The sequence below is a fragment of the Myotis nattereri genome (genome assembly GCF_964212035.1).
Source record: "Myotis nattereri genome assembly, chromosome: 1".
Taxonomy (NCBI): domain Eukaryota; kingdom Metazoa; phylum Chordata; class Mammalia; order Chiroptera; family Vespertilionidae; genus Myotis; species Myotis nattereri.
Window position 1 is genome coordinate 88,953,773 of NC_138075.1, and position 144,179 is coordinate 89,097,951.

The 144,179-nt window shown below is 39.1% G+C and overlaps 1 protein-coding gene across 2 annotated transcripts; it reads right to left on the bottom strand.

The window, feature by feature from the left end:
* Positions 1-18,820: 18,820 nt before the first annotated feature.
* Positions 18,821-120,119, bottom strand: BAZ1A (bromodomain adjacent to zinc finger domain 1A). Of its 2 annotated transcripts, XM_081090046.1 has the most exons (27): positions 119,906-120,119; positions 119,276-119,454; positions 102,776-103,054; positions 85,271-85,414; positions 80,906-81,007; positions 79,397-79,484; positions 73,233-73,367; positions 71,470-71,569; positions 70,604-70,770; positions 68,491-68,586; positions 67,131-67,269; positions 65,720-65,866; positions 60,768-60,863; positions 60,427-60,651; positions 58,826-58,991; positions 58,459-58,572; positions 49,242-49,366; positions 45,919-46,512; positions 43,847-44,010; positions 42,981-43,135; positions 38,383-38,531; positions 29,532-29,779; positions 29,214-29,440; positions 26,745-27,211; positions 25,223-25,365; positions 20,228-20,315; positions 18,821-19,800 (listed from the first exon to the last, which is right to left on the bottom strand). In XM_081090046.1, exons 2-27 carry the CDS (start codon positions 119,386-119,388, stop codon positions 19,604-19,606), a joined length of 4,668 nt encoding a protein of 1,555 aa, XP_080946172.1. In that variant the 5' UTR covers positions 119,389-119,454; positions 119,906-120,119; the 3' UTR covers positions 18,821-19,603. The 2 variants fall into 2 exon arrangements, with proteins under 2 accessions (XP_080946172.1, XP_080946171.1); XM_081090045.1 differs by lacking the exon at positions 119,906-120,119 and having other exon boundaries at positions 119,276-119,731.
* Positions 120,120-144,179: the final 24,060 nt, after the last annotated feature.

The following is a 144,179-nucleotide window of genomic DNA, read 5'->3' on the forward strand; positions in this document are numbered from 1 at the left end:
CTAAAGATTCTCTCTTTTTAACTATTGGCATTTTAAATAGGATGTGTCTTGGTTTGGCCTCTTTGGATTAATCTTTTTAAAAATGTTATTTTATTGATTTCACAGAGAGGAAGGAAGAGGGAGAGAGATGTAGAAACATCAATGATGAGAGAGAATCATCCGACTGCCTTCTGCAGGCCCCCTCTTGAGGATTGAGCCCACAAACTGGGCATGTGCCCTGACTGGGAATTAAAACATGACCTCCTGGTTTATAGGTCAACATTCAACCACTGAGCCATACCAGTTGGGCTGGGCTCCTCTTGTTTGGGACTCTCTGCACTTCCTGGACTTATATGTCTACTTCCTTCACTGGATTTGAGAAGTTTTTTGTCATTATTTTTTAAAATAGGTTTTCTATTTTTTCCTCTCTCTCTTCTCCTTCTGGCACCATGATGTGAATATTTGTAATGCTGAAGTGTTCACTGAGGCTCCTTACACTATCCTCATTGTTTTGGATTCTTTATTTTTTTTTTTGCTATTCTGAGTGGATGTGTTTTGTCTTCTTATTTTCCAAATCGCTGAATTGATTTTCAGCTTCATTTCTTCTACTGTTGATTCCCTATCAACTATTCTTCATTTCAGTTATTGTATTCTTCATTTCTGACTGGTTCTTTTTTTAAAATCCTCGCCTGAGGATGTTTTTATTGATTTTTAGAAAAAAGAGGGAGAGAGAGAGAGGGGAAGGGAGAGAGAGAGAGAGATGAGAGAGAAACATTGACAGGTGCCTCTTGTATATGCCCTGACTGGGAATCAACCTGCAACCTATTGGTGTATGGATGACACTCCAACCAACTGAATCACTGGCCAGGGCTGACAGGTCCTTTTTTAATGCTGTTGAAGTTCTCACTAAGGTCATTGAGCATCCTTATAACCACTGTTTTGAACTCTGTATCTAGTACATTGCTTATCTCCATTTAGTTTAGTTCTTTTTCTGGAGTTTTGTTCTGTCCTTTCATTTGGGACATGTTTCTTTGTCTCCTCATTTTGTCAGCCTCACTGTGCTTGTTTCTATGTATTAGGTAGAGCTGCTACATCTCCTAGGTTTGGTAGAGTGGCCTGATGTACTAGGTGTTCTGTAAAGTCCAGTGTCACAGCCTCCCTGATCACTCAAGCTGGGCACTCAAGGTGTGCCCCATACCCTATGTGGGCTGTGTACACCCTCTTTTTAAAAACATTTTTATTGATCTAAGAGAGTAAGGGAGAGGGAGAGAGAGATTGAAACATCAGTGATGAGAGAGAATCATTGATTGGCTGCCTTCTACTTGCCCCCTCCTAGGGAATGAGCCCACAATCCAGTCATGTGCCCTGAGTAGAAATCAAACCATGACCTCCTGGTTGTTCAGTCACTGAACAACAATGGCCGGGCTAGACACTCTTCTTGCAGTTGAGCCTTGATTGCTGTTGGCACGTCAATAGGAGAGATTTACTCCTAAGCCAATCAGCTGCAAGGACTGGCTGCAACTATTGACCACTGACCTCTGACCACCACGGGGGATCAGCTGTGCAGAAGCCCACCCCACAGAGCAGGACTTACTTCAGCAGGGCTCTGGTGACCACTGAGTCCATCCCTTGAGTGTGTCACTTGTGGAGGAGGTTGGGTGTTGATGCTTCAATGTGGTCTGAAACTGTCTACTGGGTGCATTGGCTCTGAGGCCTCCTGGGGGTGCAGGCCAAGGTCAAGCTGCCCCCTGTGTTCTGCTTGGGGCCACCCAGCAGGGAGCTACAAAGCCATCAATAGATGGCTGCTACTTCTGCTGGGTTTGGCAGGTCCCAGGTAAGGCCAAGCTGTGAACCAAGGCTGGCTGCTGCGAGTGCTAGGCCTGAGGCACAGGGCATGCTGAGGCCAGATGCTGCTTGAGAGATTTTAGGAAACTCTGAAACATGAACCAAGACAGGACATTTGTATGGAAAAGCCACTGGAAACAGCTTGGGTGGGCCTGAAATTTGGGTGGGATGTGGCCTCAGGGAATCACCAGGGCTGGACAAACAGTGTGAGCCAGGCTGTGCTAGGTTGTGGAGTCTCAGATATGGCCTCCGGCCTGCCTGCTCAGTGTGGGGAGGGCTCAACAAAGGAACAATGGCCTCTGCCAGCACTTCTGTCTGGGAGAAAGCATCCCCCCGCCCGCCCCGCCCCTCCCCTCCCAGCTCTCACTCTGATGCCAGACGATTCAGTTCCTCACCATGTGTCTCTGGTGCCTTTCAAGCGGCTGCCTCAGTGCTGGAGCTCAGAGGGAGTGAGTCTGAGTAAGTCTGTGCTTGCGCCTTTTAAGAACTGCCTGGGACTCAAAGAGCCCTGCTCTGTCTCTTTCAGCCTCAGTCCCCCCTGGCTTTACAGCCAGAAGTTATGGAGACTTCTCTTCCTGTCACTTGAACCCTGGCCTGGAAGGTCTGGTGTGGAGCTGGAACTCCTCGCTCCTGGGGGGACCTCTGCAGCTGAGATATCACTCCCAATATTTTTATCCATCACACTTGGGTGTGGGACCAGCCTGTTCAGTGCTCTGCCCCTCCTACCAGCCTCGATGTGGCTTCTTCTTCAATTCCCTCGTTGTAGGACTTCCATTCAGCTACATTTCAGGCCGTTCTGAATGATGGTTGTTCTGTAGTTTAGATGTAATTCTGATGTTGTCACTGAAGCATTTATATCATGGCTGCTTCAAAATCTTTATCAAATGATTCTAGCATGCCATCTCGGTGTTGGCATCCTTTTTGTTTTGTTTTTTTTCATTTAGTTTGCAAACTTCCTGGTTCTTGGTATGAGTAATTTTCAACTGAAACATGGATGTTTTTGTATGATATTATGAGATTCTGTATCTTATTTAAACTTGCTGTCTTAGCTGGCTTTCTCTAACCCATTGACCTGGGAAGTAGGGGCACTACCTTGTAATTGCCAGGTGCAGGTAGAAGTGCAAATTCCCCACTCAGCGTCTGTTGACATCAGAAGGGATGCTCCATATAATTGCTGGTCAATATTGAATCCTGGCCCCTCACATGGTCTCCACTGACACTGTGGAGAAAGCGGGGGGGGTGTGCGGGGTGCGGGCAGGCCTCATTCCCGGCCTGTGGGGATGAGAGTCCAGCCTTCCTACTTGGTCTTCTCTGACACCACACCCGTGGGGATGTTGGAGCACCTCGTTTTATCTTTATGAGGGTAGAAGTCTAAGCTTCCCATTTAGTTTTTGCTGGTGTGAGTGTCGGTGAGGCCAGTTTTTTTTTCCTGTGGTGTTTGGCTGGAATGGAGTGGTTACGTCTAAATTTTTTTTTTTTTTTGCTAGGCAGCTCGGTTTCTGGTCCTTTGGCTAGAGAAAGCTTTTGTTGTAGCTTTCTTGTTTTACTTGTGCCATTTGGTATTTCTGATTGCCAGCTTTGTCAGCATTGTTTGGATATATGAGTCAGAGAGAAAACCTAGGAATTCAACACTGTCTTTCCTTGGATCCCAAGATTCTTGCTCAGTCTGCTTCTCTCCACCTTTCAGTCTTTATTTTGTCCTTTCTAAATTTCTTTCTTTTTTTTTTTTTTTGGTTTTCTATATCTTTCAGTTTTAAATTTGCTTTATATACACAATGTCCAGGGTTTTAGTTATAGTGAGGGGGAAGATTTGGGAAAAGGATCACATCATCCAGAAGTGGAAGTGTGCCTAAGGATCACTTTTTAAACTTGGTTTTTCTTCTGGTATGTTTTGGAGCACATATTGCCAGATGTTTTTCCCCATCTACATTTTTAATAAAGGAATAGTCCTATGTGGGTTTTGGCTTTATATGGGTTTTCAATTCAACTCTGATTTGAATGACCCCCCAGGACTTATCTCCAGGTAGGTTTTATAACCAAGCCCCTGTAGAATGAAGACCATCAACTCTGCTTCACCTGCTGCCCACCCTCACCAGGATAGCTACGGCTTCAGCTCATGTCACCGCCAGAATAGTTTTTCAACCACTTTCTGTGGACTCAGCTATGAATTTAAACAGATGCTCATTGTATTTTAGTTAGCATTTCTGGGTGTTTTAATTTATTTATATATTTCATAGTGGTAAAATATACATAACATAAAGTTTACCTTTTAAAATCCATTGTGGTAAAATATACACAACACAAAACTACTTTTAAGTGTATGTTCACTGGCATTAAATACATTCATACTGTCATGCAAGCATCACAACTCTCCATTTCCAGAACTTTTATTATCGTCCCAGATGGAAACTCTTTTTGAATGTTTTTAAACAAGTATTTAGTTATCTGCTTCCTGCTGGTGAAGTGGTGGTAGAAAGACATTTCAGGTGGAAGGCACAGCAAGTGAAAGGCATGGAATCTTAGAAGAGTCATAATATTTGAGAAACAATGAAGTCCAGTGTGATAGGAACCAGTACAAAGATGGTGTGGTGGGAAGTGACAGATGAGGCTGACAGAATGGTATCAGACCGTGCAGGCCAAGCTAATCTGATTGTGGGTAACGAGGAAAGGAAATTTATAAATAAGAAATCGAATTGATTATTTTTGTTATTTGGGAAGATAACTCTAATAATAGGTAGATCTTGCAGAGATCTACAATGCCTATTGTGTAATGTATGAAAAGTTTGTTCATAGAGTTTGTCCAGTTTTCTAGTTGTTTATAGTAGGATGTAAATTCCTATACCAATTCTTCCTCCATGGGTAGAAGTAGAGGTCCAACATAGTTTCAGAGGTCCAGCTAAGTTTCACCATGGGAATATGTGATTTTGTTCAGGAACTATGTACAGACCTAAAATAAAAGAGAACCAAAGATGAGAGCAAACATGAATCTTGACTTTAAAAAAAAATATATATCTTATTGATTTTTTACAGAGAGGAAGGGAGAGGGATAGAGAGTTAGAAACATTGATCAGCTGCCTCCTGCACTCCCCCTGAGGGCTATGCCCACAACCAAGGTACATGCCCTTAACCAGAATCGAACCTGGGACCCTTGAGTCCGCAGGCCGACGCTCTATCCACTGAGCCAAACCGGTTAGGGCATGAATCTTGACTTTTAAGGAGTAGCCTGAGCAAGGACTAATGAAAGAATGAAGAGTTCTTCCTGCTTATCCAATACCTTTGTTTAAATGATTTTTATATTATGTATCCCAGATCAGGGATCAGCAAACTACAGCCTGCAGGCCAAATCTGGCCCACCACTTGTTTTGGAAAATAAAGTTTTATTGTGACACAGCCACACATTTGTTTCTATATTGCCTTTGGCTGCTTTTGTGCTACAATGGCAGAAATAGTTACAGCACAGATAGATGGCTGGCAAAGCCTTAAACATTTCCTATCTGGACCTTTACAGAAAGTTTGCTAAGCCCTGTCCTAGAGGATTGCATGGACTGAATAGTAAAAAGTGCATGGGATCAGGCAAAAGAAAAAAAAAATCATAAGAATCCAAAGCAGGAAAATATTTAAAATTAAATCTCTATTTGCTGTAAAATAATACATTGCCCATTATCCATTTTTTAGTTTGTCACTCTTCTGATCAGTAGATCATTATCTAATAACAAAAACAGCTGTTATAAACATAAAAATGGGATTACTAATAGGAGCTAATTGTAGGTAGCCAAAATATCCTAAGGAAATTATAACTTTTTATAATCTGTCATCAGATAACCAGTTAAATAAATGAATGTCTAGGATACCTGGAGAAGGGTTACAAATTGAGGTGAGTCCCAGATACAATGGAATATTGGACGGCACATAGTATCCACAATGTATTTTGCTAAGTGAAAAAGCTGCTTAAAATATGATTTGTATGACATGGTCCCATTTTTGCTGAAGAAAATAATCTAAAAAATTATATACCAAATTTACTTTTGATTATATATATATATATATATATACATATATATATATATATATTGTTTTCTCTTTTTTGGACAATGGCCCTTCACTAATTTTATGACTAGAAGTAGTAAACATTTCATTTTAATGGGGAAAAAAGTATTAAATATACCTCTAATACTGACTAGATCAAAGGCTTAGATCACAATCTTAAATTTTATAGATTTGTTCAATGATCTGAATATATGTTTTCAAATTTCCTTGATAGAAAGGGTTGCTGGCTCCAAAGACAAAACTTTCACTGAGAAAAGAATGAATAGAAAGATCGAAGGGTTGCTTGGTCATTTGCATACCATTACATTACTTACACACTGCTTGTTCCTGCGTATCTATTCTAATCTAGAGGTTTGCTTTGATATCTTTTTTTGTTGTTGTTAATCCTCATCCAAGGATATTTTTTCATTGAATTTTAGGGAGTGTGGAAGAGAGAGGGAAAGACAGAGAGAAACACTGATGTGAGAGAAACACACATTGATGTTAGAGAAACCAGGGCCTGGGTCAGGGAGGAGCCTGCAACCAAGGTATGTACCCTCGACCGACAGGACCCTTTCTTTGGTCTGCAGGCCCATGCTCTATCCACTGAGCCAAACCGGCTAGGGCTGCTTTGATATCTTAGCACTGCAAGCTCTTGAACAGTACATGTAAAGGCTAATGTGGAATATAGAAAGCACAGTCTTCCTGATGTTGTCAGTGAAATCAACCTAAGCACTCGGCTCATTTGTTTGGATTTCAAAGAATGTACCCACGTGTGTGAAACTCACTAAACCTTCTGTTCTCTCAAGAAAAAGCCTAACAATTTTAATACAGTGGAGAAAAGCAACAAATGAGACAATGTTCTACTTGGAGGAAAGCTACCATCAAAGTGTGGCATAGGTATTTCATTTCTGCTTCTAACATGCTTCTGGGATTTCTGATCAAGATGGTGAAGTTGGGCCCTGGCCAGTGTGTCTAAGTGGTTAGAGCATTGGCCCCTGCACAGAAGTGTCGCAGGTTCAATCCCCGACCCCAGTTAGGGGTGCATGTAGGAGGCAACCAATCAATATGGCTCTCTTACATTAATGTATCTCTGTCTCTCCCCCTCCCTCCCTCCTTTCCACTATTTGAAAAGCAATGGAAAAAACATTCTCGGGTGAGGATTAACAACAACAACAAAATGGTGAAGTTGGTAAATGTAAATGTAGTACTCGCATTCTCCCACAACCACATCAAAATTACAACGACACTATAGAACCATCATTGATAACCACCTGACATATAGCTGAATGGATGTCCTAGAACTAAGGATATAAAGAAAAGCCATGTCGAGACTGGTAGGAGGGGTGGAGATGTGGAATGGTCTGGTCTCAGGTCCCCCTGAGGAGTGAGGCGGTCCCATGTCCCCCAGCCAAAAGTTCCAATGCCAGGAAGAGAAGTCCCTATAACCTTTGGCTGTAAAAATCAGCGGGGATTGTGGCTGAGACAGAGCTGCTGGAGTTCCAGGCATCCCTCTTAAAGGGTCTATACATAGACTTTCTCACTGACTGACTCACTCTGAGCTGCAGCAATGGGCAGCTGTTAGAAAGGCACCAGGTACACACAGGGAGGAACTGAAGTGTCCAGTGTGAGCTGGAGGGACAGCTTTCTCCCACACAGAAGTGCTGGGAGAGGCACTGTTACTTTGCTGATCCCTTCCTCACAGAGCTGGCAGGCAGGTGCCATATCTGAATCTCAATCATCCCGGCTAACACTGTTTACTTCACCCTGGTGATTCCCTGAGACCCTGCCCCATCCGACCTGTGGGCCTACCCAAGCCATTTCCAGTGGCTTTTCCATATAAATGACCATGCTGAGGACTTTCCTAAAATCTTTCAAAGGATCACCAACCCCAAACAAATAGCACCTGGCCTCAGAGTGCCCCATATCTCTTGCTAAGTAGCTCCAGTCAGCAGCAGTACTAGCCGCAGCCTGCCTTGGTTTACAGCGCGACCTTTTCCAGGCACCTCCAAGCCCAGCACAAGTAGCAGCTATTTGCAGACTGTTCTGTAGCTCACGCAGGGCACAAGCGGCAGGTAACCTTGGGCTGCGCAAGGTCCTAGAGCTAGAATGCCAGGTAGAGAGCTTCAGACCATCCCAGAACACAATCCAACCACCTCCACAAGCAACACACTCAAGGGACGGACTCATTGGGCACCAGATGAGTGCTGCTTAGTGGGGTTGGCCCCTGCACAGCAGATCCTCCACTGAGTGAATCCCTCCCACTGATGTGCCAACAGCAATCAAGGCTCAACTGCAACAGGCTGTACACACAGCCCCCGGAGCATCTGGAGCACCTAACTCAGGAGAATGGGGTGGCTGCACCACTGGGCCCTACAGGACACAAACTACATAAGGCCACTCTACCAGGAGTAGGAGATGTAGCAGCTCTATCTAATACATAAAAACAAACATAGGGAGGCTGCCAAAATGAGGAAACAAATAAACATGACCCAAATGAAAGAAGAGAATAAAACTCCAGCCTGGCCAGTGTGGCTCAGTGGTTGACCATGGACCTCTGAACCAGAAGGTCACCATTCGATTCCTGGTCAGGGCACATTCCCAGCTTGTGGGCTCAGTCCCTGATGAGGGGTGTGTAGGAGGCAGCCGATCAATGATTCTCTCTTATCATTGATGTTTTTATTTCTCTCTCCCTCTCCCTTCCTCTCTGAAATAAATTTTAAAAACTCCAGAAAAAGCACTAAACAAACTGGAGACAAACAATCTACTAGATGCAGAGTTCAAAACATTGGCTATGCCCTGGCCAGTGTGGCTAAGTGGTTATGCTCTGACCTGTGCACCAAAGTATCACAGATTCAATTCTCAATCAAGGGTACATACCTGGGTTGCAGGTTCCATCCCCAACCTTGGTTGGGGTGTGTGGGAGGCAACTAAGAGATATGTCTCTCTCACATCAATGTTTCTCTCCCTCTCCCTTCCAATCTCTCTGAAAATCAATGGAGAAAAATATCCTTGGGTGAAGGTTAATAAAAACAAACAAAAAGACAAAACAAAAAAAATGGTTATAAGGATGTTTAACAAACTTAGAAGAAGAGTAGATAAACTTAGTGAGAACTTCATTAAAGAGATAGAACACATAAAAATAGAGATAGAAAATACAATAATGAATCAGTCAGAAATGAAGAATACAATAACTGAAATGAAGGATACATTAGTAAAAATCACCAATACATTAGATGAAGCAGAGGCTCAAATCAGTGTTTTGGAAGATAGGAAGCAGAAAACAATCAGAATAGCAAAAAGAAAAAAATGAGGATAGTTTAAGGAGACTCTGGGACAACTTCAAGCGTACAAACATTCATATCATGGGGATGCCAGAAGAAGAACAGAGCAAGGCATTGAAAATCTATTTGATGGAGAAACTAAGATGGCGGCATAGATAAACACCGGGAAATAGTCGCCCCACACAACAATTGAAAATTAGCCCAAAGGACGGAGCAAACATCGTCCAAAACAACAGGAAGGCTGGCTGAGTGTAATTTCTACAACTAGAAGAAAAGAAAAGCACGCTGAGAGCCAGAGGAACTTCGGAGGCTGAGTGCAGAGGTACGGCGGTGGCTCACGCGCGCGGGAAGGGGGTGGCACCTGAGGACACGGCTGTCTTTTTGAATCACAAGCTCCCGACTGCTCTGAACTCCGGTTCTGGGAAGTCTCTGGGGACCCAGGTCTCATATGGGGAGAAGCTGCTCTGTCAGGCGGCAGCGGGCGAACTTGAGGGCGGATTTCCCTCAGAGGTGCTTGCAGCCGTTACCGGGACACTGAGACGCGCGACTCCGGGCGCGGAGAATCAGCCATTGCTTCTTTCTACGCCCTTTGACTCCCTGAGACCCCGCCCCACCCGGGCTGCGGCAGAGGCTTTTGCATGTGAATGCCCTGGCCCTTTGCAACCTGATAATTACCTAACTGCAGCCGGGCCAGCCAGACCTGGAACTTCCAAGAGAAGGCCCAAGGCCCCGCAGCGGCTTGCATTGCTTCACAGCTGAGCCTCTTCGTGGCCCGGCTGTGAGGCCTCAGGCAGGGGCTGAATTAGCACCTCCTTAGATCCAGGAGCCACTGTACCCAGTGGTCAGAGGGGGTCCATTCTCCCACTTCAGACACAGCTGCTTCCCACAGCCAATTGGCCTGGAGGTCAATTCCTCCCAGTGATCCTACAACAACCGAGGCACCAAGAGTGCACCAAGAGTGTCCACCCCAGGTAACTGGGGAGGCTGAACCACTGGGCCCTACAGGACACCTGGCGCGCAGGGCCACTCTATCAACACAGGGAAGCAGCCAAAATGCGGAGACAGAGAAACAGGTCACAATTGGCAGAAACGGAGGAGGCCAGACGACTGGATATAGAGTTCAAGGCCACGTTTATAAGGTTTGTCAAGAATTTTATGGAAACCGCCGATAAATTTAATGAATCCCTCAAGGAGTATGGTGAGACCATGGAGGTCATGAAAAAGGACCAATTAGAAATTATGCATACACTGACTGAAATAAAGAATACTTTACAGAGATCCAACAGCAGACAAGAGGATCCCAAGAATCAAGTCAAAGATTTGAAATGCAAAGAAACAAAAAATACCCAACCGAAAAAGAATAAAGAAAAGAGATTCAAAAAATATGAAGATAGTGTAAGGAACCTCTGGGACAACTTCAAGCGTACCAACATCAGAATTATAGGGGTACCAGAAGGAGAGAGAGGGCAAGATATTGAAAACCTTTTTGAAGAAATAATGACAGAAAACTTCCCCCACCTGGTGAAAGAAATGGGCTTACAAGTCCAGGAAGCGCAGAGAACCCCAAACAAAAGGAATCCAAAGAGGACCACACCAAGACACATCATAATTAAAATGCCAAGAGCAAAAGATAAAGAGAGAATCTTAAAAGCAGCAAGAGAAAGACAGTCAGTTACCTACAAGGGAGTACCCATCCGACTGTCAGCTGATTTCTCAACAGAAACTTTGCAGGCCAGAAGGGAGTGGCAAGAAATATTCAAAGAGATGAATAGCAAGAACCTGCAACCAAGATTACTTTATCCAGCAAAGCTATCATTCAGAATGGAAGGTCAGATAAAGAGCTTCACGGATAAGAAAAAGCTAAAGGAGTTCATCACCACCAAACCAGCATTATATGAAATGCTGAAAGGTATTCTTTAAGAAGAGGAAGAAGAAAAAGGAACTCTTACCATTTGCCACAGCATGGATGGAACTGGAGAGCGGATAAATACCACAAGATCTCACTTATTTGTGGAATATAATGAACAACATAAACTGATGAACAAGGACTGATCCAGAGACGGAGAGGCATTGATTGGACTGTCGGGCCTTGGAGGGAAGGTAGGGGAGGGTGGGGGCAAGGGGGAAAGATCAACCAAAGGACTTATATGCAAGCATATAGGCCTAACCAATGGACACGGACAAAGGGGGGGTGAGGGGGTGAGCGGGGAGAGGGGGGGTAGAGGGTACACATATGTAATATCTTAATCAATAAAAAATATTAAAAAAAAAAAAAGAAAATCTATTTGAAAAAATGACAGAAAACTTCCATAACCTGGTGAAGGAAGTAGACATCCAGTTCTAGGAAGTGTAGGGTCCTCAACAAGATGAACCTAGGGGCCCACATCATAAGACACCAAGACACATCATAAATAAAATGCCAAAGGTTAAAGCAAAGAGAGGATCTTGAAAGTAGCAAGAGAAAAGCAGTTACTTATAAGGGAATGCCCATATGACTGTCAGCTGATTTTTCAACAGAAAATTTGCAGGACAAAAAAAAAAAGAAAGAAAGGAAGAAAATTTGCAGGACAGAAGGGAGTGGCAAGAAATATTCAAAGTGATGAATAGCAAGGACATATAACCAAGATTACTGTACCAAGCAAAGATATAATATAATTTAGAACAGGGGTTGGCCCTCAAAATCATTCGGCCTGGCCCTGTCAAGGTATTAGGGGTGAATTAATTAAATATTTGACCAAATAAAGCAGGCTAATTAAAAAATATTTTTATTGATTTCAGAGACGGAGAGATAGAAACATCAGTGATGAGAGAAAATCATTGATCAGCTGCCTCCTGAATGTCTCCCACTGGGAATTGAGCTCACAACCTGGGCATGTGCCCTGACTGGGAATCGAACCATGACCGCCTGGTTCATAGGTAGACACTCAATCACTGAGCCATGCCGATCGGGGCTAGCAGACTAATTTTTAAGTTGATAATTTTTTATGGCCCATGAATGATGTTGTAAATATCCACATGGCCCTTCGCAGAAAAAAAAGTTCTCTACCCCTGATTTACAAGAATAGATAAAGTGCTTCCCAGGCAAGAAAAAGCTAAAGGAGTTCATCACCACCAAACCAAGAAATGTTCAATGGTCATCTTTAAGAAGAATAAAATAAAAGATAAAAAAATGAGTAATAAAATGTCAACATCACTTTAAATTTAAATGGCTTAAATGCTCCAATAAAAAGACATAGTGTGGCTGAATGGATCACAAAAAAACAAGACCCTTACATATGCTGTCTACAAGAGACTCAGTTCAGATAGAAAGACACACATACTGAAAGTAAAGGGATGGAAATAGATATTTCATGAAAATGGAAACAAACAAGCAAAAAGCTGGGGTAGCAATACTTGTTCCTGACAAAAAGACTTTAAAACAAAGGCTATAACAAGAGACAAAGAAGGACCCAGCAATTCCACTCCTGAGTATTTATCCAAAGAAACCCAAACCACTACATTGAAAATACATATGCATCCATATGTTAATTGCAGTATTATTTACAATAGCCAAGATATGGAAGCAACCTAAGTGTCCATCAATAGATGAATGGATAAAGAAGCAGTGGTGTACACAGCATGGGAGAAAGTAGGTTTACAGCTGTAAAACAAGTAATACAATAATTAATAAATAAGAATACAAAATTAAACTGTTTTATGTACTCACCACTATAAACCTACTGTTGCCCACCTTTGTATATACAATGGGATTTAACTCAGCCATAAAACGATGAGATCTCCCCATCTGCAATAACATGGATGGACCTCGATAGAGAGCATTGTGCTGAGTGAAATAAGTCAGACAGAGGAAGACAAATGTCATATGATTTCACTTACATGTGGAATCTAAAAACCAAAATAAATGAACAAGCAAGACAGAAACAGACTCATAGATGCAGAGAACATTTTTATGGTTTCCAGATGGAAGCGGACCTGGGTGCAAATTGGTAATTATAGATAGTCATGGGGATGTTAACTATAGTATAGGCAATAGATTCAATAATATGGTAATAACTACATATGGTGTCAAATGGGTACTAGGTTTATTGAGGTGATCACTTTGTGAGTTATAAAAATGTCTAATCACTCGGTTGTACACCTGAAACTAATATGATATTGTATGTCAACTGTAATTAAAAAATAATTACAAAAACATGTTTCTGCATATGCTTAGATAATAAGGACCTTATAGCCAATATTAATTGGACTTATAGTCATATATACATATGACTAAATTCAAAGTTTGGAAGACAGCAGCTTTTCCAGTGCTCATGCAGCCTTCAGTACATATCCTGAGCACATGGCTAAAAGGTATAGAGATCTTCAGAAACTACAAATAAAAAAGGAAAAGAATCATGTGCTTACAATGAATATCACTGCAAAATGTGACATAAATTTGTTCCATATACTTTCTCCCATATAGTTTCCTTTTGTCCATCCTTTTACATTGTGCACAAAGATAAATCTGTGGATTTCTCATCCATCTGGAGGTATCTTAGTGTGATGAAAGACGAAACTTTGACAACCTCATGTCATTTACTCTGATATTGAACAAGTACTTAAAAAAAAGAAGTCTGAGTCTAAACCTCATTTGAGAGAGAATAACAACAAAAAACCCTTACAGAGTTGCCTTAACACACAAAGCATTCACCATAGTTATTAAGTACAAGAGATATTAACTTTTCTATTAATGGGCTATCATAGTTATGAGGTACAAACGATATAAACTTCTCTATTAATGGGTTTGGCATGTAATAGGGTGTGTTCATTTCTTTCCCTCTGGCACTCTCTTACAATTACAAATCAAGTGCTTTTATAAATATAATTTATCTGAGCTTAGAGACTGATCTCAGTAAGAAGTACCCAGCTGACTGATATGTCTCCTTCACTATCTTGGACTTTAGCTTTTTCAGTTATGTTTTTGTTCTACATATTCCATTATGTTGCACTTTCTCCTTGAAGAAAAACATAAAAGCAAAATAGAAGTTGAATAATGCTGACTGCTTTCTTGGTCATGTCAACATTACATTCTCAGCCTCTATCATATATTCTTGTGTGTTTACCTTGTTGCTGTATTAAATTACAATTACTGCAGACATGTGTGGGAATAAGTGATTATTGTGTATGAGGCCAGATTAAAAAGCAATGTCTTATTTTAATGGATCTAAGAAAGACATGTAAGATAAATTTCAAATTTTAAGACAGACTTTCAGACTAAATAACTTAGTAAGTAGTTGGCCAGAAATGGTTCCTTCTTAGTGTTTATTGTCTGGAAGAAAAACAAATATAAACGTTACTTGTTATTAACATCAACAAATAAAGCATATTAAGCAATCAAGTAATTTACTTTAAAATGTAATTATACAGTGGGGCCTTGACTTACGAGTTTAATTCATTCCGAGACCGAGCTTGTTAAGGAGCTTGTTAAGGAGCTCATTAACTCAAATTACTCTGTCAACTCAATGCAAAAAATTGGCCGAGAGACAGCTGGTATCTCAAAAAACTCGTTAATCGGGACACTCGTAAGTCAAGGCCCCACTGTATTTTAGAATTCCCTCCTGAATATTTAAACACTAAGTAAACCTTTCTAAGAAATTTGGTTATTGGCATATGAAGTGATTACAAATTTACCAAAATTTATAGATATGAGCAAGCAAATAATCCAGAGAATTTGATAATCTCCAAGTATCTGAGAAAGTAATGAAAATAAAGAGGGTAACTTCTCAAATAAACAAGCCTACTTAAAAAAGAATACAGCATGCTCAGGATTTTAGATGAGAAAATAGAGGGCCAGTTCTCGCTCCTCTTCCCAAAAAGCCCTAAAGAATGCACCTGTTTTTGCATCCTAAAAAGGAACAGCTACTCCTCCAAACTGAGGCCCCTGTATGTTTCCTACACTTAAGAAATAACACTTTGGCCCTAACTGGTTTGGCTAAGTGGACAGAGTGTTGGCCTGCAGACTGAATGGTCCCCGGTTCAATGCCAGTCAAGGGCATGTACTGGTTGCAGGCACATCCCAATGGGGGGTTTGCAGGAGGCAGCTGATCATTGTTTCTCTCTCTATATCCCGCTCCCTTCCTCTCTGTAAAAAATCAATAAAATATATTAAAATAAAAGAAATAAAACGTTGTTTCATTTTTTTTTATTGATTCATTTTTTTAGGGGAGAGATATGTTGATTTGTGGTTCTTAGTTGTGCATTGATTGGTTGATCTTGTATGTGCCCTGACCGGGGATTGAACCTGCAACCTTGGTACATTGGCACAGCGCTCTAACCAACTGAGCTTGTTTCATTTTTAAAATTTAAATTAATCATCTTTATTGTTGAGATTATTACAGATGTACCTCGTTCCCCCACCCCCCCTTGCTCCCTTCCATCCAGTTTCCACCCCAACCTTGGCTCTCACCACTCTATTGTCTGTGTCCATAGGTAATGCATACATGCATATAAGATCTTTGTCTAATCTCTTCCCACGCCCCCCCACACCTCCTTCTGAGAATCACCAGTGTGTTCCATTTCCATGCCCCTAATTCTATTCCATTCACCAGTTTATTCTGTATATCAGATTTTATTCATTTGATTTTTAGATTCAATTGTTGATAGATATATGTATTTGTTGCCACTTCGTTGTTCATTTTTTTAAAATTAAATTTTTATTGTTCAGATTATTACAGTTGTCCTGCTTTCCCCCCCCCCCCCCATAGCTCCCCTCCACTTGGTTCCCACCGCACCCTCTACCCTAACCCCCTCCCACCGTCCTCATCCATAGGTGTACGATTTTTGTCCAGTCTCTTCCTCCACCCCCCACACCCCTTTCCCCCTGAGAATAGTCAGTCCACTCCCTTTCTATGCCCCTGATTCTCTTATATTCCCCAGTTTATTCTGTTCATCAGATTATTTATTCACTTGATTTTTAGATTCACTTGTTGATAGATATGTATTTGTTGTTCATATTTTTATCTTTAACTTTTTCTTCTTCCTCTTCTTAAAGGATACCTTTCAGCATTTTATATAATACTGGTTTAGTGGTGATGAACTCCTTTAGCTTTTTCTTGTCTGTGAAGCTCTTTATCTGACCTTCAATTCTGAATGATAGCTTTGCTGGATAAAGTAATCTTGGTTGTAGGTTCTTGGCATTCATCACTTTGAATATTTCTTGTCACTCCCTTCTAGCCTGCATAGTTTCTGTTGAGAAATCAGCTGACAGTTGTATGGGCATTCCCTTGTAGGCAACTAACTGTTTTTCTCTTGCTGCTTTTAAGATTCTCTCTTTGTCTTTTGCCCTTGGCATTTTAATTATGATGTGTCTTGGTGTGGTCCTCTTTGGATTCCTCTTGTTTTGGGTTCTCTGTGCTTCCTAGACTTGTAAGTCTATTTCTTTTACCAGGAGGGGAAGTTTTCTGTCATTATTTCTTCAAATAGGTTTTCAATATCTTGCTCTCTCTCTTCTTCTGGTATCCCCATAATGCGGACGTTGGTATGCTTGAAGTTATCCCAGAGGCTCCTTACACTATCTTCATATTTTTGGAACCTTTTTTCTTTTTGCTCTTCTGGTTGCTTTTTGCTTCCTCATATTTCAAATCATTGATTTGATTCTCGGGATCTAGTCTACTGAATTCTAGTCTATTGAATCCCTGTATATTATTCTTTATTTCAGTCAATGTATGCTTAATTTCTGACTGGTTCTTTTCCATTTTTTTTGGCATTCTCGCTAAGATCCTTGAAAGTCTCACTAAGTCCCTTGGAGGTTTCTAGAAGATTCTTGAGTAACCTTATACCCGTGGATTTGAACTCTATATCCAGTAGTTTGCTTTCTTCCATTTCTTTCATTTGTGACATGCTTGTCTCTGCATTTTGGCTGCTTCCCTGTGTTTGTTTCAATGTATTGGGTAGCTGCTTAAGTCTCCTTGAGTTGACAGAGTGGCCTTGTGTCGTAGGTGTCCTATAGGGCCCAGTGGCTCAGCTTCCCCAATCACCTGAGGTGGTAGACACTCTTGGTGCACCCCTTTGTGGGCTGTGTGCACAGTCTTGTTGTAGTTGAGCCTTGATTGCTATTGGTATCACTGGGAGGAATTGACCTCCAGGCCAATTGGCCATGAGGACCAGCCGTGCCTACAATGGAAGATCTGCTGTGCAGGCCACACCCTTATGGGGCAGGACTTGCTTCAGTGGGGCTTTGGTGCTCACTGAGTCTGCCCCTGGAGTGTGCCACTTATGGATGTGAAGAGTTGTAGCCCGGAATGGTCTCACTCTGACCACTGGGTACACTGGCTCTTGGTCTCCAGGGAGGTGCAAAGTCAGCTACTGCCTGGGGCCACCCAGCAGGAGCTACAGAGGGAACTGCAGATTTCTCCTCTTTGTATTAGGTTTCAAAGTGCCCAGAAGAGGCCCAGCTCTGAAGCAAGGCAGGCTGGTTCTGGTGCTGGCTCTTGGGCCTTTTATTGATAGGTTTGGGGCTTCCTGACCCAGCTGCAGCTTGTTTGATAGATTTTAGCCTGAGTAAGGACAGACCATTCATATGCAAAAGCTGCTGCACACAGCTTTGGTGGGGTTGTAAATTAGTTGGGGTGGGGTCTCAGGGAATCACCAGAAATCAGAATGCAATCAGAAATGGCTGCCAGTCAGCCTTGCACCAGGGAGGTCTCAGCACAGGAACAATGCTAGCACCTCCATCTGGAAGAAAGCCACCCCGGAGTTCCTGCCCCAATGCCAGACAGTTCAGTTTCTGCCCTTATGTGTCTGTGTCCCCGAGCCTTGCCCGGCACTGGAACTCAGAGGGAGCAGGAGCTTGTAAATTCAGTTCATGGTGCCGGTCTTTTAAGAGGAGCAGCTAGGTCTCCAGCAGCCTCTCCAATCTGCAATGGTTTTTATAGTCTGTAGTTCTTACTGCCTGTAGGGACTTCTTTTCCCAGCTTTGGGACCCTGGGCTGGGCGTCTGATGTGGGGCTGGGACCCCTTGCTCCTCCAGGCAGCCTCCGCAGAGGTGATGTCCCTCCCGGTTAAAAAAGTGGCACACTTGGGTGCCGGACCAGCCTGTTCCGCGTCTCCGCACCTCCTACCAGTCTCAGTGTGCTTTTTTCTTTACCTCCCTAGTTGTAGGACTTCCATTCAGCCAGCTTTCCGGCGGTTCTGGGTGATGGTTGTTCTATATTTTACTTGTAATTCTGATGTGGTTGTGGGAGGCAGTGAGTACAGGTGTTTACCTATGCTGCCATCTTGGTTCTCTCACTTTCATTTTAAAAAAATTTCCACAGTGGTGTTTCTTTTCCTTAAAAAATATATATTTTTATTGATTTCAGAGAGAAGAGATAGAAACATCAACCGGGGCATGTACCCTGAACAAGAATTGAACCATGACCTTTTGGTTCATAGGACAATGCTCAACCACTGAGCCACACCAGCCCAGCCAGAGTGGTATTTTTTAACGAAGTGGGCACATTCCAAACTTACTTTCCTCCTTTTAATGACAACCCCTGCCATAGAATGTTCACTGTTACATACTGGAGGTATCTTACTCCTAAAGGGCTTGGGTAGAAAACCACTGTTCTAAGATTCAGGTACAATAAAACATTGGCTCCTATGGTCTGTATGTATCATGTATAGAAGTCCAACTCTGATTTTTAAAAATTCCAGAAATTCAGAATATTTGAAAAAATGTATCACTTTATTTGTACACTTAAAAAGTTGTACACAGAAACTTATTCTGTAAAACTGGAAGAACTGTCAGGGAAAAGGAAGGGTGTTACCTTTTATTGAATTCTCATTAATGAAGTTAAGAGAAAAAACAAAAACAATAAAACGTTTAAAAAATTAAAGAACATTTTCCAGGTACAAATTTTATAAATACAAAACAAATTCACAAATTAACTCTGAATGCTAAATAAATATCTAGTTAATAAACTCAGACTTAATACCTCTAGCCAGCACTGGTCCAGCACTTCAAGGATATAAAATTAGATTCATTCATGTGTAGTGTTGAAAGAATGTGCTCATTAAAGATTTTTAGACATATACACTTTTTTTTTCTGTGCTATAAGCAGAAGATTTATCTGTGTAGATAAATCTCTCTTAATACCACATGTCTAAGAAAAGTCATCAATGACAAAATAAATCACAGGTGAAAAAATATTTTCCAAGATATTGGGACACATGAATGATCTCAAAATGTACAAAAACCTCTGTAAACCAGTACTGTATCCAATACATCTGTCAAAGTTATCAGGTACTGAACAAAACTGTAGCAAAGGAAATCTTTCCTACATTCTCCTGAGTGCTTAATATTAAAATTGAGAATATAGTGCAGGCCACACATCAAAGTGGTCAATCAGTTGTTATTGCTATATATATATATGTCTGCTTTGTAGCATGATTTAATGTTCCATTTCACGAATAATTTGTTTTCTTCAAATATATCCTTTAGAAGGACAAAATTAGATTCGTGACTTTTTTGTAGCTGGTGGAGTGCTAACTTGATCCACATTCCCAGGTGTGACGTGAAGTCCAAGTTTTTGAGCCTGAATATGGAAAAATGCTTGAAGCCTTGTTCCAGCTTTTGCTTCACTTGTGTTACGAGGGTTGTACTCAAAGCAGTTCGAAAACATTAATTCAATATCATCAATAAACTCAGCTGGAAAGAAAAACACAAATGAAATTAGAATGAAAGTTTATAACTTCTAACTAAACGTTTTATTTGTATCATACCTAGAAATGTCATTAAGGAACAGAAGCCCACCTTTTTCTTTAGAAATTGGAAACAAGGTAGTAGAACTGAAGCTTAAAACTCTAACTACAAATACTTTAAAACTGTTTTATTGAAACTATGCAATTAGGCATAACTGCATAGTTTCAGTAAGTAACTTCTGTTAAGATCAGAGTCTTTAAAATATCTTTAACTCACTTAATCCTCATCCGTCTTTCATTTCCACATACATGGACAAGCATTTGAGAGACCTCTTGGGATGTCATCTACACAATTCCATTAATTTATCATAAAGGTAAAAAGAAAAATAGCCTCTACCTCTTTCAACAAAAAGATATACATATAAATTACTTACATGCTAATTTATATTCACATTTGTTCACCTTTTCACGAATTATATTTAAGGCAATGGGTTTTTTGATGATGTCATAATAGTCTGGAACCTGTAAGATAATTCAAATATTATCTCTCCTAAAAAGTTTATCAGAGATAAGTGGTCAAATAAATGAAGGTTTTGCACTGAAAAGCAACTGTGTTAACCACTGAATTCTATTATTTCATTAAAACCATATAATACATTTTAGTCATTTAATGCTGTAGAAGCCTATTTGATACTATAAAAAGTTTTTTGTGAGAAAATTATGGTTTTGTGTGCTTTCTCTGTCTCTCTTTATATATACTTACATATATGTATCTAAAAAATTTCTTTAGCCTGGCCAGTGTTGCTCAGTGGTTGAGCACTGACCCATGAACCAGGAGGTCCCCCGTTCCATTTCCAGTCAGAACACATGCCCAAGTTTGGGCTTTATTCCCAGTGAGGGGGGATGCAGGAGGCAGGTGATAAATGTTTCTCTCTCAATGATGTTTCTATCTCTCTATCCTTCTCTATTTCTCTCTAAACTATCAATAAAACCATATTAAAATATTTCTTTAATTATATTACTGCATTTGTAATAAAGAAAAACATGTATGCAACAAAACTTAAGTCAGCACAAGAACTACTCAGGAAAAATGAGTTAAGAGTCAAAATGAGCGCTGGTTGATATGGCCAGTTGGTTGGGTGTTGTCCCATGTGCCAAAAGGTTGCCAGTTGAATTCCCAGTCAGGGCACATGCCTGAGTTGCAGGCTTGATCACCAGCAGGGGGCATGCAGGAGGCAGCCAATCGATGTTTCCCTCTCAAATCGACGTTTCTCTCTCCCTTCTTCTCTCTCTAAAAATCAATTTAAAAAAATCTTAAAAAATAGTCAAACTGAGATTAAATTTTATAAGATGCTATTCATTGTTAATGAATACTTTATATTCTTTTTAAAAAATCTATGTAAATATTGTTTATTACTGAGCCAAGTGGTGTTCTTGATGTCAGATATGTTATTGTTCACTTCTGTCTGGTTCTGGTTAATGGTTTCCATTTCCTTTTATACACTGCTATAATTCTCACTGAGTTCCTTGTAATTCGCATTAAGCTCCTTAAGCACCTTTATAACTATTACTTTGAACTCTGTCTGATAGGTTGCTTTTGCGTCACTTGTGTTACGAGGGTTGTACTTAAAGCAGTTCTTTAGAAAAAAATTCCTTCTTTTCTTTCATTTGGGGGTTGTTTCTTTGTCTCCCCATTTTAGCTGTCTCTGTGTATTTGCTTCTATGTATTAGATAGAACTGTTATGCCTCCCAGTCTTTGTGGGATGGCCTTATGTATAAAGTGTCGAGGGGCCCAGCGGTGCAGTCTCTTTGTACACCTGAACTGGATACTCTAGGAATGCCCCTTGTGTACGATATTTGGGCTCTCCTGTTATAACTGGGACTTGATGGTTGATGTCCCATTTGTGGGAGGGATCCCCTCTAACTTGCTGCCAGTGAAGTTCAACCCCTACACTGTTGTGCCAGCTATTACATAGGTGCTGACAGAACAGAATAAGACACAACAGGACCAAACCAAAAACACCACAAAAATTAAGCTACTCAATGCAATAACAGAAAAGACTAAGAAGAAAAAAGAAGAGGAAGCAAAGCAAAGCAAAAATAAAAAGAATGCTAAAAGACAGGTGACCAAAGACTTAGAGGGGATATTTAAAAAAAGGGAGAAAGAAGACGATGAAAAATGGCTATATGGAAGCAAGAAGGAAGCTAAAAGAACTAGTATAGGAGGAAAAAAGGAAACGGAAAATAAATGAAATGATAATGGTGATTTTAAAACCAAGTAATAATGGGTATGTTAAGATATAGATAAGTAAAAGTAAAATGGGAAAAAAAATGAGAAAAAATAAAAACAAAATAAGAAAAATTAATAATAACAGTAAAAATAGACTGAAGTAGAATAGAATCAAAGGAAAGAGAGAAATTAGAGATATGCAAGAAAAATGAGAAGAAAATAAAAGCGGAAAAAACAAACAAAAAAATCCACTCACCATAAAACAAAACCACACACACTCACACACTCAAAAACCTTTGGGTCCGCTATTTGTGGGTTTTCCTCTGATGTTGAATCTGGTCCCTTGCTGTGTCTATCCTGGACTGTCTGGAAGCTGCTCTGGTGCAGGTCTATGAGTCACTGTCTCTTTCTGGCCCTGGGCAACCTGATTGAGGTCTAAGAGGTTGAGGCTCCTAATAGTCCAGCGGGCGTGGACTCCTTAGCCCAGAGGCTGGGTCTGCCTTGAGTCTCATACCTGGATTGTACCTGTTCTGAGCTGTACTCCCTTCCCCCACAGAGCTGGTCCCGCAGGTATCAACTGCAGGCCTGCGAGGTCCCACTGGCTTCCCCTTAGCTGAGCAGTCTGGGTGGTATCTGTGGCAGGTGCACGGGGTCTGGGATGTGTCCTTGGCGGTGCCCGTGGGTTCAGGCATGGGGCATGGCTGCTCTGGGTGGAGGCAAGGCTAGGGGCCTAGCTGCTGCTGCTCCCTGCAGCCTCCTCCCAAGAAGGACCTTGCAAACCTTTAAGATGTGTGGTTTCCAAGCACGAGCCCTGCCTGGGGAGTATCTGTGTCAGTAGCAGGGGCTCTTTGGCCAGGAAAACCTGAACCACTGCCACTAAGACTCCTGTGCGATCGGTCTCTCTCTCCCCAATTCAGTCCTGCCGTCCACCATGTTGGAATCAATCCTTTACATTCTTGCTCTAGAAATCTCAAAGTAGAATTCTGATGATGTCACTTTTTCATTCAGAAACCATCACCTAACACTGACAAATGAGACGCTTTATACTCTAATTGTGTCTAGCTAATCTGCTCCATTCAAACTACCCATCATCCCCCATATTCTCATTTCTGGGTCTTTAACTTATCATCCCTCTTCCTTTCTGAAATTCCCTTATTCCAGTTCTCACTGTTGAAATTCCATCTTAGTTCAATGACCAGACTAAATATTTCTTCAAGTAGTTCTGCCATTCCCTCCCTCTGAAGTGCTCAAATCAATCTCCTTTTCTTCTGTATTTCTGAAAGACCATTATATAACTTTTATTATCCTATATAAAAGCCTAATATGCAAATCGGCCAAACGGCAGAACGACTGGTGGAATGACAGGTTGCTATGCTGTGCACTGACCACCAGGGGGCAGACGCTCAACGCAGGAGCTGCCCCCAGCCCGCAGGTCCCAGGCCAGCCAAGTCGGGTGCAAGCAGGCCCCCCACCCCCAATCGCCCTGCTGGTCGCCACACAGAGGGAGGTGACCGGTGGCAGTGGGGCGTGGGGCTGGAGCACGGGTGGTGCCAGGCTGGCCAAGGCAGGTGCCGGTGGGGGCCCCCCCGATTGCCCTGCCAGTTGCCCCACAGATCAGTCCTGATCGCTGGCCAGGCCTAGGGACCCTACCCATGCACAAATTTCGTGCATCAGGCCTCTGGTAATACTATAACACTGTCCTATCTCTACTACAGCATATCACATCACTAGCATATCACATCGCACGCGTGCGCGCGCACACACACACATACACAGTTGACCCTTGAACAATGTGAGGGTTAGGGGTGTTGAGCCACCACACAGTCAAAAATCTGTATAACTTTTGACTTCCCCAAAACATAACAACTAATGACCTACTGCTGATCAGAAACCTTAACAATAACATAAACAGTCAATTAACACATATTTTACATGTTATATGTATTATATATTGTATTTTTACAGTAAAGTAAGCTAGAGAAAAGAAAATGTTATAAAAAATCATAAGGCTAATACATTTAGAGTACCATATATATTTATCAATACCATAATTTTACATCATCTATTTATGAAATGAGTCACCTGTCAGTATCTACATCAATATTGTTTTATATGATACAAAACACTGTAGATGTTACACATACTACTAACACTAGACATCAAATATGAAAAAAATATGAACAAGAAATTCATCTGTTTACAAATATAATGATCATTTACTGATAATGAAGAAGCAGCAATATGATTGCTTTATGATAGCCTAGTGCTGCGGTCGGCAAACTGAGGCTCATGAGCCACATGCGGCTCTTTGGCCCCTTGAGTGTGGCTCTTCCACAAAATACCACGTGCGGGCGCACACGTGCAGTGCGACTGAAACTTCGTGGCCCATGCGCAGAAGTCGGTTTTCGGCCTGGGCGAGTCTATTTTGAAGAAGTACTGTTGATATTTGGTTCTGCTGACTAATGAGTTTGCCGACCACTGGCCTAGTACTCTTATTTAAGAGTACTTATTTTTAAAATCAATGTTTCTCAAACTGTGGTCTCTGGACCAGCACGATCAGCATCATCTGGGGATTTGTCAGTAATGCAAACGGTTCGGCATCAACCCAGACCTAGTGAATCAAGAACTTTGGGTAGGGCCCAGTAATCTGTGTTTTAACAAGTCCTCCAGGTGATTCTGGTGTGTGTTGAATTTTGAGAACCACAGTTTTACATAATAGAAATACCAACAATGGTACTCAGTTGAATTAACTCTATTCATATTCATTCATATTCATTATCTTGAATAAAAAACATTGAGGTTATTTCAACACAGTCATCATTTATTAGCATCAGTCACAGGGCCCTGGCCGAGTTGCTCAGTTGGTTAGAGCATTGTTCCGATACACCAAGGTTGTGGGTTTGATCCTGGTAAGGGCATATACAAGAATCAACCAACGAATACATAAATATATGGAACAAAAAAATGATGTTTCTCTCTCTCTCTAAAAATCAATAAATAAAAATAAGGAAAAAATCAGTCACAGAGTTAGAAAGGACTGAGGAGACTATGCTAATTCCTTTTTTTTTAAAATATAGAGACCAACTTTTCAAGTGTTTAAAAAAAATGCAGTGATTAAAAGGTGTTTGGACTATTTCAAAACTGTCATGCAGACTAAATAATGTACAGGAATACATTTTATAAAGTCTAAAAATACTACCTGGATTTTAGAAACGAGTTTCAAAAAAGGCCAGCTGTCATCATGCCGTACCAATTCTACAACAAGTTGTTCAAAAGCAGACAATTCATGAACTCCTCCCTGTCGGCCTGAACTTCTTCGATTCAGTGTCACAGGAGATGATTCTAAATAAATAATTAAATTAACTTTAGGTGATGACAAAGCAAAATATTTGATCACTACAAGCTAAACAGGGACTATAAACACAAACTAAATTCAAACAAAATTGACATTATATACTGAGATGTTAAACTAACTTACATTTGGGATAAATTTCCAATTGCATTGAAAATTCATTGGGAACAGATTGAAAAATGAGTGTAATACAAAAGAAAATTCTAGAACACAAAGTTTGTGGATTTTTTACCATTTTATTAAAAATATGTTTTCAACTACAGTAAAATAGCAGTAAGCAATTCTACAGTATTTCCTAAAACATATCAATTGGAAAGTTACCTCTTCAGATCTAGAAACTAGACCTCTTTAAATCTTAATTTTATATGGAGAATCTTCTTAAAGCAAGATGCTTTCTCATAAAATCTAAGTATATACCTAAATTGAAATCTAAAGTATATGAATTAGTAGAAAAGGGTAGTAGTATAGTCCACATATGAATTCAGGTGTTTAAATTCTCTACTTAAATGTAAATCCACATATTCCCCCTTCATTTGTCCTTAGAAACAGGATAGTGATTTCACAAATCAATAACAACACAAATTTTTTCAGCGGTGTTTTTGAATAAAAACAGTTCAGGTTTACTAGTTTGAAGTTCAGATTTAGGGAAAGGCAAAACAGATAAAGGGATAAGAAAAGCTAAATTATCTGATACTTCCTCCCTCCCCCCAAAGCCTGACAACATGTAGACTAATTATAACCCATTTTTCACCAATAAATTCTTTACTCCTGTCATTGTTCAAATAATGCAATACAACCTATCTACATAATTCTTCAAAGGATAATAGCATTTTTTGTTTCAATTCATTTTTTGGAAATAAAGTTTTATTACCACTGACATTAAAGAAAAAAGATAAGATTAAATAGATAAATGGATAAAGAGATTATATGGATAAAGATTACTATAAACAATTATTAGAATTAAATAGATTGTGATCACTTTAACAATAGTACTGCCCCCAATTCTCTACTGCCCCAAATAGATGATAATGAGTATGAGTGTTTTAAGGAGAAAAAGGTGTAAGAGAATGAAATGTGTCATAATGTGGTATACTGAGACTGTTCAAGTATTGGCCAAGTCTCTCCATTAGCAAATTTCTCACAACTACCCTGCTATACTAGTAGAAATACTAGTGATATAGTTTACCTTTTTTTCTCCAAATAGCTGCCCCTTCAATGAATATTATGCATCAGGGAAGGTTGCTCCCTAAAAACTTTGTATATCTTAGTGACAGCCTTTAAAAAATGACCCAAAATATCCCAACATTTAATCTTTCCAAATTATTCAATTTTCTTAGGTAAGAATAGTTTAAATCAGACTTCTTCATACCTGCAGATTGTCTTTTCCTGCCTCTTCTCTTGGATTCACTATCTTGGAGAGAAAGTTTTGAAGCAACATTTAGAGATCTTGACTGTCCACTTGACTTTGTGGCAATGACTCTGAAGTTAGGCAAGTTGGGACTATTTTCTGGTGTACTATTAGCACTTGTCCTGCCTCTGCGTTTTCTACGAGGACTAAGTAGTTCCACAAATACATCTGCTTGCAATGGACCATGACTCTGGCGAGTAGAACGACTGGCAATTCTTAAAGATTTAGTTTCTGTAGGAGGAGCAGACTTTATCTTCCTTAGGCTTCTACTAGTAGTTTTAGAAGAAACAGATGTTTTGGGTGTACTCTGCTGACTTCTTGAAGTATACCTTCTAGGATCTTGTTGGCCACGACTTGTAAAAGAAGAGTTAAGTCTCCCTCTTGTTTTAATTGGCAATCTAACTTGTGGTCTTCCTCGTTTTGGTGGGCTATAAATATGGTTAGAAAATACAATTATTATATAGAGCAATGATGAATGTACAATTACTTCTATTCCCCTGGTTCTAGTATTCAGCCAATAAGTTCTACATATTACTTTTCTATATTAATGAGACTTATCCTATGCTCAATTCTTTAAACTTGGAGTTAACAAATTTTTATGGAAATCTAAAATGTGCTTTCATATATTTCTTTGTAATGCAAAGAATATTTATTATTTTCTTAGTGATTTCAGGATATCATCATGAAAATCAAATTCTAAATTGTGATAAACTATGATAAAATCTACAGGAGGACCAATAAGCAGACTTAATCATGTTGATTATAGAGTGATAAACTAATCTTAAAATGCAAATCTTTTGTCTCTGTATTATCACTTTTCATTACCACAGTTTCGGCCAATAGCTGCCATTAAAGTAAGCCTTAAATCTGTTGTTCCTGAATACCAATCAAGAATTTCTTTGCCATCCTGATTCTACTGGAAAATACAAAACTAGATTCAATCTTTTAATTGCCTTTAAGTTGTAGAAAAGGATGAAATAACTCCATTAAGCCTCCATTTATCCATCTTTCCATATACCCAGACTTCCAGTTTACCTAAAATATTTCCACGAAGTTTCCAAATTCTTTATCATCTTTATGCTTAACACAATACTACCCTTGTAAGCTACAGGGAATATGGCTCCTGCTAGTTGGAGCTATTTAAAAAACAATTTGTGCCTGGCTGGTGTGGCTTAGTTGAGCATCGACCTATGAATCAGGAGGTCACAGTTCAATTCTTGGTCAGGGCACATGCCTGGGTTGCCAGCTTGAGCCTCAGTGGGGGGCAGGCAGGAGGATTGATGATTGTCTCTCATCATTGATGTTTCTGTCTCTCTCTCCCTCTCCCTTCCTCTCTGAAATCAATAAAAATATATTAAAAAACAACAACAATCCCGCCCCTCCCCCAACAAAACAAAACAAAACAACTTGTTCCCTGGCTGGTGTGGCTCCCTTGGTTGGAGCATCATCCTGTACACCAATAAGCGGCGGATTCGATTCCCGGTCAGGGCATATACCCAGGTTGCAGATTTGATCCCCTGTGGGAGGGCATGCAGGAAGCAACCGATCAATGTGTTTCTCTCACATGGATGTTTCTCTTTCTCTCTCTCTCTCTCTCTCTCTCTCTCTCTCTCTCTCTCTCTCTCTTTCCCTTTTGCTCTAAAAAAATCAATAAAATCTTAAACAACAACTTGTCTGAAACTGATAGGGTAGTTCTCTCAACTTAATCTCCTTGGATGGTGGCCTTTTTGTACTTTGTTACTTCCAGGTTGCCCTTGTTTCACATTCACTTTCCTGATTCCACATGAATGGGATTCAAATATTAAAAAGGGGGCAAGGTTTTAGGGACAAATAAGGAGAGACTGCCCCATAGCTGGCATAGTAGGAATAACCCGGCCCTAAACCCACTGATTAGGTGTGGGTGGCATAATTTGCAAGTTGCAGAACACTTGGTTATGTGGTAGTATAGACTGTTTCTGTGTGCTGATGTGGTAGGAGTATAAACAAATACAATGTGCTTCTGGCATCTCTCTCTCTCAGTCTCACTCTCTCTGTAGACTGCCAAGATCAACCAAAATTTGTATATAGAGGCATTGGGAAGCTGCATCTATCTTCATCTTACGAATATCCTCTGGATTGTTTGTTTGCTACTTTAAACATAAAATTAAGTAAAATCACCCTTGAGGTGGGTCTGATTGAAATCCTGTCCAACCTTGAACTCATACTTGATTTTATGATCTGGCAAAGTTCACAAAGCTACTATACTTCCTTGGAAAAAATTTGAATGTTTATAATACATAAAGCAAGGGTAACTTCATGCTACTATATTACTTTACATACTAGTTTTTTAAAAAATTGAACCCCAACCACTCCATTTATACTTGATTCAGTAAAGAGAATGTCTAGTTAAGACTCATGAATCCTCCATTTTTATTGCATGTTAGGACTTACCTGATTTCTTCCTCTCCTTGGGAGTCATCTTCATCTTGTTCTATCTCATACTCTTCCTCCTCACTTTGACCTTCTTCATAGTCACCATCAACTTCATCATCTTCACCTTCCATACTGTCTTCCACCTCTTCATCACTTTCCAAGGATGGTCTCTGTCTAGAGGAAAGTCTTCTAGAACGTTGCTTTGGCCGACACTCTGGACAAAACCAATCTCCTTCAGGCACAGTCTGAAAAGTCACATAATGTTCATTAATCATTGGTCATTCAAAATCTCAATGTTTCAATTACAATCTGAGAATGAGAAAAAGAAAAAAATACCTTGAGCTTTGGTCGAACACAGTAAGTATGATGACCCCGATCACAGCCATCACAAAGTACCATGTTTTCAGCATCACCTTTCTTTCGGCAGATCTTACAACGAGCATTCAGTATAGACTTAGACCATATCACACTTCGATCCAAGGTGGAGAGGTGAAGAAAGACTTGGGATAGACTAGCAGAAGAAAGAAGGGACTCTCTCCAACGGTCCAGGACTGTTTTATAAGAACGCCCACTGTCACTGGCATCTTAAATAAAAATGGAAAGTGATTAAAGTTTCTAGGCAAATTTTAGACATCTCCTAGAACTATTTTCTTGGTAGTTTAAACAGTATAAATTTTACAGTTCTTGTAATACCTAATAAAAATACCATGGTAATATTAAAAACAAAAATATCAGTTAAAGAAAATATTTGTTGAATCACATCTTGTTTATGTTAAATCTGTACATCAAATGGTTGGGGATTTCAACAGTTAAAAAAATAACTTAGGCAATGTGTTCTCAATCTAATCTTTGTAGTAAATCTTGATCTAATTTAGAAAATTAGCTAGCCTGGCCTATGTGGCTTAGCAGTTGAGTGTCGACCTATGAGCCAGGAGGTCAGTTTGATTCTGGTCACGGCACATGCCTGGGTTGTGGGCTCAATCCCCAGGTGGAAGGCATGCAGGAGGAAGCTGATCAGTGATTCTCTTTCATCATTGATGTTTCTCTCTCTCTCCCTCTCCCTTCCTCTCTGGAAAAAAAATAAACAGAATATAAAATAGCTGTATATGTTTTAAGAAATAAACATTTGAAAACGTGAGTAAATAAGCAGTCTGAAAAAGAACCAGAACTTCTACAAGTAAGAGATTAATCACTCAATAGGAGAGGAAAAAAGTAGATGGTTCTAATGGCTCCTCAGACAAAGCTAAAGAGAAATATTAGTAAGGTGGGAAAAAATGCAGTATAGTTCATTTGGCTTATTTCCACCCTCTCACTTTGTGCTTTCTTTTAAAAAAAGGTTTTAAATTTATTTTTTAGAGAGAGAGAAAGAGAGATAGAAACATCAATGATGAAAATCATCCATCCTATGCCTCATGAATGTCCCCCTGCTGGGGATTGAGCCTACAACCTGGGCATGTGCCCTAATGGGGAATTGAACCAGGACCTCCTGGTGCATGGGTCGACACACAACAATTGAGCCACAGGCCAGACTCATATTGTGCTTTCTATTTATCTTGGTTTTTGATAGAAGGCTTCATGAAAAGTCCAGCCTGAGTGGGACTTCCAAGGAAGGCAACAATAAGAACTGCTAATTCAAAGATCTTGAAGAAATCTTTCTGGATAAATCAGAGTGCATTGTTATTGGTAATGGTAAGAAATAAGCTTGCAGAGGCCAATGTGGAAGAGTTGAAGAAAAAGACAAATTATGAAGATATTTTGAATCCTTGAAAATTAATTTGAATGGTTTTTATTATTAATTAATTAATTAATTAATTTAAGGGTATTTTTAAAAAAGTAATCTTTATCGTTGAGATTAATACAGATGTCCCTTGTTTCCCCCCTCATTGCTCCACCCCATCTGGTTCCCACTGCACCCCAGGGCCTCGGCACTCTATTGTCTGTGTCCATAGGTAAAGCACACATGCATATAAGATCTTTGTCTAATCTCTTCTCCCACGCCCCCCACACTCCTTTCCCTCTGAGAATCGTCAGTCTGTTCCATTTCCATGCCCCTGATTCTATTTCATTCACCATTTTATTCTGTTCATCAGATATTTTTATTCATTTGATTTTTAGATTCAATTGTTGATAGATATATGTATTTGTTGTTACTTTATTGTTCATATTTTTTATCTTAATCGTTTTCTTCTTTTTCCTCTTCTTAAAGAATACCCTTCAGCATTTCATATAATACTGGTTTGGTGGTAAAGAACTCCTTTGGCTTTTCCTTGTCTGTAAAGCTCTTTATCTGACCTTCAATTCTAAATGATAGCTTTGCTGGATAGAGTAATCTTGGTTGTAGGTTCTTCTTATTCATCACTTTGAATATTTCTTGCCACTCCCTTCTAGCCTGCATAGTTTCTGTTGAGAAATCAGCCAACAGTCATATGGGCACTCCCTTGTAGGTAACTGTTTTTCTCTTGCTGCTTTTAAGATTCTCTCTTTGTCTTTTGTCCTTGGCATTTTAATTAGGATGTGTCCTGAAGGGGTCATCTTTGGATTCTTCTTGTTTGGGGTTCTCTGTGCTTCCTTGTAAGTCTATTTCTTTCATCAGGTAGGGGAAGTTTTCTGTCATTATTTTTTCAAATAGGTTTTCAATATCTTTTAAAAAAATATATATATTTTATTGATTTTTACAGAGAGGAAGGGAGAAGGATAGAGAGTTAGAAACATCAATGAGAGAGAAACATCAATCAGCTGCCTCCTGCACACCCCACAATGGGGATGTGCCCGCAACCAAGGTACATGCCCTTGACTGGAATCGAACCTGGGACCTTTCAGTCCGCAGGCCGACGCTCTATCCACTGAGCCAAACCAGTCAGGGTGGTTTTCAATATCTTGCTCTCTCTCTTCTTCTGGCACCCCCATAAAGCGGATGTTGGTATGCTTGAAGTTGTCTCAGAAACTCCTTACACTATCTTCATATTTTTGGAATAGTTTTTCTTTTTGCTCTTCTGGCTGGGTGTTTTTTGCTTCCTTATATTTCAAATCATTGATTTGATTCTTGGGATCCTCTAGTCTACTGCTGAATCCCTGTATATTATTCTTTATTTTAGTCAGTGTATGCTTAATTTCTGACTGGTTCTTTTCCATTTTTTTGGCATTCTCATTAAGATCCTTGAAGGTCTCACTAAATCCCTTGGAGGTTTCTAGAAGATTCTTGAGTAACCTTATAACTGTGGTTTTGAGCTCTATATCCAGTAGTTTGCTTTCTTCTATTTCTTTCATTTGTGACACGTTTCTTTGTCTCTGCATTTTGGCTGCTTCCCTGTGTTTGTTTCAATGTATTGGGTAGCTGCTTAAGTCTCCTTGAGTTGACAGAGTGGCCTTGTGTCGTAGGTGTCCTATAGGGCCCAGTGGCTCAGCCTCCTCAATCACCTGAGGTGGTAGACATTCTTAGTGCACCCCTTTGTGGGCTGTGTGCACAGTCTTGCTGTAGTTGAACCTTGATTGTTGTTGGTATCACTGGGAGGAATTGACCTCCAGGCCAATTGGCCATGAGGACCAACTGTGCCTACAATGGAAGAGCTGCTGTTCAGTAGAAACTCTTATGGGGCAGGACTTGCTTCAGTGGGGCTTTGGTGCTCACTGAGTCTGCCCCTGGAGTGTGTCACTTATGGATGTGAAGAGTTGTAGTCTGGAATGGTCTCACTCTGACCACTGGGTACACTGGCTCTTGGTCTCCAGGGAGGTGCAAAGTTAGCCACTGCCTGGGGCCACCCAGCAGGAGCTACAGAGAGATCTGCAGATTTCTCCTCTTTGTATTGGGTTTGGAAGTGTACAGCTGAGGCCCAGCTCTGAAGCAAGGCAGGCTGGTTCTGGTGCTGGCTCTTGGGCCTTTTATTGATAGGTTTGGGGCTTCCTGACCCAGCTGCAGCTTGTTTGACAGAGTTTTAGCCTGAGAAAGGACAGACCATTCATATGCAAAAGCTGCTGCACTCAACTTGGGTGGGGTTGTAAATTGGGTAGCGGGGGATCTGAGGGAATCACCAGGAGGAAGCAAACAGAAATGGCTGCCAGTCAGTCTTACACCTGGGAGGTTCCAGCACAGGAACGATGACCACTGTGAGCACCTCTATCTGGAAGAAAGCCCCCGAGTTCCTGCCCCAATGCCAGACCGTCCAGTTTCTCCCTGTACGTGTCTGGGTCCCCCAGAACCTCGCCTGGCACTGGAGCACAGAGGAAGCGGGAGCTTGTAAGTTCAGTTTGGGGTGCCAGCCTTTTAAGAGGAGCAGCTGGGTCTCTAGTAGCCTGTGTGTTACTCAGATCCAATCCACACTGGTTTTTACAGTCCGTAGTTCTTACTGCCTATAGGGACTTCTTTCCCCAGCTCTGGAACCCTGGCTTGGTGGTCTGGTGGGGCTGGGACCCCTCACTCCTCCGGGAGCCTCCACAGAGGCGAACTCCTTCCCGATTAAAAAAGTGGCACACCCAGGTGCCGGACCAGCCTCTGAGTTTCCGTCCCTTCTACCAGTCTCAGTGTGTTTTCTTCTTTACCTCTCTAGTTGTAGGACTTCCATTCAGCCAGCTTTTCGGCTGTTCTGGATGACAGTTGTTCAGTATTTTAGTTGTTTGATGTGGCTGTGGGATGCAGTAATAATAGGCATTTACCTATGCTGCCATCTTGGTTCTATCGAATGGCTTTTATTTTTAACTCAAATGTTGGTGAAACACTGGGTTTTGATCAAAGAGGTGCTTTAAGAAAATTAAACAAGCTCAAGGTCCAATTTTTATCCCACCAATTCCTACCTACTTTCAACTATTCTAAATATAAAATAAATATAAATGGTTGTCTATATTTTTCTATTTTTATATAGCATTCAAACAAGGGTAAACACAGTAATATACAATTGATTCAATTTTCCTCTTAATTGTTTATCTTCAGCCTTGCTTCTTCTTCAGATTATACAATGCTCACAGGCAGAAATGTCTTGTTTTTCTTTTATCTTCCCTTATGCTAGCACAGGTACATTCCTCAAGAAATTACTAAATGAAAGTATTCAACTAACATAAAATATTGTTAGAGTCATATGATCTACTATTACACTGAGAGATTTTATACTGTTAACTGCCACTCCAGGAAATCCAAACAACAAAAACTCCTAACCTGTAAATCTTGCAATCCATACCTCCTCAATCTTTTCACTAATATCTAAGTATGCTAAAATTCACCAATGTTAACTTTTTATAAACAAACTTAGGAGAGTTTGATTAGCCAAGGTGTGAAATGTAGAAAGGAAAATGTTAGGAAGATGATATTCCCTTCCAAAATATCAGAACCAAGGTTTTCCTTCAAAAGCTAAATAAGCAAACCAGTATTCAGCAACACAGGAAGTGAAGTCATAATTATTTAAAAAAGACAAAGTTCTTTAAAAAGTTAAAGAACTAGATTGATCTTCCTCTCTCTTTTTTTGGTTCTTTATTTTTCTATCTCCCTTTTGATCTTTATTAATTTGTGTTACCTAATTTCAAATTGATAGTTTGAAGATTTTTCATAGCTTAAGGGTTTAACCATAGCATAATTTTATAAATAATACAATTATTAACCTAAACCATTTTCACAAATCTTACATAAAATAACTGAAATATGATGATACTCCCAAGCATAGTTTTATCCATGTGATTAATCCCTAGAGTAAAAAGGACATATTAGGGAAGGTAGAACATAAGTAGAATTTTTATTTCTTATTTGCTTCCTTAAGAAACTGAAATAGCCAGGCTGGCATGGCTCAGTGGTTGAGCGTTGGTGGACCCATGGACCAGGAGGTCACGGTTCGATTCCTGGTCAGGGCACATGCCCGGGGCGCGGGGCCAATCTCTAGTGTAGGGCATGCAGGAGACAGCCAATCAATGATTCTTTCTCATCAATGATGTTTCTATCTCTCCTTTCCCCTTCCTCTCTGAAATCAATTAATATATATATATATATATATATATATATATATCAAAAAACTGAAATAATATCTGAAGCTAAACTGGGAAAATTCCTACTATAGTTAATTTGCTATGTTGAAAAATTATCAAGAATGGAAAATTTTTATATTCTACTCGAACATTTATAAAGTGGAACCCCCTTTTCTCTCCTGAATGATAGTCTTTATTACCTTGCTCCAAATATTCAGGCTATCTTAAAACCCATTGCTGCCTACATTTCCTGTTGTCCCATTCAAAACAAACCCCTCAAAAACAAAAATAAAATAAAGAGCTATAGACATCAGTTTTACTATTAACTTTTTAGCGGGCAGCAATGGTAACATCCATATGATAAATGACCAATATCTGGCTTTGACCAACATATACCACCAAAATAAGTAAGGTAAGTTGACCTTTTTAATTTTACTTACCAGAGGCCCAGTGCATGAAATTCGTGCACTTGTAGGGTCCCTAGTGGCTGCCAGCTGCCAGCCTGGTACTTCCTCCCTTCCCCCAGCCAGCCCAGCCCCCTGGTCAAAATCCAGTTCGAGGGGACAATTTGCATACTATGCTTTTATTACATAGGATTTTAAAATTCCAAATTAAAATTGTTTTTAAAAAATCTTTTGGGATGAAATGAATGTTCTAATACTCCCATATACAAACCAGCATTTAAGAACTTCATAGCTCTAATATAGCTACCAGATATATGTTGCAACATCTTCTCATGTTAATTTTTTTCCTTTGTTTAAATAGTTAATAAGATGTACTGATGAAAATACAGATACACTAAATAATTAATTTGATTTTTTTCCTCTTGAACTTATAAAATTTAACTGATGGAAATTTCAGAAATATAAAAATCAGCAGAATTGTATTTTACCCCTTGCCCCTTTTGGAATTATAGGATTGATGAGTAGTAGTAGCATCTTACATTTATAAGAGCTACGTAGTTTACAAATAACTTTTAATTGAAATTTTAACTGAATTAATTACAGCTTCAATATGTGGTTATAAGAAATAATACAGAGAGACCCCTTGTACATGTAATTTGATTTAGACAGAAAATATTAAGAAATACTGAAAACTGGGAAATAACAGTAATATAGTAAATACAAACTCTGATATCTTTGTGAGCTGTGATCGTATGTATTTTATTTCTTACAAATGTTACTTTCAATGTGAAAAGTGTGTTATTAAGCTCATGGTAGAATTATAAATTTATAAAATATATGAGTAAGTTCATCAGAACAATGAGATACTGGCCAGAAGCTCTTCAACTTAAAAATAGACACTTTACAAATATATTCACATTCTGAAATTGCTCTGATAGCACCATCTGTTTATAAAACTTTGTTCTTACTACTCAACAAGTAATAATCAACAACATTTTAAAAGATTTTAGTCTATTCAAGTTGTTCTTTCAATAGGAGACCAAAAAGAGATGGTTTTAAAGAATTGTTTCTTCTAGTACTGATTATTGAGATATAAGCTATCTCGAGCCCTAGCTGGTTTGGATTAGTGGATAGAGCGTTGGGGACTGAAGGGTCCTGGGCTTAATTCCGGTCAAGGGCACATGCCGGGGTTGCAGGCTCAATCTCCAGTAGGGGGTGTTCAGGAGAGAGCCAATCAATGATTCTCTTTCATCACTGATGTTTCTCTCTCTCTCCCTCTCCCTTTATCTCTGAAATCAATAACAATATATTTTAAAAAAATCTATCTCGATATGATGAATTGTAAGTTAATTCAACATTTCAGGGAAGTAGAGTATGACAGAAAATTGATTTGAAACTTGAAACATGTTTTCCTAAAGACACAATGATTATGTTCCTTAATTACTAGTCCCTGAAAGCATATTAATTTCGTAAATTGCTAAAATATGATCCAGATATTATTTCTATAATTCTAATAATAAATTATAGAACATTTCCTCATCTATGTATCATTTAACACTTGGCCTTCCTTCCTTCCTCCCTCCCTTCCTTCCTTCCTTCCTTCCTTCCTTCCTTCCTTCCTTCCTTCCTTCCTTCCTTCCCTTCCTCCCTCCCTCCCTCCCTCCCTCTGTCCCTCCCTCCCTTTTTTGTTTAAATAAGGCTTATTTTCTTCTTTTTTAAAAATATATTTTATTGATTTTTTACAGAGAGGCAGGGAGTGGGATAGAGAGCTAGAAACATCGATCAGCTGCCTCCTGCATACCCCCTACCGGGGATGTGCCGGCAACCAAGGTACATGCCCCTGACCGGAATCGAACCCGGGACTCTTCAGTCCACAGGCCAACACTCTAGCCACTGAGCCAAACTGGTCAAGGCTCTTCCTTTTTTTAAAAAAATATTATTTTTGACTTTAGAGAGGAAGGAAGAGGGAGAGAGATAGAAGCATCAATGATGAGAAAGAATCTTTGATTGGCTGCTCCTTCATGCCCCCAACTGGGGATTGAGGCCACAACCTGGGTATGTGCCCAGACCAGGAATCAAACTGTGACCTCCTGGTTCATGGGTCGACTGATGCTCAACCACTGAGGCACACTGGCTGGGCAACATTTGGTATTTCTGATCTAGCACTTCTTATATAGTGTTCAGGTTAGTGATCCATTAAACAATACCCTTAATGGTGGAAATTTAAGTAGCTTCTTTGGAGTTCTGTTTTTAAAAATTAACAAAAAATTTATGTACAATCTTTGATTCTTTTTTTTTAAAAATATATTTTATTGATTTTTTTACAGAGAGGAAGGGAGAGAGATAGTTAGAAACATCGATGAGAGAGAAACATCGATCAGCTGCCTCCTACACATCTCCTACTGGGGATGTGCCTGCAACCCAGGTACATGCCCTTGACCGGAATCGAACCTGGGACCTTTCAATCCGCAGGTCGATGCTCTATCCACTGAGCCAAACCGGTTTCGGCCAATCTTTGATTCTTCAGAGTCTGGTTAATCATAGGTTGTGGTAATCTTACTTCTGATTAAGGTTTCACAAAAGAAGATATTGACAGAAATAGTTAAAAATACACTTATTAAATACCTAGAATAAATTTTTAAAAATAGTATTTCATATTTTTAAGATTTTAAAAATAAATCTCATCTGAAAGAACTCATGTATTAAAATGAAAATACAATCTCAAATTTTTCAAATAAATTAACTTCATTATGTTAGCCAATGAAGTTCTATTAATTAAAAGGCAATTTCAAAATCATTTAAAAGATAACTAGTATTTTGAATTAAAAACAGATACTTACCAAGTGGAGCTTTGAGAAAACGCCGCTCAATGCCTTGCTCTATTTGAAAGAGTGCCATTGCCAGATAATGAACCACGCTGCTCACTGACTGCGGTGTACTTGCATTTGTTGAGACGGTACTTGGAGTTTCTGTTTTTATGCCCAAAAGTCTACAATTAAAACAATGAAGAGTTTATGATACTTAAAAACACTATTAACAAAAACAAAAACAAAACACTATTAGGTGAGACTTGGGTATTCTCATTCATCCAAATGCTTGCTTATACCTGTGTAAGAAATAGTTTTGCCCTAGCCAGTTGGGCTCAGTGGATAGTGTTGGCCTGCGGACTGAAGGGTTCCAGGTTCAATTGTGGCCAAGGGCACATGCCTGGGTTGCAGGCTTGATCCCCAGTAGGGGGGTGTGTGCAGGAGGCAGCAGATCAATGATTCTCTCATCATTGATGTCTCTATCTCTCCCTCTTCCTTTCTCTCTGAAATCATTAAATAAATGTATTAAAAAAAAAAGTTTCCTCAATCTCAAGGAGCTCTAATAAAATAGTAGGAAAGGGAGACATATACATGAATCAAGAGCTAAAAGATATATCGTTATTGAAGGGGTTAGAGGGCAAATATTAGGAGGAGGGGAGGTGATGAGACAAGGCAAAGGGAAAAGGCTTTAGAGAGGTGACATTGTGTTGACCCTTAAAGGATAAGTATCCCAGGCAGCTTATCTCTATTTCTCTTGCTTCGTCTTTTACTGGGTAGGACTATATAGTTGTCTCCTAACTACTTAAGATTAGCCTCCAATCTTACTCCCTTTGCAATAAATCTCCACACTGCAGCTAAAATGGTGATTTTTAAAAAAATTTTTTTAAAAATATATTTTTATTGATTTTTTACAGAAAGGAAGGGAGAGGGAGACAGAGTTAGAAACATCAATGGGAGAGAAACATCAATCAGCTGCCTCCTGCACACCCCCTAATGGGGATGTGCCTGCAACCAAGGTACATACCCTTGAACCGAATTGAACCTGGGACCCTTGAGTCCACAGGCCGACGCTCTATCCACTAAGCCAAACCGGTCAGGGCTAAAATGGTCATTTAAAAGGACAAACCCATACACGCGAAGTCTTTGGTTTACTGTCTTCACTCCCAGAATCACATCTTCCCCATATTTAGGTCTGAGGTTTGGATTTACTTCTTCTAGCATTTTCTTTGCTGCTTTCCATGTTTTACCAAGACAAAGAGCCCGCCTATGAACTATATTTGCACTGGGTATTTACTTCACCCTGTTCCAGAATTACTAGCTTAATGCCTTTCTACTATTTCCTTCTACACAATAAACTCCTTAAAGCAGGGACCAAAACCAAGATGGCGGCATAGGCAAACACTGGAAATTGCTGCCTCCCACAATAAATTCAAAAATACAACTAAAAGACAAAACGGACATCATCCAGAACCACAGGAAGGCTGGCTGAGGGGAAATTCTACAACTAGAAGGAAAGAGAAAAGCACACTGAGACTCAGAGGAGGTGTGGAAGTGCAGAGGTACGGAGGTGCATGTGGCAAGGGCTGGCAACTGAGGACACGGCTGTCTTTTTGAATCGGGAGGGAGTCACAAGCCCCCGACTGCTCTGAACTCCAGTTCCGAGTGAGTCTCTGGGGACCTAGACTCATACGGGGAGAAACTGGACTGTCCAGCAGTGGGCAGAACTTGGAACTCGAGGGCGGCTTTCTCTCAAAGGTGCTTGCCGCGATTACTGGGACACTGAGATGCGGGGCCCCTTAGGACAGGGCTGAAGATCAGCCATAGCTGCTTGCTCTGCCCTGTTGATTCCCTGAGACCCCGCCCCACCCAAGCTGCAGCAGAGGCTTTTGCATATGAATGCCCTGGCCCTTTGCAATCTGAAAATTACCTAATAAACTGCAGCTGGGTCAGAAAGACTCAGAACTTCCAAGAGAAGGCCCAAGGCCCCACAGCAGCTTGCATTGCTTCACAGCTGGGCCTCATTTGGGCACCTCCAAACCCCAAACAAGGAAGGGGAATCTGCAAATCTCCCCGTAGCTCCTGCTGGGTAGCCTCAGGCAGAGGCTAAATTAGCACCTCCTTAGATCCAAGAGCCAGTGTACCCAGTGGTCAGAGTGGGACCATCCAATTACAACTCCTCAGATCCATAAGGGACACACTCAGGGGACAGACTCAGTGAGCACCAAAGCCCCACTGAAGCAAGTCTTGCCCCATAAGGGTGTCTTCAGCACAGAGGTTCTCCCACCATAGACACAGCTTATTCTCACAGCCAATTGGCCTGGAGGTCAAATCCTCCCAGTGTTACCTACAACAGTCAAGGCTTAACTACAACAAGACTGGCACAAAGCCCACAAAGGGGTGCACCAAGAGTGTCCACCTCAGGTAATTGGGGAGGCTGAGCCACTGGGCCCTATAGGACACCTAGCACACAAAGCCACTCTACCAAAACAGGGAAGCATAAAAAATGCGGAGACAATGAAACAGGTCACAAATGACAGAAATGGAGGAAAGCAAACGACTAGATATAGAGTTCAAAACCACACTTTTAAGGTTTTTTAAGAACTTTCTAGAAACCGCCAATAAATTTAGTAAGACCTTCAAAAAGACTGGTGAGACCGCCGATAAATGTAGTGAGACCCTCAAGAAATCTAGTGAGACCCTCAAGGTTATGAAAAAGGACCAACTAGAAATTAAGCATACACTGACTGAAATAAAGGATATTATGCAGAGTTCCAACAGCAGACAAGAGGATCGCAAGAACCAAGTCAAAGATTTGAAATACGAAGAAGCAAAAAACACCCAACTGAAAAAGCAAAATGAAAAAAGAATCCAAAAATACGAAGATAGTGTAAGGAGCCTCTGGGGTAGCTTCAAGCGTACCAACATCCGAATTATGGGGGTGCCAGAAGAAGAGAGAGAGCAAGATATTGAAAACCTCTTTGAAGAAATAATGACAGAAAACTTCCCCTACCTGGTGAAAGAAACAGACTTACAAGTCCAGGAAGCGCAGAGAACCCCAAACAAAAGGAATCCAAAGAGGACCACACCAAGACACATCATAATTAAAATGCCAAGAGCAAAAGACAAAGAGAGAATCTTAAAAGCAGCAAGAGAAAGAAACTAAGTTACCTATAAGGGAGTACCCATACGACTGTCAGCTGATTTCTCAACAGAAACTTTGCAGGCCAGAAGGGAGTGGCAAGAAATATTCAAAGTGATGAATAGCAAGAACCTACAACCTAGAATACTTTATCCCCAAAGCTATCATTCAGAATTGAAGGTCAGATAAAGAGCTTCACAGATAAGAAAAAGCTAAAGGAGTTCATCACCACCAAACCAGTATTATATGAAATTCTGAAAGGTATCCTTTAAGAAGAGGAAGAAGAAGAAAAAGGTAAACATACAAATTATGAACAACAAATACACATCTATCAACAAGTGAATCTAAAAATCAAGTGAATAAATAATCTGATGAACAGAATGAACTGTTGATTATAATAGAATCAGGGGCATAGAAAGGGAGTGGACTGTCCATTCTCGAGGGGGGGGATGGGGTGTGGGGGGCGTGGGAAGAGACTGAACAAAAATCGTACACCTATGGATGAGGACAGTGGGGGGGGGGGCGCAGTAAGGGCAGATGGTGGGGTGGGAACTGGGTGGAGGGGAGTTATGGGGGGAAAAAAGAGAAACAAGTGTAATAATCTGAACAATAAAGATTTAATTAAAAAAAAGAAAAGAAACATAAGGACCTATTTAACAATGCACACCAAGTTATATATCTTCAGCCTCAACTAGGAATGTATCATTGCATTTTTTAGCTTCTTTATGAAGTAGCAACGAAAATAATTTTATGGTTGGGTCACAACATGAGGAACTTTATTTAAAGGGCCAGAAGGTTGAGAACCACTGCCTTAAAGGAAGATACTATAGAAAATAACTCCAAAAAAAGTAAAAGTATCTATCTATTGATATAGAGGTACAGGTTCTGATTATTAGTTCGAATGATATTTAAGTCTACCACAATTTATTATATTTTCCTACAGAAAAAGAAATAGAAGTGTAGAATTACTTTCTGAAATTAATAAAAACATTTTTAGACTTTTAAAAACTTGGATAAATTATCTTTTTAAAAAAATAAACTTTAATGTGGGTATTTCCAGGGACCTTTTATTTTATTTACTTATTTAAAAATATATATTTGTATTGATTTTAGAGAGGAAGGAAGAGGGAGAGAGAGAAAAATCAATGATGAGAGAGAATCATTGACTGGCTGCCTCCTACACGCCCCCTTCTGGGGATCGAACTCTGCAACCCAGGTATGTGCCCTGACCAGGAATTGAACCTGGTTCATAGGTTGACACTCAACCACTGAGCCACTCTGGCTGAACTAAGGTTGTCTTTTGGTTGCATCAGTACAAAGTAGAATAACAAGTGCCTGTGGTTTAAGCAAAATCATTTCAGTGGTTGTAAGTATTAAAGTCCTCATAAAAAGGTTTTAAAACAATTTTTTTGAAGAAAAAGAAACATTTACATTAGAAAAAACATGAGTGGCAAGGAAAAGTGATGGTTACTTTAAAAAATTCTTTTTGTACCTGTCTTTTACTATGACCTTTGCTTGCTCATCAATTTCCATGTCTTCAACATTTTCATTCACAGTTTTAATTATCCCATTTTCCTTGTTTTCTTCAATTAACAGCTCATACCGTCCATTTTCTAATGCTGATCTCCAGATGTGTCGATCTGTAACCTGTAACAAAACTCAAATTACTACTCCTGAAAACTGGCATATGTTGTTCCTAAGGAGTATGAGTTTTAATGTACATATGAAAAACTCATGAATGTTCTAGAACATATTGTGAATCAAAAAGGGATAATAAAAATAAGATTACTAAGTGGTCAAAATGAAATTCATATCATTCACAGATGGAAGCTTTAGTACCTCACTCTCTATATAGAAAAATCATAAACAATTCTAAGATTGGTCACCTGATAGTAGCAAAAAAGTGACAGATGATAGCAAAGCAATGAATAGAACACACATATCAAACATGAATTACTTACAGATTTTAAAAAGGTAACAAAGAAACCAATAAACAAACCAGACTCAGCAGAGCAGGCAGGAGCTGGTCAAGGAAGAAGAAAATATCCTTACACATTTCAACATCTTGGATGAATATACCATATTACAGATATTTAAAAAATACTAAAAATTAATGTTAAAAAGGTCAGTTATGGTCACTAAGTTCGGTTTAATAAAGCTGATAGTCATATAGCATAATTAAGAAAGATTTATAGCCACACATAAACATTTTGATACAGGGGAATAATAGGCTGTTTTTATAAAAAATGTATCACTCTGGTATTCAAAACACACATGGGTTGCCTATAGCAAAGAAATAAACAAGTATGACCAAAATTCTGGTAATTTGATAAACTAAAAATGGGAATAGGTACAAACCTTTATTGCTCCTAATGTTCCTTGGTAGATTCTGTCTTCAATATCCAAAAGAAAATCTCTCAGCCTCAATTCAAGCTGCCTCTCTGCAGACATCTGAGATGGATCATATGCATTGGAAGCTCTTCCCCGAGTACATGTAGGTTTGCTATCAATTTGAGGTTTGTCTGAAATAGTTATCCAATACTTTATTATGATTTCCTTATTTAAAAATATAATCACCCCATGTAACTGTTATGATCATGAGATAATGGATATCAAAACCCTTAGTACATCCTCAAGTGCAATAAAAAAAAGGAGAGGGGGAGAAAATGTTTGCACATTGTATACCTGAAAAGGGACTTGAATATAGGATATACATAAAAAACTCATAATAAAAAGGCAATCCAATTAAAAATGGTAAAATGATCTGAATAGACTTTTCTTTAAGGAAGATATATAAATGGCCAATAAGACCATGATATAATGTTCTACATCATTACTCATTCAGGAAATGAATGTCGAAAATGAAATGAAGTATCACTTCACACCTCTAGAATGGCTAGAATAAAAAAGTCAGATAATAACAAGTATTGGCAAAGATGTGGAGAAATGTTAACCACCACACTCTGTTGGCAGAAATATAAAATGGTGTAGCCACTTTGGGAAACAGTCTGGTACTTCCTCAAATGATTAAACAGAATTACCATATGGCCCAGTAATTTCACTCTTAGATATATACCCAAGAGAAATGAAAACATATGTCAACACAAAAAGTTGTATGCAAATGTTTATAGTAGCATTATTTAAAATAGCCAAAAGATGGAAATAGAAATGTCCATCAACTAACATATGGATAAAAAAAAAAAGTGGTATACAATGGAACATTATTTGGCCATAAAAAGGAGTAAGATACTGATACATGCTACTACTTAGATGAATCTTGAAAACATTATGCTAAGTGAAAGAAGTAAGCCACAAAAGACCATATGTGACATAATGCCATTCATATAAAATGTTCAAACAGGGATATTTATAGAGACAGAAAATAAATTTGTGGTTGCTTAGGTCTATTGGGTGGGGGTAGTAGCTAAAGTGTATGGCGTTTCTTTATAAGGTGATGAAATGTTCTAAAATTAACCATGTGATGATGGTTGCGCATATTGGTGAATATACTATACAACCACTGAACTGAATATTTTTAATGAGTGAATTGTATGGTGTATGAATTAAATTTAATAAAGCTGTTAAAAAAAGAATCGTGAGTTACAGTTTTTAATCCTGAAGAGAACTAAAGTAGTGATGGTCACTCTGGATGGTTTTGCTCAGTGGTTAGAGTGTTGGCCTGTGGACCAAAGAGTCAAGGGTTCGATTCCCAGTCAAGGGCACATATTTCGGTTTTGGGTTTACTCCCCATCCCTGGTCTTGGTGTATGCAGGAGGCAACCAATCAATGTGTCTCTCATGTCTATGTTTCTCTCTCTCTCCCTCCCCCACTTGTACTCCCTTCCACTCTGAAAATCAATGGAAAAAATATTCTCGGGTGAGGATTAAAAAAATAAAAATAAAGTAGTGATGGTAATATGCCCCCAAATTTAAGAGTACACTACCTAGAGAATCTCATTTAGAAATATAAAAAATTATACCTAGCCCTGGCCAGGTGGCTCAGTTGACTGGAGCATATTGCAGGTTTGATTCTCCGTCAGGGCACATACCTAGGTTTCAGGTTCGATCCCCAGTTGGGGCACATACAGGAGGTGGCCAATCAATGTTTTTCTCTCACATCAATGTCTCTGTCTCTGTCTCTCTCTCTCTCTGACTGTCAAATCAATAAAAACCTATCTTTGGGTGAGGATTAAAAAAACAAAACAAAAACAAAAACTTATATCTAAAAATGTTTTACTGCTTTTACAAGTGAAACCCAGTGGAATATCGAGAACCTTGTTTCCCTAACTTGCAAACACTCAAACATAGCATGGTCCAAATGAAAGATAAGGTGTGTTAATATAGCTCTAACAATTTGAAAAATGTTTAATCCTGAACCAGAGTTTTATGGGGAAAGAAAAATAAAGACAATAGTTTTTACTAAAAATTTACCTGAAAAATGGAATTTCTCTTCAGAAAAACGGGCTAGCTGTGCACATATTCTGCTTTTCTCTTGTAACAAAGTTTCTTTTAAGGCACTTTCTCTATGTCCTCTAGAATTAAGAGCTTCAATAAGCTGTTCTAGCTGTTCACAAGAACTGTAAAAGCACCACCGATTTGGTTTATGCACTGGTTTTGGCAGTTGCACAGAATCATCACATGGATCTTGGTCAATGTTGGAGGTAGATTCAGACATCAAAGACTCTCCAGTTTTAGTGGATACCTGAGCATTTTGAAACTGTACATTATTCTGAAATGATGGTCTAGGCAACAGCATGTCTTCAGTGAGACCAGAATAATCCTCTTCAATAAACAATCCAGGAATAGAAGGGAAAATCCAATATCGCCTATACATTCGGTCACGTCCCAAGGGAAAGATATTAGTGCATGCTATGGCACTTTGGATTTTTTCTAAGAGCTCTTTCTCTTTTCGTAGGTGTTCCTGTTTTAAAGCTTCTTCCTCATCAGCAGTAAGAGGCTCTCTTGTTAAACAGCTGATCTCTTCTTGTCTTGTAAATTCTTTAAATCCATTTTGTCCCCTTTTCCCTAGAGTTGAAGTAACATTTGATCACCATCATATTTTAAACTTTCATTAGAAAAATAAGATCTAAGGCTACCCCAAATTACTATATGCTATGGACTGAAATATGTGCCCCAAAATCCATAGGTTGCAATCCTAAATCCCTATGCTACTGCTTCTGGAGACAGATCCTTTAAGAAAGTAATTAAGATGAAATGAGATCCTAAGGGTCGGAGCCTTATAGGAAGAGGAAGAGAGACCAGAGCATTCTTGCTCTTCACTGTGAGTATGGAGGAAAGGTTGTGTGAGGACACAGTAAGAAAGTGCTATCCTATAAGCTGGGGAGAGAAGCCTCACCAGAAATCAACCCTGCTTGCACTTTGATTTTGTACTTCCAGCCTCCAGGACTGTGAGAAAATAAATTCCTGTTGTTTAAGCCACCTGGTCTGTGGTATTTTGTTATGACAGCACTAATAGACTAATACACTATGTTGGTAAGAAATTGGTACAGTTAAATATAAAAAGACACACAAATATCTGTGATATCTGTAACTGGAAAGTCTGGCAGAATCTGTTATTCTGCGATATATTCAGTCCTTCCTCTAAGGCAGGAGTAAGCAAACTACTTTTAAAAAGGGCGAGCTAGTAAATATTTTAAGCTTTATGGGTCATACTGTTTCTATCACAAGCTACTCAACTCTGCCATTGCAGCATGAAAGCAACCACAGTCATTATGTAAATGAATGAGCATGGCTGTGTTCAATAAAACTTTATTTATGATCACTGAAATCTGAATTTCATATAAACTTCACATTTAAAAAATGTTCTTTTTTTAAATACAGAGGGCAGGGCAGATTTGGCCAATGGGCTGTAATTTACTAACCACTGTTTTCAAGTAAGGGAACCCTTAACTTTTAGTTGGGTACCCAGAAAGCCAAACGAAGGACAACATTTCCCAGACCCCCTTTCTCCAGTAGGCATGACTACATGAGAAACTTCTGGTGAAATAAATGCGGAACAGAAGCATTACATGTAACTTCAGAGCCGTGCTTCTCTTTCTTCTTTCTCTCTTCCAACTAGCCAAAATGGAGACATGATGATAAATGCTTTTTGAACATGAGGATAGAAGCACCAACAAGATAGAAAGAGCCTGAATTCCTGGTAACCTGCCTGGCATTAACAATGTTTTGAAGAACTGAACTTATCTTCTATTCCAGTCACTGTCAAATTGCTTAAATGGTTGGGGAGTGTGTTTTTTTCTACTTTTTTTCCCCTTGAATGAGTTTGTATAAAGTTGGAATCATTTGCTTTAAAACTGGCAGAATTCACCTATAAAATTGTCCAGGACTGATGTTTTCTTTGTTGGTAGACTTTTAATACTTATTCTAAATCTTTAATGGTTTAGAACCATTCACATAATCCATTAATACATTTTTGCAATTTACATTATTCTATTTATTGCCATAAAATTGGACACAGAAAATCAATTTCAAAAAAGGTTTGTCTAGCCCTGCTGGCATGGCTCAGTGGTTGAGCATCACACCTATGAACCAGGGGGTCACTGGTTCGATTCCCAGTTAGGGCACATGCCTAGGTTGTGGGCTTAATCCCCAGTGTGGGGTGTGCGGGAGGCAGCCCCTCAATGATTCTCTCTCATCACTGATGTTTCTATCTCTCTCTTCCTCTCCCTTCCTCTCTGAAATAAATAAAAATATATAAAAAAAGGTTTGTCTAGTTTGTGTCTTTTTCAAAGAACAAACTTTTGGCTTTGTTGTTCTTTTCTACTGTAGTCTTATTTTCTATTAATTTCTACTCATATCTGTTGTTTACTTGTATTTGGGGGTATTATTCTGTTTTCTACTTCTAACTTCTTAAATAAATGAATGCCTACCTCAATTTGCCTTTTTTTGATTCCTAATATGCATTAAAGCTATAAATGTTCCTCAAAGTAGAGGGACTACATCAAACAAATGTTAACATGCAGTATTGATTAGTTTAAAATATTTTCTAGTTTCCATTATGGTTTCTCCTTTGGTACATTGCTTAGAAATATGTTTTAAAATGCTCATCATATGAGGTTTTTGTTTTGAATTTCTAAATCAATTGGACTGCAATCAGAAAGTATAATCTCCACGATACAGGAAATTTTCTGTAATAATAACCGTTTAGAAAATAATGTAGAAAAAAATAGCATTCGAATTATAGGCACAGAATAAACTTAAGGATTAAGTTGTGAAATGAAGATGATTAAAGACCCTCAGAAGTAATTTCTATCAATAACTTTCAAAAAATGTATTTCCTTTGATCCAGGAATTTATGAAATTATGTTAAGGCAGCAGAGATTTCCATTCTCAGAAATATGACACCAATGACAAGCATTATTGATCTCTGTATCTCTAGTACCTAAGAGGCATTCAATGAATGTTGAATGGGTACATAACTCAACAAAACTCATTGACTAACCAAAAGTAGATGTTAAGAGAAACTGACCTATTAAAGAGATAGGTATATTGTCTTTTTCCCCTAAAGAATAAATGACATATAAATAAAGATCTAATCATAAATATACTAATGTAACTTCATAACCATTTTTATAACAAAATGGTTACAGCTATGAGTTGGGCACTTAAAAAACAAACACACCTTGGAATCACAAATGGAAGTAATCTAATACATATGTCAGAACAGCTGACTTAATAAAGCGCCTTATCAATTAAAAACAAGTAAGCATGTCCCTAAGAAATTTCTGTATTACCCCTTCTACTTCTTTTATGTGATCCTGGGTCATCTTCATCTTCGGTGACTGTATCTTGATCTAGTTCCTTTTGCTCGATTTCTTTGCTGTCAGTGCTAGTATCAAAATCTTCTCTTTCTTCCTCCCTTCAGGATAAAAACAAAGTTTATATTCATTAGTGATTATATAATTCCATTCATAAAATACTTATTGCCTGCCTACAAAGTGTGCTTATGAAGTAGTAGACAAGATGACAGAGTTTATAGACTTGTAGAGAAAACATAAACCATTGTTAAAATATGTAATAAGTGCTAAAAAAGGAGAGGTTCAAGGTGCTGTGGAAGCATTTAAAGGAGAACCAAATCTAGTCTCAGGGATCAAGAAAGACTTGAAGAAGTGACATTTAAACGGAGAGACTAAAACAAACAAAACAAAACAAAAAAACCCGGAAAGACTACAGAGACTGAGGAGGAGTGAGGTGGCAGGAAAAAAATCTCCATTTCTAGTAGAGGTGATAGTATGTGCAAAGGCTGAAGGGACAGGAAAGAGCATGTAATTTTAAGAATGTAAAACAACAAAAAGAAATAAAAGAATGTAAAACAAAAAGAAGTAATCCAAGATATGGGTAAGAAAAAGGCAGGGTTAGATCATACTAGGTCTTGTAGGCATTATTCAAAAATCAATGGTAAAAAACGAGAGAGGAAAAAGCAATGGTGAAAAGGTAGAAGAGTTTAGTAAAGGGAAATGATAGAATAGAAAGCACTTTGGTTGCTCCGTGGAAAATTATCTGGCAGAATAGATGAGGGGAGACCAGTAAAGTGGCCACTATAATAATCTAGGAAGTTGGCTGGGAGGTGATGGTGGCTCAGAGTAGAAAGTAGATAGACAAATAGTGGAGGAGGAAGGTAGACAAATTTCAGATATAAGTAGGCAGAATGAACACTATATGGATGTTTTATCTAATCCATTCTATTGTTCAAATTAAAACTAAAATTGTATGAACTTTGAAATAAATTCCATTTATGTTCTATATGCAAAGCGAGGCTTGTAAACTCAAATGTATTCAGAAGCGAGAGAGATAATGTATGAGTGAGGCTAAATGAGTATAAAAAATGAAGTTGTGGTGTCTTATAACATGTTTATTTTCTTGAAAGACAAAAACCCATGATCATATCAATAGACGGGGAAAAAGCATTCAACAAAATCCAATACCCATTTTTGATAAAAACTCTCAACAAAGTGGGAATAGAGGGAGCATATCTCAACATGATAAAGGCCATATATGACAAGCCTACAGTGAACATTATACTCAATGGGCAAAAACTAAAACCATTTCCCCTAAGAACAAGAACAAGCAGGGATGTCTGCTTTCACCACTCTTATTCAACAGAGCACTGAAGTCCTAGCCACAGCGATCAGACAAGAAGAAATAAAAAGCATCTACAATGGAAAGGAGGTTACAAGTAAAACTGTCATTAATCACAGATGACATGATATTGTACACAAAAAACCCTACAGGCTCCACGAAAAACTACTAGATTTAATATATTAATTTAGCAATGTAGCAGGATACAAAACAACACCGAAAAATCGATGGCCTTTTTTATACACCAATAATAAATTATCAAAAAGATAAACTAAACAAGCAATCCCATTTGCCATTGCAACAACAAAAAATTAAAATACTTATGAATAAACTTAACCAAGGAGGCAAAAGACCTGCACTTGGAAAACTACAGGACGTTGGAAAAAGAGATGAAAGATATAAACAAGTGGAAGAATATACTGTGTTCATGGATTGGTAGAATCAACATCATTAAAATGTCCATACTATCCAAGGCAATCTACAAACTGAATGCAATCCCTATTAAAGTACCAACAGCATATTTCACAGATCTAGAACAAATACTCCAAAAATTTATATGGAATAAAAAAAACCTGAATAGCTGCAGCAATCTTGAGAAAGAACAACAAAGTTGGAGGAATCACAATACCAGATACCAAGTTATACTACAAAGTCACCATAATCAAAACAACCTGATACTGGCACAAGAACAGGCATACAGATCAATGGAACAGAACAGAGAACCCAGAAATCAACAACCCAAGCCATTATGCTCAATTAATATTTGACAAAGGAGGCAAGAGCATACAATGGAGTCAAGATAGTCTCTTCAATAAATGGTGTTGGGAAAATTGGACAGATATATGTTTATTTTCTTTAAAAAAACCCAACACCTGAGATATCACAAGGAAAAAAATTTGTAACTATGTGAGGTGGTTAATATTAACTAAACTTACTGTGGTAATCATGTCACAATATATGCATATATTTAATCATTTTGTTGTACACATTAAACTAATACAATGCTAAATGTCAATTATATTTCAATATAACTGGAAAAAGTTTATAAAATGTGAAAACATTAAGATATAATTCACATACCAGAAAAATCACCTTTTTAAAGTGCAGGATTCACTGGTTTTAATATATTACATGGTTGTACAATCACTACCCTGATTTAATTCCAAAACATTTTCATCATTCCCAAAGACAAACCCTATAGTAATCACTTTCCATTTTCTCTTCCCCACTGCCCCTGGTAACCACTCATCTACTTTCTGCTATGAATTTGTCTGTTCTGGACTTTTCACATAAATACAATCATACACTACATGGCCTTTTAGGATTAGCTTCTTTCACCTGCATAACATTTTCAAATTTCATCAACATTGTAGCATATAACAGAGTTCTATTCCTTTTTATTGCTGACCTAGAGGCCTGGTGCATGAAATTCATGCACGGGTAGGGTCCCTAGGCCTGGCCAGCGATCAGGGCTGATCAGGTCCCCCTGCCTCCTCCTTCCCTAGTCACCCGCACTGCCACTGCACAGTTCCCCCCACCTCCTCCTTCCCTCCCTCCCTTAGTGCCCTGCCACTGCTGGTCGCCCGCCATGTTCTGTGCCACCCCCTGGTGGTCAGCGCATGTCATAGCGAGCGACTGAACTCCCATTCTCCGGTGAACTCCTGAGGGGACACTTTGCATATTAGCCTTTTATATATGTACTAGAGGCCTGGTGCACAAAAATTTGTGCACTCGGGGGGTTGGGGGAGTCTCTCAGCCCGGCCTGTGCCCTCTCGCAGTCTGGGACCCTTCGGGAGATAACAACCTGCTGGCTTAGGCCTGCTCCCAGGTGGCAGAGGGCAGGCCCAATCCCTAGGTGCAGCCCCTGGTTGGGCTCAGAGCAGGGCTGATTGGGGAGTTGGGGCGCCACCCCCTGTCATGCACAGAGCAGGGCCGATTAGGGGGTTGGGGCGCCACACCCTATCACACACAGAGCCGCATGGCAATCAGGGGGTTGGGGAGCTCCCCCTATCAGGCACAGAGCAGGGCTGATCAGGGGGTTGGGGCACCTTCCCCTATCAGGAACAGAGCAGGGCGGATAGGGAGGTTGTGACCCCGACCCCTGTCACACACAGAGCCGCAGGGCGATCAGGGGGTTTGGGCGCTGCCCCCTGTCACGCTGATCCCGGTGCCGGGAGGCCTCGTGGCTCCACTGATCCCGGTGCTGGGAGGCATATTACCCTCTTACTATATAGGATAGAGGCCTGGTGCACGGGTGGGGCCAGCTGGTTTGCCCTGAAGGGTGTCCTGGATCAGGGTGGGGGTCCCCACTGGGGTGCCTGGCCAGTCTGGGTGAGGGGATGATGGCTGTTTGCAGCTGGTCACACACCCTTCAGGGTGGGGGTCCCCACTGGGGTGCCTGGCCAGTCTGAGTGAGGGGCTAAGGGCTATTTACAGGCTAGCGGGTGACTGAAGTTCTCAACTGCTCCTTTTTTTCTTTTTTTTTTTATTCTGGGCCAGCTTTAGCTTTGAGGCTTGGCTCCAGCTCTTAGGCCTCGGCTGCTGAAAGCAGGTTTCTGGCCTTTGTTTACCTTCTGTATTTGAAACAATGTTGCGATCCTGCTGGCTGAAGCCCGGCGGACTAAAGCATGTTTCTGGGGTTGTGTTTAGCTTCTATATTTGTAACATAGTTGCTTAGAGTTGCAGCTCAGTGGCCGGCAGCAGCAGGCGGGGAACGTTGGAGTCCTCCATCACTGAAGCAAGCAAGCCTCATGTTCGCTTTAAGCTGCCTGGCTGCCGGCCGCCATCTTAGCTGGCAGTTAATTTGCATATCGCTCTGATTAGCCAATGGGAAGGGTAGCGGTTGTACGCTAATTACCATATTTCTCTTTTATTAGATAGGATAGATAACATTCTGCTGTATGGATATACCACAGAAAGGATATATCATTTTGTTTATGTATCATTTGTTATTAATTGATAGACATTTGAGTTATAACCATTTTTTGGCTATTAATAATTATGTTGCTATGGCCCAGGCCAGTGTGGCTCAGTTGGCTGAGCATCATCCCATGCACTGAGAGGTTGCTGGTTCGATTTCCAGTCAGGGCACATACCCTGTACCAGAGGCAACCAATCAGTGTGTCTCTCTCTCTCTTCCTCCCCGCTTCCTCTCTCTCTCTAAATGGGAGGAAGGGAGGGTGAGAGAGAAACACTGATGTGAGAGAGACACATTGATTGGCTGCCTTCCGAACATACACTGACTGGGGTGGGGATCAACATGCAAGCCAGGTATGTGCTCTTGACCAGGAATTGAACCCAAGACCCTTCCTTTGATGTGCAGGCCAACACTAAACACTGAGCCATGCTGGCCAGGGCAAGAGTTCTAATTTTTTCCAATTTCTCACCAACACTTGTTATTGTCTCTCATTTGGATTATAGCCATCTTAGTCAGTGTCAAGTATATCTCATTGTGATTTTGATAAACATTTCCCTAATGACTAATGATGTTGAGCATCTTTTCATGGGCTTCTTATGTATTTTCTTTGGAGAAATGCCTATTCAAACCTTTGTCAATTTTTTAATTGGGTTGTCTTTTTATTGTTGAGTTGTATAAGTACTTATCTATTCTGGATATTAGACCACTATCAAATATATGATTTGCAAATATTTTTTTCCCATTCACTGGACTGTCTGGCATTGGGGCAGGCACGTGGGGGCAGCTTTCTCCCAGGAGATGCTCCCTGGGCTAATTGGCAGCCATGTCTGTCAGCTCCGCTCTGGTGATTCCCTGAGACCCTGACCCATCTAATTTACAACCCCAACAAAGCTGTGTGCAGTAACTTTTGCATATGAATGGCCTTTCCTTGCTCAGGCTAAAATCTGTCAAACAAGCTGCAGCTGGGTCAGAAGCCCCAAACCTATCAATAAAAGGCCCAAGAGCCAGCACCAGAACCAGCCTGCCTTGCTTCAGAGCTGGGCCTCATCTGGACACTTCCAAACCTGATACAAAGAGGAGAAATCTGTAGATCTCTCTGTAGCTCCTGCTGGGTGGCCCCAGGCAGTGGCTGACTTTGCACCTCCTTGGAGACCAAGAGCCACTGTACCCAGTGGTCAGTGTGAGACCATACCAGACTATAACTCTTCACATTCATAAGCGACACACTCAAGCAGCAGACTCAGTGAGCACCAAAGCCCCACAGAAGCAAGATCTTCTCCATAGGGGTGTCTCCTGCACAGTAGCTCTCCCACTGTAGTCGCAGCTGGTACTCACAGCCAATTAGCCTGTAGGTCAATTCCTCCCAGTGACACCAACAGCAATCAAGGCTCAACTACAACAAGACTGTGCTCATAGCCCACACAGGGGTGCACCTCGAGTGCCTGGCTCAGGTAACTGTGGAGGCTGAGCCACTGGGCCCTACAGGACACCTACTACATAAGGCCACCAACTTCAGGAGACATAGTAGCTCTAACCAATACATAGAAACAAACACAGGGAAGCAGCCATAATGTGGAGACAAAGAAGCATGTCATAAATGAAAGAAATGGAAGAAAGCAAACTACTAGATATAGAGTTCAAAACCACAGTTATGGGAGAACCAAGATGGCGACATAGGTTAACGCCGGAGTTTGCTGCTTTGAACAACTACTTCAAAAGTGAAACCAGAAAACGGAAGGGACATCACCCAGAACCACAGGAACGCTGGCTGAGTGGAAGGCCTACAACTAGGAGGAAAGAGAAACTCATACGGACACTCAGAGGAGGCGCAGTGCTGAAGTCAAATTCTGAGGTGCGGAGTGTGCGGAGCGGGCTGGCGGCGGAGGGCGCGGTTGGCGTTTTCAATCGGGAGGGAGTCGCAGACTCTGAGCTCCAGATCCGGGCGAGTCTTTAGGGACCCAGACTCAAACGGGAGAAGCGGGACTGTCTGGCTTCGGTCAGAGCGAGTGCAGCTTTCTCTCCGAGGTTTGCAGCCATTGCTGGGACTCAGAGAGGCAGAGCCCCTGGGGACAGGACTGAGAGTCGCCATAACTGCTCTCTCTGGCCCACCCTGTTGATCCTGTGCGACCCACCCCGCTCAAGCCCTGCACAGAGGCATTTGCCAGATAGCCTCAGGCAAAGGCTAGATTAGCACCTCCCTAGAGGACAGAAGTTCTCTCACTGCAGACACAGCTGATTCTCATAGCCACTTGGCCTGGAGGTCAAACCCTCCCTGGTATTAGCTACAGCAATCAAGGTTTAACTATACGACCGCGCACAAAGACCACTAGGGGGTGCACCAAGGAAGCATAACAAAATGCGGAGACAAAGAAACAGGACAAAATTGTCAATGGAAGATATAGAGTTCAGAACCACACTTTTAAGGTCTCTCAAGAACTGTCTAGAAGCTGCCGATAAACTTAATGAGATCTACAAGAAATCTAATGAGACCCTCGATGTTGTGATAAAGAACCAACTAGAAATTAAGCATACACTGACTGAAATAAAGAATACTATACAGACTCCCAACAGCAGACCAGAGGAGCGCAAGAATCAAGTCAATGATTTGAAATGCGAGGAAGCAAAAAACACCCGACCGGAAAAGCAAAATGAAAAAAGAATCCAAAAATGCGAGGATAGCGTAAGGAGCCTCTGGGACAGCTTCAAGTGTACCAACATCAGAATTATAGGGGTGCCAGAAGATGAGAGAGAGCAAGATATTGAAAACCTATTTGAAGAAATAATGACAGAAAACTTCCCCCACCTGGTGAAAGAAATGGACTTACAGGTCCAAGAAGTGCGGAGAACCCCAAACAAAAGGAATCCAAAGAGGACCACACCAAGACACATCATAATTAAAATGCCAAGAGCAAAAGACAAAGAGAGAATCTTAAAAACAGCAAGAGAAAGAAACTCAGTTACCTACAAGGGAGTACCCATCCGACTGTCAGCTGATTTCTCAACAGAAACTTTGCAGGCCAGAAGGGAGTGGCAAGAAATATTCAAAGTGATGAATACCAAGAACCTACAACCAAGATTACTTTATCCAGCAAAGCTATCATTCAGAATTGAAGGTCAGATAAAGTGCTTCACAGATAAGGAAAAGCTAAAGGAGTTCATCACCACCAAACCAGGATTATATGAAATGCTGAAAGGTATCCTTTAAGAAGAGGAAGAGGAAGAAAAAGGTAAAGATACAAATTATGAACAACAAATATGCATCTATCAACAAGTGAATCTAAGAATCAAGTGAATAAATAATCTGATGAACAGAATGAACTGTTGATTATAATAGAATCAGGGACATAGAAAGGGGATGGACTGACTATTCTTGGGGGGGAGAGGGATGTGGGAGATGTGAGAAGAGACTGGACAAAAATCGTGCACCTATGGATGAGGACAGTGGGTGGGGAGTGAGGGCGGAGGGTGGGGCGGGAACTGGGAGGAGGGGAGTTATTGGGGGGGGGGGGGGAAAGGAACAAATGTAATAATCTGAACAATAAAGGTTTAATTAAAAGAAAAAAAGAAAAAAAAACCAAAAAAAAAACACCACAGTTATAAGGTTACTCAAGAATCTTCTAGAAACCTCCAAGGGATTTACTGAGACCTTCAAGGATCTTAATGATAATGCAAAAAAAATGGAAAAGGACCAGTCAGAAATTAAGCATATACTGACTGAAATAAAGAATAATATACAGGGAATCAACAGTAGACTAGAGGATCCCGAGAATCAAATCAATGATTTGAAATATAAGGATGCAAAAAACACCCAACCAGAAGAGCAAAAAGAAAAACAATTCCCCAACCAGAAGAGCAAAAAGAAAAACGATTCCAAAAATATGAAGATAGTGTAAGGAGCCTCTGGGACAACTTCAAGTGTACCAACATCTGCTTTATGGGGGTGCCAGAGGAAGAGAGAAAGCAAGATATTGAAAACCTATTTGAAGAAAACTTGCCCTACCTGGTGAAAGAAATAGACTTACAAGTCCAGGAAGCACAGAGAATCCCAAACAAGAGGAATCCAAAGTGGACCCCTCCAAGACACATCCTAATTAAAATGCCAAGGGCAAAAGACAAAGAGAGAATCTTAAAAGCAGCAAGAGAAAAGCAGTTAGTTACCTACAAGGGAGTGCCCATATGACTGTTGGCTGATTTCTCAACAGAAACTATGCAGGCCAGAAGGGAGTGGCAAGAAATATTCAAAGTGATGAACAGCAAGAACCTACAGCCAAGATTACTCTACCCAGCAAAGCTATCATTTAGAGTTGAAGTTCAGATAAAGAGTTTCACAGATAAAAAGCTAAAGGAGTTCATCACCATCAAACCAGTATTACATGAAATGCTGAAGGGTATTCTTTAAGAAGAGGAAGTAGAAAATGATAAAAAAATATGAACAACAAAATGATAACAAATACATACCTATCAATAATTAAATCTAAAAATCAAAATAAACAAATAAGAAATCTAATGAACAGAATAAACTGGTGAATAAAATAGAATCAGAGGCACGGAAATGGAACAGACTGACGATTCTCCGAAGGAGGGGGCGGAGAGGTGGGAAGAGATTAAACAAGGATCTTATATGCATATATGCATTACCTATGGACTCAGACAATTAGGGTGGCAAAGGCCTGGGGTGGGGCGGGAACGAGGTAGAGGTGGGCAATGGGGGGAAAAAAGAGGGACATCTGTAATAATCTCAACAATAAACATAAAACACACACAAACAAAAACCACATAACACATATACTAAGGGCTGTCTATACTACGTAACTTTCATAGGCTCACAACACAGTTATTGTATCTATAGAATACTAGTTTTCTAAAAATTCTGAAAGTCTTTTAGAGTTCAAGGTGCTGATTTTTATTCTTATTCTTTATGGATAGCAAGATAAACAGTGTAATTCAAAGCATACCCAATTGACATATCTGCAGCTGAATTTCTTTGCTCATCTTCCTTCAGTTTTTCTTGTTTTTCTTTCATTTTTTGTTCTTGCTCCTTAAGTTTCTCTGCCTTCCTTTTACGAATTCTGAAAGTAAAAACAAATTACAGTCTATCAGATGTTTTTAACTTTTAGCATCTTACCATTAATCATCAAATTAGTCATGCAAACGTTATCACAAAACCATAATGTAGCAATCCATTTATAACCTCTTAGTAAAGCCAGAAAACACCAGTGTGAACCAATGTCATATTACAGCCCTATGTGAAATATGGTTCTAGAATAGATGCAAAAACATAAATAGCTTTCATTGGCACAACTGACAATAATTGTCTCTTACCTAGCAGCTGCTTCTTCCCGTTCTTTTCGGTGTTGTTCTGCTTTTAACTCTCGGAACTCCTGCTTGGCCTGTCGTAATATATCAACATAATCTTCAATAAAATCCCTAGTAGAAACTAGGGTCAGTAGTTTCCCACAGAGAGCATGAAGTATCTTCATTTTTTCTCCTGTCAAAAATTGGTAAATAACTTCTGTATTATCAATGACAAAAAATAAATTATGTTTGAAAAATTTTAATTTGTGGCGCAATGTGAAAATGTTTAAGAATGAATAAGGGAAAGTCTCTTAAGATCATACATGTAAATGGCATGTCTTCAGAAAAAAAGCAACATTGAGTCAAATTTAACAGTTATGTGCTATATAAGGCATTTCAAATACTAATGACTACCTCATATACTAGTGAAATAGACATGACAAAAAATTTTTTTTAATCCTCACCTGACCTGAGGATATTTTTCCATTGATTTTTTTTAGAGAGAGTGGAAGGGAGTGGGAGAGACAGAGAGAGAGAAACATTGATGTAAGAGAGACACATGATTGCCTCCCATAAGGGGCCCCAGTCGGGGCCGGGGATAGAGCCTGCAAGCTGAGGTATGTGACCTTGACCAGAATCGAATCCATGACCCTTTAGTCCATGGGTAGATGCTCTATCTACTGAGCCAAACTGGCTACAGCATGGGAAAACTTCTAACTACAAAGAATTATTTTTCAAGTTTTAATTTTTAGGCTCATATATAAAGTTCAAATCAAAACTAAATTATAATCACATGAATTTTCTTTAAAATGGCAATAGGCAAATTGCTACTCTGAAAAGACCGCTCAGAAACACTAGCATAAATTATAAAAACTATATGAATGGTAGGAATTAAAGTCCTCTATGTCCTGTTTTCTTAATCATATAAAATCAAACTCTATATATTTGTATATTACAATTCTTTTATTTTAAAAGGCAGTGAAAAATAACTAATTTGTATACTGTTTCTCAAACCTCAAACACTTATTCAAGCAAGCAAGTGTTGGAATTTAGTAGTTACAGCTTAAACTTCTGAAATACTAATAAAAATGAAAGCTAATTCTCACTTATCCTTTTAAACTTAGTAGATTCAGTAGACAAATCAAAAAAAAATTTAAATAGAAAACCCAAATAAAAAAGAAAAGAAAATCCTAAATAATTAAAGATAATATGAACAATAGTAGTTTCAACATATGGCACTATTGGTATTCCAACACTTTTTTTTTAAGTATATATTTTATTGATTTTTTACAGAGAGGAAGGGAGAGGGATTGAGCATTAGAAACATCGATGAGAGAGAAACATCGATCAGCTGCCTCTTGCACACCTCCTACGGGGGATGTGCCCGCAACCAAGGTACATGCCCTTGATGGGAATCGAACCTGGGACCCCAGTCTGCAGGCCAACGCTCTGTCCACTGAGCCAAACCGGTCATGGCCCAACACTTTTTTTTTAAAGACTGTATTTTCTCTTTCTCTTTTAAAACTACTTATCATCTAAAATATCTCATTAGCTAGTTTTCTGGGTGTAAGAGACATAAGAGAGTAGAAAGTGGAAAGGTTATACAAATTCCAACTTGTAAAGTTTACCTGGTGTCAAATCGTATACTGAAGTGCTTGACAGTTTCTTTACTAAACTGGGATTGCTTAAACGAAGCTCCATACAGGCATCATCTGTAGCATCAAATCCTCCTCGTTTTTGATATCTGTACTTTGCATTTGCTGATGTTACATCAGCACCTGAAGCTAAGATGTGCAGTCTGAGGATTTCAGAAAGGGTGCAGCTATCAAGATCCAAACTTTTCAAACTGCAGCCTATAGTTAAAAATGAAAATAGTCATTTAGAATGTAAACCATAAATTCTCAGCAATGTAAAATGTACCTTTATAAAATTAAAAATAAAAAGCCAATAAAAAAAAGCCCACACATACCCTGGTGCAACTGGGGCCAAGCAGCTGCCAAAGATGCAACTGCAGACAGTGCAGATTTTGTGGGGTCTGCATCTTCATCCAAAGCCTCTGTTAAATCTTTAAGGAAATAAATACTTTATTCTAGTGCAAATCAAAGCTGGAATATTTGGGAACAATGACCTTTCACAATGATGAAACAGCAAACAGCTTAATATTCACAAACCTCAAAAGAACCAACACTAGGTACAAGCATCATTTATATTCTGCCTACTCTCCACCTAAAACTCTAAATCCTGCGACATGCACTACATATTAATATTTTCCTTACTTAACATAGAGAAGACAACTTCCAAGTTACCAGCAACATGCACATACACCTTCCAAAAAAAGGTAAAATATACTTGAAAATGAAAAACAAATCATTCGCTCAATATAACTTTGGAAAATACTACTTTGAAAATAAAAATCCACTTGAAAATATCCAATCTTTAAAAAATATATATATTTTTACTGATTCAGAGAGGAAGGGAGAGGGAAAGTGAGATAGAAACATCAATGATGAGAGAGAATCATTGATCAGCTGCTTCCTGCATGCCCTACACTGGAGATTGAGCCCACAACCTGGGCATGTGCCCTGACAGGAAATTGAACCATGATCTTCTGGTTCATAGGTTGATACTTTCAACCACTCTGCCACACCAGCTGACAAAGATATCCAATCTTTTTTAAATATCTTAAGATTGAATCATAACAAAGTATAGGTTGTAATCATCACAAAACCAGCAAAGAAAAAGAGCTAAAAGAATTTAAAGACAGCACTGCTGTCACTTAACCATTGATTTATCCTATACATTTAAATTTTGCTTTGATTTTGAAAACTCTCCAATCTAAAAAACAATAGGAAGATTTTCCTGTATTTTCTAAGTAAATTGCTTTAGCTTTGAAAACAGTGCTTAGCTTACAAATAGGACTAATGAGCAAATCAACAAGCACAAATGTATTTAGAGCATATATAATTATTTCTAATTGTAATACAGAGATGACAAAAAATGAGTGTCAACTATGAAAAACTTTAAGCTTACAAAACTCAAGCCTATGTCACAGTACAGTGGACCCAGCTTCAGACTAAGAATCAGATCATGCATAGTCTAGTCTTAGGCTTCTGCAGTCAGTCTCTAGTTCCTTGTTATGTAGTCTTTAGAAAAGTCACTTAATTGGTTTCTTTTTTCTGGATGCGGTAAGTCTAGATCAGCAGTTTTCAAATTATTTCTTGGAATTCCATTATAAAAGAGATAAAATATGCCCTTGTCAAAGTAGGGTTATGGAGATGACAATCCTGCACATTCATCTGTCCAGCTCTCCTGCAGTGGCACCAAGGAACCCCTGTACAACCTGAAGGATTCTATGGATTAGTTTGGAAAATCCCTAGTCTAAACTGGTTCTGTGATTCATTAACTTTCTACTATATGATTTCCTTCCCAAAGTTCACAAGCTCACAAAATAAACCTTAGAAAACAGAACTGCTGTCCTTTACTAAAGGAAAAAGGCAGCTCTGATATCCTGTCTGATTATAATCATTGATAATTTCATGGCACTTAAGAATAAACAATACCACTCAGGAGAAATTACCTGACTAAATTTTACATATATGCAGAACTTCTTACCAAGCCACGAATCTAGTCCAAAAACAGACTTTATATTCTTCCTCACCAGGAAAATACTAGACCTAAAACTTTTTCAATTTCCATTCTACTTAAAGCCAAATAAACAAAATTAATAGGCACTGTAAAATTAACAACAGTCCTAGTTGTGAGCTGTAAAAGTGTATTGGCTCTCTTCCTTTGCAGCAATCACACATTCAACCTACTATTTAAAGGCTTAGGAAATGGACATCCAATAAAATAACAATTTACTTTTAATTATGTTATATTAACATATAAAATATTACTTAACTCAATTTATTTACCAAATGATACTCTCCAGAAACTTTGAATATCACTCTAGGACAGTGGTCGCCAACCTTTTGGACCTCACAAACCACCAGAGGTCTGCGGACCCCCGGTTGGTGACTGCTGCTCTAAGATTTGCCTAGAGCTGGTCATCTGGGCACATCATACCAAGAGAATCTACACTTGAACTTTATGTGTTATGGCTATCTAAAAGATACTCTTATATCATAGTAAACTAGAATTATGTACATAACATTCCAACACCAAACAACATACAAAACTATTCTATACTAGAGGCCCAGTGCATGAAAAGTCATGCACTGGAGGGGGGGGGGGTCCTCAGCCTGGCCTGCCCCCTCTCACAGTCTGGGAGCCCTCAGGGGCAGAAGGCGATCCGGTGATCAGGGGAAGGTGACACCCCCATCATACCTCTGCTGCTGCCACTGCCGGCAGCGCAAGCCTTGGCTGGCCCTGGTTACCTGAGCCTCAGGCAGTCCTGGGCAGCTGGGCAGCCAACATCTGAGGCTTATCTGTGCCTCAGGCTGGCCCCTGGGCGGTTAGGGAACTGAGGGGACTGGGCACCGCCATCTTGTGGCTGTGGGGACTGCCATCTTTGAGGGCGTGGCAGTCAATTAGCATATTCCCTCCTTATGGCTGTGGGCACTGCCATCTTTGTGATGGTGTGAGGGTCAATTAGCATATTCCCTCTTTATTAGATAGGATAAGGAGGATGCTCTTATTCCTATGCTCTGAAGGGCTTTCAAGTTTATGATGTAATATTAAAGTGAGGAATAGATATTTTTAATATAAGATTTTAAAAACTGCTGGTAAAAACTTCCAAGATTTGATATAACAGAGACCAGGGGCAAAGTAATTAGATCTTCTTGAATACAGATAAATTTATGGCCATGCTAGGGAAACAAATATTCAACATTTCAACTTCTTTGCCCTTATAGCATTGCCAGAGTTTGTATCCCATCACTTTCTTATTAGCTATGTGTCTTTAGGCAAATTAATTAAACTCCTTAAGTCTAAGTTTCTTTATATGTAAAAGGCAGAAAATAATCATATCTACCTCATCAAGGGTGACAAGGAGATTACATGAAATAATGCATATTTAATATTTATATCACTTATTATCTATGTAATCTTCAGTAAATAATTTCAGTAAACCTGTTTTCTCATCACTAGGATAAATTCATATTTTTCTCTTCTGCCCAATTTCCCCCTTTCTGGAAATAGCAGGAAAATACCTTACTATTAAGACCAGCTAAAGAGGAAGCAAGAGAACATTCAATCCCATATGACTATTCCATTGCTTTAGGAAAACTGTGGAAAGACTTTTTTGTTACTGAATGGGAGGACTAAATGAAAGATACCTGGGGGAACAATCTAGGGCTCTTATAGAAACTGAAATAACTATATAAAGTGTGGTGAAAAATAATAAGGAAGTGAGAGAAAGGTGAAAAATTCCCAAGTGTGTTTTTTACCCTCCCTAACATTTAAATAAATATTTTCAAAAGGAGCATTACAACTTTTATTTAATGGCCAATACTTATTCAGAGACCTTACATTTATATGTATAGACAGCTCTACAAAGGAGTAGAGCTATAGAAATTACAGATCAAACAAATCATGAAAACAAAATATAATGACAATACAAATACCAACAGTCACATATATTGTCCCTTTACACAGGGGATTTTCCAACAAAATTTTCTTGTCACCCACTTTTTGTCATCGGGATTTCATCTGCTTCAATTCCTGAATTAAATACTACAGTTTTATGTCCTGTATTAAGGTCAGAACTTGGTCAATAACCCTGTGATGTTATTGGTGATTAAGGCAACTAATTGCTACAAGAATGATTATGTGCTACATTGTCTGTCTTAGATAATCCATCTTTAGTATTGGTGCATGTTATCTTACATAAACTTTAGATGTTTTAAAAATGGATTTACCCTTCTATCTTCCCTTTCGTAGAATCTCATTTAATTGACTAAGTTATCTGTGATGACAACAGGGACCACATTGCTAAAATGGCCTTGATAAGGGATCTACGGTGATTAGCACTCAAGCTATAGAATATATTTTACTTGAACTCAGGCTATAAAACCCAAAGCAACCAACATTGTATGCATACTCATCATTATCCTGTTGCTCCAAGGACCAGCATAAAGGAAAATGAGCTCAAATTATCTAAGGCCAGAAATACTATTTGAATGAAGGAATTTCCTACCTTTTTGTACCAAGATTCTGCTATCAAGATGTCTCCCAAGTTATTTCTTATTGTGAATTTGTATGCAATACATTAGTGTTGTTTAATAAAGCTTTTGATCCTAAATCTCATAGGTGGCAAAGTTCACAGAGAGTATTATTTAGGAAGCCAAATCAATCTCTTAATATGGCTTAACAATTCCTCTGATTGAGGAAAATCCTGAACAAAATATTAAAAATAAAAAAGGGTTTATCCAAGAATTATCCCTACATTAATATGTGCCACACACTGACTCCAGATATTTAGGTACACAAAATTTAAAGAGCAAGATTTTTAGTTCAAACTAAGTAGCGAAATTAAAAAAATTAAATTTTACTCAACTCTGATCTTAAAACTGTCAGATCTGAAATGAAATCAGCAGTAGTATTTTCAATTTAAGGTATTAATAACAACAGTAAAAGTATTTCCTTAGGTGGGGCAAAACAGTGCAACTAGAGGAATCTCTTGGAATTACAGATACTAGTCAATGAAATCTATAATGATACTATATCATAGGAGAAATCTAATGGAATAAAAAGCAAGATAGATCAGGGAGAAAATATTTTCAAGGTCATCAGACACAGGATACATCAAAAGAAAGGTTTTATAAAGCAACTGATATTGTATTCCTAGTACATGACTCAAGAATTTGGTAACTTGAACAACTATGTCTTATAAATGTAAAAGCCAAGATAATTTTAAAATAACCTTCAAAAATGAGTATCACTACAAAGCCACTACCAATCAACAATAATATGAATTCTGACCTTTGGTGTCAGCATCAGTTATTTGCTCTTTGGCAACTTCCTCTTCTTCTTCAGCTATCGCCTGGAAGATGGCAGTCAGGAAGAAAAAAAGCAATTCACATAGTGGGCCTTCACTGTCATTTCCTACAAGAGCTTCCTCTAACACTTCTGTGAATAAAATGTTTAAAATCAATTTAAAGTTCTGTTCATGTACTGAAAAAAATCAACTCCAATGGAATAATAAACATTTCAATCAACAATAGCCTATGTAATTATTTTTTAAATGCCCATTTATCAAAGTAGAGCCAAGCATTAGGTAAAATAAAATCCCCCAATTATAATGATTATTATAAATACCAATAAAATCATAAGCCCAAATCACCACATTCAAGAAAGCCAAATTAGACTCAGTAGGTCAATACAATATTTCACCTAAGTTTAAACTTGAGGTGTAAATTAAGGTACATCTTTAAAATTATGATTTTACTCTAATTTGAATAACAATGTAAAGATTTGTTATTGTTGCCCCACTGTTCTTAAGAGCTATGTGGGACATTACTTTTACCAAATAGTGCAAAGGAGAGGTAATCAAGTTAGGTGTAACCCTAATATCAAATCCAAGTTATAAATGTCTCTCATCAAATTTATCTTACCTAAACCAGCATTATTTAGACCTGTAACAATGACTCATACCTAACCTAGCTCAGAAAGAGAAATTTAGGGAATGTAAAAGCCCTTGTGAAGAATACACTCTTATTGAAATAAGAGTGACATTATTATTCTGTCTTTGAGGTCTTTAGTTGGATCTTAAGACATTATTTTAGCATTTCACAGGAGAAGATCCAAAATAGGAGCCAAAGCTCTAATCATACTAAGTTAGCTCTTAAAAATGAAGTTCATACAAATTAAAGTATATAAGTACAGAGGCAAAGCAGAATCACAAATTAAAGGTAGGCATCAACTTGTTTTCAAATATGACTGATGTCAATTTCTTCCTTCCTTGCACTTACTTACCAGGCCACTCTCAAGAAGTGAGGTCTATTCTTTCACCCCCTTGAATACGAGCAGGCCTGACCAATGGAATAGGGCAGAAACAGGGCATGCCAGTTCCAGGCCTCGCATTTAAGAAGGCTGGCAGTTTGTGTGTCCTGACTCTTGGAGCCCTCAGTTGACACATAAGAAGTGTAGGCTATTCTGATGGAGTGGGATGCATGTGGAGGAGCTCCAAGGCACCAAACATGCGTGTAAAGAAGCCATCTTGAACATGTAGCCAGGTAAGCCTTGAGATGATTCCATTTCCAGCCACTGTCTGACAGTAACTAGAGAGGACTAGAGAAGTAGGTCCAGTGATTCCACAGAACTTGAGAGATAATAATTTGTTCTTTAAAGCCACTAATTTTAGGGTGAACTATAACACAACAAAAGCACTTGCCTAGGGTTACTCCCTCAGGAAATTCATCTTGAAGATCAAAAAGTTCCCCAAATGCATTAAGGAACTCTAAAACCATCAGAGCATCACCAAAGATTTCAGGAGGTAGTCTAGTTTTCACTGGAGTTGGTTCTGGAAGTTCCTGCAAGATTAAACAATTTATGTAACTATCTGAATCAACTGTAGGAAGTTGTAAAAAGTAGATATGATATACTCTTTACCAAATAAGAATTATTTCATGTAACTAGTGGTTCTCAACCCTGAATGTTTTCAACAATCACCTTTAGAACTTTTAAAATTACAGATGTTCTGGCCTTATTCCAACTTTACTAAACCAGTTTCTAAGTATTTTTTCCTTCATCAAATTAAGAAAATAACTTTAGGTTGAAGTGTATTTTTGACTACATTTTCTAGTTAAGAGGAACTTTTAACCTAGATTCTGAGGTCAAGACAGTTGTATCAATATTATCTTCAATATGGGATCTCCTTAAGATATGGAACAGAATTAATCTGCCACTTACTGACTTAGAAATGTTTTCTTATACACTGAGCTGAATGAGCTTGATTTGAATATTGTGATCATTTCTGGAGACAGAAATAATTTTTTTTTAATCCTCCCCTGAGGATATACTTTCATTGATTTTAAAGAGAGATGAATGGGGGTGGGCGAAGAGAGAAAAATCAAAATGAGAAACATTGATCAGATAGATCGATTGCTTCCCATAGGCACCATGACTGGGGATCAAACTTGCAACCCTCTGGTGTACAGGATGATGCTCCAACCAACTGAGCCACCTGGCCAGGGCATGGAAGAATTCTTTTATCTAGCAATAAAGCTAAAAATGCATGCCTGGCCCCACTGGTTATTAGATTATCAAGGATCACATGATTGACCAATTATTCTGCAGGATAAAAATCATTATCGCCCAGCCAGTGTGGCTCAGTGGTTGAGTGTCGACCTATGAACCAGGAGGTCACGGTTAGATTCCTGGTCAGGGCACATGCCCAGGTTGCGGGCTCAATCCCCAGAAGGGGGTGTGCAGGAGGCGGCCTATCAATGATTTTCTCTCATAATTGATGTCTCTCTCTCTCTCTCTCTCTCTCTCTCTCTCTCTCTCTCGCTCTCTCTCTCTCTCTTATTCCCTTCCTCTTTAAAATAAATAAAAATATATTTTAAAAAAATCATTATCAAAGCTTGTTAGGAAATGCTACCTTGAAACTCTAAATATAGCATTTGCTCAACTATTTCCTCTCAGTTAAATATAAAGAGGCCATTATTAATAAGAAAGAAATATTTCATCAACAAAGCTACATAGGGCACAAAGAACATGGGTGTGTGAAACATCACATAACATACTTATACCTTAAGATCATCACATTCCATATCTTCTCTAGGTTTATTCCACTGTTTTAAGTGTTCTATATATTTTCGCTTTTCTTCACGTAACTTCTCTCTTTCCTAGAACAAAAGGTTAATAGAAATTCTTATAAGAAATTCATAAGACAGCATCAGTATCATCTGGAAACTGGTAAAAATACAAATACTTGGGTCCTACCCCAGATCTACTGAATCAGGAACTCTGGGGTTGGGCCCCAACAATTAATGTTTTAAGAAGTCTTTCTAGTGATTTTTTATGCATGCTAAAGTGTTAGAACCACTGATCAAAACAATGCCTATCTGACATAACTGCTACAAAGATGGAAAAAGTCCAACACAGTAGTGCTTAGATAAGTATTAATTCAACCTGGCTCTGCCTATAGCAGCTCTCTCCATACTTCAAATCAATTAGATCCTGACAAAGTAGGTAACAAATTATTAGAGTACCTAAAATAAAACCTCCCCTTATATTTGCAATATATTTGTCATTTTCAAGATTCATTTAAACTTGACAGACTAGAGATACACAGAGGGAGCAGTAAGTAAAAGCAATACTAGAATACAGTTGGTAAATTTCTCTTTCTTTTTTTTTTTTTTTATTGCTTAAAGTATTACAAAGGGTATTACATGTGTCCTTTTTTTCCCCCCCGCCCTTGACAGTCCCCTAGCCTCCCCTACCCCTCTCTTTCTTTTTAATACAGGCCATTTTTCTTGCTCACTTGGGTCTTTTGAAACCTTTACTTCTTGGTTCTGATATTTGAAACTGCAAGATAAATACTGACACTAAAAAAGTCTCCAATAAAGCACAGTATATTTTATTATAATTTTTCCAATAAATGTTTAATATATGTTAACATTTTCCTTTTGAAATTTAGAAACACCAAAGGTAAACAGATGTGCACTTATCAAACTTTCAATATAAAACGACTAGATGGTTACAGAACTTAACTGTGCTCTGAGTAATCTGCTGAAATAAGTCATTGCCCCACTACAACATAATTCCTATAGGATGTAATAGGATGGGTAATCTCATCACTATTGCTGAGTGTAAATAACACAACATGTTTGCTAAACAAATACCCATGTACATGTATAGAAAGTTTTAAAAATGTTCTTACCCTTTAACCCATTATTCTACTTCTACAAATTTATCCAGGAACATAATCCATAAAAAGGAAATTTATTCACAAATTTGTACAGAATATCATTATTCATGGGCCAAAAATTATAATTCACTTAACTACATCTACCTGATTAACTATTAAGCAGTCACTAAGAATTCCACCTTACTTAATTTAGTAACATGAAGAAATGTTTATAATGTTAAATAACAAAGTACACAAAATTATAAATGCTGGATCTCTTTTTTAAGGTCCAGAATAAAGATTAGAAATAAATTAATCAAAGTGTTAACAATGCTATCTCTATATGTTACCATTTAGATTACAAGTGTTTTTTGATCTCTGCCTTTTCGGAACGAACATGTATTAGGTACCCCTGCAATGGCCTATGGAAATAATCCATAGAACTTCAGGCAATTTAAGTAAGCACTGTGTATGACATGATTATCCAAGACTACCTGTGAGTATCTCAGAAAACCAGTGGCTATTACTACCTTTGGAAAAACCAGCTATAGAATTCTCTAAGGAGTATCTACCACTAAAGATTATAATAAAGATTTACTGAAATGTTCTTATTATTCTTTAAAGAGAATAACAACTCTGTAATAATTCTTGTTGAGTCAGATTTTATTGTATTTTTCTAACTATGTATTTTACTAATTTTAAATTAGTAAATGCCTGGCCGGTGTAGCTCAGTGGTTGAGTGACACCGTTCCTGGTCATGACCGGGTTGTGAGCTTGATCCCGTGTGTGTGTGTGTGTGTGTGTGTGTGTATGTATGTGTGTACATGTTGAACTTTAAATAATTCATTAAATTTTTCAAATCAAAAGGGAGATAATATTGTTTATCAGTGCTCTATACACAACTATAAATGTGAATGAAAATGGTAAAGGAACTTGAAAATTAACCAGGAATTCAAATGTGTAAAGCACTATTAACTATGTACAGGGCATAACTAATATATTTAAATGAATACCTTTTCTCTTTCTATTTTAAGCCTTTCTTTTTCTTCTTTTTTCTTCATTCTCTCTTCTTCAACAATTTTTTTCAACTCTTCCTTCTTTTTCTCTTTATCTTCCCTTTCTTTTTTCTTTGCTTCTAGGGCATCTGCTTTTTCTCTTTTTAATTTAGCCTTTTCAAAAGCTGTGGAGAAGGTCAAAGTTAGAACTGCACACAGACAAAAAACAACGTATTTTGTAATGTAACATAAAAATCCTGAAATAATTTAAGGTTAAATTAGATAAGCAGAGATACACAGGGGTTACAAATTCCTGAAGGGAGCCAGCAGGTGATTAAAACCAAAAAAGCAAGTTGGCTGGGCTTAAGATAAACTATTGCAGTGGGACAAACATTTACCTGCTTTTAAAAGCCCTGCTACTCAAAGTGTGGTCCTAAGAGCAACAGCCAGGTTATCACCTTCTTAGAAATGCAGAATCTCTTCTGTCACACAGAACTACTAATTTAGAATCTTTGTTTGTAATACTGTTCCCAAGTGATTCATATGCACAGTCAAGTTTGGGAAGCCATGTTTTATAAGGCTGTGGGACTCAAACAAAATGGCCCAAAACAGTTTGTAACCTCTAGAAACTCCCAAGTTGTGCTTAATTCAGCATTAGGTCAGTTTAACATGGAATACGCTATACCTTGAAATAGATTTAAGATAAGCAGAGTTCTCATTTATCATAAAAATCAATAGATACTTAGAGGGAAAAAAAACAACAACCTGATTTATGCTTTTTAAAGACCCCAGAAATATGCATTTTTAGAAACATCCCCCACCGGGCACAGAGAAGTATTCTTTCCTGTATCTAATCAGATTTTGGACAGAATGTTAAAACTCACCCAGTGATTTCATTTCTTCTTGTTTCAAAAGTTTGTCTCTTTCTTTAGTAGCTTTATTCCTATAATTTCCAATAGTCTGTTTATTAGCAAGACTGGCCTCCTAAAAAACAAACCAAGAAACTAAGGTTGTAGAACCACAACTTCTACAAACTGACAGTCTGCCTTGTTTTTACAGTAAGAAAAACAAAATATTGAATAGCCCTCCTCAATTACACTTTCTTTATATTAAAATGAGGTTTTACTAAAGCATAACTGAACTTTAAAAAATATGGTATTTAGGCCCTGGCCAGTTAGCTCAGTTGACTAGAAAGTCATCCCAATATGCCAAGGTTGTGGGCTTGATCCCCTGTCAGGACATATACAAGAATCAACTAATGAATGCACAAATAAGTGGCACAACAAATTGATGTTTCTCTCTTCCTAAAATCAATAAAACTATTTACATAAAAGTAAAAATATACTTATTAGGATACCATTAATCCCATATAATAAAAGCTTAATATGCAAATTGACCCAACAGCGGAACACCCAGCTGGCAGGGGGCGAGGCTGGCGAGCAGGTGGCACCAGGCCAGCCAAGGTACATGCCAGTGGGCAGAGGGAGGGAACGGTGATGGGTGGGGGGCAGCAATCAGTGGTGGCAGAGGGTTGATGCAGGGGTGGTGCAGCACTGTCCCCTGATCAGCCCATCCAGTTGCCTCCAGCAGAGGGAGGCCAGGTGATGGCCTCAGCGGGGTGATGGGGGCAGAACCGTCCCCTGATCGGCCCAGAGGCAACAGCATAGTGGCAGAGTGATGGGGGTGGCACCGTTCCGGACACCCCCTGAGGACTCCCGGACTGTGAGAGGGCACAGGCTGGATTGAGGGAAACCCGCTCCAGTGCATGAATTTTCTTGTACTGGGCCTCTAGTAACATTATAATTCAATATCAGTATACTCTATTGTGTGCTCACCACCCAAAGTCTAGCTTCCTTTGTTACCATGTATTTGACACCCTTTACCTAATTCACTTCTGGTAACCACCATTCTATTGTCTATATCTATGATTTTCATTTTGTTTTGTTAGTTCATCTTACTTTTTGTTTTATATTCCACTTAATTCATAAGTTTTTGTCCTTTTCAGTCTGACTTATAACTGCATTTTTGATAACCCTAATCATAGTAACATAGTAACTTTTAATAACTTTAATCATAGAACTAATTCTATAGTCTACAAATTAGTTCAAAAATCTTCCAGAAAAAACAACTGGTAACCTATAAAGGGAGACTTAAAAAAATATGCACTAGATAAAAACACAATCCTTATAAACTAGATGGTATAGACATCAACTATGTAAGAGGTAGAGAAGACATGTCAGAAACATTCTGTGGCTAATGTTAAAATATGTCATTTATTTCTACTTTATTTCTTGTGAAAATAATGTCTCTAGCCTGCTTTACTATCTCTTATATATTAAATACTCTTTATGTTTCAATACTATCATTTATTCCCTCTATTTCATCCTGGTTTACATTTTAATAATTCTTATATGCTTGCTTCCACTGTATAAAATTCCTGTGGCAAGAGAGCCATGCCTAAAATTCACACCTGAAGCTTCTACAAACCTCACTGCTGGGCAGTTATCACCATATAGTACACACATTTTCTGTGTGTGTGAAGGAATGTGTTCCTTCCTACAGGCTATGGAGGTGGGGGAGCTAAATACTTGATTTTAAATAGTTTTATTCAGACCTACAAGGTAGTTTTTATCTATTCTCTACTTACCTGACTAATAGATACTCGTTTGGGTGGTCTCCCTCTTCTCCTGTTAGCAGTACTGAAGAGAAAGGTGGGTGGATCATCAGGGAAAAAATAAGAAAAATCTTGGTCTGCTATTTTATATGTTGAAAGAGAGGATGCCTTCATAAAAAACAACAACATAGGACACAATAACACATTAGTAAACCACAAGTGGATATCCTCTAACATGTCATATGACTAACATATTAGGCCAGGCCCAAAACATTAAAACTTCTTGTGCTATTATGAGGTAAGATATATTTTAGTTAGTTTACTTGCTCCTTAAAAAAAACCCTGCATAATTAATTAGCTTTACTAGGAAGAAAACCAAATTGAAATACAATGAATACTCAAGAAGAATGTTTCAACAGTTTCTCGAATTCTAAAACTATTTCAAAATTACATTTACACAAGAATAATTTTTTATTTGCTTTGCTTTTGAATAATTTTGTTGTTGTTAATCCTCACCTGAGGATTTTTTTCCATTGATTTTCTTAGAATGGGAGTGGAAGGGAGGATGGGGGGAGGGAAGGAGAGAGAAATAGTGATGTGAGAGAGATTGGTTGCCTCCTGCACATGCCCGACCAGGGCTGGGTGAAGGGGGGCGTTGAACCTACAACCCAGATAAGTGCTCTCAACCCTTTGGTGCATGGGCTGATGCTCTAACCACTGAGCTCACCGGTTAGGCTGTATGATATTTTCTATGTAAATAAATAATCCATATATTTAACATTAAAATCCATCGTATTAACCAATACATTTTTCTTAACCATTTCCTAACTGCTAAACATTTAGCTCCCCCCTACCCTGGGGTGATTTTATGTATCGAATTTTAAAGTTGACCTGGATAAAAGCAGAAATATTGACAAATTCCTATAAAGTTTCAACTCAGAATTTTAGTTCAGAAAAATCAATCTCATTTTTATCAGAAGTGGTGTGGTTCTAGAATAACTGATAAATCTAAGGGTTTCTCTCCTTTCACCTTGTATTCAGAACTTTTTCACCTTTTTTATCCATGTCCAACTCTAGATTTTTTATTAGCAATTTTGAAGATGATTTTTGTCTAATTGCCAAGATTATCATTCACCTTCCCTCCCTCCCTCCATCTACACACACACACACACACACACACACACACACAATTGATTTTAGAGAGAGGAAGGGAGAGGGATAGAGAGATACAAACATCAATGAGAGAGAGACACAGATCTGCTGCCTCCTGAACACCCCCATGGGGATCAAGCCCAAAACTGGGGCATGTGCTCTGACCAAGAATTGAACCAGTGAACTCTTGGTTCATAGGTCGATGCTAAACCACTGAACCACACCGGCCAGCCAAGAATTTTCTTTCTCTTGAAGAAAACATGTGCCATTTACAAAAATATCTTTCAGGAAATGTGTAAGAATATAATGATACACAACTTCAAATTATTAACAAAACACCACTTCTATTGGAAATTCAATTTTCTATACAGTTCCATTTTGGCTGGAACATAGCTTTTAACATCTAAAACTCAATTAGTTCTGGCCATCAGAAATCAAGCATCTATTAAGATTTTACAGATTCCATTAAGATAGTTGTCTACTATCCCACTTAAATAACCCCCGAATATACAGAATTGCCCTGTAAGTATGAATATAAGGCACATAGTTTCTTTTCAAATATATATATTTAAAAAAGTCAAAATAGGCTTTAATTTGTTAATTACTAAGGTTCCTTATTCACACATAAATACCAGTATCTTTGTGTATTTGCATATTTGCAGGCATTCCTAAAACAGTCTACATTTACCACACTGAATATCACTGTGCTTTGTCGAGGTGTGTGTGTGTGTGTGTGTGTGTGTGTGTGTGTGTGTGTGTCTGTGTGTACATGCATGTGCTTGCACCAGATATCCATTAATAATCTTTCATTATACTCTAAGAGAAAAATGTTTACTGTCACCTTAATTTTCATTTATTTATTAAGTAAAGTTGAACTTCTTTCCATGTTTATTGAATGCTTATTTTCCTTGGAGAATAACTGCTGATGTCCTTCACTACTTTTTCCAATCGGATTGTTTTTGTTCGTTGATATATAAGAGATCTTTGTAAATTAGAGGAACTGGTCAACTGGCTATTTACAATACACATATACAGCTATTCATACATAATATTCACTAACTGCCTACCAAATGCCAGACACTGTTCTAATCACTTAACACAAGTATCCAAATTGTTAACTTCTTGTAAGCATTATTTTATGTGGCTATCTGATATTCAATGCCATAAATAAAGCATAATTGGGGGGGGGCAGAAGCGGAGTGGAGGGGGTCACTGGGGAGAAAAAGGGGACATCTATAGCACTTATTCAACAATAAGACTGGAGGCAGCCAATCAATGATTCTCTCTCATTACTGATGTTACTATCTTTCTCTCCCTCTACTTTCCTCTCTGAAATCAATAAGAGAAAAATAAAAAAAAGAGAATGCATAACATTAAGATTTGTTTCATTTCTTTTTTTTTTTTTAGTTAACCAAATGTCCCAGATTTATTTTATTTATTTTCCATTGATTTTTAGAAAGAGTGGACGGAAGGGGAGACAGAAAGATAAATCATAAATGTGAGAGAGACACATTGACTGACTGTCTCCTACATGTGTGTGGGATCAAACATGTAACCCAGGTATGTGCCCTTGACTGGGAATCAAACCCAAGACCCTTTGGTGCACAAGTCGATGCTCTAACCACTGAGTCACACTGGCAGGGCCCAGTTTTATTTAATAAATACAGTAGGTCCTTGGGTTACTTCGGAGGTCGTGAACAACATTATGCGATTTTTGCCGTAAGTTGGAACCCACCTACATAAGCACCTATGTCACTCACATGGAGCACATACACAGCAGTAATGAAGTGAAACAGTAAAAAAAATTTAAAAGAAAGATAACAACTCCTGACCTTTACTTGTGGTAAATAAATAATAAAAAACAAAGCAGATATGTACATATGTTGAAATGACGGAACTTTTTTTTTTTTTTTTTAAATAAATGGGAGATGGTGATGTAACCACGAAATGACATACGTTGAGTCCCACGTAACCTAAGGACTGCCTGTAATCTATCTTGGTCTCTAGTGATTACTAATCTATTTTTTCATTTATTTTCTTTTGATGTAACATTTAGATATAATGAAATGAATCAATCTTAAGCATACAATAGCTGATTTATGATGCATATAATACATCTCCCTTACCCATTCTATTGCTTTTTTACTTAGATTTAGCATTTATCCCAATGTGTGTTAAATATTTCTCTCTCTTTTTATATGTGTGCTCCAAAAATACTTTATTTATAAAAGCAGGCAACTAGCAGGTATTTGCCCACTGGTGCTTGTTTGCCAACCCTTGATCTAGTGACAAATAGTACTACCATCACTTGAGGAAGACAGAAGGGAAGCCCCAAAAGGTTATTTTACTTACTTACCCAAGGTATCATAGATAAATTACAGAATGTGAATTCAAATTAGTACTAGTCAAATTTATTTTAAAATATATCAACCAGTAAACTATCTCTATATATAAAAGGCTAAAGTGTTTGTCTATCTGACCAGTAGCTATGATGTGCACTGACCACCAGGGGGCAGATGCTCAGTGCACCATGACGTGCACTGGCCATTTAAAAATAAACGGTACCAGACCAACCAATACTTGGATTCCCCCAAGTGGGACACAGGCACCACCACCACCCCAGAGTGACAACCCACCAAATTGCAGCCAACACTGCCAAGACCCCATGGCACAAAATGTGGCCCACAACCCAGCCCAGCCCAGCCCAGTCTGGAAAGGGTTGCTGTGGGCGCCTCGTAATGATGTCATGTAGCAACGACCAGTCTCCTCTCCCTAGTGACTAGCCTCCTTGCAGTTTCTTCAGCCCAGGAACACAACTTGCTTTATAGCCAGGTGCAAACATTTTACAGTTTAACCATATGTTTGTGAAGCATTTTCCCATGCCTCATCTCATTTTATCCTAACAGAAGTCATGGAGTAGGTAGATTGGAGACTTGGTAGAATCCTATTTTCTTTTCATTAGCCGGAAAATGGAGATTTAGAAAGTTTAGAAACTTGATCCGACTGAAAAGTGAGAAATGGTGGACCTTGAAAATGACTTCAGGTTTTCTCGCTGCACAGAATATAGTCAAACACTACTGCAGTTAAATATTTTAACCTTTGTTCTCCCTGCATGATCTATAATAATAATCTGCTTTGTATTGATATTTACTGCTGTGTTGCTGACAATTACCTGAAAGAGGAGTTGGGGTGCTTCACTGGGCTGGAAGTTTAGCTACATCAGAAAGCAGGTCTAATTAAGCAAGTTTTTTCTCTCTATATAAAAGGCTAAGTTGACTCGTACATTTGTTATACATATAAAGTTCTCGCTGGCGCCAATCGCACGTGTGTGTTTCGATCTGTCATTGTCGATCATGAATTTGGTTGACACTTCTATTATAGAGAAAAGGCAAAAAGCAATATTAAAGTATTTCTTCTAATTGATTTCCTTTCAATGTGTATGAATCCGTGCACCGGGACACTAGTAGTAATATAAAAAATAAAGTAATTTAATCATTCACTATCTTTTTTTAGTATTTTGATAAATGAATTTTATTTTTTAATTTTTATTAAATTTATTAGAGTGACATTGGTCAATATGATCATATAGGTATCAGGTGTGGGTCTCTATATTACAAAATCTGTATATTGTGCCATGTGCTCACCTCCCAAAGTTAAATCTTGTTTGGTCACCATATATTAGGACCCCCTTCTCCCCTCCACTCCCTTCCCTCTGGCAACACCACACTGCTGCTTGTGTTTTTCTCATTCTAAAGAATTAGTTTTATCATTTAACTTTTTACTCAGTGTACAATGTGAGGTTTATAAACTTTATTTGTCCTCCTTTAACAGTTATGAATAAATTATAATCTTAGTATTGGTCTCTGATGTTCTTTTTATTATATATATTGTTCTCCTATCTAGTAGGATGTATTTCAGCATTGTTCTTTGATCTATTTTTGTGAGCCATAACCACACTATTCGAAAATTATAGTTACCCCACCCCCACAACCATTCCCTTTCCAAGTTTTCCTTCTATTCTCACCTGGTTAATCATTTTTATCAGGAAAAAAAGTGGTAGTACCTGTACCATCTAGCAATTCTAGAAATTGCAAAAGCAGTATTTAACCCAATCCTATTTAATAAAAGGGTAACATGCAAATTGACCAAACGGTAGAACGACCAGTTGCTATGATACGCACTGACCACCAGGGGGCAGGCGCTCAACACAGGAGCTGTCCCCTGGTGGTCAGTGCACTCCCACAGGGGGAGCGCCGCTCAGCCACAAGCCGGGCTGATGGCTGGCAAGTGCAGCAGTAGAGCCTATCCCGTCTCCGTGGCAGTGCCAAGGATGTCCAATTGTGGCTTAGTGGGGAGCAGGCCTAAGCCATCAGGTAGATAACCCCCAAGGACTCCCCAACTGCTAAAGAGCGCAGGCCGGGCTGAGGTGACACATCCCCGCACGAATGTCATGCATCGGGCCTCTAGTATGTAAAGAAATTTACTAAAAATTGGCTCTAGGTAAAAAGAGCTATTTTTAACCAATTTTGCATTTCTGCAGTATTATAACTTTACCAGTGGCCCGGTGCATGGATTTGTGCACACTGAAAGGAAATTAATTAGAAGGTGGACGGCTGGACGGGACTGGGCGAAACAGGCTGGACATGCCCTGGAGCCAACCTCCCGTGGTCTCTCCCCTTCTGGCCGCACCTGGGGTGGTGCTGCGGCTCAAAGGGCATCTGCAGTCACCGCAGCTTGACAATAAACCAGATTCAGGCCGACAGTGCCCCAGCAACAACACAACCCATGGCCAAAGGTGGAATCACATGGTACCGCAAGGAATTGGGCTCCCTCCTCTCTGGTTCCCAGGTGTGCCTACCGAGAACCGCTGCTGCCAAGTCACCACAGCTTGGCAACTCCTGCATTGAGCGTCTGCCCCCTGGTGGTCAGTGCATGTCATACCTACGGGCTGGTTGGATGGTTGCTTAGCCTATATATATAAAAATCACACTATCCATTTCTCCTTTTTTCTTCTTTCTAACAAATAATTACACTGTCTGAATTACCTTAATTTTAATGACTCCATCTTGTGTTTCACAGTGTTGCTTTAGAAAAAGCTTTAGTTTATCACGAGAAAATAGGTGTTTTCTCCGGCTAATGGGGAAAAAAGGAGAGGAAAGTGTTAGGATCAAAGAATTCAATCCGAACTTCATAATCTCTGTAAATCCATAACCTCAATTTCAAGACTAGGAAAATGACATTTAATTTTCTAAGAGTATTTATGTAGAAGTAGCAAGAAACTTTATACAGAAGTACTTAGTAGAATGTTATAACATCTACTTGATTGGATCTATTATAAAACTCCATTAAAATAGTACATGCATTTATTGCTTAGGAACCACTTAGAAATAAACCGCAAGGAAAATATACTACGAAGAGAAAACCAAATCTTATAAAATTAGATGATCATTCCTACAAGTTATTACCATTAAAATTCTTTAAAAAATTAAAATCAGTAGTCTTTATCAGTAACACTAGGTAAATCAACATTCAATGGATATTGTGAATAGAGTAGGACATGGGTTTTATCAAATTCTAAAATATTTTGTGTTTAAACTTCATATGGCAGCCAACATATTCATGGGACTGGAATTAAAGAGAATTAGAATTTTTAAAATTCTAATAATATACTATTTTTTATTCTCCCTTGCTCCCAAATTAAAAAAGAGTTACTACAACAGTAACAAAAACCACAAAAAAACAAACAAAAAAAATGACACACAAGAATTTCTGGAAAGTTTCTGGAATAATGATTTAATTCAATTCAATGTCTTCCTTTCAAGAAAAAACCAAATTAAAAGCTTCTATGAATAAATAAACTATTAAAAAGTTTTTAAGTTAAAGGCCCTCCCAAAAATATTATTATCACTTTTCTTCAAATACATGAGTATATATGCGACAAAAGGGATGAGAAAATAAGTAAAAGCATTTTACATCAAACAAAATGCAAGATGGACTCCTATGTGGCGAGTTGATAGTAGGCTGATAATATCAACTTATTCAGATGACTAAGAGCCTAACCTCAGCAGGCAAAAATAGGAATTTTCCCTATGGGCAGTGCTGATTCTTTTGTTAACCACTCATTACCTCTCTTTTTTGTTAATTAGGTCTCAAAGAGGAATTTTTAAAGATACTCAATTTTTATTATTTAACTTTCTTAAGAAATGAGAAAAGACTCATCAGATGCTTGTATCTAATGAATAAATTATTACAAATGTGACTAACATATTTGTAAGCACCATCAAATTTCTCAGCTTTGAAAATTGAGTTCTCTCATGAGAAGTACTTCATAAATAGCATCCTTCATAATTTCTTAGATGTGAAGACTATTTACAAATCTAAATAAAGGGCTCATGGAGTCCATTAAGATTCATGTTATCAGCCTATGAGCATATAAATGTACATTTATTTAAAAAAAAAGAAGCAACCACTTCCAAGTTGTTTTACATCAAATCTTCTTAACCTAACATAATTATACTACTTTAAAGCAGCACAGAAAAGATACTGAATTTTACCTGATTTGTGTGGCTTTAACAATAGCACACTCAAATAATTCTTTTTTAGTGGCTTGCACCTTGTACTTGAATAATAAGGGATCAACTGCATCTCGTTTCTTCCTAAAAAGAGTAGAGATATAAATTGGTTAATAATTTATTTGGAAAGGTGAGGTTTTAAATAGAAATCTAGTTCCTCAGAACATACTATAACAGAACCTAAAATATTTTTTTAAAATATATTTTATTGATTTTTTTACAGAGAGGAAGGGAGAGGGACAGAGAGTCAGACACATCGAGAGAGAAACATCGATCAGCTGCCTCCTGCACACCTCCTACTGGGGATGTGCCCGCAACCAAGGTACATGCCCTTGACCGGAATCGACTTAACTTCTATTTCTCCTCAATGATATAAGAATATGACTACCTACCCTTATAGAATGGGTCTGAGAAATAAATAAGACAACATATGTGGGTGCTGTTACATAGTTTAACTCATGGAAAATGCCACCTACTAAAACATAAGAAAATCCAGATTACATTTTGTTTGGAGGGAACAACCAAGAATAAATCACTTAAGTTAGAGAATTAATAGAAATAACTCAACAGATGCTCTGGCTGGTGACGCTCAGTGGTCAGGTATCGGCCCAAGCACCAAAGGATTTCAGTTCGATTCTGGTCAAGGGCGAGTACCTGGGCTGCAGGTTCGATTCCAGGCCCCATCTGGGCATGTGTGGGAGGCAACCAATCAATGTGTCTCTCTCACACTGATGTTTCTTTCTCTTCTTTTTTCTCTCTTCCTCCCTCCCTTCCACTCTCTCTAAAAATCAATGGAAAAATATCCTTAGGTGAGGATTATCAACAACAACAAAAAGAAATAGCTCAACAGAGTAAAGGTCCACAGATGTCTATGTTTCACCCTTCCTGATATCTCAGGATATAGCAGTAACAATCTATAAACAGCCTGGCATTTTATGATGTTGATGTATAATGAAAGCTCAGATTCTTTGAGAATCACAAACTGGTTAAAAATATCTATGACTAAATAATAGACCAGCTTACTCATTTTCCCTATACCAAGTGTTTATTCCTATGGCTAAATCCAGTTACACTTTGTAATGAGCTTGTTATAAGTGGCACAAGTGAGATTGACCAATAGAAATACTCCTCTAAATGCTACATATAACAGGCAAAATATTCACTTACTAATTGGGATTGTGAATTAATTTGCTTTGTACTCAAGGTAAGAAATTAGCCACAAAATATGTAGGTAGCTCTTATTCAAATCTAAAAAGAAGGGAAAGGACATTAATGCACCGAATAAGAGAGTGCCAAACCTAAGAAGCTAGACATTCCTCATCTCAAAGCATGTAAAAGAATTAGAAGAGTATATTAAAAGTTACTATAAAATAATCTTAAATAAATTATTTTAAAAAGAAAAAAATAGATAAACAAATGCTTACCATATTTAAACATGAATTTAAAAAATATCTTTTACATATAAAATCTGCATTTAACTGTTCAAGACTTATCTAATACTAGAGGCCCGGTGCACAAAAATTTGTGCACTCGGGGAGAAGGGGGGGTCCCTCAGCCTGGCCTGTGCCCTCCCTCTCGCAGTCTGGGACCTCTCGGGAGATAACGCCCTGCTGGCTTAGGCCTGTTCCCGGGTGGCAGAGGGCAGGCCCAATCCCTAGGTGCAGCCCCTGGTCGGGCTCAGAGCAGGGCCGATTGGGGAGTTGGGGTGCCGCCCCCTGTCATACACAGAGCAGGGCGGATCGGGAGGTTGCAATGCCACCCTCAGTGACGCTCAGGGTAGGGCCGATTGGGGTGTTGGGGCACCACCCCCTGTCACACTCAAGGCAGGGTCGATGGGGAGGTTGCGGGGCCACCCCTTGTCACCCACAGAGCAGGGCCAATCCGGGGGTTGGGGCACTGCCACCTGTCACGCACAGAGCAGGGCCCATCAGGGGGTTTGGGGCTCCTTACCCTGTCACGCACAGAGCAGGGTCGGTCAGGGGGTTGGGGAGCTCTCCCCTGTCACGCACAGAGCAGGGCCCATCAGGGGGGTTGGGGAGCTCCCCTCTGTCGCGCACAGAGCAGGGCCGATCAGGGGGTTGGGGCACAGCCACTGTCACACTCAGGGCAGGGACGATGGGGAGGTTATGGCTCTACCCCATCACAAACAGAGCAGGGCCTGTGGGGGGGGGTGGTTTGGGGCATCGCACCCTGTCACACACAGAGCCGCAGGGAGATCAGGGGGTTGGGGAGCTCCCCCATATCAGGCACAGAGCAGGGCTGATCAGGAGGTTGGGGCGCCTTCCCCTGTCAGGAACAGAGCAGGGGGGATAGGGAGGTTGTGGCCCCACCCCCTGTCACACACAGAGCCGCAGTGCGATCAGGGGGTTTGGGCGCTGTCCCCTGTCACGCTGATCCCGGTGACGGGAGGCCTCTCGGCTCCGCTGATCCCAGTGCTGGGAGGCATATTACCCTTTTACTATATAGGATAGAGGCCTGGTGCATGCGTGGGGGCTGGCTGGTTTTCCCTGAAGGGTGTCCTGGATCAGGGTGGGGGTCCTAACTGAGGTGCCTGGCCATCCTGGGTGAGGGGATGATGGCTGTTTGCAGCTGGTCACATACCCTTCAGGGTGGGGGTCCCCACTGGGGTGCCTGGCCAGCCTGGGTGAGGGGATGATGGCTGTTTGCAGCTGGTCACACACCCTTCCGGGTGGAGGTCCCCACTGGGGTGCCTGGCCAGTCTGGGTGAGGGGCTGAGGGCTGAAGCTCCCAACTGCTCCTTTTTTTCTTTTTTTTTTATTCTGGGCCAACTTTAGCTCTGGCTCCAGCTCTGAGGCCTCTGCTGCTGCTGAAAGCAGGTATCTGGTTTGTTTAGGTTCTATAATCGAAACAATGTATAACTCCAGCTCTGAGATCCCAGCTCGCTGAAAGGAGGTTTCTGGGGTTTTGTTTAGCTTGTATATTTGTTACAATGCTTCAAACTGCAGGCTCAGAGGCCGGCAAGGCAGGTGGGGAACGTTTGTTTCCTCCGTCACGGAAGCAAGCAAGCCTCATGTTAGTTTCAAGCTGCCAGGCTGCCGGCCGCCATCTTGGCTGGCAGTTAATTTGCATATCGCCCTGATTAGCCAATGGGAAGGGTAGCAGTCGTACACTAATTACCATGTTTCTCTTTTATTAGATTGGATATAACTAAATCTAAGGGTTACAATCTTTGCTATAGTCAAAAAAAAATCACATGAACTACTTTCAGAGTTGCTAAAGAACATACATTAACTACCACAATATCCACTAATGTTGCACACCAAACTATGTATTCAATAAGACACACAGACAAGTGATCTATTAATTTCTTTTTCTGCTTAACAGCAACTCAAGAAAAAAATGAGATGTATCAAAAGACTTATATAGGACCATATCATGTTTCACTCACTCACCCCAAAATCGTTTTTTTCTGTCAGGCAATGTATTAGTTAGATGACCTCGTGCAAAGCCAATTAACCTTTCTAAGGCTCAGATTCTTGTTAAGTAAAAATAACAATACTCTTTCAGAACCGACAAACATGCAGATCAAGCACTTTGCACAGTGCCAGGACACAGTAAATGCTCAAATTCTAGCTATGGATATAATAGTTCGAGTCAGACAAAACAAGAACTTGAATTACAAGGTTTTGAGGGACAGAACCTGTCACTAGCATTTTCAGGAGCAAAGGAGTTAAAGGAAGTATTTAAGAGTGGCCTCCAGTTTCTTATTTGATTATGGTACTATTCACTGAAAAGAGGGAAGAAAAAGATAAGAAAGGCTGAAGAAAGAGTTTTTACGTCTGAGATTCCTAAAATGTAGAGCGGAACAGAATGGAGCAGTGAAGAATTAGGTAGTTGTAGAGAACAGGAGGGAACTGAGCTAGAACACTTAGACACTTAATCAGTTGAGGACTCAGCAGAGATTTTAAATTTACCTGCAGGGAGTGCTAATCTAGATGTGTTTGTGTGCTTTTTCTCTAAGGGCACTCAGCAGAATAAGGCTGCCAAATGAATGCATTTCAGGAAGTTACAGAATTTCTTTACCACGTGTATCATAAAGTGAGTAAGTCTAATAAAGTACAGAATGAATTTTCCCAAGTAAACAAAAGCGGAATGTGTAAATATAGTTGAATGAGATGAGCTTCAATTGCTCTTAAGCTGCTAACTAGAGTTAACTATGTTTCAGTTTTATAAACTCTAACATGTTGTGGAAACACATTATTTAGCCGAATAGTATACCACAATATGACTAGGAAAGAAGAAGGGAGGGATTAAAGAAAAAATTGTTTCAACGGTATGTCATTAGCCAATCTGATATACATTTTAAAATGAATAAAAATCACTTACCCATTTTGAAAAGAACTGCTTTGTGTTTCTGAATCATCACTATCACTGATAATAATAGTTTCTCCATCTACACTACTGACATGTCCATTAGAAAAACCATTCTGATGTGACGGAGGGAGGACTTCCAAAATCCTACACTGTAACCTGAAAGAAAATGATACGTTTAAAAATGCAAATAATTTGACATTTTAAAATCAAACATTTCAAATGATGTAATTATTGTGAACTGAAAAGTTATTTTGTTTTATGGAAACTATGACTGATTGATGTAACCAATTTTACAAAAAAGAACATCTGTAACATTCAATTTAAGCAACGGTTGGCTATAATCCTATATAATAAAAGGCTAATGTGAAAACTGACCCAACGGCAGAATGACCAGTCACTATGATGCGCACTGACCACCAGGAGGCAGACGCTCAATGCAGCTGCCCCTTGGTGGTCAGTGTGCCAGAAGCCGGACTCACAGGCCTAAGCTGTCAGTTGGGCATCCCCCGAGGGCTCCCAGACTGCGAGAGGGTGCAGGCTGGGCTGAGGGATCCCCCAGTGCACGAATTTCATGCACTGGGCCTCTAGTTTAAAATAATACAAAATTATTTCAAAGGTCAATTTATCAAGATTCTTAGCAATTTTATTTTTAACTAAAGTTACTATTTAGAAAATCAAATTCATAATATCTCATTGTACAGCTTGGGCCTTAAAAGTTTTTCAAAGCCTCCAATATTTTAAATTCTGAAAATTTCCTGATCACAATCTTTTTCATTCTCACTGTAACATTTTTTTAAACATTTTGATTTTTAGAGAGAGAATAAAGGAAGAGAAAGGGAGGGAGGGGGAGAGAGAAAGATTTGTTGGTCCACTTACTTATATGCATCCATTTGTTGATTCTTTTTTTTTGCTAATCCTCACTGAAGGATATTTTTTAGAGAGTGGAAGGGAGGGAGGGGGGAGAGAATGAGAGAGAGAAACACATCTATCGGTTGCCTCCTGCACACTGCCCAGGTCAGGCAGGGATTGGGCCTGCTACCCAGGTACCCTTGACTGGGAAACAAACCTGGACCCTTGGATCCAAGGGCCGATGCTCTAACCATTGAGCAACTGGCCAGACTGATTGGTCAATTGTGCCCTGACTGGGGATTAAACCCACAACCTTGGCAAATCTGGATGATGCTCTAACCAAAAGCTATTCCGCCAGGGCCTTATTGAAACTTTTGTTGTGATTTCTGATTTCAGGAAAGCTTCCTATTCACTAACTTTATTACCCCTATTTTGGCTTCCCTTACCTTTGCCCACTCTATCTGGGTTTTATGCACTGCAGTTTCAGACCCATTTATCACAATAAAAATATTCCTCAATCTTATTTTACTGTGCCAATTTCAACTGAAATAATTAAAATGTGGAATATCCATACAATGGAAAAAATATAGAAATGAAGTACTGATAAATGCTACAGTATGGATAAAGCTTGAAAGCAGTATGACAAATGAAAGAAACAGATGTAAAAGGCCACACATAGTACATGATCCCATTTATATGAAAAATCAAACAAAATAAAACCAGAATAGGCAAATCCACTGAGACAGGAAGTAGAGGAGTGGTTGCCAGGAACTTGGGGGAATAAAGGGAAGAGTAAGAGATGAGAGCAAAGGGCAGTGGCTGCTAATGGGCCTGGACTTTCCTTCTGGGATGTAGAAAATGTTCTAAAATTAGTTTCTAGTGATGGCTGTGCAATTCTATGACTATGATAAAAACTACTGAACTATACATTTTAAATGCGTAAATTTTATGGTATGTGGAATACATCTCAACTTGTTAAATAAATACCGTCACAAGTAAAAGCAGGTTATAATAAGGAGAGAGAGAAAACGCGTGCATTGCTGGAATTGTGTCTATGGCACTTCTACAACTCTTAGGCAATCCAGAGGTTTTATTAATATCTTAAGCACATATACTAGTATATTACCAATGGGTAAATTTCTATTTTCTAGAGAAAAAAGTAGCTCAAGAATAGAAAATTTGCTCACTGTAGCATTCATTTGGTCATCTCCTGCCATAAAAAAGTTTTAATATACTAATATTGTGGGCTTTCACCAGCCCCATTCTCCTGAGAACTTCATTTTTCCCATACCCCACCTTCTTTCATATAGTAGCTACTAGTAGAGCTGTCATATTCCCACAAGACCCTGGTCATAGTTAGTTGATACTGGGTGGGCACCTTGAGCTAAGCCAGTACATCTTTTCTAAGATTTTAAAATCTGGAAACTAGAAAGTAAAAATCAGTTTCCCTGCTATCATGGAATCTATAAATTTCTGGTCCTGTTGGCACCCAGGGTCCCTGCCGCATGGAGTGGGCCAGTATGCAGTGAGAGAAAAGAAAGCCTACAAAGAAGAGAGGAGAGATGGCAAAGGTACTACTACAGGTAATCAGTTCTCTTATTCTTGTTCTTTGTTAGATGTAGCTGCACCTTACCACGTCAGGATTAGCTGGTTAATCTTTCCTTTGATTCAATAAACTGATAATTTACCCTTTTGCATGTTTTTTCAAAATGAATTTTTGTCACAGCCCAAATAAACAGAATCATACAATTCCAGAAAGACAGAGTTGGTTTGTTAGAGTTGGTTCATTTTGGGAAGCTGGTGGATTTTAATAAGGTAATAGCACTTTTCATTTCTGTACATTGTAGAATACGCTTCTATTCTCCTTCAGGAGAACAACCTTTAGTATCCTCTACAACATCTAATATTGCTGTTAGGTACAGAGAGAATCAGGACTACGGATTTCCTATTAGGAACTCTGCACTACACCCAAACAGAAGAAAGCAACTGGTTCTACAGCACCCAAATTTAAGAATCAACAAAATGTTGACATGTGGAATTCAAAGCACTCAAAACATCTTATCTTCGCCCTTCACTCATTTCCTCTCACTCTGAGACTTATACAGGTTAAATTAAAAGTATCATATATGGCTCCTTTATAATTTGCTCTTAAAAAAGAATTTTGAAGAAAGAGAGACTCATATTATTAACAGCAGTAGTGAAAGTGGGAACACTCCTATTGATTTTACAGAACTAAGAAAGATTACAAGAAAATACTATGAACCATTATATGCTGATAAATTGGATAGCCTAGGTGAAATGGACAAATTCTTAGAAACACACAAACTATCATAATTAACTCAAAAAGAAATAGATAATCTAAAGAGATCTATAACTAGCAAGTATATTGAATCAGTAATCTAAAACCTCCCAATAAAGTGTTTTTAAAAAGCCTAGGCTCTGCCTGATGTAGCTCAGTGGGTTGGAGTGTCAACCCATACACCGAAAGGTTGTGGGTTTGATCCCTAGTCAGGACACATACCTAGACTGCGTGTTCAACCCCTGGTCAAGGCGCTTACAAGACGTAGCAGATGAATGTTTCGCTCTTACATTGCTCTCTCTCTCTCTGTCTCCCTCCTTCCCTCCCCTCCCTTAAGCTCTCTCTTAAAAAAAAAAAAAAAAAAAAAAAAAAAAAAAAAGCCCAGGACCAGGACCATATGGCTTTACTGGTAAAATTACCAAGTATTTAGACAATCAATACCAATTCTTCCCAAAATTTTCCAAAATACTGAAGAGGAGAGAACCCTTCTTAACTCATTCTTAAAGACTAACATTACCCTGATTCACAAATAAGACAAAGATATGGCAGAACACGTAGAGAACTCTTATAACTCTACAGAAAACATACAATCCAACTCAAAAATGGGCAAAGAACCCGAACAAACATTTATTTTCTTTTTTAAAAATGTTTTTATTGATTTTTAGAGAGAGAGAAAGGGACAGGGAGAGAGAGAGAGAAACATCAATGATGAGAATCATTGATTAGCTTGCCTCCTACTTGCTCCCGACTGGGGATTGAGCCGGCAACCCAAGCATGTGCCCTGACCAGGAACTAAATTAGTGACCTCTTGGTGCATGGGTTGACGCTCAACCACTGAGCTACACTGGCTGGGCCTGAACAGACATTTCTCCCAAAAGATACAAAGGGCAATAAATACATTAAAAGATGTTCAGGATCTTAGTCATACTGGGAATACAAAATCAAAACTGCAGTGAGATACTATTTCATACCCACTATCATGGCTATTAAAAGAAGAAAAAAAAAAGGAAAAGGGCCCTGGTTGGTTTGGCTCAGTGGATAGAGCGCTGGCCTGTGGACTGAAGGGTCCCAGGTTCGATTCTGATCAAGAGCACATGCTCGGGTTGCAGGCTTGATCCTCAGTAGGGGGCGTGCAGGAGGCAGCTAATCAATGATTCCCTTTCATCATTGATATTTCTATCTCTCTCTCCCTTTCCCTTCCTCTCTGAAATAAAAATATATTTTTAAAAAAATGAAAAATGATTAAGTGTGGGTAAGGATGTAGAGAAACTGTAATCCTTGTGCACTACTCATGGGGATGTAAAATGGTGCAGCACTGTGGAAAACAACATGGCGGTTCCTAAAAAGATTAAACATAGAATTATCATATGACCTGGCTATTCCACTTCTAGGTGTATGACCGTAAGAACTGGAAAGGGAAACTCAACAGATACTTGTACACCAATGTTCATAACAGCATTATTCACAACTAGAGGCCTTGTGCACAAAATTTGTGCACTTGTGGGTGTCCCTCAGCCCAGCCTGTGCCCTCTCGCAGTCTGGGAGCCTTGGGGGATGTCTGACTGCTGGCTTAGGCCCGCTCCTCCTGGGGAGCAGTCAGACATCCTTAGCACTGCTGCAGAGGCAGGAGAGGCTCCCGCCACTGCTGCTGCGCTTGACAGCTGTGAGCCCAACTCAGGGCTTCTGGCTGAGCGGAACTCCCCCTGTGGGAGTGCACTGACCACCAGGGGAAGCTCCTGCATTGAGCATCTTCCCCCTGGTGGTCAGTGTGCATCATAGCGACTGGTTGTTCCACTGTTTGGTTGATTTGAATATTAGCCCTTTATTATATAGGAGGATAGCCAAAAAGTTGGAAACAACTCAAGTGCCCATCAACAGATAAATAAAATGTGGTATGTATACATACTGTGGAATATTATTCAGCCATAAAAGGCTAATAATACATGCTACAACATGGATGAAGCTTGAAAACATTATGGTCATTGAAATAAGCCAAACACAAAAGAACATATGTTGTATGAATCCACTTATCTTAAGTATTTAGAATAGACAAATTCATAGAAACAGAAAGTAGAATAAAAGTTAACAGGTGCTGGAATGAGGGAAAAATGGTTAAGTTATTGCTTAATGGGTACAGAGTTTCTGCTTGGGATGATAAAGAAGTTCTGGAAATAGTAATGATGGTCACAAAACACTGTGAATGTACTTAATGCCACTGAATTATACACTTAAAATGGTCACAATGGTAAATTTTACATTATGTTATTTAAAAAAAAAGAAAATTTTTTGTCCTTAAAGTGGAGCTTAATCAGGCTTAGTTACCAAGTCTATATTGGTAGCAAATGGAAATAGTGTCAAAAGAACTGGAGGCTGACTTTCACTACTGGCTGATAGAACTAAACCAGTGTTTCTAAAGAGGAACAATTACAGGAAATTATATCAAAACTTGTTAGGTAATTATGTATCCTAATGATAAAAAGAATCTGTAATTAGTGATATGAACTTCACAAACATATGCAAGGAATCAAATGGACCCACTTTTGAAGCGCCTGGGTATCACTTCCAAGGACGGTATTGCTCAGGGTTCTACGATGAAGCTTTTCAGTGAACCTTTGACAAGGTTCTTCAAGTTAGAAAAAGAGATGGTTTTCCTTGTCAGGGCCTAGGTGAGTCCCCTAAGTTGTAATGACAGTCACAAGGAAAAAACAAAGTAAATAAGCCTACTCTGGGTGCAGGCATGGTTGATGTGATGCCTAAAATGGTTTGACAGTCCATTGAAGGGAATAGTCTATGACCCTAGTGAGGCTCATAGAGCTACAGTAACTTAAGAACTAACTTATTTCATATCATGGGAAAAATCAATACATGAGGAAAATAAAGTATTCTATATGTATTACTAAAAAGCTACAGTAAATAATGACTCCGTAGTATTGGCAAAAAGATAGCCATACAGATAAATGAAAGAGAACAGAGTCCAGAAATAGACCCAAGATTCCATTTATATTTATATTTTGTAAAGGATAAAATTATAAGGACAGAAAACAGATCAGTGGTTGCTAGAGGATAGGAGGTAGGGGCAAGGGTGGACTACAAAGGGGAACAAAGCAATTTTGGGGGGTAATAAAAAAAAATGTTCTTCTATGTCTTATTGTGATGGGTTATGTGACTGTAGGTGTAAATGTCAAGAACTATACACATTAAAAAGGGTGACTTTTATCATAAGAAAGTAATGTACTTTAATAAAGATTTATTAGTTTAGACTATTTAGAATAAAGGCCTACAGAATGTAAGTTATTTAAATGATTGTTTAACCTAAAAGAAAAACATTTATTGCTTTTCTGAAGACATTAACACATATGAGATGGCAAATTGAAGTAGGTCCACTTGTTGGATCTCACTGAAGTATAGATTGGTCTTCTACCCTTACCTGAACAATAGCCAGAGTTCTGTGTAATGCAAAATCTACGTAAAGGGAGTTCTATTCTCCAGTTTTTTTCATCTCAAATATAAACATTAAAAAAATTCATCTTAAAATACCCATTTTTCATTAAGGGAGTTCAATAGACAGGTATTCTCTCTCTTACAACCTGAGTTGGTCAAGCCAAATAAAGTCAGATGATTTCTATACATAAGAAGAAATTATTATATATACAATTAACAAATCAAGATTTTTATGGTATAAAAAAGGTTTTCCAGGATGGCTTCCCAATTTATATTATCATGCAAGTAAATAAGGATTCTAAATTGTAACTGTTAAACTTGCAATGGCAATCCAGGAGTCAATTAGGTGGTAAGTATGGGTCTTGGTACATACAACAAATCTAATATCTATCTAAAAAAGATGGGTATCACTCTAACTTAGAATTCCAAAAACAAAAGAAAACAAAAAACTCTAGCTGTCCCCAAAGCCTCCTTTTTGTATCTAGTAAAAATTGTATCACTGACATACTAGGGTCATTGGGAACAAAAGATTAAAAACAACAATTTCGGGATTTTTTTAGCACACTCCTTGGCTGAGAACAGAAATTTTGACCTTAAAAGGTCAGCAGTGTAAGCTGACCAACAGAAAGCCTTCTTTCTGAAATAGAGCTATAATAAATTTATGTTGATAAAAATTATGATCTTTGCACCTAAATAAGAAGCCTTCCGCCTTTAATCCTTTCTACTAATTTATATTTTTCTCTGCCTTCAAATTCTAGTCAAATAACTCTTTTCCAAAAATTTTTCTTTGATTAATTCCCTGCACCCAGTCATTGGCACCCAAGCATGTATGTTTAAGTAAAAATAACTATTTCTTCTTCACATATCTTTTGTTCCTACTATCTTCTCAATATATTTAGTATTTCTCTTTGTCCTAAATATGAATGCATTTTAATTAATTATGTTTCACTAATACCATTTAGGTTAGTAATATAAAAAGAGCCTAAAGATAAAAAGTCCATTTTCTCATTTCCAATTCTAATATATATTAAATGCCTACTCTCTGTATGATAGGCTATGCTAATTTTCTCTTACTTCATTAGACTAAAGTGCTTGAAGCAATCCCCCAATGCAACATAGCCACAGGAAATATACTTTAATTGTTCAATAGTTAAGAGCGCTGATTATTTGAAGCCAAAACTGGTATCAGTCTGTAAGATTAAAAAGTATCTACAATCTTTATTTTACAAGGCAGTTCTAAAAACAATATTGAACAGTGATCTTTTAACCTTTTCTTGACTAGATAACATTTCATAAATTTTAAATATAAATAGTATTGGGATAATATTTGGGAAAACCTAGCTACAAATGAAACTCTTTGATATAAATCCAATTCTGCTATTTTACTGATTTAACCCACATTGGGAAAAGTGCCTTCACCTTTTGTACTTTTCTCTGATACATATGAATCTTTATAGGAAAAAAAGCAGATTTAAAAAACATATAAACTACAGTCTTAATAAGCAGAGCACACTTTTTTTTAAAAAAAATTTAAAGACTTTAGTTTTATAGAGCAGTTTTAGGCTCACAGCAAATCTGAAAGGAAGACATATATTCTCTGCCCCCACACATGCATAGCCTCTCTGATTATCAATATCCCTCACTAGGGTGGAACATTTGTTATAACTGATGAACCTACATTAATGCATCATCATTACTAAAATCCATAGTTTACATAAGGTTCACTCTTGGTGTACACTCTATGGGTTTGGACAAATGTATTAACATGTATCCATCATTATAGTACCATACAGAGTATTTTCACTGCCTTAAACATCTCTGTGCTCCACCAATTCATCTCTATCAACCCTGGCAACCACAGATCTTTTTAATGTCTCCACAGTTTTGCCTTTTTTAGAATGTCATAGTTGGAATCATACCATATATACCTTTTCGGATTGGCTTCTTTTACTTAATAATATCCATTTAAGGTTCCTCCATGTCTTTTCATGGCTTGATAGCTCATTTCTTTTCTAAACAAATCTTTGTCTAGACCAGGGGTGGGGAACGTCTGGCCTGCGACCCATATAAGGCCCAAGAAATTATTTGGTCTGACCATGCCAAGGCATTAGGGGCGAGTTAATTAAATGTCTGATCAAATATAGCAGGCTAATTTTTAAGATGATAATTTTGTATGGCTCTTGAAGGATGTTATAAATATCCAAATGGCCATAGGCAGAAAAAAGGTTCCCTGCCCCTGGTCTAGATGTACCACAGTTTATTTATTCATTCACTTACTAAAGGACTTCTGGTTGCTTCTGTTTTGGCAATTATTAATAAAGCAGCTATAAACATTTGTATTCAGGTTTTGTGCAGTCATAAGTTTCCAACTCCTTTAGGTAAATACCAAGGAGTATATAACTTTTTAAAAATTTTGGGTCAGCTATTAATATCTGAGAATTAAAATAAAATTGTAATTTAAAAGAATAGTTTCAATTCTGCAACATCTCCTAATGCTACCAAATTATATACTGAGCCAGGCCAGTATACTTCTTAGTAAATGTTTATTCCACCTCCTGCTTTGCTATTAGGTGCCACTTCTTGCTGCTGCCAGTATACCAACTTTTAGAAGTACCTTCTCACACCTGTTGTTTCAAATCCTCATAAATTCTTTCAGCTCCCAGAATATCTTGACTGTGCTTGTAAAATGTCTGAAAGCAAGTTGGCCAAAATTCTTTAATTTTTTAAAAAATTTACTAAATACAAAATTATATTTTGACTCAGTTTTTCAGGTTCTCTCAAACTCTACTCCTATCTTGAGAATGAATAACTCAACAGTCCAAAATGTTTACTTGTTGTGTAATTTCTACCTCCTTTTCTTCTAATTTAACTCTCCAATTCCACAGTAGGTGACAGAAGATGGGTTTATTATCATGCAAACATCTGAGTTCTCTAGCTCACCAACCTCCCAATCCTTCACTAAACAATGATATGTCAGGCTTGTTAAAAAGAAATGATAGCCCAGCTGGCCTGGCTCAGTGGTTGAGCATCTACCTATGAACCAGGAGGTCACAGTTCAACTCCCTGTCAGGACACATGCCCAGCGTGGGGCATGCAAGAGGCAGTTGATCAATGACTCTCATCACTGATGTTTCTATCTCTCTCTCCTTCTCCATTCCTCTCTGAAATCAATAAAAATATTTTTTAAAAATTATAAAGTGAAATGAAACTTAGATGCCTTAAAATCTGCTTGTGTAGTGTTTTTCAGAAGATCATATACAAATGTGGGATGAATGTCTTCAAAAACAATTGTATCTTTCAAAGACACTGAAATTGTTAACTGTGGGTTTCCTTTCAAAGTTTCAAACAGGGAAATCTGATTCCAAGCAACAGTGGCTTAGGTAGCTATTAGAGCCCCACATCACTACTGGCATCTCTCAAAACAAAAACCAAACCAAACAAACAAAAAAACCCCTAATGGCCCTAAATAAACACACTCAAATACTTACAATATACATCAAATGACAATATTTGGCTTTTAAAAATTCACAATCATTATTTCATTTCATCCGAGGCAATTTAACAGATGAAAAAGATTAAAGCTTAAAGAGTTTAAATTTCTTGCTCAGAGCCACACAGCTAATCATAAAGGGTAGAATCCAAAACCAAGGAGACTGATCAATTGAAAGAAATGATTTTGTAAGTCAGCCATACTGAATTTAAATCCTACCACTGACTACTTGTAAAAAGCTGGAATAGAAGCTCCATGACTTTTTGTTCACTGCTATATCTCCAGTGTCTAGAACAGTGCAAGTAAATAGCAGATCAGTACATATAGATTGAACAATTACAAAAAAATATATTTAACGTCTTTAGATCTCTGTTTCCTCATCTGTAAATGAAACAGTAAACTTTTGCCTTATCTCTTGCTAATACAATGTGTACACAAAGCATCTGGTAGCTATTTAAGAATTAATAGACCTGACTCCAAGTTTAGTATTCTTTTCACAAGACCGCCACCCATCTTCTCACTTCTCCTGTAGGCTCTAAGGAAGTAGCAGAGAACTAATGTCAGCATGATTGGCAGGTATGCTGGGTGTTCATTAGGATGAGGAGGGTAAAGAACTAAACTGTTGACTCAGTCAAGTAGTCAGTTGTTCTCTTTACTACCTCTGTCATAGCAATGACAAAGGATCTTCTGTAAGAATCTGTTAACTGATTGCTTATTTTAAATCATTAAGTCTTGGTGGGGAGGGAAGCACCTAATCTATACTTGTGAGATGAAAAAGAAAATGGGGAGGAATACCTAAAAGTAATGAGACAATAAGAAAAGAATACTGAGAGAAGAAGATCCAGAGAACCTATACTAATTCAACCACTATTCCATTTCTTTGTAACTTAACATGTTCTTTCCTGTAACTCTCATGGTAATGAATGAAGCAGTCTTTAGGACCACTGATAAGTACTACCAAAGAGATAGAAACAAAAGGTAGATGCTAGTGACAAGGAGAAACGAAAGTTAAAAGCAAAGGGAGATGGCGCTACAAATGGTACTATCAAGAAAGTGAAAAGGCAATTCCAAAGAATGGAATAAATCATATATCTGCTCCTTAGTATCAAAAAACAAGGAACACTTACAACTATGTAATAAAAATATAAATAACCCATTTTAAAAGGGGAAAGGGCCAGACCAGCATGACTCAGTGGTTGAGCATCGACCTATGAACCAGAAGGTCACGATTCGATTCCCAGTCAGGGCACATGTCTGGGTTGTAGACTTGATCCCCAGTAGGAGGCATGCAGGAGGCAGCTGATCCATGATTCTCTGTCATCATTGATGTTTCTCTCTCTCTCTCCCTCTTCCTCTCCCTTCCTCTCTGAAATCAATAAAAAGATATATTTTTTTAACGGGCAAAGGACCAGAATAGGCATTTCTCCAAAGAAGATATATAAACGATCAATAAGCACATGAAATGATACTCAACATAATTAGTCATTAGGGAAATGTAAATCAAAACTACAGTGAGATACCACTTCACACCCACTAGGATGGCAAAATAAAGAAGACAGACAATACTAAATTGTCCATACATATGACTTGGTGAGGAAATGGAGAAACTAGAACTCTCATACATTGCAAGTGGGAATATAAAGTGACACAGCTGCTTTAGAAAACATCTTGGATGTTCCTCCATCCAACACAGTTACCATATGACTTAGCAGTTACTAGAATACTAGACCCAAGAGAACTGAAAACATAAGTTCAAACAAAAACTTGTACATGAATGTTCTTAATAGCATCCTATATAATAAAAGTGTAATATGCTAATTAGACCGGAGGTCCTTCCGGACGACCTTGCCGATGAATCCAGGCTGCAAGGGAAGCCCGGGTCCTGGGTGCCAGAGGGAAGCCAGTGCCAGCAGCCAGGGGAAGGAAGGCCTACTTTTGCACGATTTTCGTGCATCAGGCCTCTAGTTATTTATAATAGCTCAAAAGTGAAAACAACCAAAGTGTCCATGAATTGATGAACAGATAAACAAAATGTAATAGATCCATAGAGCAGAATCTATACTAATAAAAGGGTAATATGCTAATTAGACCGGATAGACCAGATGTCTTCCAGACATCCTTCTGGACAAAGCTCAGAGCAGAGGCCGAGGCAGAGGCAATTAGGGCAATCAGGTTGGCAGGGAAGAGCGATTAGGGGCGATCAGGCCCACAGGGGAGCAGTTAGGGGCATCAGGCAAGCAGGCAGAGGCTGTTAGGGGCAATCAGGCAGGCAGACAGGTGAGCAGTTAGGAGCCAGTGGTCCCAGATGGCGAGAGGGATCTCGGATTAAAGAGGGTGCAGGCTGGGCTGAGGGACACCCTCATGCATGAATTTCATGCACTGGGTCTCTAGTTTATCAATAAAAAGAAATAAGACACTGATAGATCTACAATGTGGATGAACCTTGAAAACATTACAGTAAATGAAAGAAACCACACAGAAGGATACATATTATGATTCTATTTATATGAGACTAGAGGCCCGGTGCACAAAATTCATGCATGGGAGGTGGGGTCCCCTCAGCCCAGACTGCACCCTCTCCAATCCAGGACCCCTTGTGGGATGTCTGACTGCCGGTTTAGGCCCGACCCTAGGGATCCGGCCTAAACCGGCAGCTGGACATCCCTCTCACTATCCTGGACCACTGGCTCCTAATCGCTCACCTGCCTGCCTGCCTGGTCACCTCTTACTGCCACCCCCTGTCGGCCTGGTCGCTTCTAACTGCCCCCTCCCTGCCGGCCTGGTCGCCCCTCATGGCCCTCCTGCTGGCTTGGTTGCCCCACGCAGCCTGCTTGTTCAGTCATTTGGTCGTCCCTCACTAACCCCCCTGCCGGCCTGGTCATAGGCAGCCATCTTTCGAGGGCATGAGGGTTACTATGCATATTACCTCTTTATTATATAGGATGTCCAGTATAAGCAAATCCAGAGACAGAAAATATAGATTAGTGGTTGCCATGGGCTGAGGGGAGAGGGTAGTTGGTAGTGTCTGCTAACACAGGACTTCTTGGGGTGATGAAAATATTCCGTAATTAGGTAGTGGTGATAGCCTCATAACTTTGTGAATCTACAAAAACCCACTGAATTGCACTTTTAAATGGGCAAGTTTTATGGTGTATGAATTATATCTCAATAACGCTCATTTAACAACAATAACAAAAAGCAGAGAGTGATGAAAATGTGTGCACCATGTAAGCAAATTCTTGTAACTTCACATTCTGTGGAGAAAGGATGAAGAATGAAAGGTGGGAGTGGGAGCACAGATACCTTATACTAATGGACCTCATGTAAATGCCTGCTATTTCTCAGTTACTAGCAGAAATTCATTTATTTCTCTAAATAAGCCCCCTACCAATAAACCTCATGCCACAGCAAGGAAGAAAGGCCAAAGAAGTCTACAAATAAAAATCAACAGGAATGCCTTGGGCGGGGGGGCTCAGTTGGTTGGAGAGTGGTTTCATACAGCAAAAGGCTGTGGGTTCAATTCTAAATCAGGGCAAATACCTGGGTTGCAGGTTCAATCCCCGGTCGAGACATAAATAGGAGGCGACTAATCGATGTTTCTCTCGCTCTCTAAAATCAATAAATGTATCCTCAGGTGAGGATGAAAAAACAACAACAGAATACTTAGGAAAGTCAACCTGGATTTTCTCTCATCACAGAAGCTGGACTTATCCTAGCCCCTCTTTGAGGATGCCAGGATCTTACCACTTCCATCATCCCAAAATTGAATTCAATACCAAAAGTTACACAAGTAGATGTGATGCCAGAAGGGACATGTATTTTTGGGGGTCTAGAACACAGTCCAAATGAAAAACATCATGCCAACTCATTTGCTCATATTAACGTAATAGGAGTTTTTTTCCCTTTTCTAATATTAATTTACAAAGATCTTTATTTTACTGGGTTGCAGCGGCTTGGAGATTTAAGATGGCCTGTACCTAATATATTATCCCTTAAAACATCTCCATGGAAAACAGCAAGGAAAGTCACTAATCCTCTCCTATATAATGAAACCCTAATATGCAAATAGATGGAACAGCGGAACGACCGCTGGAACAACCGGTCGCTATGATGCGCACTGACCACCAGGGGGCAGATGCTAACAGAGTAGCTGCCCCCTGGTGGTCAGTGCGTTCCCACAGGGGGAGCACTGCTTAGCCAGGAGCTAGCTCATGGCTGGTGAACGCAGTGGCGGCGGCAGGAGCTTCTCCTGCCTCCACCACAGGCTGGCAATAAGGAGCGAGGGGTCCCGGACTGCAGAGTGCGCAGGCCGGTCTAAGGGACCCTCCCCCCCCCCCCCACACACACACAGTGCACAAATTTCGTGCACTGGGCCTCTAGTATAATAGTCAGGACTATTGACTATGGTTTATTAAAGGGGACACTCTCACCACTACACGCTAAAGCAAGAGAACACATTACAAGAGTCATCTTAAAAGCTGTCCCCACAGGACAGAACAGCACTATTTAAAGGTGCCAGAAACATAGGAATGGTCACTGACTTGATAAGGCCCTTGGCTATCTAAACAGCTTAGACCACCACCCTACAACCCAATTTATAAAAACAAAAACCCAAATAGAAATCCCAGAAAATACAATTAGAATAAGAGTTTATAAGCATGACAGAGAACTCAAAAATCAAAATGGAAAAAGATGAACTTTTTAACTTATTTATTGAGCACTTGCTATGTGCCTGGCACTTCACATACAGCATCTCAGTTTATCTTCACAATAATTCTACTAAGTATGCAAAAGAGAGATAAGTGATGTTAAATATTTTCCCAAAAGTTATGCAGGTGGTAAGTAGGTGGTGGAGCCACCATTCCAACCAAAAGGAAATCTAGTCATTAGGCAAGTTTACATATTAAAATTATTTTAACTGAGATTTAAGTGAAAAGGGAAAAACAAAGGGTGTACTCCGAAACTCAAGATTTAAAGTAGCAGAAATCTTAAGTCAGGCTTGAAGCTTAATTATAACAAAATTTAAATTTTATTAGAAAAGCTAATGAGTAATAGAAGAAAAATATTAACTTCCATATAAGCCTATTTGGCCAATTGCAGCCTTATCATCCCACCCCACCCCCAAGGTAAAATGCTACTACTATATTCTATTTATGTAGCAATTCAAAATATATACCCCCCCCAACATAGTCTCATAATAACCTGAAAGGATGTCAATTGTTCAAAAAGGCAGTCTGACTCAAAGCCTAGATCCTTCACTATCACACTATTCTGCCTCCCATAAAATTAGAAATTTATAACTTTTCCCAAACTATAAACAAAAATCAAAGATAAAAATATTATATTAAAGCCAAGGGCATAACTATTGATTGCACTTTTATTCTTTATTTCTTAATTATATTATATTGTTTATATACATTTTTAAAAATTTGTACTAACTGCATCGTTAAGAAAAAAAAAAGTGAAATGGCAAAATATTTGCAACAGTAAGACAGAAGTATAATATGCTTAGTATTTAATAAATAGCTCTCACAAATCTACTGAAGACAATCAAGCCAAAAGAAAAATGGGCAAAGAACCTGAACAAACAGACACTGAGATATCATCAGATCTGGCAAAGACTAAAAAACTAAAATATCTAGTGTTAGCATCAGAGCAGGGAACCCAGACCTAGCCTTTGTGGCATTCTGAATCTGGATGCTCCTGAATTACTTCATTCATACATTAATTTTAATACTTGGCAAGTTGAAATGGCTGTCTCTTTCTTAATTGAATCTTAAAGGGCATTTTAATCCTTTTTGTATCCCCAGTACCAAACCAGTGTCTAAGTGATACTTACAATCACTAAGCAACATGTGAAACACAATATCAGAGCAATCAGAACTATCTAGGCCTGAGCTGAGAGCAAAGATGGCTAGACTCATAATATTACTTCCCGAGGCTCCTGATAAAGGCAAAAAGTAAGGAGTCTTCCACAATTTCTCCTTTCCTGCATAGAGATTAAGAATGGTCAATGTGTATTATGAAAATTAAGCCTTAAAAGTTTGCAGAAAAATACTAATTTCTAATACTTTATCATTTAAAGCCTTCTTAAGAAAGAAGAGGTATGTTTCCTGATGAATAATTGTGACTCCCAAATTTCCCATTTCTGCAATATAACCTAGTATCCTACTGTTAACAGCTACCAATACCTGAAATCCATTTTTAAAGTATTATAAAAAACAACAACAACAAAAAAAAAACAGGCCTAACTGGTTTGGCTCAATGGACAGAGCATCGGCCTGCGGACTCAAAGGGTCCCAGGTTAGATTCTGGTCAAGGGCATGTACCTTGGTCGTGGGCACATACCCAGTAGGGAGTGTGCAGGAGGCAGCTGATCGATGTTTCTCTCTCATCGATGTTTCTAACTCTCTATCCCTCTCCTTTCCTCTCTGTAAAAAATCAATAAAGTACATTTAAAAAAAAAAACCTATATAAAACACAATGAACCAATACATTTTTATATGTAAGCTATATTCCTAATGTTAGAGTTTAATGCATCTCAATGATTTGTAATTCAGAAAACATTTCTGGCATAAGTCAAATAAAAATAGTGACTATAAGAAGAAAAAACTGTCCTCCCCAGAAATGATCCTATTATTTCTTTTGGTGATATAGATCGAACACAAAAATCTGTTTTCTAAGTATATCACCAAAAACCATAAAACATACTCCAAAACAGTATTTATAATTTGATTTGTTTTTAAAAGGGTATGTTCTTGGTGAGATTACTGGTGACATGTTAATCTCTCCCCCCAAAATAAAGATATAACATTTATTTATTTATTTTTTTTATTAATTAATTAATTAATTTATTTCAGAGAGGGAGAGGGGGAGAGAGATAAAAACATCAGCGATGAAAGAGAATCACTGATCAGCTGCCCCCTGCATACCCCCTACTGGAGATCGAGCCTTTAACCCGGGCATGTGCCCTTGACTGGACTCAAACCTGGCACCCTTCAGTCCACAGGCCAACACGATATTCACTGAGCTAAACCAGCTGGGGCTAAAGATATAACTTTTTCTAGACATGAAAATTCTTTAATTTTTACCATTTGTTGCTTCTACAATTAATTTTAAAAAGTATCCAATTATTCATCAAAATCAAGATGAAAGATACTGTATTGTGTGTTACCTTTTGTATTAAAGTGGGCAGGAGACTGTGTGTGTGTGTGCGCGCGCGCTTGCGCGCGCCTTCCTCTACATATTTTTGGTGGTCTACATAAATATTAGCTTTAGAAAAATACGTAAGAAACTAACACTAGAGCTCTGTGGGAAGGGTAACAGGGTAGCTGGTGGAGAGTAAAAGGGAAGCTTTCTTCATTTCAGCCTTTTGTGTATCTTGGATTTTAAGCAATGGGGGTATCTGCAGATCAAAAAAAAATTAAAAGTACTTTACCTTGCACCATTGTTCCTAATGACTTCCACAGTTTCTTCGACAAAATATCGATCCTTGACATATGCAAAAATATCATCACAAATTTCATGTAAGCGTGAACGATGGGTAAGGTTGGTCAAGTATAAAACTGGAATAATTAGTGGTTCTGGAAAACTCTGAAGATTCTGTCTTGCTCTTTTTTCTGACTCAAGTGCTTCCTGATAGGTCAGTCCAGGTCTACCCGTCACAGCACAACTCCACACAAGACTGTTGCACAGAATGGTTCGTTCAAAAAAGTCACTGATTAAAAAACAAAAATAAAAATCTATTACCTATCATTTCACAAATTTTACATTAAATGCTGATAAATAATTGTGCTTCTAGTGCAAAAATTTACATAGAATCATAGAACTCAAACAAGGGTTTAGTAACTGGACAGCTTACACATTAATATAAACCTGAGAAAAAGTATAATAAACTAGATATTTATATTTTGCAATTTAAAAGTACATTCAGCCAAAATTGGACTTTGATTTCCATTAGTTTTTGAAACTCAAAGTGCAACTGAAAATACACTCAACCTTTCCTTTTCATTCTTCTAATTTTAAGCTTTTGCTCCAAAGCAATCCAAACACTGGAGTGAATTCAAGCACTTAACTACGAATTTTATTTTTTAACTATGAATTTTTTAATATACTTTTATTGATTTCAGAGAGGAAGGGAGAGGAAGAGAGAGACAGAAACATCAATGATGAGAGAGAATTATTGATTGGCTTACTCTTGCACGCCCCTTACTGGGGATCAAGCCACAACCCGAGCATATGCCCTTGACTGGAATCGAACATGGGACCTTTCAGTACGCAGGCTGATGCTCTATCCACTGAGCCAAACTGGCTAGGGCTTAACCATGAATTTAAAAGGCTTTAACATAATAGTGAAAAACTGAAATGTAAGCATCTAATAATCAGAGAAAGGTTAAGTAAATTACAGTACATCATATGATGAAAAATCATAGTCATTACACAGTATAAGAACAGTTCTTAAATAATATGTTAATAGGGGAAAATGTTCAGGTTTTTCTATATATGACAATATGATCCCATTTGCGTTAAAAATAAAAGAAAAAGGAAAGAAAGGAAGAAAAAGAACCTAAAAAAGCATAAAATATTTCTGAAACAATATACAAAAATTAAGGTAATAGGCATGGGACTGGATGACCATTCTACTCAATCCTTTTCTGCACTATTGGAATTTTTTAATATGGGCATTTCTTTAAAAAAGTTCTATCCTGTCACTTTTAAAATGCAAGAGGTCTACAATTTGGAAAGATTTTTCGTATATTCTAAGTAGAAAAAAAATCAAATTAGTGAATAACACAATCCCATATACACTGATTATAATAACAAGAGGGTTTGTATTTATACAAATACTATAAACAGATGTTTCCTATGGAGAAAGGGAGGAACTGAGAAGGAAGAAAAAGGAAAATTTGTTAATTCTAAATATTTCTACACTGTTTGAATTTTTATAAGAAGTATGTACTTGTATTATTTTAATAATAAAGATATTTCCTTTTTAAAAAAATTTTATTGATTTTTTTAAGAGGAAGAGAGGAGAGAGAGAGAAACATCTATGTGAAAGTGCCCTCTATGAGGGATCGAGCCTGTAACCCGGGCATGTGCCCTGATCAGGAATCAAACGGCAAACTTTCAGTGCATAGGAGGACGTCCAGCTAACTGAGCCACATCAGCCAGGGCTATAACAAACATATTTTCAAATAGAAAGGGTCAGACATATGCAATAGGGTTAACAGTGGTTGCCTCTAAATGGTAAGACATTCATATTCTGCGCCCTCCCCCATACTCTAGTCTTCTTTGCAATAATTACATGTAGCCGATATAATTCACTATTCTTTAACTTTTTCTCCTTCTTGAAATCCCTCTTTCCTCCTCCCATCATTCTAAAAAGTATATGTTTACTTCCTAGTGAGTAAATCTATTTAGGTTATCCCTGTAGTAGTCTGATCTCCGAAGATTTGGGGTAATTCCAGTAAGGTACTTTCATTTATATATTTGTCTGTAGAACAACAACAACAAAAATGAAGTATATGGAAATAAAGAGAAACTACTCATACTTTAACATAAATGAGATCTAAAGAGATAGCATACATAAGCCAAGTTACATGACTTGGCTTTAGTAGAGGAGATAATAGATGTATATCATTAAAATACAAAGTACAGAATGCCTACCTTTATAATACAGAGACATATCCTTTCGGAATTCAGAGGAAGGAAAGGAGGAGAGGCAGGCAAAAAAGATCAAGAAAAACTAGAAGGAAGTGGCATTAAAGAGTTAGGGTTGTAAAGGAAACAGAGTTGAAGTAAGAAATGTCAAAGAGAAAAAAGGAATATAATCTGGTTCTTATAAGCAAGAAAATCTATGTCAGATAAGTAATATCAGCTTAGAGAGAGGTAACAGACACATCCAATAGATGGGTATCCATGGTATAGAACAGTGGTCGGCAAACCACAGCTCGCGAGCCACATGCGGCTCTTTGGCCCCTTGAGTGTGGCTCTTCCACAAAATACCACGTGCGGGCGTGCATGTACAGTGCGATTGAAACTTCGTGGCCCACGCGCAGAAGTCGGTTTTCAGCCTGGGTGAGTCTTCAGGGGTGGGCAAACTTTTTGACTCGAGGGCCACAATGGGTTCTTAAACTGGACCAGAGGGCCGGAACAAAAGCATGGATGGAGTGTTTGTGTGAACTAATATAAATTCAAAGTAAACATCATTACATGAAAGGGTATGGTCTTTTTTTTTTTTTAGTTTTATTCATTTCAAACAGGCCGGATCCGTAGTTTGCCCACGGCTGGCTCTAGTTTGAAGAAGTGGTTTGGAAGGTGGGGTGTCGGTCGGTCGGGCGATGGGAGATGCGGCGCAGGCGGGCTGTGGGATATGTAGCAAGAGGGAGGCACGCACGATTCATGCACAAGTTGCGTGAGCCAGTCAGTCAGCAGTCTCATGTGCAGTGATTAGGGCTAGCAGTGTCCGCAAATCGCGTGCGGGTGACAAAAGTACCTACTCGAAGCACAAAGTTACCTGTATTTTTCCAACCAGCTGCAAATCCTACAGGTATTTTGTTCATCAATTTAAGAATTGTAATTATTTTGTGTTGGTGGCTTTATTATTATAAAATGAAACATTTTTTTAGGTGCCCTGTTTGACATGGCTACAAAGAAGCAAAGAAAACCGGAAGACGAAAACCGTGAATTTAAAGTTGAATGGACCAAGACTTTCGCGTTTATTCAAAACTTAAATGGCCTTCTGACCTGTCTTATTTGTCAGGAAAAATTGGCGCATAACAAGAAATCAAATTTGGAGAGACACTTTACAACTAAACACGTGTCATTTAGTACTAAATATCCTGTCGGTGATGCAAGGAAGAAAGCAGTTGAGGAACTTCAGAAGAGTCAAGAAAAATCAAGTTCTGTATTTAATTACTGGATGCAATCTTCCAACAATGTTAATATTGCAAGTTTTGTGGTTAGTCAAGAGACTGCTAAGAGAGGAAAACCATATACAGACGGCGAATACATAAAAAGTTGTTTTATAAATGCATCCGAAGAGCTATTTCGGGATTTTAAGAACAAAGCAGATATTCTAAAAAAAATTAAAGAGTTACCATTGTCTGCTAAAACAGTGAAAGATACAACAGTCAAAATGTCTTCGAATATAACCAACCAGCAAGTCGAAGATCTTAACACATTTCGTACCGTATAGAAATCTCTAAGACATACGCCAGGGACCGCACGTTTTGGGGCAAACTGCACGTTATTTAAATCATCATAACTACAGATCATAATGCACTTCAGGTGTTGTTTTTCAATAATTATAACATTTTTATTTACAAAAACAAACAATTAAAGTTCCTAGTACTTTTTTAACGTATGGTACTGCGTAAAACATTTTCTAAAAGCGCCAGGAACTTGAAGACAAAGACTATTCGAATGACCAAAATACAATGTAACTGCAATGCTTTATGGGTTCGTGCAATTATATAGTTTTTCGTAGATTGACCTGCATGGTTTCCACCAATGAGATCGCTTCATTCGATGTGGACAAGACAGTGTGTGACATCTAAGGTCCACAACAGATGGCGTGCGAAACATGAGAAAACTCGTGAGCGGTATGAAAGGTATTAAATTGGTTTCAGCTTTATCAATAGCAGTTGACGAGTCTTGTGACATAAATGATACAGCGCAAGTTTCACTTTTTGTACGATTTATTTCATCTACAGGTCCTAAAGAAGAACTTTTAGGATTATTGCCACTCAAAGGTCAAACACGTGGAGAGGATATAGCAAATGCTGTAATTGAGTGCATTGAAAAACATCATATTCCACTCGATAAAATTGTCTCAATTTCAACAGACAGGTTGAAAAGTATGACCAGCGTAAGGAACGGGTTTGTTGCTATTTTGAAAGAAAAAATTAATCACGAGATACTTACTTACCATTGCATCATTCATCAAGAAGCGCTTTGTGCGCAGACATTTCCAGAAGAATTTTGCAAAGTTATGGAATTGGTGATTAAGATTATCAACTCCATTATAGCTAAAGTTCTTAATCATCGCCAATTTAAAGAATTTTTAGTTGAAATGGAGAGTGAGTATGCAGATCTTCTGCTGCATAACAAGATATGTTGGTTATCAAGAGGAAACGTTTTGAAACGTTTTAAATTAAACGTTTTAAATTAAAGCATTTCTCCTTGAGAAGGGTGTTCACTATCCAGAACTAATGAATGATCAGTGGATCCAAAAATTTTATTTCATGGTAGACGTTACATCTCATCTAAATCAGCTTAATCGTAAACGACAGGGGAAAGGAAACAGTTTTTCGATGTTAGAAGAAGTTATTTCATTCAAAAACAAATTATCTCTTTTTGTTCAAGATTTTGAAAGAGAAACTTTGATTCACTTTCCAAGCCTGTTGAAACATCGCCAAGAAAATAATTCTGGTACTGACATTTGCTATTTCAAAACAACACTTTTAAATATGAGGGAAGCTTTTCTCAATGGGTTTCAGGAATTCAGAAAGAGCAAAGCGACGTTAGCCTTTGTTAAAAAACCTCTCAATGCTACTGTAACAGAATTAAATTTTTCTCCCTTTAATATTGACATTGGCAACTTTGAAATGCAATTGTTGGATTTAAAAAACAAAGAACTCGAAATTTGAACGTCTTTGTGCTGATATAGAAATATTGGAGAAAAACAAATGTGAACTTGGTTCACAGCACAAGTGGTCTGCTTTGAAAGACCTGGAGAAGGAAGATACGTTGATTTTTAACACCTGGAATAATATTCCTGACTCATAATCAACGGAAAAACTAGCGTTTGCTGTTCTTTCCTTATTCGGGTCTACATATTTATGCGAACAATCATTTTCAAGCATGAACCTTATCAAGAGTAAATTGAGAAGTTGTCTTATTGATGAGAACCTAGAATTGTGCCTAAAATTAAAAACAACATACAAACCTGACTTACCCAAACTTTCCAAGGAGATGCAAGGCCATTGTTCACATTAGTGTTTGTCAGTCATTGTCATGATTTAATTTTATGGATATTGTAAGGTAAATTGTAAGGAATTTAATTTTATCAATAAATAATATCATTATTAAGTATGATATCAAGTTTTATTCAACGTACCTATAGTTGAACTAAGACTTAAAACTTTAAGTAAAGTTTATTAAGTTAATTTTAGGGAACGTTGTGGAGTGAAAGAAGATGTAGTGTCGAGGATTGAGAAAGGTATGTTGAGATGGTTTGGACATATAGAGAGGATGAACTAAAGGAGATAGACGGAACAAGTATACAAGACGAGTGTGGATGGGAGAGTTGGAAGGGGTCGGCCTCAGCAAACGTACCTCAATCAGATTGAGGACATTTTTAGCAAAGGCCAGCTTAGGAGCACCCTAATTAAGTTAATAACAATGTATCTACCTATATAGTTTAAGTTTAAAAAATTGGGCTCTCAAAGGAAATTTCAACCGTTGTACTATTGGTATTTGGCTCTGTTGACTAATGAGTTTGCTGACCACTGGTATAGAATAAAAGGAATGAATGGATCTTGAAAGAGGTCGTATTTGTTTTACTGCCTAAAACTGTAATGTACTTAGACAACTTCATAGGTTTAATTTCTTTTTTCTATAGAAACAAACATATCTCTAAGACTTAGCTTCCCAAGCCATCACATGGTTAGCACATATATATTACGTGAGGTATACTTCTAATAATCGAAACTATTATTTAAACTATGGTACTATTTAAGAAAAACAAACTTTAAATCTAGGTACCTTGCATATTAACTAGTCTCTAAAACAGTGCTAACAGAAATAGAACACCAGCCACACATATAACTTAAAATTTTCTAGTGGCTCCATTAAAATTTTTTTTAAAGAAACACTAATGAAATTAATTTTCTATTTTATTTAACGCAATATATCCCAAAATACTTTCATTTCAATATGTAATCAATATTGAATTATTTTTATATTTTGGGGGTACTAGGTCTTCAAAATCTAGTATGTATCGTACACTTATTACACTTCTTTATTTTGACACATTTCAAATTCTTACTAACCAAGTACTGGCTCCTATATTGGACAGCAATAGCAGGTCAGTATTTGGAAGCCTGAGGTACTTGGTATATCGGTATTTGGTGCCATTGCAGGGGGTCAGACTTTACACTGAGCTGCAATAAATACTATTTACATTTGTTAACACTGTTCAAAATAACAAGGAGAGTGATGGCACAAGTGCCAGAAATCTCTACTATATGTGTCACCAAGCAGAAAAATTGGGTAGTCAGTAACCAGTGATGTACAGTTGTCCTTCTACACCAGATTTCCACCACCTCCTGCAAAGTGTTTGTACTATTTGCCTCCTTTGTGTCTACCTACAAAGTTGTTGTTACATTACAATACTGCTGTGCACAAAGATCTACCCTCAGGAGGAGGGAGGCAGGGCACATTACCACCACAGTGGCAATTTTAATGCAAGGGGTAAAAAGCCCAAGGGCTATTTTTCCTATTCATCACCCCTTACCAGCAAGGTCCCATCTCTAACATTACATCTCTAACATTACGTACCTTCACTTTCTCCCACTTCTGCAATTCTGCTCTTCACCCATTTATCATATACATTCAAATCTGTAAGATTTTGTTAATAGTACTAAACTCTGCAGCGGTTCTCAACCTGTGGGTCGCGACCCCTTTGGCGGTCAAACGACCCTTTCACAGGGGTCGCCTAACACCATCCTGCATATCAGATATTTACATTATGATTCATAACAGTAGCAACATTACAGTTATGAAGTAGCAACGAAAATAATTTTATGGTTGGGTCACAACATGAGGAACTGTATTTAAAGGGCCAGAAGGTTGAGAACCACTGCTCTAGGGTGTAGGTTACAGTGCCTGTTCAATTTCTATATTATAAAATGAAAGTTTTACAAGAAGCACATTTTGCTATTATGATCAAAAATTTATAAAATACAAAGTACTGTTTGACACAATATATCTTTAGGCTAGTGCAGATTATTATGTCTCTAATTTATTACTATATTCCTTCAACAATCTTCTTTACCAGAAACTGGAATATCACTGGCCAAGAGGCCAAATCTAGCCTTCCACCTGTTTTTGCATTTTTACTGGATCACAACCACACCCACACCTTCAGGTACTGTCTGACTGCTTTCTCACATATAATCTGAGAGTTGAGTTAGGTGCAACAGACACCCTGTGGCCTGCAAACCCTAAAATATTGATTATCTGGCCCTTTAAGAAAAAATTTGATGACCTGTGCTCTTTACCATTTTTTCTTAACAAAAAATTGTGTTTGAGTTACCAGGTCCATTACTGGTAAGAACACATGTCTAATATAAAATCAACCAACTCTCTGGTGAACAAACTAAGGAACAAAGAGCAACATACTGTTAAATTACTAGGTATCTGGACAATAACGCAGAAAAGATCCAAGGGACATAAACTCCCCTATCCACAAAGTAATTAGTATAACTGAGAAATGCAGCCATAGGATAAAAATTAACATAATTCCTGACTTAAACAGCATATGGTACAGCCAGACAAGAAAGTATGGCTTCTAAACTTAGAAAAATAGTAATTGCTAGAAGACAGCATATATTGTTCTAACAATTTCCTTTACTGACTGAGTTACAAAAACAGATCAAACAATCCTGGGGATGGTAGATTTCACATGCCTTATGTTATACAACTAGTGGCCCGGTGCATGAAATTCATGCATGGGGGTGGGGGGGCATGGGGGTTGTCCCTCAGCCCAGCCTGCACCCTCTGTAATCTGGGACCCCTTGGGGTATGTCCAACTGCCAGTTTAGGCCCAATCCCTCTCGCAATCTGGGACCACTGGCTCCTAACTGCTCGCCTGCCTGCCTGATCGACCCTAACCACTCTGCATGCCGGTCTGCTCATCCCCAACTGCGCTCCCCCCCCCCACCGGCCTTCTTGCCCCCAACTGCCCCCAGCTAGCCTGATTGCCCCCAACTGCCCCCCCCCACGCCGGCCTTCTTGCCCCCAACTACCCCCCCTTGCTGGCCTGATCACCCCCAACTGTTCCCCCGCCAGCCTGTTCGCCGCCAACTGCCCCCCTCACTGGCTTAATTGCCCCCAACTGCCCCCCCCCGCTGGCCTGATTGCCCCCAACTGTCCCCCCATCAGCCTGATCGCCAACTGCCCCCCCCACCAGCCTGCTCGCCCCCAACTGCCCCCCACCCCGTCAGCCTGCTAGCCCCAACTGACCCCCACCCCGCCAGCCTGATCGCCCCCAACTGCCCTCCCCTCCTGGCCTGATCGCCCCTAACCGCCTCTGCCTCGGCCCCGCCACCATGGCTTTGTCTGGAAGGATATCCAGAAGATCTCCCGGAAGGTCTCCCATTCTAATTAGTATATTACCCTTTTATTAGTATAGATATAGAGAAATTCCAGCTTAGATGAAAATTACATTTACTTTATAAAATATATTTTTATTGATTTCAGAGAGGAAGGGAGAGGGAGAGAGATAGAAACATCAATGATGAGAGAGAATCATTGATTGGCTGCCTCCTACACACCTGCCCCCAACTGGGGACAAGCCCATGCTCTAACCAGGAATCAAACCATGACCTCTTGGTTCACAGGTCCACAAGTCCACACTCAACCACTGAGTCATGAACGCTGGGCTGAAAATTATATTTATTACATTTACTATGAATGGTCAGGGGGAAAGTATGACTAATTAAAAATATAAAGCTTAGTTTTAAAAAAACTTTAATGAAAGATTACTTTTGCACTTAGTGTTATCAGACAGACCTAGTTAATGACAACATACAAGGCAGTCTCCTAAAATCTGCAGATGGACACCAAGGTGAGGATTAGCAATGTAGATTTTTAAAATCTAGATACTAAAAACTTACATAAAAATCAACAAGTGGAACTTTATAAAAGCTTAATAAATTTCCTAGCTTAACAATAATGAATATGAAAAAGGCAAATTTCAACCAAACTACAAATTCACATTTCTGTGCCTTATATCATTTTCTCTGCTTAAAAAGTATTTTTAGAGCATTCTCTGCCTAGAATGCCCTATTCCTCATTCTGTGTCTTGACAGCTTCATCTCTCAGGACCCAACTGGGATATCTCCAATTTGGGGGGGTCTCCTCAACTTCACAGCAGTTATCAGCTCAATTTTCTATACTATCATTACTGACTCCCATAGCACATATGTGATTTATGCTGTGTTGCAGACATACATTAATTTCTCATTGCAGGGAAAAATCATCTCAGCATCTCCGAAAACTCATCAAAGTATAGTGTCAAGAATAAACAAATGGCCCTAGCTGGTTTGGCTCAGTGGGTAGAGCGTCGGCCTGAGGACTGAAGGGTCCCAGGTTCGATTCCGATCAAGGGCACATGCCCAGGTTGCAGGCTCGATCCTCAGTAGGAAGTGTGCAGAAGGCAGCAGATCAATGATTCTCTCTCATCATTGATGTTTCTCTCTCTCTCTCCCCCTTCCCCTTCCTCTCTGAAATCAATAAGAAAATTTTTTTTTAAAAAGAATAAAAAAATGCAGAGAAAGATAAGTACCATTTGGTTTCACTCATATATGGAATTTAATGAACAAACTGAACTACCAAACAGAATAGAGACAGATTCATAGATAGAAAGCAGGTAGACAGCTCTGGTGTGGGGTGGTGTTCAGGGGAGGGTAGATAGATTGAACAAAAAAGAAAAAAAAGAGAGAGAGAACTCATGACATGGACAAGTGTGGTGACTGTGGAGGTGGGAAGGGGGTGGGTGGAGGTGGAAGAAGACATAGAGGGGGTAAATGGCAGTAGAAAAAGTAAAATTAAATTTAAAAAGAGTAAGTAAATGTATTCTTACTGGCAGTCATTTGTTTTTGTGTATTTAGACAGAGAAAGTACACATGAATGGGAAGGAGAGAGGAAAGTATCTGAATCTCAGCTTTACCACTTATAGAATGTGAACTTGGGTAAGTTATACAACTTACTAAACCTGGTTCCCCTTCTGTAAAATGAGGATAATATCTTTCATGAACAGTCAATATGAAAATTAAATAATATATAATACTATATGTACTACATGCATATTATATGCACACTCAGTAATAGTATCAATTTCTTATTGCTCAGGTACTGTATTTGCAGAGAGGTCCCAGAAGAATACATAGGAAAATCTCTCTCTATATAAAACCCTAATATGCAAATTGACCCAACAGTGGAACAACCGAACAACCGGTTGCTATGATGTGTGTTGACCAGCAGGGGGCATGTGCAGAACATGGTGGGCATTGGCCGTAGTGGGATGGTGGAGCAGGTGAGGTGGGCTCCAGACCAAGGCGGGGCACTGGTCACTGTCATCGGGGCGAGCCTTTGGTGGTTACTGAAAATTCTTTGCTCCCATGCACCATGGTCCTGCTGGGTGCTTGCACCTTCTGCCTTGGGTTTCTCCACCTCCCCTTGCTCCTGAGGGGTGATCGGAGCCAGCAGCTGCCTCTTGCACCCGTTGCCAGCGATGGCACCACTCACACCCGCACCTGCCACCAGAGCCACTGTTTGCACCCACTGCCAGTGCCAGTCCTGATCGCTCGGCGCCATCAGCAGGTGTGAGCAGCAGCTGCCAGTCCTGATCACCCAAGGGCTTCTCTACCTCCCCCTGCTCCTGAGGGGCAATCGGGGCAGCAGCCACTGCTCGCACCCTCTGCTCGCACCTGACAGTGCCAGCCCCAATCGCTCTGCGCTGTCAGCGGGTGTGAGTGGGGCCAGTGCCATCAGCGCATGGGAGCAGCAGCGGCAGGAGTGGGGCTGCTGGCAGATAAGGGACTGGGGGCCATGGCGGGAGGGCCCGGGCTGGGGTGCAGAGGATGGGCCAAGACCCACCCCTGTGCCCACTGCAGCCTCACAGCCCACAGTTCCTTTCAAGGTGCACGAATTCGTGCACTAGGCCCCTAGTCCTATATAATAAAAGCCTAATATGCAAATTGCCCCCTCAACCAGGAGTTCGACTGGGAGTTCAACCGCTCACTATGACACGCGCTGACCACCAGGAGGCAGTGCGGAACATGGTGGGCATTGGTGATGCAGCAGTGGACGGCAGTGGAGGCGCTGCTGGCCCCAATGAGAGCAGGACTGTGGCGGGATGATGGAGAAGGTGAGCGGGCCTGATCACCCCACAGATGGCGACCAATGGCGGTGGCAGGGGGCGGGTGCTTGCACCTTCTGCCTTGGGTTTCTCCCGGCTCCCAGACACTGAGGGACCCAGGTGGGAGCCTGATGACTCAGACGGAGGGGGGTGCAAGGGAGCCCAGGTGCTGCCCAGGGCCCAGAGGTCAGCTGGGACCTACCCTTCCACACCAGATACTGGCACTTCGATTGCCAGCCAGGCCTAGGGACTGCACCTGTGCACGAATTTCCTGCACGGGGCCTCTAGTAACTAGTATAATAGAGGAACAACATCAGAGGAACACATAAGACTTGAAAATCTTTGAAGAGAAAGTTTGGCCCTGGGAAAGGGCATTGGAAGAAGAACTATCAGGAAATACCCCAAAATCTAATCAGGATGACCTAAGCATAAAATCCTATCAACTGCTTACACTGTTTGTAAAGAGGGTTGAAGGTGTGTGGTCTCCTTAGAAATATGACTTAGACATTCTTTTTATAAGAGGTAGAGTCTATTTTACCAACCCTTAAATCTGAGCTGGCCTTGATATTGACTTTGACCAACACAAAAAGAGATGACATTGAGAGACTTCTGCTCTCACTCTCTTGGAACCCTGAGACCAGCAAGTGAAGAAGCCCAGATTAGCCTTCTGAGAATGAAAGATCACCTGGTGAGAAAAGCTATCCCAGTATATCATCAATGGACAGTTAGGTTGTTTGCATATCCAGGTTATTGTAAATACTTCAATGGACATGGGGAAGCTTATTTTTTCAAATTAATGTTTTCATTTTCTTTGCATAAATACTCAGAAATGGAATTACTGGACCATATGGTACTGTTTTCCATAGTGGCTGCACCAACTGACATTCTCCCCAAGAGTGCACAAGGGCTCCCTTTTCTCTACATCCTCAACAACAGTTGTTATTCTAGTCTTTTTGATAATAGGTATTCTAACAGGTATTAGGTGATAATCATCAAGGTTCTGATTTGCATTTCCCTGATTATTTATGATGTAGAGCACCTCTTCATTACTTGTTGCTCACTGGTTTGTCTTCTTTGCAAAAATATCTATTCAGATCTTATGCCCATTTTTAAATCAGGTTGTATGGTTTTTCGGTATTGTGTTGTATGAGTTCTTTATATATTTTGGATATTAACTGCTATCAGATATATGACTTGCAAATACTTTCTCCCATTCGGTAGGTTGCCTTTTCATTTTGTTGATGGTTACCTTTGCTGTGCAGAAGCTTTTTAGTTTGATGTAGTTCCACTTTTTTATTTTTCCTTTTGTTATTTGTGCTTTTGATGTCAGATTTAAAAAATTATCCTTAAGACTGATGCCAAGGAACTTACCAACTACGTTTTCTTCTAGGAGTTTTATGGCTTCAGTTCTTATGTTCAAGTCTTCAATGCATTTTGAGTTAATTTTTCTGTATATTGCAAAATAGTAGTTCAATTTCATTCTTTTGCACTTTAGCTTATGCATTTACCTATGGTTAATGTGCTACTTTTTTTTTAGTTCATCCTTACCAAGGATATTTTTTCCATTGATTTTTAGAGAAAGTGGAAAGGAGGAGAAGAGACAGAGAGGGGGAACATCAATGTGAGAGTGACACATCAATTAGCTGCCTCCTGCATGTGCCCCAACTGGGGATTGAGCCTGCAACTGAGGTACATGAATCCAACCCAAGACCCTTTAGCCCTCGGGCTAATGCTCTAACCACCGAGCCACCGGCCAAGACAATGTGCTATTTTTAACAAGTCTTCTTTACTTATGGAAAGCTAGTCAAACAATGATTAGCAATTAGTTAGAGAATATGTAGTTCAAATAAACAACATAAAGCAGTTTGCATTGTATAACCATTAAATATCTATCCTGGTCATAGTCTCTTTCTCAAAGAATTCAGGGACTAGGTAAAGAGAAAATGTGAGGCAACAAATACATTACATTACAGTACAATAATAGGCATCACACTAGATAAAAATGAAGGGGTTGGCCACAGCTGCCTAGAAGGTCAAAGGAGGAAGTGTCAGACTATAATATCAAGTAAGATAAAGACAGAAAACTATTTGGCAATCAAAAAGTCACTAGCAACCTCTACTAACCAGAGTTAGAGGAAAAAGTTATTTTGCATTGTGTTGAGGAATGAACAAGGTGGGGCAGCATAGAAGATCTCTTTGAGACTGATTGAAACAGAGAAAGTTATATTCAAGAAATCCAAAACCTGAGCAAATAGGTGAGCATACTGGACAAATATAAAATAAATTCAAGAGAATGCACTTAAGGAATCTTCAAACAAATTCACATAAACCAATTGGTGATTTAATGAATGAGTGAAACAGGTTTCCTTCATAGTTTCTCCAGCCAAGGGTCACATTACTATATACCATCCACTGTGAATATATTTTTGAAAAGATTTCTTTGTAATCATCTAAGAAAAAGATAAAGTAGTCCAAAATTTAACACAATTAAATTATTCCAGTTTTGCCAATTCAAAGTTCTAAAGATGAATACCTAAGAACAGCAGTAGCTCTGCTTTGTTCAGGGTAAATGATTTAATATCTTTGCTCCCAAGCCAATTGCATCTCCTGATCTGCTTGTAATTTCCCAAAACCCAAACATATCAGCACAGAGGAAACAACAAAAAACTAGTGTGTGTGTTTTTTTAAATTTAATGTCATAAGGCTACAAAGGACACAGTTCTTTATTAATGGAAAGTAGTACATTTGGAATAACAAAAGTCTCTTCCTTTATTTTGTTATTTCAAATTTCTCCATGAATAGTAAATTATCAAGAACCAAAGTATAGCCTGAACCGGTTTGGCTCAGTGGATAGAGCGTGGGCCTGCAGACTGAAGGGTCGGTCCCAGGTTCGATTCCGGTCAAGGACATGTACCTTGGTTGCGGGCACATCCCCAGTAGGGAGTGTGCAGGAGGCAGCTGATCAGTGTTTCTCATTGATGCTTCTAACTCTCTATCCCTCTCCCTTCCTCTCTGTAAAAAATCAATAAAATGTATTTTAAAAAAAGAACCAAAGTATATGAAAAGTGTTTGATTTAAAAAGATAACATCCTTGTGCAGTCTCCCTGATAAAGTGAGACCTTCTTAAAAAGTTAAGATCGCTTATATCAAAGGAGAGAACAATTTGAAATCTAAGCCCCTTTCCTATTTTGTTGTCATTCTTAAGTACAATTTTTAAAAAATATTGGAATTATTACCAAGGATTTTAACTTAAAACTATGAAAAATGAGGCATCATCCTTGTCAAGTTACCTAATCCAAGTTCACTTAAAATAGTTACAAGTAACAAAACAAGTCTCTACAGGAGCAGAGTAAGATGTGCACTCCTATTAAAAAGTACTGTCTGCTGAAAAACTTCTCTAGATCTAACATACTTATGTGTAATTCCTTCTGTGGAGCTGAAGAAAAAGGCTCAAAGGAAATGCCTTTTCTAACTTCACTCCGCACTCATTTCTCAGACAGGTGCAATTTGACTCAAGTCCTCCCTGGATCAAGCCCCCTACTCAGAAAAGGTGCGTCTGACACACCATTTATTTGGTTGCTGGAACCCTTGGTTTCTAAGCCACAAAGGATTCCTTCTGAGCGGAGAGGACAGAGCATAAGAAAAGGGAGAATTAGGCTGTTTTCGTGATTGATCGATTCAGAGTCTCACTTGGTGATTCTGTGTTTAAACAAAGATCTGTAAAGCACTTCGCTGTTTGGTGTAACAAGATCAAGGGATCTCTTGGGATAAATGAACCAGGAGAAGGACTGAAAACGTAGGGGATGAAGCTACACAGGCAGCAGCTCCGGATTCTTATCACAACAATAGCGAGTGGCACATGTCAGGCAGCCACATGCGCGGGGGGCCGGAGAGGCCGGCGGCGGCTGCCGTTGAACTTGTCCTGCCCTCCTCCCTCCCCTGACGCTCCGGCGGCCCCGGGGCCGTGCGAAAGTGAAAACTGGGGCGCCCAGGGCCTGGCGCCCTCCCCCGCCTTTCCCCCTCCCAGCCCCGACTTCTTCCTCGCCCGTCTCCCGGGGGCGGAGACGCTGAGTTCCCCGGGGCCCGGAGTTAGTCACCAAGAAGAGGCGGTGACAGCGCACGGCTCGCGGCGCCCACTCCGAGGCCTAGCCGCCCCGACACCGGGGCCCCGGGGGACCGTCCAGTCCCGGCCCCGCGGCCCCCGGCGAGCCCGCTCCTTCCCGGACTCGCGCCCCGCTCCCTCCCGCCCCTGCCCCGGGCGGCTCAATGTCAGGCTCCGCTCGGGTCGCAGAAAACGACGCCCAGCGCGGCCGTTTCCGGCCCCCAGGGGCGGGGATTCCCTCTCCGGGCCCGGGAACCGCGCGGCCCCGTGCCACTGACCCGAGCGGGGATCCCCTCGCTGCCGGGCGGGGATCCCGGAACTGGCCCCGGAGTGCGCGTGTGGCCGCGGCGGGGAGGGGAGGGGCTAGGCGGGGAGTTTCCGCCGCCCGGCCGGGGGGCAGCCCCGGCGAAGCAGCCGCCCGCAGGACCGGCCGCGGACCCCGGCCTTCCCGGCTCCGCCCGCTGCCCCCGGACCCGCCGCCCGCCGCCCGCCTCGGGTCGGGCCGCCCGGGGCCCCGCGACGTCACCGGGTCGGGCTCGGGGAGCCGAGAAACGCGGCCCGGGCCACCTGGCACTTTCACGTCTCCCCGCCTGGAGTCCAGGGCGAGGAAAGGGAGACAAAAGGACGCTGGGGAGGGCACCCCCCCCCCCGACTCCCGCACCCGCGCCCCGCGCCGGCTCGATCCTTACTCGTAGTGGCGGAAGATTTCGTTGGTGACTCTACAGTAGAAAACTTCCTCGTCGGGCCGCAGGTCCGCGGGCGGCTTCTGTCTCACAAACGGCTTTCGGTGGAGCAGCGGCATCTCCGTCCGCCCGCGGGCTCACCGCGGGGTTCGGCCGCCCGCGTCGGCCCCGCTTCCCGATCGGCACTGGGGGGAAAGGAGAGCCCGTCAGCCGGGGCGCGCTCGGCGGCGGCATGGGCCGGTCCACGCGCCGCGGAGCCCGACCGCCTTTTGTGCGAATGACGCGCCGCGGCTGCCAGCGGAGACGAGGTCGCTGCTGTCGCCGCCCCGGCGTGGAGCCAGCAGAGCCGCCGCCGCCGCTGCCCTCCCGGCGCGCCCCACCTCCGCTCGCCGGTTTGCCGGCTCACAATGGGGCCGGCCGCCCGGGCGGGCGGTGCGGGAGCGGCGGCGGCCCCCTCCCCCCGCGCGGCTCCCCGCCCGCCGCCGGCTCCCAACGTGCTCGGCGCGCAGCCGGCCCGACGCCGCAGGGGAGCTCGCCGCGGGCGGCCCCGGCCCCCGCCGCTTTGTTCCCGCGCTCGCTGCCCTCCCCGCCCGCGCCGGCCGGCCGGCTTCCGAGCGAGCGCCCCGAGCCCCTCACCTGCGAGCGCGCCGGCTGACACTTCACCTTCGCCGCGACCCAGGCCGCGAGCGGGGGGCTCCGACCTCCCGGGGGGGCGCCTCCCGCCGGCCCGCCGCGCCGCCGGCCGCCCAGGCTTCAGCTGCCACGGCCTGGCCCCGCGCGGGATCGCGTCCCGCCGCCACTTCCCCGCCTCGCGGAGCTCCCGGGAAGTTTCTGAGCGACTTTCGGCTCCGAAGGAGGAAGAGCTGTTGGGAGGAGCCTTGCACTTCTCGCTGCTACCTTTTTATTGGCTGCTCGGTGACTTTTGCAGCTTGTCACTGATACAGGAAGAGACGGCGGAAAGCCTGGGAGAGCCACATTATTAATTAATGGAACAGCCCCTCGCGAAGAATCAGAAGCATCCTCCATGTTGGAGACTATCGGCCCGGAGATCTGGGGAGAGCGCCGGGGGTTCCCGCGCACGTCGCTCCCCGAGTAAAGCCTTCGCCCGCAAGTCTGGCCCCATCGCTCGGTTACACGATGGGCGAAGATTACAATTAAGATTTAATTTGTATTTTTTAAACGCGGGGCGAGGAATCAGGAATAAAAAGTGTTTTGATAGTTTCTTCTTCAAAATTAGAATTCTCCCGTCTAAAACAATATTTTGCTTGGGTGAAACGTCCATCTTGAAAAGGAAATACCTTTCTTGACAGCAGTTCTCTTTAATACTCAGAGAGGGCAGTTCCAAGACTTAGCAGAGGAAAAGACCAAAAAAGTGTATGCTAGAAAACGTCATCATCCCCCTGGACCCCCAAGTATTTAAAACTGCAAAAACACACCTTTAGAAAGTAATACCTAGGATACGCCGTGAAGATAGTTTGCAAATGGTCAATATTTAATTCACTCACTCAGAGTTTTAAAGATCGTGGATTTACTAGTGAAATTTCCCCCAAAGCAACGTTTCCCCATATCTGTGAAATTCATTTCTGAAATGAATTTTAGTGCACATAACACGTGACTTTTGAATTAAACAGAATTGTCCAAACTCCAGATAACTCCAAATGTTTGCCAGCTTTGTTTTAAAATGCCTTTTTCGCTACTGCCCTTGATAGTTGCTTATTTGTAGGCTACCATGAAAGAACTAATTTAAAAGACAGTAAGTTTGGAGAACAGTTATTCAACAAAGGATGCAACTAATTACCAATACTATGAAATGATCGTAGTTCTAGAAACTCTTTGGGATCATCTTTTAAGTACACGTGAACATTGGAGCTGAAAATGTGTCTATCCAAATCTCAAGAGTTACCATTTTTAAACTTCTCTCAAGAGCCCACAAAGTTAGATTCAAAAGGGAAACAAAGAGGGTAGATAATTTTCAACCACTATTGAAACATTCTCACAATTCAAATTCCCAGCTTAACTATTAAGCTAAAAACATGAAATTTTCTCTGAACAAATAGTATTTATATTTCTTGTATCTCACTATTTGATAAGCTGTTAATTTTGTAAAATCCATGATCAAAAATAATAATGTTGATTTTATTGTATTAAATACAGATTTTTAAACAATTGGATTTTTTATACTAATTAATATTAACATTTTATTCTACTTCATCAAAATATTATCATACTCAATTTCCCTACTGCTATACTCAAATTTCAATATCTCAATTCTGAGTTACATACATAGGATTTATTGTAATGGTTTGTGATACTTAATGTTATATACATAGATATTCATTGTTAACTCAGAATAATGTAAGTTTAGTAACTTAAAATTAACATATTAAAAAGTTTAGTTTTGATGTGTTTATAATATTTAACCAAATTGATAGCATACCTAAGCTACCTCAGAATAACACTTTAAGTTATCCTACATATTTACTATTAAAAGCTTACCTAATATGTTATTTTTTTATTTTGGTATCATGATTACTTCCTTGCTTTATTAATAACTACTTCTAGGCTTTTGAGAGTGAAAAGTTCATTGCTGTATTCAGAAAGGGCACTGTTGTGAAATAAGACTTTGTGTAATAGCACAGGGTAAAAATTTTTGAAATATTATAACGCAAATTATGAAAGGTACGTTTTCACACAAAAAGATAAGAGAAAAAATGAAATTGAAATAATTTTTAACAACTTAATTCAATTAAACATTTGTCAGACTCCTTTTATGTGCCAAGACACTGTACTAGCTCATGTAAGGAATATAATATAAATGTATCCTTGCCTCAAAAAATGTACACTCTTCTGGGGAAAAGATAATGTAAAGACAACCAATACAAGAATTTTGTGAATCCCAACGATCACAAGTAATGTAATACAAAAAGAGAAGTAGAAAGGATTCGAAGAAAATGTAGAAGGGGGACTGGAAAGTCATCCACAGGGCATGCATTGAAGGGCAACAGAAAGCTCATGTTCCAACGTATCCTGGCATGTCTCAAGATGCACACCCGCCCACCCCCCAACCCTCCATTAGTCACCCCTCTGGATGAAGACACCAATGGCCTCTGATTAAATGTAAAATGTAAATATACTGGTTAGGTAGGACGTGTATTAATCTAGTATCATCAAGACATAGTTTAATATTTGAGAAGGTATACTGCCTTACACAGCTGAGACAAAACAAGACTATGAAATACAAATTTTAAAATCTTGGGTCAGAATAAATTCCCTGTATTCTATTGACTGATTAAGAAAGGCTTTACTTAGGTAACTTGGTGAGACAGCTGAAAGAAACCTTAGGGAACTCTTCTCATTTTGCAGCTGAGGTAACTGAAGCTCCGGAACTTGGATCTTGGCCTCCTCACTCCTTGTCCAGTCTCTCGACTATGCTGCTCTTTCTTTGGATTCAGTAACATCTAACTTTCCTCTATGTCCTACTCTGTATCTATAAATGAGCTAAAACACCATTTTAAATCTTCTTAAACTGCTACAATGTGCAAAGGGATAAGATATATTACTCATGATTAGAAATAATTCATTTTTGAGAATTATCCGGGAAAGCAATAGGGGTAGTAAGAATCTTAAATTCTTCAGTTAACACATTTAACAAATATAAACACTTTATGTTCCTTACCTCTAAGTAGTAGTTATTAAAGTATTTAGAGTAAAGCTGCCCTAAGTTCTTCCAAGAAAAATACCTTCAACTTTGAAACTCTCTTCCTCCACATCTCTGATACCTGTCTCAACTCTTCCATGTTCTCTTTTTAATGTCTTCCTAACTAATTCATGGCATTTTACTATAAAAGATTTCTATATATTATTTTTTAGAAGCAATGAATATGTTTCATTTCATATCTGAAATCACTAGCCTAGTGTTAGGATAGTGATTCTAGAACTTAGATGACCATTGAAATCACCAAAGGGGTTTTTGAAAAATACTAATGTTTGGGCCACACCCTAGACCAATTAAAACAGTCTCTGGGATAAGGACCTAAGTGTTTGGAGTTTAAAATTCTATGCACGCAATTCTAATGTACTGCCATGGTTGAGAACTACATGCTTAGAAGAGACTGAGTTATTAATGCAGAAGTGGTAATGTTAGCAGATTTGCCTTTTTTAAATTCAACCCCTTGTGACTAAAGTAATGAATTATGGGATGGTAAGGGTTGAAAGAAGAGTCTATGGGCATCATCATTATCACAGTAATAGTTTACATTTAATGAATGCTTTCAGCTTGTCAAGCATTATGCTAAGGGCTTTACATGAATCATCTCATGCAATTCTCACAACAAACTAAGTACTGTTTATAATTTCCATTTTACAGATGAAGCCAGTGAGGCTCAGAGAGGTTAATTAAGTAGCATACCCAAGGTCATACAGCCCAGAAGTAGAAAAACTCCAATTATCAACTCCAGAGTCCAAGCTCCTTATTACTACCAGTATTCTATATTTCCATGGGATGATTTGCTAATATAGCTTAGATATAAATTGAAACAGGGAACTTGATCCAGTGCACTAAAAAATTTAAAACTTGTGATGATCAAGAATGTTTGTTAACCAGAAAAGTACTACAGAAAGTCAAGAAGACTTTTTAAAAATTATCTCAAGAGTCGGGAAAGCCTAAATGTAGCACAAAGTCCAAAATTCATAAATTAATTCTATACAATAAAAATTTCTGCATCACAAAAGCTACCACAAACGTGAAAGACAAATATCAAGCTGGAAGAAAATTATTTGCAACTCACTGATAGAGGGCTAATTGCCCGAACATATAATTTCCTATTTTTCTATCATATAAGCAATAATAAATTATAGTAACCCAAGAGAAAAAGAAAAGGAAATACAAATAGTTTTTAAAACATATAAACATTCATAACCTCACTCAGAATAAGAGAAATACAAATTAAAACTACACTGAGATGATATTTTTCATCCTTCAGATTTGCAAAGATCACCATCATATGTTGCCAAAGTCTGGGGAAGCAGGCATAACCTCCATAAGGGGCAAATTGGCAGTATTTAGCCAAAATTACAAATGCACACAGAAATTCAATCTTTAGAAAGATATCCCGCAAATATGACTGAACATAAGACTCTTTACTTTGGAACAGCATAATATTAAAATTAATGGAAATGTCCATAATTAAAAAATTATAATATGTCCATTCAGTGGAATAGTCTGAAGACATAAAAAAAATGAGGACATTTAAAGAAAAAAGCAAAATGCAGAAAAATATGTATGAGACTTAATATATACATATTTGCTTGATACATAAAATGCATTTGAAAGGTTACACAGGAAAATAACACTGGTTGCCTCTGGGGAAAGAATTGTCAGGGGACAGGGATAATAGGGAACATTGTGGAAAGATGAATAAAAAATTTTAAGATACAGAGATCAGACGGCAAAGAGGCCGGCCAGGACAGATAGCTGACGTAATAAAGTCTTTCACGTCACAACTGGGAATAAGTTTAGAATTGCAAATAAAAAGTAAAAAAAAAATGTCTGTATTAAACATTTTATGGGACCTAGCATAGTGCCTTTCCCATGACAGGAGTCCAATCATATTTGTTGGATAGATGAATGGCCAGATAGATATATAAAATACAAATTTAATTTGATTACAGTAAAATAAATAGAGTCAGATGGTTGCTTTTATCTTAACATGGAAATGGAATTTAGATTACACATTTCCGAAAAACTATCTAAATTGTTTATGGTAATAATTAGTTATATAGCAATTTACAGAACAAATCCTACTAATGATCAGCCAAATTGATTTATTATTGTTTTTAAATTAAGACGCAGAAAATAAAACAAGTAGAAGGTTTTAAAATGTAAATTACAGGATTTTTTTCTTATTTTTATCAACTGCCAAACTAATTTTTAAGTTTTAGTTTATGTTTAGTAAAATAGCTATCAGATAAAAGTTGCACTAATACTTTCCATCTCATTTACTGACTAAATTCTGTTCATACTGGAGTATAAAATGGACTATACTTTGTTTGCCTTTTACTTTGCCTTTAGGGTTCAGGCTATAACCTACTATCAGATATCATTTTAAATATTACTATTCAATTTTAAAAGTATTTTTTAAATATTTACTATAATGCCTAAAACATAGTAGGCACTCAAACCCTATTATAAAAAGTACAATGTCATTTCATTTTCTTATAACATTTAAATAACTAATATTTATAATATTCAATTAATAACATTATAATTAGGACCATATCTTTTTTTCTACCAGTTAGCTCTTGTGGTTGTAGCATGGTATTACCAAGTTTAAGACCAGTGACTAGCCCCATATTATAATGCATGCATCTATAAACTACCTGGCAATTATAGATGAAGAGAGAGAATTAACACAGTTGAAATTCAGAACCCATACCTGAATATATTGTTACTAAATTCTAATCTAAGAGCTCCTAGTGAAATATATTCTAATACTACGGGTGCCTGTAAAATAAAATATTTAGGGTTTTCTCTCTTTTATTTCTGTTGCTATCATCATACCTAGAAATCAGGAGTAATGCTACTATCCTATTTTTTCTAGTCTAAATACTTAGGTCAAAACACCCATCTCTTATTTTCTGAGCCTAACTGAAAAATAGATTAACTTCTCTCTAAGCTACTAGTAAACTGTTTCTCAAAAACTTCTTAGAATCTAGGAACCAGTTTGCTTACCAGAACTAGCATCTTGCCTATTTTAAGTGCAAAAAGCAAATGCCTGCCTTAGCTGGTTTGGTTCTGTGGATAGAGTGTCTACCTGAGGAATGAAGGGCCCCAGGTTTGATTCTGGTCAATGTCTCCCCCCCCCCCCCCCCCCCCCCCCCCCCCGGCCCATCAACGTGTCTCTCTTTTCCCCCTCCCCCAATCGATGTGTATCTCTTCCTCTCGTCCCCCGGTACTAAACACATTTCTTTTTCCCATTTCAAACCTCTATCTTAAAATAAAGACCTCACCCTCAGTTCCCATGTGGTAGTTAGAATATTAGCCCCCAAAGATGTCCACAGCTTAATTCCCAGAACCTGAGAATATGTTATTTTAAGGGCCAAAGAAACTTGCAGATGTGATTAAGGTTAAGGATCTTGAGATGGGGAGATTTGTCTGGATTATCCCGGTGGGCCCAATCTAATCACTTGTATCCTTAAAAGTGATGACACTTTCCTGGGTGTGGTCAGAGATAGAAGTGATCACTGAAGAAAAGTTATCGAGAGATGAGGGGTTGCTGGGTTGGGATGGAGAAACCAAGGAATGTGGTGGTCTCTAGAAAGAAGCTGGAAGGTGCAAGGGAAAGGATTCTCCCCTAGAGGCCTCCAGAAAAGAGCATAGTCTTGCCTACACCTTTATTTTTGCCCAGGGAGACCTGTTGGACTTCTGACCTACCACTACATTTCTGGTAATTTGTTAGAGCAGCAGCAGAAAGTGAATGCATCCAGTTCCCAATCAGAAAATATTCTTCATCCTCAGCTGGTTTTCATGGTGATACTGAATCTTTGAACCTTAAGAGTGATTTCGCTCTTTCAAACTAAGGTTATTAGCAACTTCTACTTCTAGAATTTTTTGTAATGCTTTATCCAGCTGCCACCCCTTCAAATTGCATAAATTTATCTAGTCATTCCATAACCACATACAACCATAACATATCTAGCCAAAATTAGTATGTAAGTAATAAGATGATTATAAATGGACAATGACTTTTCCCCCTCAATAGAGTCTATTTTCTCTGATGTCCTTAGGATCTTGCTCCATCAGTCCACTGCCCTCTATCCAATATCAAACTCTCCTTCGCCACTGAGATCTCTGCCCTTGGGCTGTAATCTAGTGCAAGTCTCCATCATTGTAGGGGTAAAAATTAAGTATATCTCTATTTTCAGCACTGTTTCTTTTCTGTTCTCAGCCAAGATTTAAAAAGGAATATTATGTTCCTTGTTTCTACTTCTTTATTTCTGAACCTTCCATAGCCTCCCCATACACTCCTCTAAAACTACTCTTCACTCTGTCCTCCTAATGCCAAATCCAATAGACTCTCACCAGGGAAGAGTCCACCTTATTGACTCTGCTCCTTGACACCCTCTCCTACCTTAGCCTCTGGGGCACACTGTCCCCTGGTTCTCCGGCCCCTCTGAACTGTCCCGAGTCTCCTTGGCATCACCTCTTTCTCCACAACCTATTCCGTAACCTGGGGTTTCCAGACTTTCTTCCATACATTCTCTTCTCTCCTCACTCCTCCAGGAAGCCTTCTCTAATCAGGCTCGCCTCCTGTGTAGTTACTGGTAATTGCACCCATTCTTACTGGAATGTAAACTCCTCTAGGGTCTTCTTGTTTACTTAGGGACTCTACCTCAGCTCCTTCAAGATTTTTGAGATGGAGAATGACTCATCAAACTGACATGTTATAAAGACTAATCTGGGTGTGGTATGTAAGACTGAATGTATTGGGTAGAGCCTGGGGGCAGGGAAACCAGTTGCAGAGGCATAGGAGTACAAGTATGAAATAACAACAGCCTGCACTGCCTTGGCAATAGAAAGAAAGAAAAGCCAGGGAAATATTTCAGTATAAGTACCTCATTGGATTGCTCCTCACTTTATTGAGCTTCACAGGTGTTGCATTTTTTACAAACTGAAGGCAAGATACTCCACCAGCTAAAAGGTTACAACTCATGCCCAGCTGGTGCTGCTCAGTGGTTGAGAATTGCCTTAGGAACCAAGAGATCAAGGTTTGATTCCTGGTCGGGGCACATGCCTGGGTTGCCTGCTCGACCCCTAGAAGGGGGCATACAGGAGGCAGCCGATCAATGATGTTTCTCTCTCATTGATGCTTTTATCTCTCTATCCCTCTCCCTTCCTCTCTCTCTAAAAACATATATATATATATATAAAAGAAAACAATAAAAAAATATTTCAAGATAAAAGCATTCTTTAAAAAAATTACAACTTGCTTTATTGTGATACTCTATTACTGTGGTCTGGAACTGAATCCACAATATCTCCAAGATATACCTATATTTAGTGACAGAACTTGATGACGCATTAAGGAAGGGAGAGGAAATGCCAGAGATGATTCAAAAGTTTCAGACATGAAAGACTAGAAAGGTAATACCATCATTAACAGCAATGGGGTGGTGAGGTATAGGAGATAGGTTTGGGAGAAAGATGAAGCACTCAGTTTTAGATACGGAACATCAAAGGAGAGATGCCCCACAGGCAGGTGGAAGACTGGACTCTGAAATCAAAAGAGAAACCAGGATTGAGGCTATAAATTAGGGAACTGTTTCCAGAAATAAGATAACAAAAGCTACTCAGGTTTCTGGGTACACAGTAGGTAATTAACATTTACTAAATAAATAAGTCTCTTGACATTTTCCCCTCTATTCAAGTACCAGTGCAAGCAATAGGATGCCCAAGATACTCACCAACACTCCACAATACCTCTCTCTTCTACTATAAGTAACCCCCAGCATTTGCTTTTTCTATTGCTTCTTCCTGGTTGATCATTGCAAGATACTACAAAAACATGCTCTCTAATCTTAGGGCCTTCGCAGACATGCAAACTCCTTTCCAGGTCATCTCATGTTGCTGTTCTATTGAACACCCTTACAACAGGTTTTCTAAACCTCTTCATTTTCCCCAAGCTTCCAACCTAAGGGTTTGCTTTCTAGCACCACATTTGATGCCTGTGGTTCCCTTGAAAGCAGACCTTTAGACAAAGATAGTTTATTGGAGAATATGAGTTTAGGGAATAGAATAAGGGGCTCAGGGTAAACAACATAGACAAGAAAGAAAAGTCAGTACAAGAATGCATTATTCAGTTGACTGATGCCATGGGCAACTGTTTGGTTGATCCTGTGGTACCTTGTGAGAGGCCGTATGAAATATATCTCATGATTCTGTACTGGAGTGAAGAAGAAGAAAGAGGAAAGAATTTATCCATCAGTTCTTGTCTACCATTGCTCAAGGTTGTACCACATGCTTCTAGTTGCACGTGTGTGGAGAGCTGGTTTCTGCAGGTATCCCTTTATTACACAGGGAGTGAGAGAGGCAAGGTGACATTATGTTGCTCCTGAGAGAAGGTGGTTGACGCCTGCATAGAGTTGATCATTGGGCAGCATTGGATTAAGAAGGAAGGCTGGAAGGATATAACAGGATGCACAAAAGATTTTTAAACACTGCCTCTCTCTGAGTTTCCTCTATTTGAGTTAATGGTATCTCTCTCTTCAGCTGCTCAAGGCCAGTCCTGGACTTCTTTCTTTCTCTCACATTTCACATCTAATCTTTCCAGAAATCTTATTGGTTCTACCAATAAGTATGTCCAGAATCTGACCACTCACCATCTCCATTGCTACTCTTCGATTATTGCCAAAATGTCTCTTTCTTAGCCTTATCTTGCTCTCAACACTCACTCTGCCTCCTAATTTACTTACAAAATCTGGGCCATTCAATATGACTTCTGTTCTCAATCCAAATGTTCTTTTATTCTCACCCCACTCTTTTATCCTTCCCTATTGTCTTCTCCTTTCCAGGGCTCTATCTGTGCATGTGATCACATTTCTCTCAGCCTGCAGGACCTTATTATATGATTCCCTCTCTAATATCTCCCCACTTCAGTTATTCTTTTCGTTTGGTCTACTAAAGCATGCAAGTCCACCTCATCCTTAAAAAACAATTTTCCCAACACTTTGACCCCCTTAGAGCTAGCATCTTATCACTCTTTTTCTGTGTTACTAATTAATAGAAATTTTACAACTATATAGAATCTTTTTGTTGTTGTTAATCCTCACCTGAGGATATTTTTTCCATTGATGTATAGAGAGAGTAAGAGAGAGAGGAGGAGGGAGAGAGAGAAAGAAACATCAATGTGAGAGAGACACACTGATTGGTTGCCTCCTGCACATGCCCCCTCTGAGGCAGGGATTGAACCTGCAACTGAAGTACATGCCCTTGACTGGGAATCCAACCTGAGACCCTCAGGTCTGAGGGCCGACACTAACCACTGGGCACCCAGCCAGGGCAAGAATGTTGATAGTGGTTTGAATTCTTGGTAGAGCGCTTTTGTGTTATATGTCCTATTTGTTTGTGTCAGAGTCTCCAAAAGTTTCTGTAGGACAGAAATAATATAACTCAATCATAAAATTTTTTCAGCTATGACTAATCAAGAAAGAGTTGTGAGATTTAGGATGCTGACTTCTGAGAAAAAATAAATAATATAATACTACTTTGCCTTTATCTGCTTCCAAGTAGTTAAAAGTGTAAATGCACTTAGAGTTGTCATGTGATGGTTATCTCTTAATCATAGGCAGGATTTTTCTGATGTCTATAACAATTGCAATTATACTCATTTTAGGCTGTAAGCAAGAGTCTTGGGCAACCCCTACAGCAACAAATGTAGATGTTAGCGTGAGAAGTGAGCAGTTAAGTTTTAAACTTGTAAAGCACTCTGAGAACACTAATTTTGTTCATTATTAATTTAGGTAAAATCAGTTTGACTTTATAAAAGTTATTTACTTGAAAGTTGATATTGACTTCTCCTCTGTATTCTACATATACACCTACATTTCTCCTTCTATCCCCAAAAGCTACCTTTTAGCCCTGTTTCACAATAGCTGCCGTCCCGAATTGTTGATGAAGTTAAAGAAAATGCCAGAATGTGCTGCAAAGTATTTGAGCTGAGTGCTTAAGAATAAAATATTTGAAAACAAATTAATTTTTATAACTAACTTTTAGAAAAAGGTATTTTTATAAATTTATAAAAATAAAATATGTATTTTATGTTATTCTAACAAAATTAAATCTCCACAACTAGAAAGCTTCTGAAAAATACTTAAGAATATTGTGGTTTTCAATAACACAAGTTTATTTTTTATAGTGAAATATAAAAATTGAATTAAAAATCATTTCGAGAGCAACTGCTGGATATAAAACACTTTGCCAAGTACTGAGCTTAATATTTAAATATAAGAAAGTCATAGTAGCTCATATTAAAGGTCTATGTTACAAACATATATAGAAATACATTCTATATTATTATTCTCATTTTAGAGATAATAAGGCTGAAGTTTAGCAGGGTAAAGAAATCGTCCACATTCCCACAGTATGTAAATGGAAGAGGTGAAATTTAAATTCAGATTGGTTAGATGTCAAAGTCTATTCCTTCAACAAGTATTTCGGAGTGCCTTTATATGCCAGACACTGTTATAGAGACTTGGGCTACATCAGGAAAGAAAACAGAATATCCTTGCACTCTTGGTGCTTATATTTATTAGCTGACAACTCCTTTGCCCCATCCCCTGCCTCCTATCTACACAAATAAAGAAAAATTTACTTTCCCAAGCTTAACCCTTCTACCTAGATTGTCTTTATCACAAGTCTCCTTTGAAATCTGGCTTAATCAATTATTGCCTCTTCTACTTCCATGTAAAAATATTAATATACAAAAGTCTTATCTTGAAAAATGCCTCTACTTGTCCCTGTTTCCATTCCTTTTTCTTGTTCCACACCACACTCCAAATTCCACAGCACCCATTCTCTCTAACCCTTTGATACCTTGCTTTCCTTCCAAAGCTTGTTTACAGTCCTCATGCCTCTCCATTTCTCTACCACATTAACCATGCTAAGCACTCCTGGGAACTCCTGCTTGACGGATGAGAAATCTCCTTAGCCTAGCTTTAAAAGAATGGTGTGTCAGTGTACCCATGAGTATCTTTAAGAAGAAGGAATAGGGACCTCCTCCTGTGAATACTGTCATCACAGTGAGATGTTGAGTTAAGTCAGAAAATTGGCTACCTTTTCCTGAAATTATCTAGGATCTTTCTTTTCATATTTTTAAGATCTTTCTAATACAGACAAGATGATATATTCATATTTATTGTGTCATATATTTTACTGGAAAATAGAGGTAACTATAAGCTAGTACAGAAATCAGACATAATTTCTACCACTCATCAGGTGACTCAGAACTGCTTCTGACTCAAGATACATACTCAAAAGCAGATACAAGAATTTTAAAAGCATAAATTTAGAGTAACTTAATGTTAGGACAAAAAGTCCCACATAAATCAAGTGTATTCCAGCCCAGTAATAACAGTGTTTATTATAGTGCTTCTAAATCATTAAGAAAAGATAATATTAAAAAAAGAAAGAAAAAAAAACAACAAAAAGAAATTAAAAAAAGATAAAATTATGTTCAATATACTATTCAGGAGCCTGAGAATGTGTGTACTGTACACACACACACAACTACCCAGGTAAAGAAAGAAAACAGCCCGGCTGGTGTGGCCCAGTGGTTGAGCATCAACGTATGAACCAGGTGGTCACAGTTCAATTCATGCCCGGGTTGCGGGCTCCATCCCAGTAGGAGGTATGCAGGATTGATGATTCTCTCTCATCATTGATATTTTTTTTAACTTTTCTTTTTATTGCTTAAAATATTACAAACAGTAGTACATTTGTCTCCCTTTTTTCCCCCCTTGACCTTCCCCCAGCCTCCCCTACCCCCCAGTGTCTTGTGTCCATTGGTTATGCATATATGCATGCATACAAGTCCTTTGGTTGATCTCTTACCACCCCCCAATCCTCTCTGGCCTTCCTGCTGTAGTGTGACAATCTGTTTAATGCTGCTCTGCCTCTGTATCTATTTTTGTTCATCAGTTTATAATCATCATTGATATTTTTATCTCTCTCCCTTCCTCTCTGAAATCAATAAAAATATTGTTTAAAGAAAGAAAACATAGCCTGAACCCCAATATTTATAGGATTCGTCCAAGTTGTTACACATAGCTGTAGTTCATTCATTTTTGTTACTATGTGGTATTCTATCATATACATTCACCAAATTTATCCATTCTTTTATTGATGAACACTGGGCTGCTTGTAGTTTTATCTATGAATATTCTTGTACATGTCTGATGAATATGCAGATAGTAGTGAAATTGTCAGGTCACAGAATATGCTTATTTTTAGCATTAATGGAAACAAATTGTCTTCCAAAGTGGTTATGTAAATTGGCACTCCCACCAGCATCATTACATAAGTCCCAGTGGCTGCATATCCTCACTAATACTTGGTATTGCCTTTCTTTTCAGCCATTCTCGCATGTATGTAATAACATCACACTGTAAATTTGCCTTTTTCTGATTGTTAATGAGGTAGATTATCTTTTTGCATCTTTGTCATTTACATTTTTCTTTGGTGATATCCTCTTTACATCTGAAAAGATTTTGATATTAAGTGGTTCAAATAGACACAATAAATTTTGTTAGGTAGAACAGGGGCAAAGAACAGCCATCACAGCTCTTTAATTTGCTACTTATTGGGCTTCGTGAGCAAAGCAAGAAAAGACCAAAAGTTGCTCTGCCTTACAACATAGAGTCATTGTTTCTATGTACTGAGCTTGAGGCCTGCAAATACAGGGAAGTTATTATTTTCTCAATAGGCTTTAGAGAAAGTTATCTGTTTCAAAGTGTAATGTGTAAATTTTGTGGTGTCTACAAGAACAGGGAGGCCAGAGGAACTCTGCCCCTTACATTCCCCCCAGGCCTCAGGAGAGAGAAGACATTAACTCAAAGATGAACTCCAATCAGGTTCTAGTGGCTTTTGGTAGCAGAAAAGAGTCTCATAATCAGAAAACATTTTAAAGAGAGACTGTAAGCCTGACTGACTGGTCCTCCCTCATAGGCTAAAAGTGAAGTCGCAATGGGGGCTGGATGGGAGGGACAGCTAACCACTGGGTGATCATATATGGGAAATTCACAAATACAGAACAGTTTCACTTCCCTCCTGTCAGATTATTGAAGCTTTTGGTAAATTCTCTTCTTTTAAATAAGAGAAGAATGCATCCCTTATTTGCCAGACATCCGTACAATAGTTAAGGATAATTAATCATGCTAGAGAAACAATAGGCTGTTGCAGAAAGCAAATGCCTTTGTAAGACTGGGTTTTTAAATTTCCCATTTGGCACATAAAACCTTGGGAAACAAAGTTTTCTCATCTATAAAGAGTAAAGATAGATTCTAGACTTATATATGCTTCTATGTGAATTCTATCTAAACTTTAAGGCATATGTACATTATAATCCATACTATCTAGTCTATTCTAGAAATACAGAGCCATGGAAAGTTTTATTACTTATTTTACAAAGTTAGCATAATCCTGAGAACAAAATCTGAAACACATAGCACACACAGAAAAAGAAAACCACAGAGCAATATTATTAATGAAAACTGATGCCAAAAAAAGTCCAAATATAGTATTAGTCATAAAATCCAGTAATATATTAACAAAATAACACACCCTAACCAATAAGGTTATTTTGAGACTGTACAAATGGTTCAACATTAGATCAACAAATACATTTCAATACATTAATAGATCAAAAGAGTAAAAATCCAAGATTGCTTTGAGAGGGAATAAAAAAGAACTTGATAAAATTCACTGTCTGATCCTCACTGTAATAAAAAACAACAACAACAAAAGTATAAATGAAGCCGAAACCGGTTTGGCTCAGTGGATAGAGCGTCGGCCTGCGGACTAAAAGGTCCCGGGTTCGATTCCGGTCAGGGGCATGTACCTGGGTTGCGTGCACATCCCCAGTGGGAGGTGTGCAGGAGGCAGCTGATTGATGTTTCTCTCTCATCGATGTTTCTAACTCTCTATCTCTCTCCCTTCCTCTCTGTAAAAAATCAATAAAATATATTTAAAAAAAAAAAGTATAAATGAAGACACAATGAAGTATGAATAGCAAATTTGAAACTAACATTAAAACCTTAATTACATTTCTATCAAAATTTGAAATAATAAAAAATCCTCACTATTGTTGCTATTATTCATATCTATTCAGGAAGCTGGCTAATAAAACAAGAAAAATAAATAAGAAGTATGATATTAAAATCTTAGAGAAATTTATAATTTTGTGTAGATGATCTAATTGGAAAACCAAGAGTCACCTAAAAAAAAATTACCACTAATAAGAGAGGTTCAGAAAGATGTTTGGTTACAAGATAACTTTCCTGTACAGTAGCAGTAACCATTTGGAAAATATAGGGGAAGCAAGATCCCATTCAAAAAGAGCCCAGAATTCTCACTTGATATTTATTCTGCTTGAAACACTTTCTCTGCATCTCTGTATGTCTACTGCTCTCATCATTCCCTTCTCATCTTAATTTCCTAGTCTTTAGAAAGACTTCTCCCCTTTCTAGGCCCTAACACTATTAAGCGTTTTTCCGGGCAGAAATTGCTGCTATGTGTGTTTGCATGTGCTTAACTTTCCTCCTGGGTACACAGAACACATTTCCAAGCCTCCTTTGTGGTTAGTTGGACCCATGTGACTGAATTCTGGCCAATGTAATATGGGAGAAAATGCCACTTGTAAAGCAGGGGGTGGAAAATTCTCAAGCATTTCTCTACTCCCCCTTCTCTTCTCCTGTCAACTAAGTGAAAATATTCCAAAGACCTAGAGATGGTGGAGACACAAGTTGGAAGTAAGATGGAACCACAGTTTAGAAGAGAATTGCTCCAGGGAGCTGCCCACTCAGCAACAACCACGCTGGCCTGTTGCACGAGCAGGAAGTACGTTTATTTCTTACCAGTAAAAAAAATTTGGGTTGTTTATGACAATATTAGAATAAATACATTTACTCTATGTCAGATATTATAGCACTGTAAGTAGTTTAGGGCTCACAACTTCATTTTCAGATGAGAAAATACCAATTTAATGATTTTCATTTGTTTGCCCACAGCCACATAGCTACTGGAGTGGAGGAGCCACTTGTTTTTGGCGCCTATGCTCTTTACAGCAGGCTGTACTGGCTCACAAAAGCAAGTACGCTTTTGGAAAAAACTAATGAGAGGACCTTATATTACCAGAAACAAAAACATATTGTAAGTCTATAAAAATAAAAAAGAATAAACAAGAGAGGTAGACACACAAATCAATGGAACAGAGCCACAGATAATCCCCAGCAGGATGCTCAGTTGATTTTTGACAAGGATGCTAAAGCAAGTAATGGTGCTGGAGTAATTGGATAGCTATAGGCAAAATAAATAAATAAACTTCAATTTAAAACTCACATCTTTTACAAAAATTAACTCAAAATGGATCATAGTCCTAATTAAATACAAAACATAAAACCTGTACATTTTCAGAAGAAGAAAATCTTTGGGACCTAGGGCTAGGCAAAGAGTTCTTAGTCTTGACACCTAAAAATCACGATCCATAACACCCAACACCCTAGTAAGAGGAACACTTTTTCTACACCTTTGTATGTCTGCTGCTCTCATCATTCCTTTCTCATCTCCATTTCCTATTCTTTAGAAAAACTTCTCCCCTTTCTAGAATGAAAAGACAAGCTATGACTTGGGAGAAAATATTTGCAAACTAATATCCATCACCAAAGGGATTATGTAAATTTAATGTAACATATAAAGAATTTTCAAAATTCAACAGTTAAAAAACAACCTTATTAGAAAATGGACAAAAGACATGAACAGACATTTCACTGAAGAGGATATGTGGATGGCAGATAATAAGCATATGTAAAGATGTTCAACATCATTAGCCATCAGGGAAATGCAAATCAAAACCACATGAGATATTAGTACACACCTATTAGAATGGTTAAAATTATAAATAATGACAACAATGCTGGCAAGAAAGCAGAGAAACTGAATCACTCATTGCTGGTGGGATTGTAAAAGGTTTAGTTGCTCTGGAAAATAATCTCCTTTAGTGAGTCAGTGAACTAATTTTTTTTTTTTTTACTGGTTTGTGTTGTCTTGCCCTCGAAGTGAATAAACTTTGTTTCGCTTTAAGAAAAGGGAAGGGAGAATAGACAGATCAATCAATGGAACAAAAGAGAAAGTCCAGAAATAGCCCCAGTATAGCTAAGAATTTAGAATACAAAAAGGTAGAATTTTGAATAAATGGGGTAAGATGCATCAAAATTGTATTGGGTCAACTGTGCAAACTATTTGGGAAAAAAGATCAATAATATCTCTATCATATGTCTTATTTCAAAATAAGTTTCATATGGAATATATATACTATATGGAAAAGAAACATGAAAGTGTAAGCCATATTATTCTGACTTAAAATTTTACTCTTAGGAGAAAATGTTTGTATTATTTAACCTTACTGTAGAGAAAGTCTGCCTGAGCACGATACAATAGATAACAATAAAATGGAAAAGACTGATAAAATTAACTATCTATCTATATATAAAAGGCTAATATGCTAAGTGTCCCTCCAACCGTCTGACCAGTCGCTATGATACACACTGACCACCAGGGGGCAGGTACTCAATGCAGGAGCTGCCATGACACTCACTGGCCATTTACAAGTACAAAGAAATAGCACCACAGATCTGGTGCCAACAAAGCAACACTCGGCTTCCCCCAAGTGGGACACAGGCCCTGCCACCACCCCAGAGCGACATCCCACCAAATCGCAGCCAATTCTGCCAAGACTCCTATGGTTCAAAATGCGGCCCACAGCCCAGCCCAGAAACAGTTGCTGTGGGTGCTGGGAAATGACGTCACATAGCAACACCTGGCTTCCTCTCCCTAGTGACTAGCCTCCTTGGAGTTTCTTCAGCCCAGGAACACGACTTGCTTTGCAGTGGTTCTCAGCCTGTGGGTTGTGACCATCAGAAAACACATATAGCATATCAGACATTTACATTACGATTCATAACAGTAGCAAAATTACAGTTATGAAGTAGCAACAAAAATAATTTTATGGTTGGGGTCACCACAACATGAGGAACTGTATTAAAGGGTCACGGCATTAGGAAGGTTGAGAACCACTGCTTTATAGCCAGGTGCAAACATTTTACACTTTAACCAAATGTCTGTGAAGTGTTTTCCCATGCCTCATCTCATTTGATCCTCACAGAAGTCCTGGAGTAGGTAGATAGGAGACTTGGTGGAATTCTATTTTCTTTTCATTAGCTGGAAAATGGAGATTTAGAAAGCTTAGAAACTTGACCCGACTGAAAAGAAGTAAGAAATGGTGGACCTTGAAAATGACTTCAGGTTTTCTCACTGCACAGAATATAGTCAGACACTGCTGCAGTTACATATTTTACACTTTGTTCTCCCTGCATGATCTACAATAATAATCTGCTTCGTGTTGATATTTACTGCTATGTTGCTGACAATTACCTGAAAGAGAAGTTGGGGTGCTTCACTGGGCTGGAAAAAGTTTAGCTAAATCAGAAAGCAGGTCTAATTAAGCAAGTTTATTCTCTCTATATAAAAGACTAAGTTGACTCACGCATGCATGATACATATAAAGCTCTCGCTGATGCCAATCACACGTGTGTGTTTTGATCTGTTATTGTCAATTGTGAATTTGGTTGACACTTCTATTATAAAGAAAGGGCGAATAGTGATACTAAAATATTTCTTCTAATTAATTTCCTTTCAATGTGCATGAATCCGTGCACCAGGCCACTAGTATAAAAATAAAATCTTTTGTTTACCTAAAAATAAAATTTAAAAACATGGAAAACACAGTAATATTTGTAATAATTATGACAGGTAAATGTTTACCAGTGGTATCCTTAATAAATAAAGAGGCCTTATAAACAAAAAGAAAGAACCCAATAGAAAAATTGACAAAGCACATAAAGCCCCTTACAAAAGAAAAATACGAATGACCAACATTTGGAGAAAGATGATGTCTCCTTAGAAATTCGAACTATACACACCTATTTGTATTTATTAATCTTCAGGTGCAAAATTTGCCCACTTTTTAAACTTTTACTATATCCCCCAGAAGTTTTGGGTACTGTGGGCAAAAATTTACCTATAAGTATGTTCATCAAAATTTTATTTATATTAGCAAAAAAAATAAAATAAAAACAATTCAAATGTTTAGTAAAAAGGGATGAAATAAATTATTGTATATCCAAACAACTGAACACTGTACTGCCATTAGAAATGATCTTATAAAAGTGTATTTTATTCCCATGGAAAAGTATTTTAAATATATGGTTCAAGTGAAAAATAATGTTACAAAACGATATACATATGTTTCAAAAATATATCAAAATTTTAATACTGGCCAGTATTTATTTCTGGATTGCTGGGTAATTGGTGTTTTTTATTTTCACTTTAAATTTTTGTTTTTTGCTGTTTTGAGTTTTCTGTAATGAGCATATATTGTTTTTATAATAAGAATAAAAACAAGATTAGCTGGGTTTTAACTGCTGCACCTCAGTAATTTTTATGACAACTGGAAGATAATACATCATTGTAAACTTTATGGTAGGTCTGGGGAAAAGTGTTGTTTACAATACATGATAAAATAGATTTTCTTTGGCAATATAATTAAATAATAAGAATACAAAATGCAAGTATGGATGTCCCCAAAGCAACCCAGTCCAGTCCCTAAAGTTTGGGTCATTGCACCTGCCTCCGCACTGCTTTTGTTTCAGGTAATGCAGCCACAACGGAACATCACTTACTTTCTCCTTTACAATTCTCTCTTTCTGTTAATGACACTGTTAATAGAAAAATACATGAAAAATGGCTTTTGAAAAATTATTGTTTTAGTAAATTAATTTGATCATTAAATCTATTGGCTAGCAAAGATCAGATAACCCGAAGCATTGGTAATAAATTTCTAAATCTTCTCATTGCTTTTTTTGATGGTTGTTGTTAATCCTCACCCAAGGATACTTTCCCATTAATTTTTAGAGAGAGAGGAAGGGAAGAGAGACAGAGAGAAACATTGATGTGAGAGAGACACATTGATTGGTTGCCTCCTGCCCCACCCCTACTGGGGCCAGGGCCAGGGATTGAGCCTGCAACCAAGGTACCTGTCCTTGACCAAAATAGAACCTCTTCAGTCCTGGGGCTGACACTCAACCACTGAACCGAACTGGCTGGGACCTAATTGCTTGTTTTTTGTTTTCTTTTTTTAATCCTCACCCGGGGGTATGTTTTCACTGAGTTTAGAGAGACAAAGGAAGGGAGAGGGAAAGAGAGGGAGAGAGAAACATTGCCCGGCTGGCGTGGCTCAGTGGTTGAGCGTTGATCTATGAACCAGGAGGTCATGGTCCAATTCCCGGTCAGGGAACATGCTTGAGTTGCGAGCCCCATCCCCAGTGGGGGACATGCAAGAGGCAGCCGATCAGTGATTCTCTCTCATCATTGATGTTTCTATCGCTCTCTCTTCCTCTCTGATATCAATAAAAATAAAAAATAAAAAGAAAAACATCAATGTGAAAGAGAAACAGAGATCATTTGCCTCCTGTATGCACCTTGACTAGGGATCGAATCCACAACCCAGGTATGTGCCCTGCCTGGGAATTGAACCCACGACCCTTTGGTGTACCCTTCGGTGTGTGGGAGGACACTCCAACCAACTGAGCCACACCAACCAGGGCTCTAATGGCTTTTCTTTAATGAAAAAGTTAATTGTTACCTTTCAGAGAAGTGCTAAGCACAATGTTCGTTTATAACAGGCACTTAATATTGTTCTCCCTTCCCATTAAACAGTATTCATATTTATAACAACAGTCTTTCTACCTAGTAGCAAAATCAAAGTGGCCAATGTTATTCTTCACCCTCCCACCAAGAGTGGAACTGATCATGCCTTATCTCTACAATCTGAAAGACCTCTTTTCTACGTTTAGGCTTTGATGTTCATTTTAACTTCAGTTTACCTTTTGAAAAATGCTGGGTGGGCACCCAGTGTAACAGGATCTGAGCCCAAACTCTATAAATTGTCAAAGCCACAGGCCCCACCCCCCACCCCCCACCACACACACACACATTTCAACTCTATTCTTAGGCTGTTTCTGTTCTTCCCCAGAGTTCATGTAGGCCCCCTGACCTAACTCACTAAAAACACTCTGAGACTTGTAAGCTACAGCCACAGCAACAGCAACACTGGGACAACACTTCTCTTTTCTAGGAAAGTCTTTGGGTCATTTGGTGGTTCGATCCCTAACTTCAAAAGTAAGATTCTCTTTTTTTAAAATCTTTTTTGTTGAAAATATTACATATGTCCCCTTTTTCCTGCATGGATCCCTTCTAGCCCACCCCACCCCCCTGCCCCAGGCCTTCACCACCCTATTGTCTGTGTCCATGGCTTATGCATATATGCATACCAGTGTTTTGGTTGATCTCTTCCCATCCAACCACCCTCCCCTACTTTTCCTCTGAGGTTCCCTAGTCTGTTTTATGCTTCTATGTCTCTGGATCTATTTTGTTCATCAGTGTATTTTGTTCATTAGATTCCATATATGAGTGAGATCATGTGATATTTGTCTTTCTCTGACTGGCTTATTTTCCTTAGCGTAATACTCTCCAGGTCCATCCATGCTGTCTCAAAGGGTAAGAGGTCCTTCTTTTTACTGCTGCATAGTATTCCATGATATAAATGTACCACAGCTTTTTTATCCACTCATCTACTGACGGACACTTGGGCTGTTTCCAGATCTTAGCTATTGTAAATTGTGCTGCTATGAACATAGGGGCGTATGCATTCTTTCTGATTGGTGTTTCGGGTTTCTTAGGATGTATTCCTAGAAGTGTGATCACTGGGTCAAATGGGAGTTTCATTTTTAATTTTTTGAGGAAACTCCATACTATTTTCCATAATGGCTGCACCAGTCTGCATTCCCACCAGCAGTGTACTAGGATTCCCTTTTCTCCACATCTTTGCCAGCACTTGTCATTTGTTGATTTGTTGATGGTAGCCATCCTGACAGGTGTGAGGTGATACCTCATTGTTGTTTTAATTTGCATGTCTCTGATAATCAGTGACTTCGAGCATTTTTTCATATGTCTCTTAACCATCTGTATGTCTGCTTTGGAGAAATGTCTATTTAGGTCCTTTGCCTATTTTTTAATTGGATTGTTTGTCTTCCTTTTTTAAGTTGTATGAGTTTCTTATATATTTTGGATATTAACCCTTTATCAGATATGTCATTGCCAAATATGTTCTCCCATACAGTGGGCTCCCTTTTCGTCTTGTTGATGATTTCCTTTGCTGTGCAGAAGGTTTTTATTTTGATGTATTGCCATCTGTTTATTTTCTCCTTAGTTTCCTTTGCCCTAGGAGATGTTTCCATAAATAAACATATTGCTACCAGAGATATCTGAGATATTGCTGCCTATGATTTCTTCTAGAATTTTTATGGTTTCATAACTTAAAGTCTTTTATCCATATTGAGTTTATTCTTCTGTATGGTGAAGGTTGGTGGTCTATTTTCATGTTTTGCATGTATCTGTCCAATTTTCCCAACACCATTTATTGAAGAGACTGTCTTGACTCCATTTTATGCTCTTGCCTCCTTTGTCAAATATTAATTGAACATAATGCCTTGGGTTGGTTTGGGGGGAGTCTCTGTTCTATATGCCTGTTCTTGTGCCAGTACCAGGCTGTTTTGATTACGGTGGCTTTGTAGTATAATCTGATATCTGGTATAGTAATTCTCCAGCTTTGTTCTTCTTTCTCAAGATTGCTGCAGCTATTCGGGGTCTTTTTTTTGTTCTATATATAAATTTTTGGAGTATTTGTTCTAGATCTATAAAATATACCATTGGTATTTTAATAGGGATTGTATTGAATCTATAGATTACCTTGGGTAGTAAGGATATTTTAATGATGTTAATTTTACCAATTCATGAACTCAGTAGGTTCTTCCACTTGTTTATAATGTCCTCTATCTCTTTTTTCAAACTTCTGTAGTTTTCCAAGTACAGGTCCTTTACCTCCTTGGTTAAGTTTATTCCTAAGTATCTTAATTTTTTTGTTGCAATGATAAATGCGATTTTTTTTTTTTTAGTTTTTCTTTCTGAGGATTCATTATTGGTGTATAAAAATGACATGGATTTTTGGATGTCGGTTTTCTATCCTGCTACATTGCCTAATTCATTTATTAAATATAATTGTTTTTTGGAGTCTGTAGGGTTTTCTATGTACAATATCATGTCATCTGCGAATGAGAGTTTTACTTCCTCCTTTCCAATGTGGATGCCTTTTATTTCTTCCTCTTGTCTGATTGCTGTGGCTAGGACTTCCAATACGATGTTGAACAAGAGTGGTAAAAGTGGACATCTCTGTCTCGTTCCTGTTCTTAGGAGAATTAGTTTTAGTTTTTGCCCATTGAATAGGATGTTTCCTATAGGTTTGTCATGTGTGGCCTTTATTATGTTGAGATATGTTCCCTCTATTCCATTTTTGCTGAGAGTTTTTATTAGAAATGGGTGTTGGGTTTTGTTGAATGCTTTTCTGCATCTATTGATATAATCTTGTGATTTTTGTCTTTCAATTTGTTTGTGATGTATCATGTTAATTGATTTGCAAATATTGTAACAGCCTTGCATCCCTGGAATAAATCTCACTTGTTCATAGTTTCTGATATTTTTAATATATTGATGATCTGATTTGCTAATATTTTGTTGAGGATTTTAGCATCTGTGTTCATCAAGGACATTGGCCTATAACTCTCTTTTTTTGTGAAGTCTTTATCTGTTTTTGGAATTAGGATATTGCTGGCCTCATACAAAGAGATTGGAAGTGTCCTTCCTCTTGGATTTTTGGGGATAATTTGAGGAGCATAGGTGTTAGTTCTTCTTGGAATGATTGGTAATACTCCTCTGTGAAGCCATCCAGACCAGAGGTTTTGTTTGCTGGGCGTTTTTTGTTTGTTTGTTTTGTTGTTGTTGTTTTTTATTACTGCTTCTATTTCCTCAGTTGTTAATGGCCTATTCAGGTTTTTGATTCTTCCTAATAGAGTTCTGGGAGATTTCATTTATCTAAGAATTTGTCCATTTCATCTACATCGTCCAGCTTGTTTGCATATCATTGTTCATAGTGTTTTCTTACAATCCTTTGTATTTCTGTGGTGTCAG

What these genes read in the sequence shown, in the direction of transcription:
- BAZ1A (XM_081090046.1), bottom strand. Translation starts at nt 119,388, where the DNA reads ATGCCGCTGCTCCACCGAAAGCCGTTTGTGAGACAGAAGCCGCCCGCG. An exon ending in ACATAAAAGAAGTAGAAGGG is followed by an intron (nt 46,513 to 49,241) that starts GTAATACAGAAA and finishes CTTCAACTCTAG; the next exon opens with GGAAAAGGGGACAAAATGGA. An exon ending in AGAGAAATTCCATTTTTCAG is followed by an intron (nt 44,011 to 45,918) that starts GTAAATTTTTAG and finishes TAACTATTTCAG; the next exon opens with ACAAACCTCAAATTGATAGC.